Source organism: Lathamus discolor, chromosome 6, assembly GCF_037157495.1.
Source record: "Lathamus discolor isolate bLatDis1 chromosome 6, bLatDis1.hap1, whole genome shotgun sequence".
Lineage (NCBI taxonomy): Eukaryota > Metazoa > Chordata > Aves > Psittaciformes > Psittacidae > Lathamus > Lathamus discolor.
Window position 1 is genome coordinate 24,161,122 of NC_088889.1, and position 144,179 is coordinate 24,305,300.

A 144,179-nucleotide genomic window follows, 5' to 3' on the forward strand; every position below is an offset into this window, starting at 1 on the left:
CTACCATCACCTCAGAGCCCACCGAGCTGAACAGGGCCAAACCTGACACGATGTTCCCTGCAAACCATTAGGGTTTCTGATGACATGTTCACCGCACTGAGGTTCAGGTTCACAGCAGCTATGGCCAATGCTGGCTGGGAGAAGTGAGCAGGGAGAAGAGCACATCAAGGCTCCGGGCTTTGCCTTCAGCAGCCAGGTGTGGCTGCCAGTGGGCTGAGCCACCTCCGTCCTTCCTGCCTTCGCCCAGCTCCCCAAAGGCAAGGGCAGGCACAGGCTCACCGCAGCAGCAGATGAGTTCTTCCACGGAAACAGGCGGCTGCTTCAGCTGATGCATTGCCTTTGTGTTGAGCTCAATCCCACCTACTCGGATTGTCACTGTTGTTGTTATTTCCATAGCTGTTTTGCCTCCAGACTTCCGGCATGTTCCTGCTCCAGGAACACATTACTTCAGCCCTGCCCACTCCTGGGACTCAGAGGCTTCAAAAGGCAGCCAAGAGACCAGTCCTGCCTGGTAACAAGTGCTCCTTCCCTTGGATGCTCTGAGACATTGCCCGCAGCACATCACAGGTGGGGAGGAGCTGCTCAAGAGACCATGGCTATGACTGTGACCATGGCGGGAGGCACCACCTGGGCTGGGGCAGGGGGAACGTGGTGATGCTCCTGCTAGCACCAAACCAGAGGGTGGCTTTGCTCCTGCTCTGCCGAGGGAGAAAACTGCTTGAATTCAAGCACATGATGGTCTGAGCAAGAGCCAGCGCTCAAGGCTCTTCTGGATTGCTGCAGCCTAAGGGGCTCACAAACGGCTCCGGTGGTGGGGGTGAGATGGTCACAGTTACCCGTCCAGGGAGACTTCAGCATGCATCCCTGGGATGTGCACAGGACAGCTCTGGTCCAGCTGACAGCAGCAGCTTGTACGCAGGACAAAAGACCATGAGGTTGATGCCTCCTCGCTGTTCTTTGCTGAGCTGTAAAGGAATGGTGCCTTTGGATGTGGTGAGCCCCTTTCTCGTCCCTTCTCCAGGAGAGAACATCGCAGCCGAGTTCTCACAACACTGACAAATTATTGTTTTACTTCGCTGAGAAGAAAACCCGGGGCCTTCTCAAACTTCCCCACTTACAGCCCCAGCAGAGAGCTTTCGTTGCCCTGCTCGTCAGCCTACCCGCACTCATCGCGGCGGCCAGGAAGCGATCCGACCTGAGGCTCGGGGAAGTCTGACTCCTGCCCTTCCTGCCTTGTGACAGACACTTGCACAAGCTGCGCCACTCCCCGCGCGCGAGGCCGGGACCTTCCCTTCCTCTCTCACACAGGGGCGAGCCCGGGCCATGCAGAAGGTCCTCCTGAAGAGCAGCCAGCACCCAGACAGCCAAAGGAGAAGTTGGCCTAGCGACCAGACAAGAAACCAGCGCTAGGAAGTGTCCTGGCCCCAACCCAGCCTGGATTCAGGTCGAAACAGGGAAATGAAACCAGCCAAGATAGGAAGAGGTGCTTTGCTGTGATTAGGCAGCGGTTTGTCCTTCACCTCCTCTGTCCTGGCCAGCACCCACCCCACCACCCTCAGCTGCCGCGATACAGGGCAATACGGCAGCAGTTCAGGATGCTCTTTTGTGGAGAAGGACGTGCCGGTGCTTGATCTTATTTCTTGTGGGTACTCGCCCATACCTGCCAGGCTGGACCCTCGCTGCAGTGGGCACTGGTGAGCACAGACTGCTTGTGCGTGGGTGCAAGAAGAAGGGTCCTGTTGGGGAGGAACTAGACAGGGAGGAGGAAGAACAAGTGACTGTCCTAAAACCTGACCCAAACTCCAGCGGTGCCTGGGGGAGGGCGGTGAGGAAGGGAGCTGCTGCTGCTCCGTTTTCAAATCTATTCTACCTCCTACAAGATAGAAGCAGAGACGAGATCACCGCAGCCTTTCCTCTTCTGGACTCGGCTCCCCTTCTGCTCAGTCTCCCGCTTCAGGAGATGGCCTAGTTAGGGACCCCCATCACCCGCAAAGGCACACTGTAGTCCCTTTTCCCTCAATCTCAGCCTACTCCAGATTTTCCACACAGCAGCTGGTGAGTGGGATTGCTGGCAGGCCTTTTTGTCTCCAATGGCATCAAGGCTGAGCAGGGCTGTCTTCTGTCTCCTACTGGGTTTAACACCTCATTTTCTTTGCTGTGTGGCCCAGAAACACAGGGAAAGGAGGCCATGCACCCTTTAGGCTCAACAGCAAACTGTACAGCACCACACAAGCACAGAGAGCTTGCTGCGCTACAGGCTGAGGAACTGGTTTGGAAGCTCAGGTTTGCAAGCTCAGGTTTGCTGATGACCGCATCCTCTTTGTGCATACACTCATTCCTGAATGGACACAAGCTGTTCGCCAGAGAGTGATGGAGGTCCTCTCGAGCTGTGAAAGAGGGGCTTTGCTGCACAGGCTGCTCATACCTCAACCCTTCACCCTAGCACTAGAAGCAGGGTGGGTGTCAGGCACCCTTCAGAGAAGAGACTGAGGCTTCGTTCTCCTTTCAGCTTGGTACAAGCATGAATGTCAGGTACTGCAGCTTAGGGAGTCACCATCAGCACTGGGGTGCCTCCTCTCCTGTACTGCAGTCATACAGCCAATAGAGCCTGGCTCTGTAGCACACAAGGCATCCAAAAAGTCCTCTAGCACAGAGAATTCAACATGGCCAGCCTTGCTCAAGAGGTCCCTGCCACAGTGGAGATATCCCCAGCCAGTTCCTTGTCCACATGGTAATTAAAGAAAGGGCAAGCTACAGCAACAAGCATGACTCCGTTTGCTGTAATGTTCAGAGCTGGCTCCAGCACCAGCCTAATTTCATTTGAAGAGACCAGCAGTATTGTTTCCATGACATTGCTGTGGAGACAAAGAAGTGGAAGCTCCTAGTTTTACCCCCCTGGCAGTCTGCAAGCTGCTGGGGCTGGGCAGGGGATGGCTTCAGGTATCCCAGCCCCACACAAGAGTTCAATAGACTTGGATACCAAATCTTTATTTTACACACCAAAAGTACACACAAATTTGAGCAATGTTGGTTAAAAGGTTTGAGCTGTTGGAAAAGCAATACTTGTAAAGCAGATGAACCAGCACCCCTTCCTTACTTCTCTTCCTATATTCTGTAGAAGCCACTTTTGAACTGAATCAAGGTCTCCCACCTCTCAGGCCATGCAGTTTCTGCAGGTTAAAGGTGTGTAGAAGTGATTCTCTACAGTGCTCTGGCTGGAGCAGGCCAGTGTAGCTTGCACTTGTCTAAGTAAGGGCAAAAAGCTCCCATTTTCTGACCCCAGCAAACACTACTTGCTCTGATCAGCTGCAAAGGTTGGGCACTGCTGGCAGGAGAAAGGAGAGCCCCAGCCATGTCCCACCAGCCCTTAGGGGACAGTGTGGCCAGACCTTTCAGAGGTCACAATCTGTCCTCCAGCCTCTGCAATGCCTACCCTCAGGGTTACTCCATCACCAGTGGATTTAGCAGCACAAACCCGTTTCCCTGCAAGCAGCCGATACCGCGGAAGAGGTGACTGCCACCAGGCTCCACGCACCCCCAGCCAGGACGCTTGTACATGCCATAAGGAGAGAGGACAGAGCATGTTGCAGCAGTGTTAACGGGTGCCATTAGCACAGCCACAGATTTCAGTGCAATACCATGCTGATCCAGAGCTTTCTTCCAGGTTTTCAGTCTTCCATTTGGCAGCATTTCTATCTTTGGTTCAGTCCAAATTTAGGACTTGTTTTCATCCCCTGCCTTCCCTGAACTCAGCTGCTACATCAATGAAACTCAGCTTTGCAGAGATATGCGGAATGCTACTGCTTCCAAGGCAGAAAACTGGGAAAAGGCATCATCCAAGTGACAAAACAAGGCAAGGATGAAACATTCTTTATTCGCACATGTTGTTGCAGGACAGAAGGGAAGGGTAAGGTAGAGGTAACAGCAAGTTAATGAGAGATGCTGGATGCTGGTTAAACAAACAGCATGTCTCCCCATAAACCTTGGCTCTCATCCCCCTGCTTTATTTTTATCCATGAGGATGCTTTTGTCGCTGCCTTTACTTTTACTGCTTTGCAAAGGTTGTTCCATGTTTCCCTGCTGCTTCAGCAGAATACCCAGATGCAAAATAGGCAGGAACAAAACAGTGATCTGTCTTGTATCATGCCAGGTTGGACAGAGCCTTGGGTGACATGGTTGAGTGGAAGGTGTGCCTTGGCAGAGGGGTTGGAACTGGATGATCTTTAAGGTCCTTTCCAGCCCTAACTATTCTATGATTCTATGCAACACTCACCCTGGCAGACCCAGCTAATGTCAGCAATAGAAAGAAAATTGGAGAAGGGGCGGTAGAATTTCAAGTTACCCAAGATGTAAGGTGCAAACTGAAGCTCAGCTTCCCCTTGTGCACAGCAGAATTCATCCCTGTTCCACCAGGATTTACCCCGAGTGCGACTTTGACCTGAAAAGTGACCTTTTAAGGAGAGCTGCTTTGGCAGATCTGGTCCCTGCTGTGAACTGTCACAGTTTTTAGGCTGTTTCCCAGAGAAATGAGCCTTATGTAGCCATGCACTGTGTGTGAGTGCCTGTGCCCGTGTACGCTCAACCTGTCAGCTAGCTTCAACCAGGGTCAGAGCACGGATCAGAGATAAACATCCCTAAATAAAGGCCCCTGAAGTCAGAGCTTAGAGGAGGAACTGGCCCTTCCATGCAGCCCCTGTGAGCTGCAGGCTTTACCCCAAGAGCATTTGCACCAAGTGCAAGATGGCAAATGGTACACTGAGCCCCTGACACCAATCCACTTGAACCAGGGGCAACTTGAGGTGGTGCTCACCAACTTCCTCTTCTGCCACCAGTAAGCTCCCACCATCTCTCCCTTTACATCTTGGAAATACTTCTTTGAATGCCTCTTCTCTAGCAGAACTAGAGGGCCACTGGGGAGAAAAATGGATGTTGTTCCCTACAGCACACAACCTGGACAAACTTTTGCTCCTGCTTATGGAGGCCTTATGGTGGCCTTATGGTGAGAGCAGGCTGGTCTTGGAAGAGCCACAGTAACAGGACAGTCCTGCTCCTGTTCATCAGCACATAGAGTCCACACAGCATCTAACTGGGGCAGTTTGTCATCATGCATACTGCCCACCACTGTGCAGGCCCTGCTGCATTACAGAATACACCTAGCCAAGTATGCATTGTGGCGACGTCCTCGATTCTGTAACAAGAAGTCTGGAAAGCACCTAGGAACCGAAATCATTCAGAGGAGATGAGTTTCCTTCCTTCTCATCCTAGTGACTGCTCTCAATTCAACCGTTCATTAGTCTCAGGCTCACTTGAGCTACTGTCCTCCAGGCCTGAAGAATCACTTCAATGAATACTGAGCCGATCCTTTTGCATCTGCCATGCAGTGTACCACACACCAGCACTGGTATGTTCCACGGACCCTGGAGCACTTGTACTCTTTCCCCAGCTGTAAGAGCACTTACAGACCCAGTCTGGAGAGATTCACTGAGTTCTGACACCACAGACCTCAAAGGAAGGACTTGAGCTCAAAGAAGCATTCAGCCAAGGCTCATCTCTGGAGATAAGGAGAAAGCAACAAGCTTTAGGTGCCAGGGATGAAGAGGTCAGTTATATAAAACCACTAAAATATATATACACGACCCAACATTTGCTGTAGTGGCTGCTCTCAGATTGGTGACGAGGAACAGAACTTCCCAACAGCAAAATTCTGCTTTTGTTGCTCTCACTGCATGGCCATGAATGAAGCGATGAGCCCTGCACTTGCCATGGCTCTCACTGCAACCAGTGCTTCAGAGCATCGCCTTGGAAGGAGCACAGAAGGGCTTGGCAGCAGCGGATGCCAATAGGACTGCAGAAAGGAGGGGACAAGCTGCAGGGCTCCTTCGTAGAAAGAACACAGTCTGAGACTGACCAAAATAAACAGCTCCTCCACTACCACTTGCCAAATCCAAACATCCTAGCGATAAATGTTGGTACCAGTCGCTATTATCCCCCAATGGCAAAGCTTTGATTACAATAAAAGTGAAAACTGCAGGAAAAATGTGATTTGAAAAAAAACCCTGAGCAGATAAGGAAGTTTCACTTCTTGCCTACTCAAAGCACAAGCACCAAGATTTGTCTGAAGATTGAAACAGACTGCAGGGATGGAAAATGCCAGCCATAAAGCTTTACAGAGCTTAATACAGAGAAATATAAACGGCAAGTGATCCCAGATTATTTTAGAACAGGCTGGCTGCAATTTAGAGTCTTGATTAGACTGATTACTAAAGGATGAACACCAAAATAGCTTCAGTAATTAAGTTTCTGAACAGGAACACAAAGATTCTTATTCTTTAAAAAGCTAGAAATTAATTTAAATATTCAGTATTACTTTTGCCCTCCTCAGCAGAAAAGCCTGCTGTGAAACATGGTCATTTCTAGGAAAGGAGATGGAACAAGGCTTGACAATGAAGTGGAAAAGGGCTTTGCAGCCCTACAGGTTTTCCATGGCAAGCTAAAGCCCATCTATGTAACTACATCTCTGAAACAAAATCATACTGGAAAGTTAAAGATAGCATTAGGGTATTTTTCAAACCAAAAAATTTCCAGCTTTCATCAGTATCTTGCTGTGTGTTCCCCCTCTAATGCTTTTAACAAGTCGGAATTGTCCAAGGAGATGGTAACACCTATGACCGATGTGAAACTGCCGTTCTGCATACAGCAAGGGATCTTTGGAGCTCTTCTCTGAAAACACTCCAGACAGCACCAACCAGAGCGGTATTTCTGCATTTGAGAGACATCCTGTGGCCACGGCAGACACTGCAACGTCCCTCCCTTGCCTTGCAGCCAGCTCGATGCCATCCACCCCTCCACCCATCTACCCTGCCTGGCAGCCCCTGCCTTTTCAGCACGTACCCCACATCACCAGCCCCTGTTCCTTTGGTACAGGGCAATTAAAACATATGACTCCAAGCTCCCATCAGGCTGGTGTTGTTTTTCCTACTGAAGTGGAAACACGTGTGAAAGCACTTAATTTCATGTGTTTTGGCTGGATAAGCCAGGGGGTGGAAATAATTCTGTGCTTAGAAAGACTGCTGTTTGTAGTTGATTACAGTGCTCGCGTTGAGCTGAAGTCTTGGGTAAGAAACACCTCCAAGCAAACAGGACTTTACCTTGAAGTAGGCAAGTGACTGAAAACTGTGCGACTGTTAGCACCAGTAGCATTTTACTTCTGTGTACTGGCATTTACTACTACAGTTTTGCATGCCCATGTGTTTTACCAGAATTGTTTTCATGGCGAGATAATTAATTATCTATTTTTACTCACCTAACACATTCAATGCAATCAGCAACTACAAGGAAACATGAACTGTATTAGTATTTTGGGTTTATGCCCTGGATTTCATGAGGGCATTATTAAACGGTAACATAAGGGTATTAATGGCATGAGAACTGCAACATTTCAATGCCTTGAAATTTAGAGCCGCAGTTCCCACGGCAACTATAACCATGGCCACTCTGCATGAATTTTGCATCCCAACCTCAGAACGCGCAGTTCCAAGTGTTCAACGCACATGAGCAAAACCCAAGCAAAAGCTTTTCTTTTTCTGCAATATCTTACCTGCTAAGCCACAACCACTGCAAGGTGCTAACGGCACTTGTAGGTGAAGATGATCTCCCAGCAACTGGCAATTAACGCCCTGAACATGGCTTCTGTACACAGGTAATTACTTACAGGATTCGTAGTGTTGGTATTGACACTACTTCTGTTTTTAGTTATTCCTGGAACAGGAGCCCATTGTTTGCACCAAAGGTTAAAACATTCTTACAAGGCTAAAGGAGACCAAACTGAAAGACCAATCACATGAGGAAGTACAATGACTGCCCTGAAATGTCTTACTGCTATTACAAACGGGAGTTTTCATGGGGGAAAAAATCACAGAGCAGCACAGCACAGCCAGAGCACTGACAGCCAAATCAACTCCAGCAGCACCTGGAGTTCTCAAGCCACGATACAGAATACACACAGAATAAAATGCAAAATTCAGGAATATTTACTACATTTAACAACTAAAATTACCCTTTAAAGTAGCATAATCAATACCAGTGTTTATGGGGAAAGAGAGGGGAAGTCTGCTGCCTTCACAGACTACAGATCACAAGAACTAACTTGAAAAATACAAGATTTTGCATTTTTCACCTGGGTTCAAATCTGAACTGTGCACTGAGAAACTATGAGCTCGCTGCAAATTTAAAATGCAAATTTAGGCTCCAGTTTAAAGCACATGTTGAGTACATGCTTAAGTGCTTCACTGAAATATAACCATAAAGCATTAATACAACAAGTCAAGCAGATAACGCAGGATATTATCGACATAAGTTCTTGATGAAAAACTGAGTATCAGTAGGAAACAATGCATGAAGAAATCTCTTCATTCTAGTTTGCAAAATCAAATCCAGCTCACCGCAGTGATGGTTGAAGTGTGGGGACCATCCCAGAGCAGCTTCACACCCTACAGAAAGCTAGCTGACCATCAGAGAGTTCATCAAATGCACGCTTTGACGTTAAAAGAGCAACAGTGGACTGCCTCTGCAGCAGCAGCTAGAGACACAACCAGCACAAAGCCATCAAAAGCAATACAACCAGAGCCAAGTGGAAGCACACTGGAAGACAGCTGCAAGATTTAACTATACTGCCTATGGTTGTAGTGTAGCAAGTTTGATGTTACAACAGAGGAGATGAGTAGTCCATTTGATTCCCACTTTTGGGTTTCAATACTGCGTGTGTCCAGAACACAAAGGATGGTACCGCCACATGTGCAGCAATACCTCAGAATGGCATCAACTCACATGCGGTGACTTGCATCAAAATATGGTTGCTATCTGAGAGCCCTTCTGTGTTTTCTATCAGTCTGACCTAATCTAATGTGGAGAACTTGGTCTGAAAGAAAAATCACTAGTTAGCATTTAGCACGTCCTTTTAAGACTGCCTCATTCTGTAGAGGAATCGTGAGTAACAGAAAAGTGTTCTTAGCTGCAATCAATACCCATAAGCCAAAAGGACAAAGATAACATTTTAGTAGTTTAGCAGAAGCAGAAGAATGGAAGTCTTTACCCAAATTTTAATGCACAAATCAACTACATTTTTAAAATGTGATTCAGACTTAAATAATAAATAGGTGGGCAAAATATAATGCAAGACTTACTCAGTAAAAGTGAATTTTTAATAATCTCATGAGATCTACTTAGAAAACAGGACTAATAATGTTCACAACCGTAAATCCAAACCCTTCACACACTTTTTTTTTTCTTAACACAGCAGTGAACTGTAAACCTGCATTTACTGGTTATCGCTTCAGTTATTTTAAATATTTAACTCAAGTGTTTCCTCCTTGGCCATTTCAATTTTTAGCACCAAAATTAGCCCAAAAAGAGGTACTGGTACAGCTCGATGTTGTAAATGAATTGTTTACATATAATACTTTATATATTATACACACATACTGTACATTCACACATCCACACAAACAGGAGGCATATTTAAATGAATATATTCTGTGTTTCAATTTGTTGTCAAAGACTTAGGAGCAATGGAAATAAAGCAGAAGGGGTAATATTTTACATAGTAGGCAACTTTAATGCTGTAGTGCACTTATAAAAAAGTTCAACTCTCCCTCCCAGCTCAGCAGCTTTTTTTTAATATCGCTATTCAGAAGGATGCAGAAGTTATTGCCTAAATGTTATTCTATACATTTCCATCGGAATTCTCAAAAACACTTGAAACTGCTAACTAATTTCCAACTTCACTATTTTTCTTGTTACAGCTTTAACTCATTGGCAATTTTGGAAGCAATGTTTTTGAAAGCTATGGATGTTCCTGATATCCGCTTAAAGCGAACTCCATTCAGGGACAGTCTTGGCAGTTTACACACCTCCATCTCCCACTGTACAAGGTTTTCCGCATGCCCATCTCCATGGACACAGAAAAGCAAGAAACGCTCTCTTTGTTCATAGTCACAATTATTGGCGTCCAGGACCTTTCGTATTTCCCTCATAATTTCATTAGGATCCATGGAGCTGGTGGTTTTCATGCTCCAGGTAAAACGCAGAGATCGAGGCTTGGCTTCCTTGTTCTCATCCTTCTGATCCACAGCTACATTGCGGCTGAAAGACAGGGATTTTGTAGTTAGCAGGGCCAGCCACCTTCTCCACATTTCATGTTACTGAAGCACACTAACACTCAACGCACACTACCAGTATTAGAGCAACATCTAGAGGCTCCGGCTGTGAGCAGTGCCCTGCTTTCCTAGCTGCTGTACAAACACACAGTCAAGGTAAAGCATTAGCTGTTGGGGTTGAAACAAAGGTACGTTACGACATGTGACACAACTGGAAGTCGCTGGAGTCAAGAGCATGAGGGAAATGACCTTGTGGAAGTAAAACTACATGCATCACCTACAACTCGATTTTAACGCAGGTTCTGCTCAAACTCCTCAGGCTGTGCGGGCAGCTGGAACACCAGCTCTGTGTTAGAAGTTTCTGGAACACTCAAATAATGGCGACTTGTGGCAAAAAGGTGCTCAGCCCAAGTTGTGGGAGTGCCAGCCCATGGGAGGTGCCCGATCATAAGCAGTAGGAATAAGCCTGTGCAGAAAGATCCTGGGTATTCCTCCGCACCTCTTCCTGTGCAACAGGGTACAGACCAAGCACAGGGAAGGCCGATGGAGTCCCACAGTAGCTAGCCGCAAGCAGGAGGAAGCACAGCAGGACCAGCGTCCACGCAGCTAAAGAATAAGGAACTACATTTGGACACCCAGGGGAAAAAGAGAGAATTAAATATATTGACTATTACGCTTAAATATTTTGTGAAGATACCTGACTGATCCCAAACCATATAGTTCAGGTCTCATGGTGAGCTTCAAAGTTACAATATTAAGACAAGCTGCTCTTTAAAATAGTTGACCATGAATTTCTGGTTACACAATGCTTTTCTTCTACCACCATTAAGCAGGCAAATATGAAAAAGTTAAATAAAAAGTGACAGCGAGGTCAAAACCAAATAAATATATTTCTCAAATATAGCCTACTTCCTAGTTTAACCTTCTATTAAAACGGTTGCCACTAACTGCAAGAGTCCCAGGATTATGTTGTCAAATCCAGCTATATGATTTGCCAGATGTTATGAAATTCAGCAAGCAAATTAGGGAGTACTTTGTTTTAAGGTTTAAATTTAATAAGGCTGTAGAGGGGGCTGGGGAAGCACCAACTTTTATTCAATGCTCATTTTATTTCTGAAAGCTTTTTCTACTTGAAAACAGTTGGCAGAACCTGCACGAGTTTGATCATTTCTGGTATTTTTTGATATACAGATTTTGGAAGATGAAGAATACTGTCTGTGATTTTGGAGGTGAGAAATATCACCCTTCAGTGGTTATCCCACACATTTGCAGCCTCACTAGAGGCCACTTACCCACACAGCTACAAGACAACAGCAAATTACAACGGCTAAAATGCAAAAAAATCCAAACCACATGAGGGAAAAGGCAACAGGAAGATGAAAGCTTAGGATGAAGTCAGTGCTTTAACAGTTGTTGTGCAGACAGAAATGCTTCTTTGCTTAGTTTCAAAGCCTTACACGAAACAAAAGCTGCTGCCTGAAGCTGCTACACCACATAACCAAAGGGAGAAAGGTTCAAACTCATCTAAGTAACATTTTAAACAAAAAATTTACCCTCACCTTGAGCCCTCAAATCTCCCGTTCCTCTCATATTCAGTCGGGAGCCTCATTGAAAAGAATGCAGAAGCAAAAGGAAGTGGGAAAGAGAAGACAAATCTTACACTACAATATACAATATCTGAGTAGTTGCTAAAAGATACTGTAATCATACTAAAGGTGTGTTAAAATACAAAGCAACGAAGATGTAAAGAACTTTTGTCAGTTAGACCAAATTCAGAATCTAACATACTGTCAAACCAAATGCAAGTCTATAAACTATAGTTAAAAAAGACCATAACTCATTTTTACAGTGTATTTTTATATATATTAATAGTGTAGAACTCACATGAATAAAGTTGAACTTCTAACAGCAGAAAACATGAAACTAACGTTACACAGCATTTTGAAGTTACTGTATTATTTAGTAAGTACCTCCCTTAAAGAGAAATAACTTCCCTATTTAGAGACAAATCTTGTCACCCTGTGTGTTTGCACATGCACCAGGTCTAAAGTATTAGAGTTGAAACAATACCAAATACCTTGACACAAAAGAGTAATATGCATACACACTGTAAGAAAAGTTTAGAGGTAAAGCCAAGATTTGTCAAGCTGTTGTAACTCCATCCTATCTATTCCCATGCTGACGCATCTTCCAGTCTTCCACATCTAAGTGCAAGCTTAAGCCTTCTGTCTTCTTGCATTGCTTAAAGCTACACTGCTGATCACTATCATCTTTTAAAACTCCATGATCAAGCAGAATTAAAGGCAAAATCATCTTCCTCTACCTTCCCATTACTGCACTACCATGGTGTGACATCTTGGCACCAGTTCTGCTCAGAGGGAAGCTGCCTTTATAAGGCTCTTATCAAGACTACTTTAGGCTAGTCCATGGCTTCACTTAATAATGTAAATCATTACAGCAGTTTGGCTGACAGGAGTCTAGGAATAGAAGTGTAAGAGTTGATATTTTTGATGCACAGTGGTATTTATATCAGTGTGTAGGGGGTGTTAAAAAGTTTAATTTCCTCCTTTCCTTCCTTCTGAGGGTTGCAGTGAGGAAACAGGCGTGTAAACGGAATTCGTGCAGTCCCTGTCACAAGGGAAGAGACACTGTGCTAGCCCTGTGAAGAGCACAGTGGCAGCACTTGCTGTTTAGGCTGTGGAGCCTGCTCCTCATTCAGCATTTACGCTGCTATTGCAACGGAAATCTAGCCGAGAAAGCGTTAAGTCACTCAGTTATGAGGTGCTTGTCACAACAGCATCCGATCAGAACCCTGCTCTATGAGGTACTGCTCAGCACAAGGCACAAAAGCGTCTTTGCTAGGAAACGTTTGCCATTGACTAATGAACAGCTGTCACAAGCTAAAAGGATAAGGAAGATAAGAAGAAAACAACAGGCAAGTCCTCAACTAATTCTAGTGCTTCAAAGTGGGTTTTTAATGGTAGGTTTTTTTCATGAGATCTTGTGCTACGGATCTGTGGTAGATACACAAGAAGGTAGAGAAGAATTTTTAAAGTCTGCATATACAGTCTATGCATTCATCCTTTATGACAACACTGTAGGACCAAGAAGGGGGGTAGGTGGGATGGAAGAAACAATCACATGTACCAACTGAACAAATCCACACCTTTCACATGATCTGGGAAAGGCTCATTCACTGGCAAAGCAAGCAACAAGTCTGTAGACACTGCTCAATTGAAAAACTGAGTACTTGAACTTTAAAGAGCCTCCTGTATTCCTACACGGTAGAAAACATCAGCTTTGTTAAGAGCTGCAAGCTTTTATGGATTTTTGGGGTTGGTTTGTTTCGTTTTGTTTGTATTTTTGTTTAAAACCAATAACCAATCTCCCCAGCAACTAACAGTCATATTGTTACTGGAATCTGTCAGAAAAGTCCTGGAGGAAAAATCCCTAATGATGTTCTTAGCCACTTTTCAGGCTGAAATTAAGCCAAATTATTCCATTTCTAAACCACTGTACTCTAAATCAAAGAAAGTAATTATTTTCAAAATACCTGCCACTTTGAAATAATAAACACCTTCATGGGAGCTTCTCAGAAAATCCTTACTTTCTTCCACGCACTGGTGTTCCATTCATTTCGCACAGGGAACTGCATGTGGTGATATGCACCCTCAAATACAAGCCGTCAAGCCAAGCTTATGAGAGTTGTGCCAGTCTCTCTAGATGTTCCTTTTCTTCATGACAGACATGGTTATGTCCAGGCTCTACTATAAACACCAGCCCAGTACTGGTGATCGGGAACAGTTACTTACTGTACTTCCCAGCATTATTTTGGTGGGTCCACGAATCAGATGCAGGCCTGAGCCCGCCCACTGCTGATACAAACTTCACTTCTGCAGAAATGGCAAACTGCTAGTTCATGCTCTGAATTTTCTGCTTTTGCTTGAATTTTTATACAAATTACTTTCATCACTTTCCTAGCAGACACTCACTGGTCTTCAGAATGAAACAAATATAGATGGAAGTTACATCTCATTTATCATGCCTATACACTATCTCCTTTACAGTTTTTGAAAGGTTTTGAAAATAAGAATGTTTCTGTGCATCTGTCCTGGGTTATGTTGTGTTTTCCGTTCTTTACATCTTTGTATACTCTGTGTTAAAAGTCCAAATAAATGCAAAGAAAACTGTCTAAAAAGATACAGAAGACCAGCAAAAAGTGCAAGACAGTAAAATAAGATCAATTTATGGAACTGGAGAAAAGATGCTGCAAGAAAATCCAGAACATTAAGTGATTTTTGCCGTCAGGAAAAAAGGCAGACTTCCACAATATGCAGATTGGCAAGGCCAGTACATGGTACATGAGATATATATATTTTTATACCTCTATGTACCACGTACAATACTAGAACTCACTAACTCAAAAATGAGTGACAGATATCTACTTTTGGTTAGCTCCCTAGAATGATAATGCAGCACTATATATATATGTGCTACTGGGTTACAGTAGTTCTTTCACTATCAAAGACTTAGTGAGCTTAGGTAAGATTCATAATACATAAAGCAAGAAGAAATTGCCAAGACCTCCAGCACTTCAATTTCATTTTGTATATATACAGATCAGGTTGGGACACCACGCACACTTAAAACATTTACATGCTTGAATTTTATATTTCAGAATTTAAAAAGCATAGCCTAGTCCTGTGTAGGTGGTGTAAGACTGCAAATCTCTTATTCAAAAGACACATTCATGGAAGCTGTAGCAGATATTTCCACAATAATCAGATTCCTGACCTTAAGTCAAAGGAATTTTTTTTTTTAATGAATTTAAAATTACCTTTCTTTAAGTCTCAAATTTGAACAGTAACCTTCTAGTTTAAAACTGTACGCATATTAGCATTTTCCATCTTTCTTCAGAGCAGCAGTGTACCAAACTTACATGCACACAGTTGTGGAGGTTGCACACATCACAGTCCTCTGGTTTAAAAGCAATATGACTAAGCTACCTCCTACCAGCGATATGCACTCCACAGCCCATATAATGCACAATGAATTAAAACTAATGCTGCTGCTCAGTTTCACCTGTATGTTGTGTTGAATGGGTTCTTTCTTTAACTAAGAGCTGGTGTACGTTCCTTTTCTCAAGGCAGCTGTGGCAACCCCAGCCAACCCAACCAGTACCAGTTCTAAACACAGTCATGTTTGGAAGAGCTCTGATTATTATTACCATGGCATAGAATTTACTCACTGAATTGGGTAGGGTACCTTTAGACTCGGACTTTACACAATAAACCCAAATTCAGATAGCAATTTACATCTCAGGTCTCCCCAATCTAAGTATTTACTTGAAATGGTCTGATGAACTTCAAAATTACATTCATATGCATAACCTTGAATTCTGAAAGTTAAAACAGATGTTTATTTTTTTACCCCATCTTCCTGTTTTTTTATCAGTGGTTGAAAATTTAAAGTCCCACCCTTTAGGAATCTCCAAGATATGATACAATTAAACAAAGTATTACAAAATCCTACTGCAAAATGTACCTGTGGATCAAAATTGTATAACCACCTTTCAGTCTCAATGGATTAACAAGATAAATAGCGACCTGACTAATTCCCAAACTGTAAAACTAAATTCACCCATCTGGGCTTGAAACGTGAACCAGACTTCTGAACTCTGACATTTTGTAATAAACTTGCATAAATGTTATAGTTTTTCATAACCAAAGTGCTCTCTTTGCACTTCCACTGCAATTAACTTCAGCAAATGCATCCCATTTTAAAATAAATACACAGCCATTGTGTCTTCATTCACAACCATGCTGCTTGCTTTCTATTGTATCAACTGCAGACAACACTTAAACCGATTCTTTTTTATAAAATATCATAAAACAAAGAGAATGTAATGTAAATTCAGCATCACTTACCTTTATTTGCTTGTAACCTTATGTTTTGTTTATACTTTCATCATTGTTATCAAACACCTCATTCTTCAAACATAAGCATGCTAAGTGTATTAGTACAGAGAACAGAATTACTTTGGTACTACCAACTCTATCAAAGAAAGAAGAATTCACAAGGCATGCTTAGCATCTTGTTATACAGGTGCCACAGATTCTTAAGTATCATCAGGAGTTAATGGATTTATTCTATGCTTTCCTCTCAAGAAAGAATTTAGTTCTCAGCAGGAAGTTTAGTTTTCAGAAAACCAAGGCTAGAAAGCCAAATCTGTTGTTAATTGCAGGAGCCACTTTTTTTAAAATATAAATAAATCCTACCTTTTGATAAACCTGAATGACATGTTTCTAAAAGAAATTAAGCCAAAATAATAATTAACAAAAAGTTTTGTACAAAATAAATTGAAAAAGCCATTTAGAGCGAAACATGCAAAAAAAATCTCATTTAAAAAACACAATGGAAATTACACTTCAATGCATTCTGAGATTAGGCAGATGATTCAGGGCATGAAGAGTCAAACTCTTAGCACTGCTACTTCCAAACTTAATTTTCCTGGGAAATATGCCACCAGTAGTTATTATGAATTAAGATATGTACTGGTGTTAAAACACTTTAAAACTCATAATCTGCAAGGCCACATAAAAATATGTTTGGATTTTCTTAATGTATTTCAAATAGAAAACAAAAATCTATAATTCTACTATAATTAGATTTTGAGTATCTTCAGAGTTAGGTTTCTTCTTTCCTTCATAACATCAGGTCAGCCACATTGTGCCAAGGACTGCCTTCAATATTTAGTTAATTCAGTGGCAGAAGCTGTAACAATTGCCTACACCAGAACATAAGTAGTTCATAATGAGAAGGATTCTGACTATCCATAGAGAATGCTAGAATAAATTAACAGATTGAAGGTTTTGGTGTTTTTTTATTTTTTGGGGTTTTTTTTTTGTTTTTAAAGAGAAGAAACAAAACCATGTCTTTTGACAGCACCATCCACCTCCTTAGTAGCTTGTACAGCACCACTTACAACACAGCCCCAACTGTAAGAGGTCCTCCAAGCTCAAACTTCTGTCTCCTGGTGTTGGCTGGGATGAAGTTAATTTTCTTCCTATAGTTGGTGTAGTGCTGTGTTTTGGCTTTAGTCTGAGAACAATGCTGATACCACACCAGTGTTTTACTTGTGCTAAGTAGGCTTATCCTGATCAAGAACTTTTCTGTTTCTCAGGACACCTAACCTGAACTAGCCAAAGGAGTATTCTGTAACACAGCATGTTGTGCCCAGTATATAAACTAGGGAGAGTTACCCAGAAGGCCCAGATTGCTGGTCGGGTTGGGCTGGGTACTGGTCGGCGGGTGGTGAGCAGTTGTATTGTGCATCATGTGTGTTTTCTAAGCTTTATTTTTTTGTTGTTTCATGTTATTATTGCTATTGTTGGTATTCTTTCTATTATCACTATATTGTACTTTATTTTACTTATTGGATTGCTCTTATCTCAACCTTTGGGGTTTACATTCTTTCAACTGGGGAGGGGTGAGGAAGGGGTGAGTGAGCGTCTGCGTGGTGCCAAGTTACCGGCTGGGCTTAAACCATGACAATCTGTAAGAGTGCTATTGTGTTACAACTGCATGCTATTTAATCAATTACAGATGGAACTATTGTCAAAAGAAGTTGGGAAAAGCTTTGAGAAAACCACACTGCACTGTGAAAGCTGAAACTCGGAGGTAATGATAGAAGTTTGAATGCTGCCTAAAGAACCAAGTGAAAAGCTTGCATATTGACATTTTGAGCGTCCACATTTGGCACATCAGATGGAAAATTAAGTAAGGATATTACAAACAAAAGTACAGAAAGAAATATGTGCCAAAAGGATGTGTCTGATTAAGACTTTACTTGACAAAAAGCAGATGACTTAAATCATTAAAAAAAAAAAATCCAAATTAATCTGTTATCTCTCTTCTCAACTGAAAAAGAATTGGGGGAGGGGGGAGGAAAGGGGGAATTTCATACAGCACAGTGTTTCCCAAGGAAGTGTTAGCTGGCAGAGAGCTCAGCAGGGTAAAACCTTTACCCAAAGGCTAAGCTGTCATGGTTCAGTTTTTCACAGAAACAACTTCTACATTTTTACAGAAATTCACTCGTTAAATTGAAATCAGCCAGTTACGAAAAACTGAAGTCTGGTTTGTCGTTATTTTGTAGGAATGGGAGACTATGAAGAGGAATGCTGAGAGGGAAGCATGTATAGTCACAGAACAGACAGGAAGGAAACGGCTTGGTGCTGATGTGATATAAGACTAACACAAAAGCACCCAGGCCAAGATCAGAATGATATACTCCAAAAAAATTTCATATGATGAGGAGAGTACAAAAGCATGGAGATTATCTTAAGGCAAAGATAAACAAACCCTCACTTCTGCAAACACAAGTTGTGGATATCAGAGTGGTCTGAAGTACGTGGTATGTGAACCAACAGGTTTTTAAATATAGAAGGAAAATAGTTGGTCTTCCATTTTAGAGTTTGTAGGAACTAATTTAAATCATACATGGGTTTGAAATGAGAAGTGCGATTAGAAATAAAAGCCTGTTAGTGCAGGAACAAAACCTGCTTAAGCTAGGCTTTGGCTAGACCAACACACCTTCACTCCAAAACCAGAATCTGCACATGAACTAAAGGTCAAAATAGGAGTAAGTTTTTCAGAGGTTTGACCAGACTCCTGCCTAGACTGAAACCACAGGCCTGTATTATCTACAGTGACCTATGCTAACACTACTGCCAGAAGAAACTTTTGTCTCCTGTCCCTACCCTTTTCACCTGTGATATTTCTATTCATGTCTTGCCAGCAAGATTATTCTGGAAATGCCAATAGTTAAGTGACTGGAAAACACAACCTGAGCTTCTAACACTACAATAAATATCAAGACGGGGATCCTAGTTTCTGCTGCCTACTGACAGTCCATGCAGAGTGAGCCACTTTTGAACTGAGCCAAAATGTTTCAGCTCTGCAGCATTTTTATCTCAGACATGAGGATGAAGAGCACAGAAAGAACAGCACAGACCAAACAGCTCCACTTTTTATCCTGTTTGATTCAACTGCTAAAAACATGGCTTCTGTAACCAAAAAGAACTACAAAAAATAATAAGCTAGTGCATTTTAAGTTGCAGAAACTGTTAAGCTATTAATCAGAGAATACAGACAAAACCACCTAAGCAATGAGCCACTATGTACTTCTACTACCCAATAAAAGGAAATGTTGCATTACCATTTTACGAGACTAACCTTCTTGTGAGTTTTGAAGTTAGTTTACTAAATAGATTAGTGGATCCCCTGGTTCGAGTCTGTGAGAGTGGTGTTGCTTCATGGGACAGACTGGGGGAGGCTGGCGGTCCGTTGTAGGTAGCAGTACGTCGCTCTCTGAGCTGGCCGTGGAAAGTGCTCCGACTAGCTGTTCCTCTGGGGAAACGAATACGGTCAGGTGTGGTTGCGCTGCTAATGCTGTGAGTTGAAGCAACAGGAGTTCTTTGATCGGGAATAGTGCTAGAGCAGAAAACAAAACAATGCTAGAAATTCTTCACAAGAAGCACTACAATTCTGCAGGAAACACAAAACACTACGTTCTACAGTAAAGCATAAGCAGACACTCTGATATAGGCCAGGGTTGGAAATACCAACATTATTACAGCACTGTATGGAATCAAAACTTGTAAGAAGTTAGGATTAAAAGGCTGCCGAAACAGAAACCTACAAAGTCAGAAAAAAAGCAACGAGTATCTTGGAGAAGATCAGATATACTAGGCATACAGTTTGTTTCACTGAGAAGACTCATAAAAGAATAGACAAGTCAAGTTTCCTCCCAGGAAAGAGAAGCAATAAGTAACTTTAGTGTCTCTCCCTCCACATTCTATATATACATCTTTTAAAATCTTGCTAATTTGAAAGTATCCTATGCAAAATTCTCTGCAAGTGAACTGCTCCAGGTAGCAAAGTCCTTCAGGATACACAGTTAAAAGTTTCCCACAAACTCTGACAATAGGGAATGTCCAATACTCCTAACACTAGGAAAAAATTAAGGTTCATTATTGCAGGATTATGTCACCGACAGCCTGACACACCACAAAACAAATGTAAACAAGACTAAAAAAATGAGAAAACACACATCTTGTGGGCAATATAAACTAGAACAATCTAGGACTAAAATTCCACAGCACAAAGTTAAGAAGCAGTGGGTATAAGTTAGTTTCACAACGATTTCAGGTTCTTACATAGGCCTGAAGTTATCTGCGCCATTGTCTATTGGAGGCAACATCATCTTCGTGTGCACAGAGGCTGACATGGACATCGACTTCTGATGTCGCAGCCGAACACTGGAGAAGGATGTAGTACAAACTGAAGCAGGGCTAGCTGCGTAAGCGGACATTTCTGTCAGGCTGTGAGGGGGTTTGGGTTCAGGCAGAGGCAGAAAGAAGAGCATGATGGACCAACAACAAACTACTGCATAGAAAAAAAGCAAACTTTTCCTTCTATTATTTATCACAGAACATGAACTCTTAACAGCCCTCTTCTATGCAAAGAGCAGTAACTATCCTACACTCCCCTTAAAAAGCATCCTCACTATAGTACTTGACATCTATGAAGTGATCATACTCTTACCATTAGTTTGCAGTGTTAGTCTCGTTGATGTACAGAACCTGAGTAACTCAGTGCTGTGTGCCAAGCACCTCTGTAAAGCACTTATGTAACTTGTATAGGTTTTAACATTAAAAAAATGCATTAATAAACCCACCAACTGCATTTTGCAAGAGAACGATGATAGCTGTATTACCACAGTGAAATGCTTTGTTTCCAGAATGTATCCATGTTAAAAGAAATCAGTGTAAGCTGGGCAAGCTGTCAAATCCCAGTCTACATCTGTAACCAAGGGACTTCACAGGCACAAATAGAAAACAACAGTATCATGATCTTTAACAAGTCCAGAGATGCCCAAACAAAAAGACTACTATTAATCAACCTGTACATGTAGGAGGAAATGAATAACACATGGTGTTCTCTGAAGAAAGAGGTATTACTGTTTGAAGAGCATCTCATACATCTTGACCACGAACCTTAAATTCTCTAAATTTGAGGTTCAGGCTTTGAAGGAAGGTATACAGTGCTGTCTTAGCAGAATGGTCAGTAAGCTGACAGCTGTATAATATGAAGTACTTTTCTTTCTTTGGGACAAATTCTTTGCAGCCTTCATATTATCCAGTAATGACAAGGATGGGAAAATACTGAGGCCACAAGATGTACTGGGCCTTTCAGGCTACAATGCTGTATGCCATTCATCTTAAGTTTGCTTTAAAAGTAAGGCAATTGTAATTCAGAAATACTGTTCAAGGTTAAGAAATCAGGAATTGCCAGTGACAGTTTCATCAGACTGCATGTCCACTTCTAAGTTATTTCCTGGTTACATATACTGAAATTCAAGTCCTCTTATCCCCTCTTATCCTCTGTTATGTCAGAATTTGGAAAGGAAAATGCTACTCCAGCTACAGTGTCAGCTGACCCTCTTCTCAGACTAGCAGACTAGCACTAGCAGAAAACACCTTACAGCTCAGACAGCAGAACTGCTGGCTAGAATGGTTAGCAAAAATCTACTTCTTTCTGTTTTGTTTCCAGCTTTTCAGAGTCTTGAAAACTTCAGTCATGCACTCATCTCTTCACAATGCTGAATCCAGCAGGATGCCAACTACAAGCACTACTACAATGAAGCCTGCAACACAGCCCAGCTTTTACATTACCCCAGGGTATTAATAAATTGTAAGGAAATGAGCACTCATCTCAACAGCAATACCCTAAAATCATGTAATCCCCAAATAATTGGTCACTAGCCTCTCCAACACCTCTAACTCCTTCCCTCTCAATTTGTTATGAAAGATACAGGAGAAAAAATCTAGTTATAACACATGAGATCCAAGTTTTATTTAGTCACCTGCCTCCAAAGAGGTGATAGCTAAAGGTATCAATAAAGTATCAGGGCACATATCAAAGCACCTATATCTCTTCCTCTGCAGCTTTGATAGAAATCAGCTTCCTTAGATTATTAGCCTGGGAACAGAGAAAAAAGTGAGCAAACATTCACCAATTAGTGCCAAGGCTTCTTAAAAATCTGAGGCTGTTGTAAACCATTTGCGTTACAAATGATTTAAAGCAATTGCCTATCATTATGAAGAGTGTTCCATGAGTCCAAGTGCTTTAATTAATGCTCAGGCTTTGGAGGAAAGCCAACAGAGTAGTCTCCGGTAGAATGCCTGTGTCAGCCACATAACGTGTTAAAAGTAGGGATGTGAGACAAGAACTCTTTGCTTCTACTTTGCTTCTTGAAGACTTGGGGTCTTCAAGACTACTTTCTCCAACAAGTGCACGAGCTGACTGTCAGTTCTTCAGTTTCTGTATCTTCAGAAATAATGCCTTCTCAGAATTCAATGTGTAAGATAAAAACAGAACAAGCAACATTTTTATTCTTCCTGTAGGGAGGTGTTGAGACTTCAAACGTGCACTCCTTGCCTCTGAAGGCAAGTTTCCACTGGGTCAGTCAGTATCTGACTGGCTGTGGAAAACCTAAAATCCAATCTGTTACAAATCATTTATAGCAATTACTCCTGCCTTTAATATTGTCCACTGACAGACATTTCAAAAGCATAGAAAGCATTTCTGACAAACCCTTGGATTTATACAAAGCTGAGGTTCTACTTCAGATCTTGCTTCACAGAAGAAAAAAAATTACTTTTTTCTAAAGTTCCTTTCTGCTACTACAATAATGTTTCTGAGACTACAATAAAATAGACAGATAATACAGAAACACATGAAGGCAGGCAGGATTCATTCTGAAGAGTCATCCCATCAACAGCCATGCTGATTTAGCCTGAATTAAAGGTCTCTGCACTTCATGTGATCAGTCAAGCCTTTGCCCAGTCACAGCAACAAAATATACTCAAATTCTGAATTCTGTCCCAAATCACAGTAATTTTGAAACTGTGCCAAAATGAATGTGCAGTTTAGTGTTGAAACGTTTCAGACAATGAGAGGTCTCCAATTTAAAGCAATTACCAATGGATTCTCATTATCTATTTCATTTTAACCTTCTATAAAGAGTAATAAAAGTGGTAATAAAAAAATTTGTGCAGAAGTTAAAATTATCTTTTCCGGACAGTGAACATATAAATGCTCAGATGCTTCAAATGACCCAAACAGGGCTAGTCTGCAGGATAACAAATGATGTTTGGATACCGTACTGACAACAAAAGGTAAGTTACATGACAATAACCGATTACGAACTAATATAGTTGCCAAGTACTACTCAATGTTAACTTTTAGCTTAGTGCCCATGTGTGACCCATTGCCCCTTGTCCTATCACTGGATATCACTGAAAAAAGCCTAGCTCCATCATCCTGACACCTACCCTTTACATATTTGTAAACATTGATGAGGTCACCCCTCAGTCTCCTCTTCTCCAAGCTAAAGAGACCCAGCTCCCTCAGCCTCTCCTCATAAGGGAGATGTTCCACTCCCTTAATCATCTTTGTGGCTCTGCATAGGAAGTTCCACGTTAACATCAGGAAGAACTTCTTTACTGTAAGAGTGACAGAGCACTGGAACAGGTTGCCCAGGGGGGTTGTGGAGTCTCCTACACTGGAGATATTCAAGGCCCGCCTGGACAAGTTCCTGTGTGATGTACTGTAGGTTACCCTGCTCTTGCAGGGGGGTTGGACTAGATGATCTTTTGAGGTCCCTTCCAACCCTTGGGATTCTGTGATTCTGTGATTCTGTGACAAACTGAAAAGACAGCAGTTTGCTGAGAAACTCGAAGCTGGGAAAAAAACCCGAACTTCAAAAGATAGCTACTTAGGAGAATGAAGTTACTCCTAAATTAATGGGACATCTGAATCTCAAGTATTCCTAGTAAACATTATCTAGTAACTTTTAAACTTTTAAAAATGTATTGCAAACGTATTAGCTCAAAGATGAACAAAAATACTATTAAACTAAGAAATTAACTAATCAAATCTATTAAAGCTATTTTGGACAGAAAGATTAATTTTTTCAAAGAGTCCGGAAAGAAAAAAGCTATTAACATTTCAAATTAAAGAAGGGATGGTGAGCTTTAATCTAAACAGACTCGGTGACGTTAACAGGGACTAAGCAATGAAGGCTGAGACAGACACACTAAGAGACAGTACCAAATAGCTGTGCTGTACTTCACAAGAAAGTTGACTGCAGGCCCAGCTGGCCAGACAGACTTTTGGCACTCTTCAAACTTACACTTGACTTTTTCCTTAATCACTTTCAGTTCACAGAAAGCTAGGAGGAAGAGACAGGGTCAAAACCACGTTCTTTATCCCTAGGCTGCAGGAATCAACCAAGGGTCAGACAGACTTTCCTTTCAAAATCACAACTTCACCACCCTTCCTTATAAACCGCCAAAAGGAAGGGGAAATATTCTGTGCAAAAAAGGTAGATCTTTCACCAAATTCAACATGAGCTAGAAGAAAAGTACTTTTTTCCCAATTCTTTACAATATATCATAAAATTAGGAAGGCATAGAGAAAATTGTGAAGAGTAGGAGAGTACACATTCCTCCAAGCTTAAGCACCTTTATTAAGCACTATTAGCTTCTGGGTGCTCTTCTGGCAACAGTCAATAACTTGTTACCAGCTTTTGAGACAAGTAAAATTTTGTGAAGATCAGCTGGCTGGAACTTAAAATGCCTCAGCCAGCTGGGAAATTTGGTGGTAAAACAGTTCTTCTTCACAACTGTTAATCTATACCTGATGTTTGTGTTCACTATTATATTAACTTTCTACAACTGTCCTCAGTCTGTGGTACACAGGGAAAGATGGCACTAGAGGTGGCTACACTGCTAACATACGAACTCAACTCCAATTCCACTGCATGCTCCAGTCAGGCTTTAATTCATTAAAGTAAGAGGAAACCTGTTATTTCTCTGTTTTCACTAAGACTACAGCAATATCGCTGCTTCCCTTTCAAGATGAGTTCTGCAAATACTGGGAAGAAATCAGACTACAAAACATAAGTAAAAAAACATTACTGGTCCAAGACAATGGCCTACACTGTCTAATCTTTGCTCAGGAAAAAATTACTTTCTACTTTTCGCAGAAAAAACAGTATGCCAAATGATCCCAACAGAGTACAGTTTAGAGTGAAATGCAAAAAGAGAACAGCCCAAGAGAGATGGACTTTGTAGTTTGAAGCTAAACAAGCCTCTTCTGCAAGCATACCTTGTTTGGCCACAGTAGGTAACAAGTGACTTAAGATGAAGGCTGTAAAAATGACATGTATTTAACCAGAAACCAAGAATTTATTTTTACATTCCAAGTATAAAGACTATTTATTAAGTATAGGAAAAAAAAAAAAAAACCCAACCCAGAAAATAACACAACATACTTACAGGTGCTCCATAATGCTCTGTACTCACCTTTCATTCAGAATTACACTAGAATACTACTGATTTTGTTTAAATTAGGTATTATAATTTTTTGGATATGTGAAGACAAGAGACATATACCATAGAAAGACATTTTATATACCTGTTCTTCTTGCCATTTTGTATCACTGAATGCCTATCAGCAGTGGTTCGTTCACTACAAACGTATGTGTTGCGCCGTGTCATTGCTCCGGGGGCAGTATTATTCTACAATTAAAAAACATAGGTTTGTTATTCCCCACAAAAAGCTTTTCTGGGGTTAAGTCTACATGTAATTGAAGGCTGGTTTACTTCATGCTAGTTCTACAGAGTTATAAAACTTACAGTAATTAAGTTAATATACAAAGACCTTCCAGTATTTTTAAGAAATAATGCAATAAGAAAAATAATTCTAACAAGCTCTTCTTGCATTTCATGTTGACGGCTCAAAATTAACACAGCTTGAAGTTTTTAAGTACCAGAATTACCATTAGTTCTGAATTACAAGTTCTCAGCATGTATAGCACTCATCTACATCTGGATAGCCTATGTCTTTGTAATCTATTTTTGAAATACTTTACCACTTGTAGATTGTAGAAATTTCCTTTAAGTTAAAATCATACTCTTAAACAACATAGGAAAAGCAAAGATTTAAGAAACAAATGTGGTAAAATTCAGTGGGAAGGTAAACATGGACTTTTAAATATTAAAATACTATGAAACACTACACAAGTTTTTAAAACAGGGAAGAATAAGTCAAATTAAAGAGACAAATTGCAGAGAATTTTAATAAGACTTAAAAAAATACACATTTAAATACAGGCATAATACATTGAGGATAAGAGCACCAGGGGAACTTAAACTACAGACCTTACTTTAGAGGGGAGAAAAGAAACAGAATTACTTTGCCTCTGTCTTTACAGAGAAAGAGGGTGGAGATATGCCCAAGTTGGCGGTCAACTTTCCAGGAACGACTGAGAAGCTAGGTAATTCACAGATAACAAAGTAATAAAAAGTTAGATGCAATTACTGTAGGAGAAAGCATGGTGGTCCAGATAAACATGCACCCCCAGGTTGTAGAGGAAGTAAAAGCTGGCAAGCCTTATATTTTTTCTCCCCACCCCAAGAACATAACACAGGAAACTACAAACCGGAAAGTGGAAAAAAACCTTTTAAAATTTTCTTTGAAGAAAAGAATCACAGGGCAAAGCAGGAAGCAAAATAGACTATTAACTTGAAACATCGCTGCTGGGGAAAGTCTTGGAAGAGGCTAGCTTAAGGGAATGACTGGTCAGCACCTGGATAAGCATGTTGAGTAAGGATGGCCACTAAGAATCAGGCAGGGGACTTCATGCTCAACTAACCTTTTGGAGTTCTTTGAAGAATTACTGCTATGACAGACAAGGGAAATTCAGTAGGTTTTTAAACGAGCAATAAGAAAAGGTTTCATATAAATGGTCACAGTAGAGAATGATGTGGAGGATAAAAAAAGAAAAAAAGAAAAACTAGCTCAAGCACAAAAGGAGAGTAAGCCAAACCTTTTTCGCTTCCAAACCTGAAAAGAAACTGTTAAAGTGGAGTATTCTCAATAACCAGCAAAAGCTCCTCCAGTACCTTAAGGCAAAGTATTTCCTATACAGGGAGTCTCAAGCAATGCAATGAGCTGCAGACTGAACAATGAAGCCATCTTGTCTATTTAGAAGACTGCTGACCTGTTACACATCTTGCCGTGAATGTACAAATAAAAATGAAAAAGTGAACTGCACAATCTCCTGGTGTTAAGATGTATGAAGAGTATCAAGAGTATTTTAGATTAGCAGAACTATTAATTAAATCATAAGATGTATGTAAATTGTCTCAAGGGTTCTCAAATATTCTTCACTAGATAATCCTTAAGGATAGGCATGTGCCACGCATCATCAAAAGTCCTCCTGGTCCTTTCACTGTACTTCATTCCTTACACATCCGTTGCCTTAAAGTCAAACAAAACACTGATTCTTCTACTCTCCTCTAACATTTCTCATTATACAAGCTCCCCTCTCTTTACTGAATTTGCCAGCAACGAAAGCTGTGCGCCTTAGGTAAAGTTTCATTCGTATGTTCTTGAGAGGTCAAGATGTGCAAGATACTTATTGGAGCCCTTGCAAACTAATGGTACATTGAAGTATTGCATATTAATATTTGCATATCATTTTGTTCTGTGTTACTGAATACATCAGAGAATGAAGCACCCAGAATATCCAACAGTGCTTTTCCAGTGGGAAATACACACAATCATGGGTGGCTTCCTTCTTTCCACCTGCTGCCTTGGAACATTAAACACTTGTTTCCCTTGAGAAGATACCACATAACATTAAAATGTACTGTCATGTTGCACATCTAGAAAGACAAGACAGCAATCTCTGCTGGATCAAACTTTAAAGATAGACTTGGGAGTGGACAAGTTTTGGTATTCATATCTGAACGCAGAGGACTCTAAAGACGCACTTTCCCAGCACTTTCTGGAGCGCAGACACATGCATCAGGATACATTTTTTTTTCTGTTTGGCTCATATTTCAGAGGCCATGAGAGAAGATTGAGCATTTCAAGCTTTCAAATTTTAGTTTTAACAAGAATGCAGTCATGGGTTTAGGTGCCTTTACACTTTTTAGTGTACAACCTTTCGTGATTCATCGAGGAAGTTCTTCAGCTATGACTTTCTTCAGCAAGTCTACAGACTATTAATCTCTGGACATAGAATCATAGAGCAGTTATGGTTGGAAAGGACCTTACGATCATCTAGTTCCAACCCCCCTGCCATGGGCAGGGGCACCTCACACTAAACCATGTAACCCAAGGCTCTGTCCAACCTGGCCTTGAACACTGCCAGGGATGGAGCATTCACAACTTCCCTGAGCAACTCATTCCAGTGCCTCACCACCAGTAAGGAACTTCTTCCTTACATCCAATCTAAACTTCCTCTGTTTAAGTCTGAAACCATTACCCCTTGTCCTGTCACTACAGTCCCTGATGAAGAGTCACTCCCCACCATCCCTACAGGCCCCTTCAGATACTGCAAGGCTGCTATGAGGTCTCCATGCAGCCTTCTCTTCTCCAGGCTGAACAGCCCCAACTTTCTCAGCCTGTCTTCATATGAGAGGTGCTCCAGTCCCCGGATCATCTTCGTGGCCCTCCTCTGGACTTGTTCCAACACTACCATGTCCTTTTTATGTTGAGGACACCAGAACTGCACACAATACTCCAGGTGAGGTCTCACAAGAGCAGAGTAGAGGGGCAGGATCACCTCTTTCAACCTACTGGTCACGCTCCTTTTGATGCAGCCCAGGATACGGCTGGCTTTCTGGGCTGCAAGTGCACACTAAAGCTGGCTCATGTTAAGTTTCTCATTGACCAACACCCCCAAATCCTTCTCCACAGGGCTGCTTTGAGTCTCTTCTCCACCCAACCTGTAGGTGCACTTGGGATTGCTCTGACCTAGGTGTAGGACCTTGCACTTGGCATGGTTAAACTTCATAAGGTTGGCATCAGCCCACCTCACATGACTAAATTGTACAGGTGCACAGCGCACGAAGCCTGAAACTGGTGTCACACCACACTCCCTGACTGAATGACAACCCCTAGGGTCAGGGTTAGCTGTGTAAGTTCATCCTTGTGGCATCACCTCCCTTTTTTTGCAGGAGGTGTTGACACTGCAAAAGCACATGTTGAGACTTCTGAACATATACACGAGGTCCAATCACAGCACAAAGGATCAATTTGTGCCCACTGCTTAGGGAGGTTATTTTCACATTAAGAGACACCAGGGCAAGGACGGATGTAAAAAACTTTCTAACAGTCAGCTTCTGACTTACACTAATGAACCAATCTATCTACTTAAGGGCACTAGTACATTTTTTGGTCCTAAATTATTTTCCAAACATACTATCTATTCTCCTCTTCCAGTCATCCTAAAGGTATGCTAAGGGCTCCGGGGCAGCCTTATTACAAGCACTGAGGAAAAATCCAAAGCTGTGAGTAATAAACAAGGAGTTGTTAAAGCAGGGAGTTATTAGTTGCTGCTAACTATGCAACCCCTGTAGCAGGTTTTTGTTATTAACTTGGTATTTGCCCAATGAACTTCTGGTTCTTGATGTGCACTTGTTCAACCTGCAGAACTATTTAGCTTGCAAGAGTTCAAACACACTGTCAACTTTACAAGTACAGCTTGGAGCCCCTTACTCCAACCCAGACTTAGCTTTCCACTCTACAAGCACAACTCTTATCCTTAAGTGCATGCTTGCAAGTTTTGTTATTTAATAAGAACAGCACACACCCAGATAAGGGTGTGCAGTAAAGACCACTTCTACTATTTTCCTTTTCCTTTTTTTTTTTTTAAAAACAGTATTTTTCTGTCTCTTCAGTGATTTTCTCATCTTATCACTGATTTTAAGACTTAAGTGCTCAGTGAGAACAAAATCCCTCTACCTCAAAAGTTTTCTCAACTTCAGGACAATATGGAAACTCCATCATCTCTTCTCCCACCCCCCCCCACCCCCCCACCTTCTAGATGTACAAGAAAACTGTAAGAAATAGAACTCCCTAATTAGTTTCAGGAACTGTGTAAGAAGTCAGTTGTTCCCTCCACCCCCACATCCCCAGAATGCCAGAAAGCAAAAGACTAATCTTTACTGGGGGAAGTGGGTGCTGGAGTTTGCACTGTCTGACTAAAGAGCTAAGAACAGAGACAATTTTAAACACTAACTATTGAATAACATCACAAATCCAATTCCATGCTCACCACCTTGTACCACTGCTTCTAAAAGATCAGTTGGATCAACTGCACACTGAATAGAGAAGTATCCTATGGTTACAACCTCAAATTTTATTTCAGCTAAAGTAGCATGAAATTTGAAATAAGACTACTGGAATAAAACCCCAGAATTTGGGAGTGGTGTAGAAAAGCAGATCAAAACACTAAAGATACTAAATGTAAAATATGCTGGAAAGGTGATGCAAAGCTCTTGAATAAAGGACTACACAGTATTGAGTGAAGTTCAGTGCAGGCCAAAATTATTTTGAGTATCCTACCATTTTGAGACTCAGTAGTTAAGATCTGTCATGTAAGATGAAACAAAATCCAAATGGTTTCTGGACTGATCAAAAACCAAGGCAAAGAGCGGGTACACCAAAATTGTGTTCTCTTGTTCACATTTATGAATAACAGCTGCTACAGTAGAAGACATGCCTTTCCAAGGAATCTCTCTGACTGAGATCCTCCAGCCAAGTCACTATCAGCCACTGAGCCAAGTGACAATACAGAGCTAAAGAAGTAAAACAAATCCTGTTTCACTTCTTTTGCTTTAGGCTGTCAAAAAGCTGTGAGCGCAGGAAGTTCTGTTCTCATTTGTTCTAAGCAAGGGTGCTGAGTATATGACCAAACATGACAGTTTTGTCGTATAAGTTTTAAAAAACAAACAAAAAACAACCCCAAAACTTAAACCACTCCATTGCAAGTTGAATAAGGGACTGGGAAGTTATTTCTCCTGTAAAAAAGGAAGTTTTTCAATACAAACCCTCAAGATTCAGCAATTAAATGTTACAAGACTCGAGTTATTAAGTGAAAACAGATTTCCAACTTTGCCTCAGAGGGAGGCACCACAGAGCATACACGTTAAAAGCCAAGCGGAACAAAGAATTTTCTGTCTTTTGACACACTGCCTATTGCTCAACCCTGTAAATTCACTAGTTATGCACTGTAGTGAAGTTTTTTTGCTGTTGCTGTTGAGATTTAGGGCAGGTGAGAGAAGCCCAGAAGAAAAAAAAAGTCAGGCACACTGATTTTCAATACAGGTTGAATTACATTTTCAAATGTTTTTAGAGCTATGTTTCCTTAATAATCTTAATATACGTAACTATGACTTCAAATAGCCTGTTTGAAAGCAAAGATTAGGTGACTTCTTATATACATGGAACTGTAAAACAGGATAATAAAAACAGAGATTTCATTGTTCTGTACAGAGGCAACAGAAGAGTAGCTGATGGTATCAGAAATAACTCATGCAAAATTTCAGTGGACAGCCTTTGAGTTCAGTGTCTTTCTTCCTGGTTTTATTATTTTTTTTTTTTTAAATACCCAAATTATGCCTGTTCACTAATAGCTACTAGTGCTAACCATTAATACCTACTAACTCCTTCATAATTATTAAGAGGTAACTTGAGGAGCTGACTGATGCAGGAGAAAAAAAGCAACTATATGAGATATCTACATTTAGTCTTGATGAATGAGAAGTACAATCAGCACCACTGATAAATCACAGGTTTAACACTTTTTTTACCCCTCAGAAATATTTCATGTTTGTAATAAGTAAGTGTTTTTACTTACACTAGGAACAGCTGAACCTTTCTTACGTTCAGGAATATCAGCCTTATTGGGATTACTGGCATTTCCAAGCATTGGACTAGCTGGTGCAATTCCTCTTCCTGCAACTGCAGTACTGCTGGATTTTCTTGACTGAATTCCTTCCTTTTTGAGGTCACTGTCTGTAGTACTAGTCTGGCTTCTTTTGGGATACGCCACTACTGAGGGGATGGATGGTCCAGCTTAAAAAACAAAAAACAGGAAAATGATTTTTCTTGTCAGAAGTTCAGTAGCTATGTTTCATTACAGTGGAAATGTATTCACACCCAAGAATCATGGGGACACCGGGAATCAGACTTGAAGAAAAGGTAATTATTTATCAAAATTAAATGTATTTTGGACAACAAATACTGTTGTAAAATACTGTGAAAAACAAAAGCCTTTCTAGGTGAAGATACTACTTGATTTTCGTGAGAGAACCATGCATTTCATGGAGGCTTCTGGTGTTTGAGTACTGACACTGGTTTGACTTGCTAGGAAAAACCCATTATCTTAAAGACACTTAAGAAGTCTGACTCATTCAAACCAGACAACTCTTCATTAGCACAAATCTGACACACGCTGTTCAAGCTAATTTCCGGTAAAACTGGGCTCCTGAGACAGGCACCTGGTGACAGAGCCCTGGGCCACCATCAGCTCTAATGGCCAGTGGCCTGTGCTCCCGGAAAAGCCCAGAAGCAGTGGCGGTTTGCCACCAGCCTCCCCAGCTATGCCAGGAACAGAAAACCTCTCCAGCACACCTGAGAATGGGGCAGCCCCTTCAACAGTCCCAAGCTCCCTCTTGCTTTACTAGGTTCCTGGACACTGGGAGAAGCCTGTGGGGATGTCAGGACTGTGTTTTCTGCTGCCCCAATTATACCTCCTCAGAAGACACAGAAGAGGACATATCTAGATGTATCAACTTTGTAACTGGTGTTTTAATAACACTTAATCAAAAAGTGTATGTGTATAGACACAAAAATACATATACATATATGTAAAACATATATATATATTAAAAAGTATCACAAAACGTGGTAACCATCATCCCAGAAGAATCCTTAAGAAAACCAACCTCTGAATGCACTTGAGGTATTAAAAGGCAGTCCTGAACAGAAATTCCTTTTATGAGTTAAGTGTCTGAGCAGGAAGATGTTTAGATATTTAGACAATCCTAAGCTACTGTCTTGCACACTCTTTAAGCAGAAGACTTCCAAGTTTGTCTGAAAAACTGTTCTTTAGAAATTTAATTCCTGCAGGACAATCAAGTGGCACTACTCTCAGGAAACAGGAAACAAGAAATATTGGTAAACTGACATTTCTTCAAGTTTTAGACACAAGCTGACCTACTAGTGTCAAAAGAAAACAAAAGCTGAACAGACAAAAAAGAGCATGGGGGAGGAGTGCTGTGTTTTTCATGAAAAAGGGAGTTGCATCATTCTCTTCAATTTCTGTAACAAGACTTTCCCAGCACAGTCAGGAATGCAAGGGACAACACAAAGCAGAAAGTGAGAATTAAACTGGTGTACTCAGCATTCCTCTAGAAGCTGTCTTTGAAAGCTTTGTAACAAAACCAATTTTTAAAAAGTATTAGTTATTCAGTAAATTATTTAGCCACCATGCTGTGAGCTACACAGTTGTTGTCACCCTCCTTACCTTCGGGGGATGGAGACAAATTCAGAAACTGAACAGAACTCGAACTCACTATATTCTACAACACTGAAAATGAGAATTGCTCACCATGATCACTGTACCGCCGCTGTTTCTGGCTAGAAGATATGCTTCTTTGAATTTTGTGATGAGGAGATTGTCCAGTGCTATTATTAAGATCATTACTTGGCCTAACTTTGGCAAGTGAAAGATTGCTGCTGGAGCTTGAATCACTTGCATCCAACTACAATACAAATGAGAATATTAAAACAAGGAGTTCAGACAAAACAAGTTAAACATCTACCACATTATGGGAGCATTAACAGGGAAGCAAAAGAAAGATGGCTCTACTACACAGAAAATTTTGTGACAGCAAGGAAGTTGCTTAGAGACCCCAACTTCTCTTAGATTCTTGTGCAACTTTCTTAGGTAAAATTCAGCAGAATTTGCAGCTCCTCAAAGGACAATCCAATAGAGAAAATCTATCTCTACTTTCAGTATCTGTATCTCTACAGTAACTTCTCCTCAGAGAGGATGCATTTTGTAGAAGCCACCATATCAACTTCTCCAGCAGAGGAATCAAGAGCAGCTTACTGATGTCAAACCCTCTCAGCATCATATGAAAAGGTAATCTACAATGCAATAACTTTTTCAGGTTGACAGGTTTTGTCCTTGGTTCTCTTAAAATATTTACAGCTGGCACACTCACACTTGAGATCCTGGACTAGACAGGACAGTACCTGGCATACAAAGAGGAGTGACTTCTGATTGAGCAGAGTAGTTTTGGGAAGCATAAAGGCAAGAGTTTACTGACTCATATCAGGGTGAGAACAAACACACAGCATCATCTGGACAGTTGACACTGATGAGGAGAATAACATGATTTTAAGTGTAATGGACTTTTGAGCAGGAATGCAAGTGGCTATACTTTTATACTTAATTTTTGCTTTTAACTTTACTAAGAACCCTTTCCAATTTCTTTATTTCATTGCATTTGTAAGAATGGTACTTACCTCCAATGATTTCCTTCCTAGCAGTAAGTATGTAGCTGTGATTTCATCATACTTCATTTTACTAAGGGATTCTTGAATTTCTTCTTGAGAATATCCCATTCCTACCATAATATCTAAAAACCAAATACATATTCTGTAAGTAACGGAAACACTCTGATGTTTAGGCTGGCTGAGTGTTGAAGTTGAAGAGAAAAAAATGGAACATTTAAAGAATTAAACAAATCAATTAAGTGTGAGAACATAAGCCTGATAAAATACCAATATTAAAAGATCAGCAGCTTTTTCCAAAATGGCAAGTTAAAAAAACCAACCAAAAACCAAACCCAGCCACCCATCATGTAAACAGCATTATATTCTGAAAAAGACTTCATTACCTATTCTTTTCTGGTCCGAGATGTCTAATTCTGGTTCAAAAAAAGGTTTAAGTTCATCCTCCTCATGCCCTGCATTGATCCACCTGTCCTTCATGATTTGCTATTAAAAAAAAAACAGAGTTTGTTGGTACAATGTATTTACCAGCAAAGAAAATGAGCTGTTGAAATAACAGCTCCCTCATCTACCGAACACTAAGGACTTTTCTAATTTTTCTTTTCCAGAACAGGCCCCAGCACTTACTCAGTTTTGTTTTGCTCCACTGAGGAGAATCAACTATGTACATCAAGCTGAGCTGTTTCCCAACCAGCTGCATTCTAGCACATAGCTGAAAGCTAAAAGCCCGTAACACAGACCAGGAGCAGTGTGCCAACTCTCAAGCCTAGTAGGCCCAGGCTCGACTGCGGACGCCCATAAAAGTCAGTATTGTTTTGGCCTTCCTCCTCCATAATGGTACAAAAATGCGTGTGAAAGGCAAACACATCATAACCTAGCAGCTAGTAATTGCAGTTCACATTTGAAAATGTGGAAATTATCATCTATTTATGCAGGAATCAACAAGGTAATCCCTCAGGAAAAGCTGTATGACATATGCAGTGTAGTCTCACATTTATTTTGAAAGCAACTGTGGAGTCAAGTGCTTTGTAACCATAGTAAATAAAATCTTAAAAAAAACAAAAAAAAAAAACCAGTCATATGCTCTACTCAACAACCTCCCTGCCCCAAACCTACCCCAAATAAACTATTCAGGAATGGTATGACAATAATAGGTTACAGCTCAAGAATACAGTTTGCAAAATATAGTGTCTAGCTTTCTGATGCACCTTATTTGTGCCATTACCTCTAGAGTGCCTCTTTTTGTTGGGTTTAGCACCAGGAAACGTTTGAGGAGGTTTTCACAGTCTGTGGACATGTAGAAAGGAATCCTGTACTTTCCCCTGAGCACTCTTTCTCGAAGTTCCTTGGTAACAGAAGAGCAGACTGTAAGCCGTAAGCAGCAAACTACTTAAAGCATTAGATAAACATGCCCGATGTATTCTACAAAAACACACCTTTAAGTTCTGTCCATCGAAAGGAAGAGATCCACTCACAAGAGTATAAAGAATAACACCTAAACTCCAAACATCTACTTCAGGTCCATCGTATTTCTTCCCTTGAAAGAGCTCTGGAGCAGCGTATGGTGGGCTGCCACAAAAGGTGTCCAGTTTATTTCCGACTGTAAACTCATTACTAAACCCAAAGTCTGCTATTTTAATATTCATATCCGCATCTAGCAATAGATTTTCAGCCTGGAAGAGAAAGAATGGTTTGAAAGATAAATTACTTTGATTTAGAATGCTACTGTTTTTACTCATTCTTAAAAGGCAAAAAGCTGGAAAACCTATTAACATTCCCTTACTTGCAAAGTCTTTTGGTACGCTTTAGTCTATCATTCATGGATCCCCTATTTTAAAAATCTCTCTACAATGGTTTCAGACTATGGGAACTGCTATGCTACCTGAAAACTGTGTTATTACCACCTATCCATTTTCTCCATGAAAATGCATCCTGAGCTACTATAACTTACATTTTTATCCATTACGATGAAAACAAGATACAGTATCACTATCCTTACTTTATGTGGCATTATTGCAAAAGTTTGGTAATACACATAACCTTTAAACTTTTCTCAAGAAGGTTTTTTTTTTTTTGGTGGTGGGTAGTTCGACATCATGAAGCTATTATATGTTAAGTAAGTTATGTGGCAACACTATTAATATAAAAGGCACAGTTTAAAGAAGGGACATATAATTTCATGCTGAGCTACAAAGAAGCCATACCTCAGTTTCATCATCATGACTGGTCCAAGACCAAAACTTTTCATACCTTCATACCTCTAACAAACTACCCTTATTTCTTTTCAGATCTCTCAGCTAACACTGACCTGCATCAGATCTGAATCTGACCACAGGGAGAGATACTATCTTTTAGCAGCCATTAAATTACTAATAAATAAAAGCCTTACAAATCCTTTTTATTTGAAATGGTTCTATACTGTAAACATTCTCAGAACTTGCAACAATACTGTAAATATCCCTCAAAACACATTCAAAAAGTAACTCAGAAAACTGAATTTATACTACATTTTAGTGGCACAATAAAGATCAGACCCACAGGTATAGAAGCTGGTACACACGTCACACACTTTTTCCTACTCACCTTGAGATCTCTATGAACAATATGCTTTTGATGGCAATACTGCACTGCAGATACTATCTGGATAGAAAACAAGTCCAATTATGTAAGTGACATTTCAAAGAAACCAGAGTTTCAATCACGAAGTTCGACATTTTTACAAAAGTTATGAACTTAGAGCTACCTGACAAACTATTACAGTGGCCAACATATTTGGGGAAGGGCTGCGAAGTAACTTAGGTGTTTGTTATTTGATCTATTTCGTTTCTACTACACTTGAAAGAGAATTTTGTTTTTCCTGTGTGGCTAATTATAGACCAGTAGAAGCAATGACTTTCAGAAAGGTTACTGAAGTATTTCCATTCCAATACTATTCACAGCCATAAAAGCTTTCCCTCTAGACTGAAGTTTTCCAGGCCCTCTCCAAAGGCAATTCTTCATGCTGCAGCACAGAAAGAAAAGAGTAAGAAATGGGCTTAGCTATTAGAGAAACTAGTGGGAAACAGCTTGTTTGTCAAAACTTCTGCAGTGAAAAGCAACTGTGCATTTCAGGTGTGCTGTCAAAGTGCATATGGTTTATTGTATTTTGTACAAGAAGAGCAAGGTCGATGGAAAATACACTGTGTCTCACATGTAACAGAATAATTTCTTCCATCATAATTTCCAAGTATCATGGAGTTCTTCCTGCTTTATATAGCAAGCTATATAAGCTATTTACACAGTACAGTGTCCTAGTACATTCCTTTAGAGTCAGAAGCACTGCTGAAGCTCTACATGTATGGAAACGGTTATTGTTACATGATCATAAATGCACTCAAATATGTTTTACTGTCACGTGCACGTGGTCAGAATTGAGCCAGATGTTACAACTTCTTAAAATTGGGACTGCACATCAAGTGCACATAAAAGTAATTTACTGTAATAACTACGTTTACATGATGTATTTCCATTCTTAAGAAGGTGTCCAAGACAGAAAGATGAGGTATCATTACTGTTACAAAAATAACTCGTCATCAGACTGCCCAGCTTAGCAGAAGGATCTCTTGTACTAGTGAGAACAATACTTCTTTCTCCCTGTATTTAGAGTAGGTTAAAGTAAGGTTCTTGGTAGGTCAGAGACCTGCCTGACCTAACCAGTCAATTTTGCATGACGCTTAAAACACCAATGTTAGTGTCTTTGTGTCCCAGTATTACTGAATTACGCACGTGAAAAAAATGCCACCTCAGACACCAAGCAATTTATGGAAAGGTGAAGTATTTCCATTCCCTACCATTTCAATCTGTTTCTGCTTGTTCCTTCATATACTGGTTCCCTCTTACAGACTCCAAGTTCAGCTTTTTACAGTTACTGAAACTGCCGAAGTGCTCCCACACCACCACTTGTACCATCCTTTTGGTTTTCCTTCCTTTCTTCTCTGCTACCATTACTTCAGCGCCAGTCACGAGCTCATTCTGCAGGGCCTTCCAAGGCTGACAGCATGACAAACACCCCAAGCTTTATTCAGGACTGCAGAGACATGGCACCATACCACTTGCTTCTAAACTGCTTTTACTCCAGCTAAGAGCAGAAGGTCTAGCAGATGATCAATCACTAGTTTCCTTTATAGATGCTTCTGAACTACTCTGCAACAGAATAGCACAGAGACTGCAGAAGTGAGTCCAATCTAAATGGAAGAGAAATAATGTGATGCATATGACATTAATAATTGAAGAACAGCTCTCATAACTGAATGAAAAATAGCACAAAACTGCACTGGATTGACTCCCTTGTCTTCCACTTTCCATCACTATTTCCACTGATAGCTCCTTCACCCCCAGCCTACTTCAGCATGAGAAATTTGCTGATGCTTGGCAGGTGGGAAGAAGGAGGGAAGAAAAGCAGACCTTTTCTGCTAGAAGCAACAACCGAAGGATTGAAATTAATTTTTTGGGAGGGATTCTGTATAATCACAGGTTTTAAAGAACAAGTTATCTCTAGGCAGATAAACCATTCTTCATATGGATTAAATGACAAAAGGATAGATAAATGACCTCTCAAGGTCCCTTCCACATTTTGGACCAGTTTTCCAAGACCTGTCCTAACATCTACCTGCATTAAAAATTCTACACTGCATCTGCATGAAAACTGTGGGAAGAGGAAAGGAGGCCAGATCTAATTGGCTGCAGTAAAGTGAGGGAATAAATGCACATGCATTTTTCATTCAGAGGGTTTCCCCCTGAATCAGATTTTTCTATGGAAAAAAGACTGAACCAGTACTGCTTGTAAGTCTGTAATAGTGGAAGAAAAATGAGGTGACATTAAGAATGCAAGACATTCTGGATTTGAATTTCTCACACATGGCTGCACAAAAGGAGTTTGAAATGGAGAACTGCAGAGAGCATGGCTGTATTTTTAGTGTCTGTACTCTCTCCTGTGTTCCTTGTCAAGCACAACATTGTTTTTTCCTGCTAAAAACCTGAACTATGCATAACAAACTGAACTAAAAAAGATTTCTTTTTTTTTTTTTAACAAGCAGAGGGGAGAATTACCAAATTCTGCTCTTTGTCAGCTAGAAAGGAAGTGCCTTCTCAGATAAAACACAAGTGTTTGATCCAGAAATCCCATCTACTGAAAGAAGATATATGACCTGAAAACAACATACAATACAACCTACTGTAAGAACTCAGTTCAATACCACAGCACAAATGTTGCTTCAGTTTAGAGAGCCACTCTCTGTTAAACCAGTTAGCAAATCAACCAAAAAAAAAGAATTAATTCCCTATTATGTTCTAAGTCTCTAACATAAAAACAGCTGCACTGAATCAGATAAAAAGCCTACAGAGAACATTCTCCCTCCAACAATGGCTACAAGCTATATGAAGCTATTCTGGGACCACAGCAAGGTAAAATGAATAGTTTTATGACCTGTAAACCCAGTAAGATCTAGTTTCCTTTGACACTGTCCCACAGCCAGAGTCCTAACCTCTAATAAATGCCAAGCTCTGATCAAAGTTGCCTGACTTCTGTCCTGCATGCATGCTCTTCTTTCCAGCAAAGCACAATGAGCTCGTGCTATAGTTTCTCTCCTTGGGTTATTACTAAAGTTCTCTTTTTGTCCAGATGCTCATGCTTTTGCAGCTCTCAGGAACCTCCCATCCTTGAGATCAAAGTCCTCCAAAATTGGTTGAGCTCCATAGCCTGAAGTCAGCTGTTAAGGAAGGAGAGAGCACAGCTGCCTGCACTAGGAGATAAAACCTGTAAGAAGAAACTGAAAACACGCTTCTTTGTATTTCAGTGAATTCAAGTGAGGCCATCTCTTTATCTTTATAAACAGCATTTACTCTACCAATGTAAAAAAACCCAACAAACAAACAAAAAAACCCCAAGCTGACAATCTGCATAAAAATCAGATCTTGGTAAGCCAAATACCCAGCTCAGCAGGTAATTACCTTTCATAGCCTTTCTCTTCACATTTGTTTTTGAAAAATGAAGCTACATATATCTTGTACTACCCACATTATCCCATAAAATTAAGCACTGAGTGTACCTGTAAAACATGTTTGACCTGTTTCCACAAGTTCTCACTTAAATGGCAGTTGAATTGTTAGGGGAAAAAAAAAGGGGGAAGGGGGTGGTAACTGTTGAACAAACAAGCAATTTTCAACGGAATTACTGCAAGATCTTTTTCCACACAGCTCCTGACAAAAGAAATGGAGGATCAAGAGCAGAGAACCATACCGGTAGAAGTTTTCAATATTCACATCTGAAAGAGAACAGCAAATCCTTTCAAGTTACTCTGAAGCTCTTCAAGTAACATTACAAAGAGCAAGTCAACAGTCTGGGATTTAGAAGAGATGGCTGAAGTGGGAACAACTGCTCCACAACCCATCACATCTACTCCAACACAGCACAGAAACACACACCAGAAACCCTCAACCACAAAAGCAAGCGCTCTACCTGCCAGAATATGAAAGGGAGGGAAGCAGCTTTAAGAAGATATGTAACATGTTGTTAAAGAGGAAGAAAAAATTTCCTTACTACCAAGCTGTATAACCCCAGCAATGACAAATGACTTATGGGGATATGAAGTCTGCAGCCACTTTGGGGCTGTCCTATTTGTTGTGACTCTTTTTCCTTTTTCTTCCAAAAGATTAAAGAGAATAAATACAACAGTTAAAGAGATGAGAGAAAACAAAGGAACAAGGATCTCACAAAAACATTCCTTATGTTGGGTTAAATACACTTCTGTTTTTCTTTCATTGCTACTTTTGACCTTATTCCTTATACTGCTTTCAGACAATTCTTACTGTATGACACAGAGGGGGCAAGACAGTTGTGGCACAGTTTCCTGGTTCCCAAATTGTTCCTTTTGGTCACACTACCTACACTAGAGAAGTGTAAAAGTTTTCTTTACAAGGCATTTTGTGAAAGTCACTGATGAATTTCCTGGAAGTCTCATATATTACATCAATTTTTTTCTACTTTTGCATGGCTAAGCTTAAGAAGTGAAGCTGTTAGAGCCTCCCAACACTGAAACTGTCATGTCATTGCCGCTTTTCACCAGTTTAAAACCCCTACATGCTATTCAATAAAACACTCTTGCCCTTATTCAGTATTTCACTTCATAAAGCATCAAGCTGAAGCATAATTTTGATACTTACTACTTTTCACAACATTATCTAGGCTATCCAAGTGACCAAAGGCATGAAAATAAAGTAAGCATTTACAAATTTCTGCACAATAGCAGAAACCAAAAAGTTATTAGACCAGTCATATCTGTAACTGAAACTCTAGATGCTACAAGAGCAGAGATTTGGATTTAAATTAGTTATACAAAAATATCTGCTTATGTTCAATACCGCTTTTCTGTAGGATGAAATGCTTTTTACAGATCAATGAAATCCAACATCTTTGCAGGGCTAGTTTGTCCATCATAAAAAAAGCTGAACTAACAAGCCTCGAAATTACTTTTCAGTGACTATTTAGATCAACTATGAAACTGCATTTTTTCATGTAAGCGGGTGGATGTGAATGGATTCCTGTTACATGCATTGCCTGCGTTTTGAAACCGGCCTATTTGTAGCCTGTTACATCTGAATAACTTCCAGAACATTAGAGACCAGCTGAACTAAGGATATATGAAATCACCCAGAGGAAATGCATTTTGGAATGGAATACACTTCCAAATTAAGCAATCACTGTGTTCTGGCAATCCTGGACACCCTGGCCCACAGCACTAAGGAAACTAGCGCCACTGAAGGGACTACTAACCCCTCTGAAGTACTACTGTAACCCAAGTATTTTATTACTCAGGGCTACAAGTCCACAACATGCTGAACATTATTAGAAGTCGAATGCAAAGGACAGCTATTTTACTCGTTTCAGCATTAAAAACTTGAGGTTACAGTGGAAGCTGATGCATAGGAATGTAATACATACCTGTCTAAATTTAGCTCTAGCCTCCTTTTCCTTCATTCTTCCATGTGCAACCAGGTAGTCAAACACTTCCCCTACAATTCAATAACAAGATACATTAACACCAATTTCAAAAATGTAGAGATTCTCTCTAGCAGTTGCCCCTAGCAGCTTCACTGAAATGTACTTCAAGTTTATGATCACCAGTTAGCGTAAGAGAACAAGGCACAACTGCTATGCAATTTATTACACTGTCATCTCTACACAATAACAACTGGGTATAGAAAAAAAAAAATTCTTCCCATTATTTGTGATGGGAACTGAGCAACATACTTCTGTTTTGTGAATAAAGATGACACAAGTCCCTTCACAGACTTTCTCACAATGACTTTGTTTCACCCCATAAAAAAAGTTTCATATATGAGAATACCTGATGATATTTGTAAACACTGTCATACAAGCACTAGAACTTTTTTTGTGCGTGTGCATAAAATGTTTCTAATAAAAATCAGAAACCTTAGCTTTAACCTCAGCTTGGAAGAGGAACCTGCAAGGAAGGTCACAATAATGAGCCTAGCTGGACACACTGACATAATCCATCACAGAACCACCAGATCTGTAAGATACACTGGGAAGTATTACTTCTGAACAAGCCCAGTGTCGTATGGCTGTGGATGACTAAAGTAGATTATTAAAGCAATACTAAAGCTCTCTTGTGTTTGGGCATTTTTTCATTTAGTCAGTTTATAGCACATCAACGTGGACTGCAACATTTTAACTTCACAAGCAGCCAACTCGCTCAGGAAACACTGGCATGTTTGTGAGAGCATGAGTAATTTTCTTTACCAAAAACCAAGTCATGTACATAAGAACTCCTACAAACACAGACTAGTAGGCAGTTTAAAAAATTCTTTGCTAATATGCAAAATTAGTGGAAACTTTAGAAGTGGATCACACATGTAAATTCTCTAAGGAAGAAAACACTGTTTTGTAGATAGCCACCTCACAAGGGCAGAGATGAGTAACTCCATTTTTTGAACCAAGCAACTCCATCCAAAAGGAATAAAACCCCCAGAATCATACAGCAGGAAAAGTAACAGCTGAGCAATCTGAGGGAATGTGAGGATTTTCTATAAAATAGCTTAACTTTTCTCTGTAGTGTGTTATCTAATACCCAACTCAGACAATGTTCCCAACTGTATATCACAGCTTTTTCTTCAAAAACCTTGAAGGAAGAAACCTGGACACTCTCTCCGTAATTCAGGAAAAATTACACCACAGAAAGACTTGCTCACAATTTATGCAAAGTGTCGCAGTAGTAGCAGTAGTTTCTTTCATTATGCAGCATAGAATTTATATGCATCCTGTGTACCCAGTATCTTGATACAGTGGAAATATGGGAAATTGATGCCTACCACTGGGATTACAGGTGTTCCTGTCTTGCACAACATGGCATATGCAAAGGGTACTGATCAGGGCCTTTCAGACAAGTGAGGATGTACCTCTCGATTACTATGAGGAAGACTCACTGCTTTAGAGAACTGCTGGCCTTTCTACCTCCTAGAAGCTAATCACTAGATGGCAATAGTCTTTGCTTTAACGTCTAGTACCATCAAACAGCATAAAGATGTCTCCACACACACCTGTACCAGTTAATATTTTAATAGTATTTTACAAACTTTGTTTCTGTTTAGACAAATCGTGGCTGAGCATTTAGGGAGCTGCTAGAAGAAAACATAGGCAGGTAGAGAATCATTACCTGATTTATAGTAATTCATTAAACTTCACAAAATCTTAACATCCAAGTCAGAATTTAATGATGATTTTCTCTGAAAAGAAGCCTATCTCCCTCCCAAAACTAAAGAAAAGTCTCCTATTTGAGATTATCAGCTACTCATGCTAAAGGGTCACATTGATAAAATGAGTGCTATTAGGTTTTAGCCAGCAAGGAGTAATTTAAGCCCAAATACCTTACTTCTAGGTCTGGGGGAAATGTCTGACATGGCATGATGAATGCTTTCCCCACCCCTACCAATCAGGAATAAGTGTTTCAGTTCTTCCTACAGTGGCGTACTGCTAAGCCTACAGCTCCTGACAGTAGAAGGTCTGTGATTAAGGCACGTCAAATGGCATCAACATCTAAAAAACCAGAAGTTGCAGTACTCATGCTTTGGAAAGCAACAGCTAAATAAACACAAAATGTTTTATCTGAACACGTTTTTCCAATTATCTTACACAAAATAGGACACCAGAGGCAGGGAGCAAAGTACAATAAATTGAGACGGTTGGTATTTGTAAAGGACAGGAACAACCGATGGAAGAATAAAGATTCCCATTAAATTTCAGCTATGAAAATAAAGCAAATGTTATTAAATTGCAGTAAGTTCAGAAGTTAGTTTTACAAGTTTTAACTGATTAGATTGCACAAAGAAGTTCCAGAGAATGTTAAAGATTTTGCTTAACATTTTACACTACCATGACATTAATATTTGCCGAAACTAAAAGCAAAACTTTAAAGAAAACAAGTGCTTTCTCCCATTTGGCAGTTTATTTATATGTGTCATCACAGCAGAGTTACTTACCCCCACTTGCATATTCCATTATTAAATAGAGAGTTTTGTCAGTTTCAATGACTTCAAATAGCTTCACTAGAAAAGAAAGCCATTTATTAATCAGTTAACTAGTTGCAGAAGTATTATGTTAACCCCATAGAGAATTCTGTCAAAGAAACAAACTATTTGCTTACTGCTTGACAACATCAGACTATTACCCTAACAGAGCCTGGTCTGTTCTTAAATGGAAAATACTGTCAACTCATATAGAACAAATTTTCTCAAGAAACAATACTTTGTTTCCCATACATGGGAAAAGTAACTGAAACAGAACTTAAAAGATCTGAGCATCAAAAATAGCCCTTTTTATGCACTGAACTGGCACACATGGTGACAAATGAGTTATAAGTCAGTTTGCTAGCATTCCTATAACAACACTATATCATTTCAAAGCATAATCTGAAATAACTTTCTGATCACTTTTTAGTTTTGGTATATTTTACTTTTAATGAGAGCCTGAATTCAGTCAAAATCAGTATTATGCTGAAAAGGAGCAAAATTATCAGTTAGCTATACAGCAAAAGTTTTATGCAAAGGGACCAAAGTATTCTGGGTTTGGTTTGCCTGTTTGAATACACAGCTCTTAAAAAGTATTTATCACTGCTACCCTACATGAAATTTAAACCCTAAAGCAGAATCGTCTTTTAAAATCATACCACAACAATTTTAACAGTGAAAATGCTAAATTTCTCCTGAGTTGGAAATTATGTGAAAGAAACAAGGTACCTATATTTGGATGATTTAAGATCTTCATTATTCTTACTTCTCTGAAGAGCTGAAATAAACATAAAACAAGAAATAAGTTAATGAAACAGGTAAAACCCATTCTTTCTAAAGCCTGATGATTTTCGTAATACTTAAACACAAAGGGCAAACATCACTATCAGCATATCAGTGAATTTCCTGAAATAACTCTCTCTTTCAGTAAGTGTTTAAGTGCCTGCTTCTTTTAACACCCCTCCCCAAACAAATCTACCCTCAAAAAACTGAAAACAACCACGAAGCACTCCAGACAGCTCAGGAGAGAAGTGATCTTAACTCTGTGGTTCACGGACGTTTGGGGCCAGAAAACCATTACGAGCCCGTACAGCTTCTTGCTGGCCCATACATCTCACATCATCTTTCATCCCTTCACAGAAAATACTGTTTCCAAAGTTTTGTGAACCCTCACCACAGCACCTTCTGCAGACCATTACAGCATGTTGCTGGTATGAATTCACCTCTCTTCAGTACTTCATTAAAGCCATGGAACTACTGTGCTACAACAGGAACTCACAGGTGAAAAATCAGCTGCTTATATTGCACAAAAAGTATGTTATCCAACTACACCAACAAGGAGGAAGTTTTTAGGAGAGCTGAGAAGGCGAGGCTCTCCCTTGGTCATTCAGAAGTGTTCCTGTGAGGCAACTGAGGCACGGTAGCATCTAGTCCTGAGTTTGTCACTGCAGCTCCACTGACTCACTGCCAGACATCCAGCCTTTGAGCCTGCTCAGCCAGTACAGCATGCTGAACGTACTTGCCAAAATTAACAGACAGAATATGGTGTTTTCCCTGACCCCAGCAGACAGAAGAAACATCATTACTTCAGGGGTTGTGCCGCAAAGGGATCAGCTTGCTACCACCCTCTTCACCATCCACCTTCCCATGCTATAGGACTGTACTGCTTCCATTTACGTAAGCACTGGTGTTAACCCAGACTGACTCACAAGGTCCATGAATTAATTAATAGAAAAATTTCACAAAACACACAACTCTCCCAAATAAAAACACTCTACCTCTCAAGTTTCCTGTCACAGGTCCCTTGCCCACCTCAGCACATCTATTTTGGCAGGATGGGTGGTAAGTAAGTCTAACTGCCCATTTGACATCAACCCTAATGCCATTACATCAATGGTGCTGCATCCAGAGACCACACACTGACTGTAAGGATCCTGGCTCTCCCCCGACAGCACCAATACCCACGTGAAGGTTTTGCTTGAGCTGTTACTTCCAAAGAGTTCAACTTTGCCTGTCACACAGAGTAAACTCTGTCCTCCTGCAACTGGAGGATAATACAGGAATGACATATTAAGAAACCACAAATAAAAACAAAATCTATTACTGACCAGCTGTTAATTATCTTCCCCTCTGAAAACTCATCTGCAGCAGACAATTAGAAGATGCAACTAAATCTGAGTGTAATACTAAAAATGTCATAGGTGGTGTTACTGCAATATAAAACACTGCTTTTAATCAAGTTGGTTAATAGCAGATGAAATAAAAGTAGTTCCACTTCTTCCAGAAAAGACCCAAGACAAAAAAAAAAAAAAAAAAAATCACTACTACTATTATTGAAGTGCAAATGTTATTGTATTTGGAAAACCCCCAAAATTCTCCTTTTAGGCAGTATGCTATATGGCAGTCAAGAGTGTAGCTGTTCTGCCTCCGCAGCTCCCCCCATGCCAGCCCAAGACTACAGAGGGTTGATGTTCCTAAGCATTGATTATTTTCTAAGAACATGCTTCAAAAAGAGGGAGTAATCAAGAGGTTTTATCATAAACCTAACATCAACTTCTACAGAAATACCAGCAACATAACAGATCGTACTGAACTTAATGTAAAGAGACTGAAGCACAATGAAAGTCCACAGCTCCACAGGAATGCAGACTTAAGAGAAAAGAGTTTTGTAAATAAGAGATAGCAGCATTGTTATTAACAGTAAGGAAGCAAAAACTGCTGCTGCACTATTCGCCTCAGGTCAGATTTCAGATAAAGACATTTAGGATGTCTGCTTATTACTAATGACTCAAAAAAAAACCTATAGGTGCACTTATTCAATAAAAGCAAAACAAAGTGAAATACAGGAAACAAACAGAAAACAACCAAACAGTCAAACCAAAATCTTTGTGCCTTTGTGTCTTTTAATAAAAGACAACGAGAGGTGGGATGTAAATAAATAAATAGGAAAAAAAAACCCAAAACACCAAACCGGAATTTAGAGATCAGCTGTTCTAACCATTCTTTGCTTTCTGATGTTTCTGTAAAGGCTAAGATTTGGGGAGCAGTCCTCACTGCACTGTCCAACAGACCTTCTCTCCCATGTGAAGAGAACACTACCTGGACACAAAGAAAAACCAAACAGCTTGCCAAATACATTTACTTATCATTATCCAGGTCTGTGTGACACTTTGCTAGATGACAAGCTGCTTAAAAATAATCAGGATTGATTGATCAAGTCCATTTTTTGGCCATGCAAAGTAATTTCAAAACCTATGCATGTGTGTTTTCTTTTTCTCCAGAGACACTAGTAATTTGCCTATTTTTTAAAAATCTATGTTATTCCTGGAGCTTTTTCACATATCATTAGACAAGGTAGGCTACTTCACCATCACTCTCTTGATCAGCAGAAATTTAAAAGTAGTTGAATCTGTAACTATTTTTTGCTTATTTTTTCATTCAGTTCTGCTGAACTCATGTATAATATACTCTGAATACTCCACTAATACTTTTAATGGCAGCTTATATAACTGAAAGCCTCTGGTCAGCTTTTAAAGTTTGGAAGAGTTTGCTTAATTCACTCTCAATTGACTGTTGGTATCTTCCACCCCCAATACTCAGATAAAGCCTGCTGGATCAAACTCTCACCAAGGGTAACTCCACTGTTGATGCTACAAAAGATTCTAAGCAAACATCCTTAGTCTGCTATACAAATAGCTTCTAGATTTCAGAGAATCATAGAATTGGTTGGGTTAGAAAGGACCTTAAAGTTGGTTATCTAATTTCCACCTCTCTGCCACAAGCAGGGACACCCTGCACCAGATCAGACTGCTGAAAGCCCTGTCCAACATGGCCTTGAACACTGCCAGAGAAGGGGCAGCCACAGTCTCTCTGGGCAACCTGTGCCAGGGTCTCACCACACTCATAGTGAAAAATTTCTTCCTAATACCTAATCTAAATCTTCCCTCTGTCAGCTTAAAGCCATTCCCCCTTGTCCTATGCCCACATGCCCTTGTAAAAGTCCCTCACCAGCTTTCTCATAGACCCCCTTTAGGTACTGGAAGGCCAGTAGGTGGTCTCCCTGGAGCCTTTTCTTCTTCAGATGGAACAACCCTATCTATCTCAGCCTGTCTTCATAGGAGAGGTACTCCAGCCCTCTGATCATCTTGGTGGCACTCCTCTGGACTTGCTCCAACAGGTCCATGTCATTCTTATGTTTGGGGCCGCAGAACTGAAAGCAGTACTCCAGGTAGGGTCTTAAGAGAGCAGAGCAAAGAATCCCCTCCCTTGACCTGCTTGGTCAAGGTCACACTCCTTTTGATGCAGCCCAGGACACATCTGACTTTCTGGGGTGCAAGTGCACACTGCTGGCTCATGTTCAGCTTTTCACCAATGAACATTCCCGAGTCCCTCTCCTCAGGGCTGCTCTCAAACCACTCTCTGCTCAGCCTGTATTTGTGCTTGGGATTGCCCTGACCCAGGTGCAGGACCTAGCACTTGGCCTGTTGAACTTAATGAGGCCCCCAGAGACCCACCTCTCAGGTGTATCAAAGTCCTCATCCTTTTCTTGCAGTTTTTAAAATACTGATTGACCCAAGGTCAAAAACAGCATGGTCCATGTTAAAAATGATGTTTAAGAACTCTGAAAAGCTTTAACAAAAAAACGGCCCAAACAAGTGGCAAAACATCTGCACATAATGAACAAAAATCTTTGGCTGAGAAGCCAAGATCTAAAAAAGGAAAACGAGAAGTGACATAGTACTAGTACAAGGGTTTGGTAAAAAAAGCCCCAAACCTTACATATAATGGCATTGCTAATTCAAAAGAAAACAAATAAATAAAAGAAACCCAACAAACTTTTTTTTTTTTGTCTAGAAGGAAGTGAACTACTACATCAGCACTTGTTTCCAGTGAGACCGATACTGGAACTAGGTACACAAGTACATTTGTGGACAACAGGCATTATGACTAACACCACCAGCATGGGAAAAAAAGCTCTAAGAATTCCCTTTTCTTTCAAAGCAGGGAAGTACCAGTTACAGTTTCCTCTTCACTAAGCAAGAGCAGCAGAGTAGTAATTAGGTCCTAAAACAACAGTTAAGAGTAGCTGCATGTGGCTACCAGACTTCCTCAGTGGCAGACAAGAAACCCAACTCTTCTGAAGAGCTGCGCTGTTGAATATTGAGCTGTGAGGACTGCAGCCACCCGCAGCTTACTGTGAGGGCATACTAAGAATTACTGCTCCAGAAAGCAAAGCAAGTCCTTAACAAGGTTAACTTCTTTCTGGCAGCTGAAGTATCAGTGTGGAAGACATAATACAAAGAAATCAGAACTGGCAGCCTTAATCGCTATTTGTTTCCCCACCTAAGGATGAGGAGGCTATGCGGCTACACTGCAGCTGAGACGCTACGCACCACACCCTTGTCTCTGAGCAGCCCTTCCCTCTCCACCATACCTCAAATACCTTATTGCTCTCTCCAGCAGCACAAGGACAAGAAGTACTTCCATCCTAGCTTCCCTGCATCTACAGGTTGTGTGCAACTGGCTTCAAAAGCAATGAGTCTACGGCACTGCTGACAGTGCTGCAGGAAAAGGGGCAAGGGTTTGCAAAAAAAGCCTTAACCAAGGAAAATTGCTAGGTAGTGCTGTGCATTCACTCTGCTTACTGTGGCAAACAGGCATTTAAGAAAATTCATTTCAATTTCTGAACTGAGAACAGACATACCTTGCTAAATTTTCTTCTGCGCTCATATAACAAATGAGCTTAGAGAGGACAGCACATCAGCAATCTCACTCCCCAAATGTGATCTGATTTCTACCCTGCTGTTTCGTACTATTCTTCCAGACTCCGTTAAAGAAAACAAGACCAATTTACAAATCACACTTTATAATCTAGTTTTATAAACTGTAAATAAAAATGAAATTACAGATATACAAGAGGACACCAAGCAGGCTGAAACCCAGAAACCAAAGGGCCCAAAGGGCCAACAAGCACGCTTCCAGCTTGTGGCTTTGATAACTGAACCTGTGATTTGTAAAACATTTGCTTTGTACTTTAATATGAGCTCAAGGTAGCCTTGAGCCCAATCTCAAGACAGCAACGTTTGAAGGGTTAAGATTTTACATTTTTGTCTGAAAACAAATGGCCTCTCTACTTTTCTCTGACCATGCTTCCCATGCCCTGAACCTTCTCCTTCGTATCACACAGCTTTCGTTCTTCTTCCAAATGCTCCGAGCATTTAGTAATTTTTTCAGGTCTTCTCAGTTGCACAGAGCTGCCACACAAATCAACTCTACCTAATCCATGGCAGTACCTAATTTGTATTTCACTTCCTCTCTGCATACCCAGAAATTACCAATAACTACAGAAATTAAGATAAAAAAGAAATAAAAGAGAAAACTGGAACCACATGATCTACTTTTACCCACTCTACAGAATCTGCAGGAAGCTGATACCTGCTCAGACGAGAGAACCTTTCTTCTATAGGCTATTCTTTGCCTCTCAACCAAACCACAGAACATAAGAACTTGTGTGTTTTTCCAATTTACTTTTGCAGTATTAATTTTGATAAAAACATCTTGTTGCACAATCTCTTTAGTATTTGCATAAGATCCGAATATGTATATTCTCCAGTTTACTCTAGTTATGCTATTTCATTTTGTTTGCAGGTAGTTCTGGGTATTCTCTCATTCAAACAAATATTGCAAGGAGCTCTTTTTATCAAAGTACTCAAAAGTAAATAAAAAGCTTTTTGACTACAGCACTTAAAAGGACAGAGTTAGAAAAGTCCTAGGTAAAAGGAACATTTAAATGTACTTCCTGTAGGCACTCCAAAGCAGACTGGTTGCCTTGATCAAAGAGCAGGATTGATCACTACTTACTAAAATAGATAAGGCGATACAATTGTAACAGCACACATTAAACATTTGAGGCTAGAGGGAAGAAACCAGCCATACCCCAATTCATTCCATAAAACTGCATCACCTCTCCTGCTGCAAACTACATGAAAGGCATAGATACTACCTGGCCTCCAGTGTATTCAGGCAGTACTTTCAAGTTTTAAGAGGATAGAAGGCAAGCTTTCTATTTGTAAGCTTAACGAAGTTGACCAGCATGAAGAAGACATGAGGACATGACACCATGTACACAGCTCTGTACCAGTTCACCTTGAATAACTACAGGGTTGTCAAAAATATCTGTTACAAAACTAGTTATTAAATACTGTAGTCAGATGTGTACAATGTACACAATGCTTCAGATTCTCCAGCACAGGCATTCAGGGTTAATAATAGAAAGCGGGACTGAAACAAAACAGTGCGGTTGGAAGATTAAATGCAAAAACCTACCTTTTGTAGACTAGTTGGGTTCAACTGTGTTTTGTCAATTATTTTTATGGCAACCTAAAGGAAAAGTTCATAATCAGTATTTTCCATGTGAACAATGCAGCATTATTACAAGATGGTCAAATCCGGTAACACAAATTTAAAACACAAACGTTACACGAAAACCACTCAGTTTCTTCAGCAAATTATGTACTCATATTGGAAGTAAAAACATTTGAAATTAACAACTAAACTGTAATTTATTTCTACTGCAACAAACTAAACTGCAGAATGGAGAACAAAACCCCCTGAGTATTTTAAGCATATTAAGATGAGAAGCTCACTTAGTCTTTCGCTTGACATTGAGACCATCATGCTTACAACAGTGGAAGCTCCAACACCAGGAAGTGCCCAGATAGAGAGCAGTGTGCCTACAGATAATAGTTACGCAGTGTAATTACACAACAGATTACACAGTACTGACTGAGCACTGGCAGTTTGTGAAGATGCTTCTAAAAGCAGAGATTTCAGAACAAAGTAATTCCAGACAGATTTAGCAGGAACTAAGTTCATCTTTGGAAATTCACTGAATATTTGTATCAATTTGCTCCCTGACGGATATGAAAAGAATTATCACTCATTCATCAAGAGAACCCCACTGGTTGTAGTATAACGATTTGGGCAAGTTCACTCCTTTACTGGTTCTCATCTTTTCATTAAATACTGCACAGAAATATGAAAGAAGAACATAAAAATTTCAAAAATAATCAAAAGCTAAATTCAGTACCATGGTTAACTAGTCATAACCTGACGATTTGAGGCAATTAACAGGCAAAAGACTAGCTTCAGTGCAATGCAATCTGGGTACAGGATGAGTTAGAACAGGAAACGTGAATCTTTCTAGAATTACATGCCAACTGGTATTTTTCCTTTCTAAATTAAAGACTAAACATACCAGAAGAAACTCTACAGAAGCCAAGGAGATGGTGTCTCTCTAAGAAGCAAGATGCTGCAACTCAGCTGATTATAATACCTCACTGGTGCAAAGCAAGGGCTTTCAATTCCCCTTCAATTTTTGGCTCAAACAGTATTTGCTGCTACTCCCCATGCCACATCTCTTGTTTCCCTGCATCGCTTTGTGCTATCTTTGTCATCTCATTAACTTGGGGTTAGTAACATATGGAATAAAGAGTATCTTACATCAAAGCAAATTCATATTCATACATTCAAGCACAAAAAAACCATGGATGGATCATCATGATGGAGAGAGGAAGAGGGGAACAGAGTGCTCAGTGCTTGGGTGCATCACAGAATTGTGTGACAGATATGGTGTTTTCTGAAACCGAGCTTCAAGATTTATTTTGAGCCCTTCTAGATGCAAGATATGATGATACATCACCAAAAAATCATTTAAGAGTACTTTTGCTGTGGGGAGTGTTTTCTTCTGAGGTATGCTACTGAAATTAAAGATCACTATTTCCAGAGGCAGAATTCCATTGCAAAACCCCTTGAGAAATCACTTCAAAAATACAAATAAACACATTAAGCAATAGGTATTTTTACATTAGCAGCTGTGTACGAAACCAAGAAAGATTTTTATCTCTACCTTTATGCCTGTTGAACTATTGTCATGAAGGTAACAAAGTTACTCACTTCCTGCAATCCCTTATAAATCTGTGTTGGACATAGGATAACCACTGCCCTAGTCAACAGTAGATGTTATTGCAAAGTCAGTTGGTGTCCCAGGACTGCCCATGCCACAGAAGACGGCTGTTTGCTTGGTAAGTGCATTCCACTCAGAAAAAGGTTGCAGTTCTGTGTTCTAAACTGTAATGATTATGGTCAATCTTTGGAAGATGTAAGCTTGTTTTAACCCATGAGGTCTTAAGGTTACTGGGTTTCTGCAAAACACAGCTCACCTCTCTCACTTGTGCACTGGTGACAGATGATCAGAGAGGTCTCTCATACTGGCAAACAAAGTCAACCCTGGAGATACAGGAGAGGTACACACCTCAGTTTTCTTAAAGGCAGACTCACAGGCCTGTTCAGTGCACTAATTATAGCCTTAGAGGCAGGACGAATTTAGAGAATTCCTATCTATGTGAACACTGGGAGTACAATGTGTTAACATTGGCTGTGAGAGCTTGAACCCATCATCAGAACAGGCAGCAATTTCAGGTGTCTTGATAAGGTCTCCAAACCACAGGCAAAGGGAGCCTACCCCTAAGAATAGTTCTGACAAGCCTGAGAAAGAAAATCCTCCATTTTACTAAGCATAGTTAAAAAAGTTCAAATTGCCTTCCACTCTGCTCTCTTTGCACAAAGTGATTCTGGAACGGTTTCAAGTATTGTGTGGTATGGCCAATGCTGGAGGAACACAAGTCCACCTACGCTGTTACACCACTGCATCATCTATTATATTCTGTGTGAGATCGTTAGTAGAATTAAAATTAACTTTGCTTTCACCATTCACAATAACACGACTTAAAACATTCCTCCTACATGACTTGAATGAGGGAGTTAAAGCAATCAGAATTTGAGACACTGAGCAAACTGGCCAAACAGCTACCATTCAGAATGTTTTCTCGCTCTTAAATTTCACTTTTTCAAGAGAAGAACAGAAAGAAGATGACAATAGATTCCCTGGAGTCAGTCTTGGATCCTGAAAGAATCCTGTCTCACTAGGAAACTTCAACTTCCTGGCTATTAACTGAACACATGCTTCTAATGAACAGAAGGATCCATACATTTTTGGCTGTGATTCCAAATACCTCAGTAACAGCAAAAGGTAGTTTTATCTCTTAAATTGATTTTGCAAGTATGGAAAACTTGCCAGAAGAAATAACCTTTGATAAATTACAACAGAAAATACATGGCTTAAAGTAAAAGAATTAACAAAACCAGATTTACAGGGAAGATTTTTTGTTTTGAAAGAGCAGATAGACTTGAATAGTACTCTTCTAGAGAGAAGATCTTGAAGGAGTGTTTCCAAACACCAGCTCTAGTGCAGTGAAACTAACCCCACCTCCATAACTCTGCAGTGAGAAGGCCACACACCTCCTGACAGGACAATTCAACTTCCTCAGTTAGGCTGATGTTCTGATCACCTCCCAAAGGGCTAAACATTTCTCCCTTTCTGTAATTTGAGGCTGGGCTCTTAACGTACATGCTGCAGACACACTGAAGATGGAAATGAAAGAGAGACCTGGAACTTAGTCCAGTTAGAAACATGAAAGCTGTATCTCAAGCAACAGGAAAATTCATACTGAAGGACTCCAGGTATAAGGAGATGAGCAACTACCGTAAAAGAATGCTTGAACAAACATACCATCCTCCCAAGAAGCGCCAGAGAACTGCTGATCTGCTGCATGATTTATTTAGAAGTTAATCAGTGCAGAGATATAAAGAAGGAATTGCTATAAAGTGTAACTGAACTGGAGACTTAACATTAAGAATAGCCACACAGATAACAAAAAGAAGATAAGTAGGGTTCAAATACAGCAAGGATACAGCAGAGATTAAAAGTCATTTAAGCGTGACTCCCAAAGCTAGTATTTTATTGTAGGTTTTGGTACATAAGATGGAAAAAAGAAGAGGAACAAAGACAGGACAGCCAGTAGAAATGAGTGTGTAAAGCCTGAAAACACAGATTCAGGAAGATGAGTGCTGGTATAGCTGAGGCCAAACTGAGAACTTTATCCCTGAATTCTGAAGAGTGGCAGGTTTAAAAAGGGGGAAGGGGAGGAAGGCATTCTTGTAGCATGGATTTCCAACATCTACCAAGAACAAAATGGCAGCACAGGTTTAGAAATTACAGACTTTTTTTTTTTTCCCTAGTAGAGCCATTTACCACAAAATTCTTGAGTTCAAAACTCACAAGGGGAAATACACAGAAACAGGCAGAAGGGTTAAATGCAACACATTTTCCCAAGTTAATTCTGCCCTAGGCAGACAAACAATATATGACTACCTGGACTACTGTAAAGCCTCATCTAGGAGGATGCACAGAAATTACTGAACTAGATAAGGTGAAATGTGCACAGAGTTTTTTTAATTAAAAGAAGTGGCTAAAGAGATACCAAGTTGGAAATAAATGAGTAAGAGTTTTTCAAGGACAAGACTTGGGACCAATCTTGTTTAGTATCTCTATCAGTGGCCTTGGCACACAAAGTCAAACCATAATGATTAAGTCTGTTGAAGGAATTAAGAAGCACCATCAAATACAATGGAAAACTGATATAAACAACCTTGGAGATGAGTTAGCAAAGAAAGCAAGATTCAATGAAGTACAAGGTGCTGCCACTCATCAGTAGAAACATCAATGTGACAGCCATGAAAAAGGTTAACACCATCTAAAGATTGGTGAGATAAATACTTCTGTAAGGGCACAAGTAAACTAATGACACTGGGGAAACTGCTATCCAGACTATTGTGAAAAACTTTGAAAACTGCATATTTTAGTTGTATGTTATCACCAATGCTGTACAGTTCACCTACCAAGAACAGAAACTTTTATTCATCTCTCTTAAAAAGACAAAAAATTAAGTTTTAAATACCTTCAAGGTATTCCTATGAACTAGCTTAATTGTTAGCTTCAAAGGAATGTTACTCATTCGAGGTTAACCAGGACCAATAGCTACATCCTGGAAAATATTTAGGCTCTGAACTAACTGAATGACATTTATTTCATGAGAGTTAAAGAAACTTAGTACTTGAATCTTTCAAAATCTGGCCAAAGATTTTGCACTGTCACTTTATATGTTGAAATTTTAGACAAAAATTATGAACCAGAGGTCAACACACAGTTAAGTGCAAGTACAGAAAATGTACCTCAATTTTTGCAAAACAACGTGTGACACATGCTACCTACCTCCAACTCCTGTGCATATAATAATAGCAAAGAAATACTAACCAAGTACCCAAGGACTTGCATTTCCTGTGTTAAGTATTAGTAAAAAGAGAAGGGAACTTAAGTGGAAAGCAATTAACCACAGTAGGAGTCAACAACTTTCTCTACAAAGGAGCACTGACTTCAATACCAGAATACAACTGCTCATTGCCAGAACTGTCAGCTTACAAGACACAAAAACAAATAAACAAAATCCCTCCCAACAACTCTTGCAAATTTATGTCCTCTCTGTTCCTCCTAGTGCTACTGAACTCAGTATTAGCTCAGAACAAAGAAATTCCCTTAAAGAGCTGCAGTCAGCCACACAGATTTCTTTAGAAGTCCTTGCTGACATCAGCAAACATTTACTTCATTAGATGGTTTGGCAAGAAAAGGTCAACAAGGTGTTTCTCCCTCTTTCAGTACCTAGAGTTGCTATTAATAAAAGAGCACTAAGAGATACTTGTAACAAGCAAACAGGACTACAGTTCACCAAATCAGAACCATCATTGACCGCAAATTATTAACTACACTGCAGAAACTATTTATGGAGCTGAGTTAGACACTATGAAGAGATACAGGAGAAAGCTTGTCTACACCACACAATGCTGAACAAGACACACAAACAGGCTCCGAACAACCTGGAGTGTCTTCCCAAGTCTGCCCAGAACTGCATACACCAACAAAACTCCTGGGAGAAACATTGTTTTGGCAAGAAAATAACTGTGCTTGGGCTACTCAGACCATAATCAAGAAGATATATTCATTCTCATTCCTCACTTCCCCTCCAATAGAGCCCCGAACTGTGCAGTATAGAGACACCAAGAGGCAGTGTTTGCAGCAAGCTTAATTGTTATATATCAAACCCTATTTTGGGAACAGAGAATTTAGCAGAGAATTCTAGTAGCAAACTTGAACACAGTTCAGTTGGAGAAGGACTTGTCAAAAATACAAATTTAAGAGATTATTTTTAAGAGAACTTTTGTAGTAATTACTAAAAGATACAGTTTTCCATTTTAATCCTACATGAGTGGCAGTATTTCTAGTAAAACATGCTAAAATGTTCACCTGGATGATATTACTCAGAGAGCCTGCACACCTACTGCAATTCACTACTGTTTACATTCATACCACTTTACCTCTCTGCCAGTTAGGATGTGCCTTGCCAGTTTTACTTTTGCAAAATTCCCCTTTCCAATTGTTTTAAGGAGTCTGTAATTTCCAATATGTGGCTGCTCATCTGTGCAGGAAGCTATAGAGTTCCTGCAGCGAGCTCCAGAGCGCCCAGTCCGAGAGGAAACTTCCTGCCGTCCGTCTCCATGGGACGTGTGCTGCAATAAAAACACACACAAATAAGGCTGAGAAATAAAGACAAAACACATCAATGATGAGAAGCATACAACATGCAAAAATGTTAGCAATGCCTCTGAAAAAACCTTCAGAGGATCCAACTCACACTCCAAATTCACACTGAACTTTGCTCTTATGGGGACAATCAAGGGGTTCCCAGTTCATAACACAATATCCATTTCATCACCTGGTTGACCAAATGGAACATCACCTGAACTGCAGCAACAATTGAACATTTTTAAGTAACTTACGTGGACTGCAAACCAGTTATAGAACACGGATGTATTTGGTATTATTTCCCATCTTCATTACTGTGCCTAACTAAAGCAGGAAAGCCTTTGGAAAGGAGACATAAAGCTTTTCCAAAAGCACACACAATAAAATGTTCACCTTTATCGGACAGTTTAATACTACTGACAAAATAATAAAAGGTTTCCTTTTTTCACTAGACTCTGGTTTCTGCAAAACCTCATGACTGAAAATACACAGGACAACCTGGAGAACAAGGGAGGAAATCTTCTCTAATGTACAGAAACCTCAGATATTAGTATATTAGTAGGCTGAGCACCAGTTACTGGATCTGAGATGCTGTCTACAACCTGTTAAGTTCTCTTTACTTGGTTTCCCTGAACAGCTACTAATAAGAATGAATGGGTATTATCTCATACCTACAACAGCCTTTATTCATTAGCTCACATGGTTAAAATATTGGTATTTTTTCATTTCCTGACAGCCTGTTTATGAAAGAGCAGATCCCCTCATGCTCTCAACTCATGGTTGAGCTTTATACACCAACTTCACTGAAGTTGTAGTTGGAAATACTCAGTAGCCTGCCATTATAGAGCAAATATCTGGCTATACAGAATACGACATGCTAAATTCACAGCCACCCCAGAAATGCCAGATCTTGCTCTTCTGCTACTACTACTCTTGCTGAAATCCAGAAGGGATAACAAAAAATCTGGCATGCAGCAACACCCAGTATGAAAATCACTGTAGCATAAGGATATAAGATCATAACCCAAGAGCTAACAACCATTTTGGAGGCACAATTGAAGAAATCCATGCTCACATGACACTCAGCAAGTTTCACACTTTTATTTAGTAACCTGATGTAACCTTGTGACAATAAACTCTGGCATCTGGTTTGTTAATTCAAGTTCAACAGCTGTGATCACATTCTTTTTTTAAAACACATTGATTTAATTGCAGAAATATTACTGACAGAAGTCTATGGCAACTCTTGGAGAATTGTTTCAAGTTACTGTTTTAAAAAATACATGGCGCATATGACGTTTTAGTACCAGTCTGGCTTTAGCTTCTCCTTACTGCATTGCTACTGCATTGTCACGAGACTTGTACTTCCCATATAGGTACTAAATTACTATGATCACATTAGTCTTTCACTGTAGTAAGTTATATTGAGCTCCCTAAACAGGCTGCTACAAGAATGATTAAAGACAAGGAAACATTTCTTACAGTTCTTTTCAGAACTCTCTCCTGTTTTTCCAACATGTTTTTGTGGGGCTTATGCTAGAATTGGACATGCAGTAGGATTAAATACAGAGAATGCATCTTCTGTTCAACTCTCCACTGATTTTCCATGGACAGAACTAGCCTTCCTGGCAGACCACCATCTCTACCTGACCACCCAACACTGATGCTAACTCTTTTCAAGAATTATTGCTTCTCATTCCCTTACCACATCTAGTAACTTTCATTGCTGGTTCCTTACTTGCATGATCTCATTTGGCTGAAGTAAAATGCAGTTTCCTTACATGCAGGTTATTACGTGTTCCCGATGATTAGCCCATCCTGCCCTATTTAATATTCTAGCAACCTTTATCCTAGTTTTCAGGAGCAGTTGTATACATTTCTTCCAAACCCACTAATAACTGGCATAGGAACAAGAAACACACCTGTAACAAGATCAAGTAAAATTTCAGTGCTTGATAACAATTCATTGTTCTCAATAATACCTTGAGACCTAGAGCAATTGGATGTTTATCAATAACACTCAAGGAGAAGGACGACAAAAGCAGTTGCTCATGTGAAGGAACTACTAAAGCCAGTGAAAGCCTGTATCGGCAATTTCACTATTTTGCATGCCCTTAATGCCAGGCTGCTGGTGATGGTTGTTCAGGCCACATTAGCCACCCCTGCATGTACTGGCATAGCAATGCCCATCCCTTATACTTTCCTGCACTTCAACTTCTAGCAAACCTTGCAGCAGCACACAATGCAGAGAACTTCTCTGTCAGCTCCTTTGGTACCCTCTAGTGTCAAATTATTCAGACCAGCTAAAAGAAAAGCAACAACTGCTGATGCTAGATGCTAAGACTCCTACATTACTAGCCCAGTGATCATGGACCGGGATGTTCTGTACAGGGCCACGAGGATATTTCTTGGATGTATTACAGGAAGGCTCACTTTAAGCTCAAGTACAGCATCCCAGAAATACAGCTGTACTATTTACACTGCACTTCACTGAGCTGATAACCTATCTCACTAAAAGAAGTGCACTACAACTATTTAGGCTATAGACCTTTCACACCTGGACATATGGCACGAGCACACAAGCTGGCTTCAGCAAGTATCTGCATCTGTGCTCCCTTGCACTTGAAATAATAAGCTGTGTTAGACCTGAGCTAGCTTATGAGGCTGTTGAGATGGAGGCATCAAATACCATGTATTCCCAAACCAGAGAATCTGCATATAGATTATTCAGAACCGATCTTACTCATATCCTACTTCATATAAACTGAATTAGGTGAAATAAAAGAGTCCGTTATACTACCAAATTCTGTTCCACATAGTAAACCACCTCAGCTAATATATCTTGAGAGCTTCACTATCCTCTGTTGAGGAAATGACTTCTTGTGCTCTACCATATTTTTTATGCTTTCTAGCTTTGTGCTTCCCGGGAGGAATTAACAGCTGTGAACTCATTTGGACTAGCGTTGACAAATTTAACACAATCTCCTTGTATAGATACTTCCATTTCCACCCTAACCCAGATCATTTCTTTTTAAGAATATGACCTTTTTCAGCTGTGGTTTTTGAATTTCAAGCTGCGTGTTCCTAAGCAGTTCAGTTCTCTCCAACTGACTTGCTCATAGACGTGTTTCGCTCTGTAGAAATCTATTTGCAACCGTATTTAATTTGGGCTTTATTTCACAGAACTAAATCTATCAGCAAGACCCTCCTCTGTCAACTGAACAGAACACAAGCTTTCAAATACATGAATAAAACAGCTTTCCAGTTTCAACACGGATTTTCTTTTGATTATGGAAATGAAAGAAGAGGGCTTGGTAGCATATAGTACTAAAAGGCATGAACTCAGAACAGAGTGAAAGCATTCCTACCACTGAAATAATTTTCAAGAAGCTGTGGCAAGTAGATGGTATACGCAAAAAAGCAAAAATATTGATGGTCCAGAAAAGTTTAAGTCATGCATTGGATTGTATAGCATTTGGTTGTAGTCCAGTATTCCCCAGGGCAGAAAGCTAAAAAGCAAACAGATTAAAAATCTCCCACCTCAGCCCAGAAGAATAGTAATAGCATTCTCTGCTCTCTAAACTGAGATGTAGGTCATCTGTCTTTTCCCAAGCAGACCTCCAACCCTCCCGATTTTGCCTCCCTCATCTGATCAATTTCAGGCTTCTTTTCCAAGTCCACATTTATAGGGCTTCAATAAGAAATGGGGTGTGTCCTCAAAAACATGAGCTTTAAAACAAATGTGTTCATTTGTAGTAAGTTTACACACACTGTGGTAGGCAAGCTGCACTTCCTGCACATGCATTCTGTGCAAGGGTAACACTCCCTTCATGACACTCACCATGGCTGAGAGATTCCCAAAATACCTGTCTTCATGCAAAAAAAAAAGACCATTATACTGCAGATGGGGAACTGAAGCAAGAAGACATTGTGCAGCTTCAAGCTAGCCGTAGTCACCATCTCTTTCAAATGAAGCCTTCTGAAATCCACTCATGACAAGAAAGCACCTTCTTCTGTATCTTGGTATGCATCAGGTTCCATTTAAAAAATCTTTTAAATACTGTAAAGGGGGTGGGTGGTGCACATAGTAGGAGGGCTCCCTAAAAAAAACCTGTCAATTTTCAAGCCAACAGAACAACCTCTCTTTCTCTCTCAAAAAAGCATTCTCTTCCTCCTCACCAGCCCCACCCCGGTATTACTCAACCCAGAAGGAAATGGAGTAAAACATCTCCATTTGTGAGAAACCTTACTGCGAGGGAGGGACTGAGCCCAACACCAACTATATTTGGAACACAAAGCAAAACCCACCTTTTCGCAAAAGCCTTCCCCCACTGATGAGCCGACATCCTTTCATAGCCAGAGAATGATTAGCATGAAGAGAAAGAAAAAAGAAAAGAAAAGAAAGTAAAAAGCAGATGAAATATGAAGGTGGCAATAACAAAATCTTTTTGGTAGATGTTAGCTTTATCCAGTATCTGTACAATTAGAGGTATCTTAACATTCAGAGCATTAGAAACACACAGGGCAGAAGATGACTTGCATCAAAGTTCTTATACTGCTTAAGAAGGTGCCAATAGCTGAGAAGAACCTGGAAGAAACAGAATCTGATATCCATTTGAAGAGCTGAAAAACATTAAGAAATTAGAATGCTCAAGACCTGCAAAAATCCATGTTTATTTACAGTAAGTAGGAAGCTTTCTTTCTACAACAGGGAGGCCAAACAGTATCAGTGTTTTAAGCATCTGATCTATAGAATAGTGAAAACTACCTTCTCATCAGCTAAATGAACTAATAAAATGTAATCTTACAAAAGTCTCTAGGAAAGTTTATTACCTTGGCTGTTAGCTCATCTTTGTATGAAATACTACAAAGTGGTATTATAGAATTTCTTGGAAAGCTGTCAGACCAGTAACAATTGCGATGGCCTCATTCATCTCAGCATTTTTAATTATAATAAGAAAAAATTGTACTTAGAGCCTATCCCTTACAATATTAATACTTTAAACATTCCAGGACATAATTAACATTTGAGACACTAAACTGCTTCATTACTCTAACTTGGGCACACAACATACAAAGAAGACATGGCAATTTCTGGCTATGCACTCCCCACCAGCAACCTAATTTATAAAAAAAACTTACCAGGAAACATACCATAGCTTTAAAATACAAAACCAACCCCCCTTTCCCTTCCCACCCCACCCCCCCCCAAAAAACCACACCCAAAACCTTAAATTAAACATGTGAAGACAAATTTCACTGCAGCCCTTCCTAACAATGTGCTGTATTTTATTTCCCACTTATCATTAACATCTTTAGGAAGACAGGGACTGCTGAGTACTACTTAGGGCAACAGAATAAAGGTTAGCCCTAAGGATATTCACAGAGGTAGTATCTTATTGTGCAGATATATCCATGAAACAGCACAGCAGGGCATCCCACAACTGCTGACAAAGGAATTTTACTGGAAAGTCCAAACACAAACACCAAGAAGTGCCACAGCAAACACTCAGCCACAACTGTCCACATACCAGTTACCACTCTAAGAATTCTTAAGTCACCATATACTATATTATTTTCCTATATTACAGAATAGGAAGACATCAGGTGAAGATGTTCTGTACGTGTCCTGGTTTTACTTCCCTCCTACCACTGGCCAAGGCACAAATCAGGACATGGAGCAAGGTGGATTTGTCAGACCCAGCATTCCTGTGCCGATGTTTGCATAGCCAATTCTTTCGTTCCAGCACATGTAATTAAAAGGCAGTTTTCAGCCTAGCTTGCTACATAATCCATCCTAAGGCTGAACAGACATTGTTTCCATCTCATGAAATTTTAAATGCTGTCCTACAAATGAAAATGATATCCAATGTGGTATTAAACTTATCAATCCATGAAGGCAGATTTATTCACTGAAGTGTGCTACAGCCCTACCATTATGGATGCTGTGAAGTGTGGAACAACTGAAAGGGTCAGAACTCAGCAAGGGAGACAAACAGACCTTCCAGAAATACATTATAGCTGGTAAAGGAGAGAAAAATAATGTGGATACTTCCATTGCCAAAAGGTGAAGAACCCACTGTACAATTCTCAGCCTATCATAATACTCATTCATTTAAGTAGCATGACACTTCATGAAAATGAGTGGCTAGTTTAATTAGGTCATATTTGTCAACCAGTTTAGAAGGAAAACCTGAAGAGTAAATACAGTCTTTAGCACACACAGGCTATACCTCTTGACACACATTCCCAATTCTCCCTAACCTCAGTGGGGAGGGTGAAATAAAGGAAAAAAAAAAACCTGAGCAGTAGTCAGGACAAGGCAGCTACGGCTCAAAGCACAGCAGTGCAACCCCTACACCAAGCAGCCTGATGGAGGCAGACAGCAAGGGGTCTGACATATGGGAAACTTTTGCTTGGCAGAAGGAGCACTGCTACCCAAAGCAACACTTACACGCTCACAGCTCTGGTCTCAGACAAGTGGGAAGAGCCAGTGACAACTGCACCACTGCCCTGAAGATCAGAGCGTGAGAGCATCAATAGCAAAGCACTATCAGGCTTCACTAAAGGAAGGATGCTCTCCTTTGCAGAAATACAGGGTCTGGCTCAGGAGTATATAACCATGTATAACCACTACAGGCTCTGCTGACGTATTTGACATCATTTGGTTCATACTCTATACAGCATATGAAAAGAGAGTGAATCTGTAATTCCATGATTAGCACTGAACAACAAAACACTGAAGAAATCCTGCTTATATAATCAGAAAGCTAAGTCTGGTGTCAGTTAGAAAAGCTTTTTAAAAGCTCTTTTGTTGCTTCACATTATCAAGATCTGACATTCATCATATCTTTCCAGCCAAAAGTTTCTTTACTGCTGATTAAAATGGGTATTTATTGACATCAGCCTGAGGAATAATAGCTGAAGAGCCAACCATATTCTATTCTTCATCAACGATACTGCCAACTAAGTTGTTTCCAGAATCATCACTGTCAGTAATTACATACTAAACAGAAAAAAAACCCCAACCCTCACAGTTGGTTTTCAAAGACCACACTAAGCTTGCGGATAGAGAAGTTTACTTAACCCTGCAGGAACAAATTTTATTCTAAAGTTAATTTTTGTTTATATGTGTATATATACTCATATACATAGAGCACAAGTTGCTGCTTTACAGGCTAAGAATCTTAACCCAAGGGTTTCAGCCAGGAGACTGACTGCTACCACAGGTGTACTCCGTACCTTTCTGGTTTATGTTTTAAGAGCAGGAAGCATCTATTCATTATTTGTACTAAGCATTTTTAGAGGCAGAGATCTTCACACTAAGCTGAGCTAACTTTGATGTGCTATGAGTCTAAAAAAGTGACCATTTCTGATCTGGCTGACATCCATTAGGCAGCATTATTTGACTGAGAAGAGGAAGTTGCAGACACATGCTACTTACATATCATATGAAAGGGAGATCTGGAGAGACAAATGCCTCCACTCTTAGAATTCCTTTGACTTGAGTCACCTGAGACACGTAGCCAACAGGAATTGTCCGCTTGCATCAACAAAAATATGCCTTTTGACTAGAATTAAAATGGAGAATTGAGCAGGTAAGGATATTAGGTGAGTGGCTAAAAAAGCCTAGGACAACATCTACAAAGTTTAGTGTACTAAACCCCGTATTTCCTCTTGTTTATTTTCTTTCCATAATTTCTGTAGCTGCGTTCCGTTTTTCAGACTGATACTTCTAAGGCCACAATTCAAGACACATTCAGCAGCACTAATAAAATACATGAACTAAGTCTGACTTTTTAACAACTACTGGAGCAAGGTCCTGTAGCTTAGTTTTTCTGAGTTACTGAAATCATGTAAACAAGGTAAAGAAGACTGTTGTAAGAGCAGAACACCATTAATTTGTGAAGTGTTCCACTGCAGTTATGTCTCTCTGTGGTTGTGGCAGAACACAAGTTATCTTAGCCCTAGAGTGCTGTGTTACGACTGGCATAGATCAAACCAAAACAAAAATGGTAAGACTCATCTGTAGCCTTGCTCACCTGAACTGGCTATTCCCATCCTCTCCTCTGTGTCAGTATTTGCAGCCACACAGAATGGGGATAAATCCACTTTTTTTGGGGGGGTCATTTCAGTCAGATCAGAGCATTGACCAGACTTGTCCTACAGCCCTGCAGTAATAAGTGCTGGCACAAACCAGAGGAAGGGAGTCAAGGCTGATGCCCCTAGCAGCTCCCATCAGTTCAAGCTGACAGGAAACCCAAATGATTGAACAGGGCACAGCCTACTTAGCAGAGCTGAAGAATGAAACTTCTCACTTCAAAATGTGAATATACTTGCAATGTCACACAAGCTAATCAGGTATTTTTTTGAGAACCAGACCTATCAGGTATCCCAACCAGTGAGAAATGCAGAAAAAGCATTTCCCCAGTCTGTGAGACTTTGAAATTAAAAAATACATCCCAGATGAATTCCTAAAACATATTTTATTTTTAGTTATCTTGCCACCTTCACCTAATTTATTTCAAACCAGAATACTTATGACAACTGGTGAAAAATATGGAAGAATGTAGATGGTCCCTGCAGAAGAAAATCCTACCAGAACTCTTGCCACAGGCATACTTTACTCCTCAGCCCCTTCTTTAAAAACAAACAAAACCCCAACAAAACCCAAACAGGATTTCACTCTATGGGAGAAAGCATCCCGATTACAGATCTATTTGTAATAGGAGAAGACTGATAAATAATACATAGAATAATGCAAGACTGCATATTATCTGCAAAAGCTCTAATGTACTTCATAGCTAATTGCTAATAAACCAAGATGTACCACACTAACCTTCACAGCATCTTAAATTTTTGAACCTAACACTGACCTTACTATCCTTTTTAAAGTAAAAAAATCAGATATTTCTGCTGCACAGAATCCTTTTGTACAGGCTCGTACAAGCACAGTTACCATCACACTGACATTTTTCAATAGCAAATTTTTCACATTAGCACAATCATGGAGGTAAGAGCACATTTTAGTCTTACTTTTCCTCAAATTACTTAAGTTTTTAATTCAGACTAGCCTGTAGTACAACACATTCTAAACAGTTACCTTTTTCCCTCCCCCAAAAAACCTCAACACCTGTGCAATGAACAGGCGTAAATTAACTGTCCAAAGATTATTTTTTTTCCTATAAAAACCTTAAAAAAAAGCCTACGAGCCTCCACACCACCTGTATTTCCATGTTTCCATCTTCATCTTCCCACTCTTTGGGAATTCTTTTTAATGAATATTCGTCCTATTCCCCACAATCTTGTTCCTCATGCTCCTATTTCTTTGCCACTGGTTGTCCTCCATCCTGCCATATGCCCATTTCTCTGTGACCAGCATCTTTGATTTCCTAGTATCGTTTTTTCCCATTATGTTTCCACACTCCTCCCTCCTCCATCTTCTCTCCCTCCTCATCACTAGTAAACAGGTTTACTTCTTCTGCCACCTAAAGATCCTTCTTCTGTGTCTACCTTGTCCCCCAGTTTTGGATAAAGGAGGTTTCTACTGTTTCTGTTGCTTTTTCTCCCACAGGCAGGACATAATTTTGTGTAAGACAGAAAAGATCTGACCCCTCATTCACTTCTGTCCCCTACGCAGCTGGCAGCCATTGCTACACAAGATGTGGCCAGAGAGGAGCTGCTCTATCTCTCCGGTGAGAAGCAGCTTATTGCAGGCCAACAGCCAGCTTCCAACTGTCCAAGTGTGAAGTTCCTATGATCACAGATCATCTGGGATGCCTTTGCTATCAAAACCAGGTGACTCGGAGCCAAACTTTTTAATCTCAAAAGGCACTGAAAGCTTGATAGCTGCGAGTGGCTTTTGGTGAAAGTCATTGCAACAGCATTTCCACTTCAGCAGTACATGTCTTAGTTAGAAGTGGTATACACTGCCTTAAAAAAACAATCAGGTACTGACAATTAGACCTCCTCTATTCAACAGGAGCTGCCAACCACTGAACATGGTTAACTGCAAGCACAGACAATGATAGTTTATGCTCACTGTCATTCTGGAGGCTAACTTCATTTTCAAAACTGCAAGTATAGGCATGGATAAGCTATGATCAGCATGCTTCAACCAGATTCAACACCAGCCAAGCCTTTGTCAGCAGTGGTAACCTTCCAAGCAGAGAGACGGCACTAAAGGGGTCCACAACCATGGCCCAAATACCTTGGCACCTCTTAAGACTCCTCCCACCAAAGCTTCAGAGAGTACTATGAATATTAACTAATTAGACTTCTCTCATGTGAAATAGAGTCAAGAGCTCAATTTACCTGTCAACACAATACACCCATTGATCTCTGGGGTGGCAGAACAGTTAACTGAAGTATGAAAATTGTTACATTTGGTATAAAAAAAAAAAGAGATCTGGCATTCACAGCTGTAGGGGTAATTCAGAGAGACTAAATGTCAGATTTAAATTTAGTTTTAAGCAAGGCTGAACAGAACATGTTTTGGTGAATTTCTAGATAGCCAGAATATCAGAGACAGCTTCCTGAATGATACGATATTGTACAGGGGGGAGGAGGAGAGGGGCGGAAGGGTTGGTTCAATGGACTGGGCGAGTACTCAGATTAATCACTCCCTGTCAATATCACTACCTACAGGTATTTCTGTGGTCACCAACCCAGATTACAGCAGCTGAAAAATATGCCTTAATCTAAACCTAAGGCAATTCATCTGCAAGCATGAAAATCCATGTACGTTAAATTATAAAGACTACAAAAGAGAAGTGTTAGACCAGTATTTTGAAGTGAGAACAATGTGCCTTAAGTGGAAGACATGTAAAAAATCTATCTTCAAGTGCTAGAACACACAGCTTGTGAATAATGTATTTCCTTGAGCACATACTCAGTCTTTCCCCCGTTAAATTATCCAGGGTAGAGTTTGAATTAATTAGAGAACCTTATCTGAATGCTTTCTAAAATGATTTACTGGGTGGCCTCTACACATATACATGGAGCTTGAAAACCTCAGTCAGGTCTGCTTACAGACCAGAACAATTATCCAAATAAACTGTGTATAGTATTTTGTAGTGTATGCTACAACTTCAACTCCTCCCTATGGCATAGGAAGGGCTGCATAATATTTTAATTATTTTCTTCCACAAGGCAGGAAGCTCATTGAGATTTTACAACCAAATATGCTTAGTTAGCTTTTTACTCAATAGAGCCTTTAGCCTGCAGGTTGCATCTAGTGCTAAAACAAATAAAGATCACAGAAGTTCGAAGTGCCTATTATGTCAATAAAATCTAAATCCCTAGTAATGCAGTAATTGTTCCATGCAGCATGTTTCCTAACGCTTTGTCTGGTCTTGTTTTAAACAATGGGGCTACCATCACTTTTCTCAGACTATTTATGGTCAGGAACAATCCAACAGTTTTTCCTGATATTTAAGCAAGGTTTCCACTTTTTATGCCAGTCCAAAACATAAGAAGCCCTCGTAAAAAAAAAGCCTCCTCCATCAAGTTTAGCATCTGCCTCCTAAAGAATATCAGATAACCTCTACAGAAAGCTGAATACAAAGTTCACTGATCGACTCATCTGAGACTACAGTGAGTGACAACTCCCTTCTGTTTATCATTTGGGAACATGTCAAGAGCCTATGCAGAAAAATGGTTTGACAGCATACATGGGGATCAAGTAAGTTTTAACTTAAAAGAAATACGTTTCCTATCGGCAGAACGGGAGTTTCCTACTCAGCTTCGTTTGTGGCTCTCTGCTCATGTGGCAGGACTTTTGTTTTTCCCCCTTTCCTTTAGCATGCGACCTGTGTGATTATTAATACAGTGTTTGCCCCAATCTTGTGAATAAAGTGCCAATTCCTAAACCCTGGCTTTGTTAAGAAAAAAAAAAAAAAAAAAAAAAAAGAAAAAAGGAGGGGGGTGGGGGTAAACAGATCCCCTTGTCTGGAGAATAGTTCCAGTAAAGAAACCCTTTTAATGTCATCTGAACAGGTGACTAGCCTAACAGCGTCGTTATCAACGAGAACCCTGCAAATTAAGCAGGGAAGAGGCCCATTATCTAGGTCACCTAGCCCACCCTACCAAAGCTGAATTATTACCTTCCGTTTACCAGAGGTTGATTCGGCAGCTTTTAGCAGCAAGTTTGCATATTGTAAGACAGCAAGCAACCGGGACCCCCCTCCCCACTGCGGATCTTCTCTTCCCGTTACCAACATAACAAATCCGATCCTCGCCACCAAGACACACTCGAATAAAGCCTCAGAGAGGGGACACCGGGCTGGGGGAGGGATGCCCGCAAATGCTACTAAATCGGCGAACCGTGCTGTGGGGGAGGGTGTTTAAAAATAATTTTAAATAAACCGGTTATTTGGGAACAGCCCAAGCGGCGAGAGGTTAATGTCAGCCCTCGGCAGGGCGATGCCCCTGCCTGGCCGGGTCCCGTCGCAACCCCGGGGAGGGTGCCTGGGCCGGTCCCCCCGCGGCCGGCGGTACTCACGTTCTCGGTGTCGCGCTCGTTCACCGTGGGCAATGGAGTCCGAGTGGACATTTTACTTCACTCGGGCGGCCGCGAAGGCGGCGCGTACAGACACACACGGGCCCCCAGGGCCGGGCTGCGCGTCTGCTCGGAGATGGTGGTCGCAGGGAGCCACCATGAAGGACGAGGTGGCTGGCGGGGGGCGGCGTCGCGTCGGTGCCCCCCACCCTCTGGCGGCGCCTCACGCCCGAGCTAGATCCTCCTCGGGGAGCGGAGCGGCCTCGCCCCCTCCGAGCTCATCCTACAGCCAGGCCGGGGTCCGCGGGGTCAGCAGCGGGAAGGGGAGCGCCTCATCAACCGGGGAGGGATGGAGCCAGGGGAAGGGAGGCGGCGAGTGCGCAGCAGGGGGAAACGCGGGGCGGGCGGGAAGGAGGAGGCGGCAGGGCTTCTGTCGCCGGCCCCTCTACGCTGCGGCCCGGGGCACGGCGGCCAGCGCAGGCCCGCCGCCGAGGGGACTCCCCTCTCCTTCGCCCGCCGTAGCCCCTCTTCACCGGGCAGCCGCTCGCATCCCGGCCCGTCTCTACCCGCCCGCCCCAGTCTCCGAAAGGCCGGCACCCCGCGGGCCGCGGCTGGGCTGGGAAAGCTGGGTGCCCGCCCGTTACGCTTGCCTGCCTGCCCCCCGCCCCTCCGCCGCTCCCGGACGAGCCAAGATGGCCGCCCGGCTTCCTCCGCGCGAGGCTAGCTCCGACGTGAACCGGAAGGGGCCGCGCCGGGGAGGCCGGCGCCGGCTGGTGGTTGCCAGAGGCCGCGCCGGGGCAGGGTGTGGGGCTGGTAGCGGCGGAGCGGGTAGAGAGAGCTGCTCTTCGTGTGGTGATCGGCGCCCCGCGCCGGCCCCCGGCGGTGGGTCGGCGGAACACCTGCCGTCCCCGCGGCTCCGCCTGGCGTTGCGCAGGCATGGCTCTGTTGTACTTCCTTCCCAGAGCAGCCCCGGCGCGGCGTGAAGGGGGATTAGGGTGTGCAGGGTGTCTCCTACACAGGCCCTGGGGAATGACGAGACCCCTAGTGCGGCCGGGCAGGGAGTGAGGGGAGAAACGGTGAGAGCTGGGGCAGGGAGGCCGGGTGTCAGCACCGTGGGGGGCAGGGGGTGAAGCCGCTGCGTGCAGTTGGAGAAATGGCAGCATCTGTGGAGAAGGGACGCGGGACAGACCGTGCTGCCCGCTCACAGCCAGCAGCAGGAACACTTGCATGGAGCCCAGAAACGTGTCTGCTGTACAGCGGGGGTCAGGGTGCGGTGCTGAGGTCGTCTTCTGTCAAAGCGTGTCCTCCCTCGTCTTGACTTCGCCCCCCCAGGGGACGGTGTGTGGTAAAGACAGGAGCTCGCACGTCGTCCAGGGGCTGGGGCTGGGGCTGGCAGAGCTCACCTGGTGCAGGCAGGCGCCCGTACCGTGTTACAGCACTGCGTTTTCGTAACAGCTGGTGGCTTGTTTGATTTGGTGGAGGAGGGTGGAACCCAGGAGTATCAAAACACGCTTAATATATCCAGTACTTATTCTGCACAATCATTTGTAAGTGTAAAAGGAAGATGGTATAGGTGTAAGTAGATCTAGTTACGAATTAAAAGCAAGAAAGGGAAGTAATTTGTGTATATTCAGTGTACAAGTTTTCTAGAAACATCTGTATTATAAAGAATATGAACCTCTGTAGGAAAAAAAAATGCTAGAAGTGGTGGGATTTGGAGGAACTTGGCATCTCAGGGGATCTGGCAGCCTAGATCTAGCCTAGAAAGTCAGATAAACTAAACTTTCTAAAGTGTAGTTTATCTGACAAACGTCATGCCTTGAACTCTATTCTACAGTGTAAGTAATATTTACCTCACTTTTAGAGACATGAACAAGGATAGACTTTGAACACCACCCAATAATAAGTTCGTCTGTTACTTCATCGTCAGGACTACAAGATGTTCTGCAACACCTGACTTGCACAAGAAAACCGATGGACTTGCATGGTGTTTTATCTTCCTTCCTCACTCTCAAATTAAGCTAATGCCTTGCCCTGTGTCAACAACAGGAATTTTGCATTCAATACTCACCTCTCGTGCAAATGATTGGTATTTCTGTGCATACATACCTCTGTCCGGGTGTGTATATGCTCAGGTGGTACATGTGCATAGCGGAGCCACTCTCCCTGAGTAGCAGGCAGGACACTTTTCATGGAGAAGGGAATGGGATTTGCCTGTATCTGGTTTGCCAAGGTCAATCACAAAGTCTGAAGCAAAGCCAGGAAAAGTATCCAGATCTCCTGGCTCTCCGCTTTTGCCACAGGGCTGCTGCTTCATCTCTTTCTTTTCTGTTGCCAGTAGGATATGTTCTTTACAATGTGTTTGTAAAAAACTGTAATTGACTTATGCTATCACCCTGCACTGATGAGAGCGCTCCTGCCAGTATGAGAAGGTTGAACTACAGACGTTGGAGCCAAGTACCAATGTGCAGCACACTGGGCAGAGTAGTGCTGTTTGCACCTATGGGTTTGCCTGTCCCAAGCCCTGGCAAAGCTGAGATCTGTGAAAGTCCTGTGCACGGGTGTGAAGAGGTATTGAAGTAAACTAAGCATTGTGTTATACATACTTGTGTTGCCGTTCCATGGAAACAGCAGTCACTCAGATAAAATCTGATGGATAGTTAGGTAAAAATCCTAGGCTAGTTAATACAATAGGAGTTCCACTATTACCCTCAATAAAGCCCACATTTAATACAGTCCAAATTAAAAGGGGCTGGGAAAGGGTGCAGGCGAAGGGGAATTGTGGGGCAGGAGTATTTGTGTCTTTTAGAGTCATGTTTCTGACTGGCAAAGTGATTTTGAACTAAGAACTTTAGAAGAAATTGTTGAGACCACAAAAATAACAGCAGCTGATTTTGCTGTTTTATTGCCAATAAATGGCAACATTGATTAGTGCTGTTTTTTTCTGTGTAGCAAAGCTTGCACAGGAAATGACAAACTGTATAGCAGATACTGTCTATTGTATTTCATTGTTGCTATATTCTGTTTCTCCCATTTAAACAGATGAGTTTCAAGTGTATTCATTTTCTTCTTAGAAATTTGGCCATAGTAAGGAAACTGATTGCATAGGTTTCCTGTTTCTTTGTTGTCCATAAATATTCTGCAATGTTATCAGGTGCTACTTAAATCGCATGCACAAATTGGAAGGTGATTTTTTCCTATCTAAACTCCCTGAATACTCAGAAAACAGTATGATAACAGAATTATGCTTTCTGGTTCTTGTGATAGTGATAGTGATAGTGATTTCATAAGTGGGACTTAGGTGATGATGTTTGTGTGTTATCCAGAATAGGCTGCAACTTGCGCTTTGAGCTGTACTGGCTACAGTGCTAACAGCTGTAAAAACTTGTTTTTGCCAGTAGAGTTGGAGAATATGACTCAAAGACACAGGAAGCAGATCTGCTAGTTAAGGTGCCTTTTTATGTCACTTGTTTTGGCTGTCAAACAGAAAACAATATGATACAAAATGACATCATTGTGGGGAAGAATTTAGATTTTATTTTTTTCCTGGACATTAAAAGTCCAGAATTTCTCTAACACTGCATTGTACAGACAGAGCAGACCCTGACTTCAAGAGCATTTGCAATCAGAGCAGAAAAAAATACTGAAATTGATTACAATTGCTGGACAAAACATAAGGATTTATTTTAATGTATTCTAATGCACGGATTTTGAGTCTTAATTCTGGCAGAAGGATTGCAAATGAAGAACTGACTGAGGAATTTCTATTCCACTCACCTCACTTTAAAGGCTGTGGACTGAAAGACATCTGCTGTCAGAGGCAAGGAGAGAATCAGCTAATGTAATTGTTATAGCTGCCTCATTGTGCACAGCAGCTATGACAGTATACACCTGCTGGGAATCTGCCCAAATATTAAATCATTTTAGTTTATACAAATATATTACTTTAGACTGATAATTGTTAGCTCTGGTGCAGCTTTTTGGTGTTTCTGTAAGCTTTTACAAAACACATTTTAAAATGCGTTACTTCCATAGAGCTGTAACCACTATTTATGCATTATTATTCCAACACCTTATTGGTTTTTTTTTCTTGTAGAAATTCTACAGTAATCCCAATCAGTGGAGGATTTCCAGGACTGTTTCATCAACAGTGTTGTCTTTAAAACTAATTACTTTGGTTTGAAATATTTTTTTTATATTTGTTTTTAAAATTCCAACTTCCACAGAATACATTATCTTAACAGAGTTTTATAGTAGGAAGAAGTGTGCAATTTTGAAAATGGCGGTGGCAAAGCTATTGATAGAAAAGGACTGATTACTGTCTGCAGCCTGAATCAATAGTCCATGTTCAGTTATAATGAGGCCCAAGTGCAAGCCACTGTAAGGCCAGGGTGAAATGTGATTTCAATGTCAGAGAAAACAACAGAAAGAGAAAAGGTTTTCCTCCTCGGCTTCGTGTCCTGCAGAAACTGAGATCTGAAAGTGGAAGAAAATTGTGTGTGTGTTGACATCTTCCTTTGATCTGTCCCCGTTTAACTTCCAGACTTGCTTTTCCATACAGGAAAAGAGCAAGTCCCTAGGGGCAGCAGAGCGGCTGTGGAGGTGCAGTTGCTCTGCATTCCTCATGGATTGGAGAGATTCAGGCTCTGTGCTGTGACTATGAGAAAATAGGAGCAAACAGTGGTGGTTCCTCGTCTGTATGCCTCATTTAATTCCTTATCTGTAAGGCCAAGCACACTGTGCTTTGCCTGCAGAGCCATGTGGCATGGTGCATGAGACATGAACCTTTGTGATGGGATCGCTATCAAGTGCCCAAACTGCACTAATTCCACCACCAGTTGACGCAAATGCCTATACGGATCATGAGCTCTGGGACAGAATCTGCTCTGAAGAGCCATCTTAGAGCATTGGTGTCATGGGTTGGCACAAGGTCAGTGTTTAGAGAAGTGAGAGAATTGAAAGTATCTCCTTAGTTTCACATGAACCTGATGCCTTGTAGGTTACAAAGGACAAGTAGCCAGTTGGTAGGGATGCTAGCTCTGAATTTGGCTCCATATGTTTGAAGTTACAATAAGTGTTTTATAACAAGCCTCTTCCATTCCTACTAGTGTGTGACCCTATCAGAGCTGCATCTTAAACATAAATCCTTTTGGATTCTTTGCCGTCTGAGCCAGGTATGTTACTGTTCCTCGCACATCATTTCCTGAGTGGTTGGTACTGAATTAAAGACTTGGTTCACAAGGATGGGAAAAGAATAGATGACTGTAGCAGACATAATGTTTTCAAGCACAAATTAGTAACTGATGTTCCCAAGAGTTTATAGGAAGTAACTGTTTATAGTGGTGAAATAAATTCATATGGTCTCCAAAGCTTTGGCAGAACCAAGCCCTGAAGTCCCTCTGTGTGGATTTCCCTGACTTGTGTTTGATTTAGATTGTATCATCTTTCATTTAAATATTACCAGAGGCAAAGAATTTGTGAGTAATCCAGGGAAACTGTCCATGTGATTGTTCCCCATCACTGTTGGAAACTCTTGCTTCTGCTCTGGAGAGGCCTACTAATGACAGCTTCCAGCTATGGGATATCTCGTGCTTTTGTCTCGTGGATGATCAAACTTTTACTCCCAACCAGAAATCAGCTCAGCCCACAGCCATCTCTTTAAGAGACTGAAGAGGTTGAAATCTTGCAGTCTGTCACCAAAAGGCCTCCTATTCCAATTTGTAAGCACTAGTGTGCACGTTTTCCCTATTTCATCTCCACCTTATCTGTTGGTCGGTGCTGCCCGTACCAGACATGAACATGGTATTCCAGCTGTAATAACACTAAACCCAAATACAGACATGATACAGCTTATTTTGCTGATGCCACATTTAAGAAGCTGTTTATCCCTCTCAGATACTGTAACTCTGAAGTCTGGAAACTCGGGTTCAGCAGTGATTCTCTTGCCTTTTTCAGTGTCTCCGACCCTTCCCCTCCTTGCGTGTATCCCCTATTCTAAAACTATGCTTTATTATTCCTACAGTATGATTTCTAACTTGGGTCATACTCAGACATGCATTGCTTACCCGAATGCAGTTTTGCAAACTGGTTTGCTCCGCACCAGTGGCACGTTCTTTAATTTCCACCTCTTCTCTCTGTCTTGGTGCCATCTGCAGAACTCGGTCGTAATCCTTTTGTTCGTTGATAGTCCTTGATAAAATACCAGTTGGCGCAGATAAAGACCTGACTGAGCAGGGTTATAGGAACATTTTTTTCTGTTAAAAAATTGCTGATAAGTAGATGCCACCTTGAAAATTCACACCATGCACTAGCCATCCCAGGGTGGGAAAGGGCTAGAGGGAAAATAAACAGCTTGGACCAAACCCAGCTGATTACCAGAGTCTGCCAGCAGGCAAAGGGAAGGGGTGCAAGGACTGAGGGATGGATAAATGGTTGGAGGGGAGCACTGAGCCAAGCATCCCAGGGTGGCACCCAGGGAGCAGTGCCTGCTCCCCTCAGTGTCCAAGCACCCTTCCAGGAACACTGTGGTGCTGTGTCAGGGATGATTAGTTCGACAACCATTTTATATGTGTCACATTGGGTTTATATTGTTTTGGTTTCTTAATCAACATGTCCTGCTGCAACAAGTTGAAGGCCTTAAAGAAGTCCAGGAGTTTTACATCAGTGTCGTTGCATGTATCACTCGATCTTGTAATCTCCTTGGTTAAAGATAACAAGTCAGTTTGAAAGGGTCTCTTCCCATAAGCTCCTGTTGATTGGCATTAATTATATCTCCCTCCTTTAATTCTTTGTTAATCTAGATCCATATGAGTCATTCCATTTTACTGCTGGGACTCATGTCAGGAGACAAGCCTATAAATACTTAGATCTTTCTCTCTACCTTTTCCAAAATCTTTCCCAACATCTGCTTTCCTTCAGAGCTTCCCCACTGCCCAGAAAGTTACTGGGGATCACACACAGCTGTCGTACTGTGCTTGTGCATTGAAAACATCGTTGCTAATCAGCCTGACAAAGCCAGCTGCATTATATATGCTACTGAAAAAAGGGGTTTTGAACAATAAATTAACTCTACAATCATAAACTACCTTTGCAAAAGCATGGGAAGAAATACTTCATTTGCATGTTTATTTTGAGTTTCTGTATCACAACCTACACAACTATGCCTACAAAGGGCCTTTTTTAAATGCATGGATGATTTAAAAAAGAGGATTTATAGAAGACCAGCCAGAGGGATGCACAGCACAGATGGGTTTCATGTATGGTTCCCAGCATGGTGCTTCACAGCACCTTTGTTCTAGCGGTAAACTACCTTTTGCCTTCCATTCTCCTCAAACAGTGACCAAAACCCAGGAGATGGACAAACAGTGCCATACTTACTACTGTTACTGTAAATGTGTACTAATATCATCACTTTTTGTTTGTTTGTTTCAGACCATCAAGGAGATGACAAATAGATAACATATTTGGGCTTGTTTAATAGCAAAAGATGAGTTGCTGGTTTGAAAATGTCTGCTAGAAGGTCAGTAGCTTCAAATTGAATTGGAAAAATTCCACATTAATGCTGTTGCCCCAATGCTGATTAGAATTCATATCACATAAGACCACAAAAACACTTTTGGAGAGAGAGAGAGGATGTTTTATCATCTAAGCATAGGGCAGTTTTCAAGATGTATAGATGAACAAAATTAATTAGGAATATTTTAATATTATAAAAATAAAAAGCAGGAATTAGGACTGTATTAATTTAATTTCAAACACATAGGTAATAGCCTCAACTCCTGTGTTCGTCTGCATCTGCGTTTATCTGACCAGGTATCTGAGATTGCTGGTGAGCACCAGGTTCCTCCTGGCTGCCACTGCGTGAGCCTGGCTGGCACTCCCTGCAGGGAGGACATGCTCCCAGCTCAGGCTTTGAAGGAACAGGACATCTTCATCCCAAAATAGTAAGGGCACTGTCTCTGCTTCTTCCCAGCCAAGAGTGCCAGGCACAGCTTAGCCTTTTTTTCACTGACGACAATAAACATTTTGGGATTAGGTCTGCGGTCTGCATGAATCACATAGCTTTGTATGACTTGCTAGAAGTGCCCAATGTTATATAAACCTAATAAGTGAATAGTCCCTTTTGGCAGTGAAGTCTGTGCACGGTGCAGGTATTCTCTGTTGAGAAAATTCAGCCTGCGGCATACAGCTGAAGAGTTTTCTCCATGTATCATGGAGTTTCCCTTTGAATAGCTTGCATCAATTGTCTTTCCACATGTTATACAGCATCACATGATTTACAAGCAAATGTCTAACTACAGCTATATGACATTAATTACCATTCATTGCTTTTCTTCCCTTTTGACCTTCCCTTTTCTAGCATGATGCTTCTCCTGGGACTTGTTGGACCAAAGTCTCTTTTCACTGTTCATAGAAACACCATTGGAGTGGCCGCTGCTGGGAGCAGAGCAGGCAGGCAGCCATAGGAACCTGCTTGCCTGGGGAGTGCTGCTTTGGGGGCTCTGCACCCCTGCCCTGCCCTCACTTAATACCCACTTTGCCATCTACCTTCTCCCTGGCCTCTTTACTAGTCTGGCAACAGAGGGATCAGTCTGGCAGGATGTACCCTTGCAAATACAGAATCTCATTGAGCTAATAAATAATTCCTGTCATTGCCTAAGGTTGCCAACAGTAACATTCCCTTCCCCATTTACAGGAGATGCTGAATCTGGCGTTGGTACTATTAACACCTTTAACATTTCTCCCGTTAAGAGTTTCTGCCCATAAAAGGCTTTTCATAGTTTCCTTTGGTTCTGGTTTTACTTTCTTTCATGGCTACTGAAGCTTGAGCCACCTTGGACTTTGAGGGGTCAGCCCTTTAAATTTGTCTTAAAACTCTCACAGTAGTTACAGAGTTTTCAATCTGATTCTGAAAAGCAAATAATATTGAAGAGCAGCGTGGGGGTATGACTTTGGATGCTTTAGGAACCTTTTTCGTTCACCCCTTTTTTCAGTAGCAGGATGAAAAAAAAGAGAGGAGCAAAACACCCATGGAAAAAAGCCACCAATAGTTTTTGATATGAAACTTCTCTAAGACTTATTGAACAAAGGCAAGGTTCCTCCTTCTGGAAACCAGCAGAATGGAGAGGACTGGGCAGATTTTTAAAGAGTCAGTAAATGCTTGCTAATATTTCTCAAAGAGCTTTCACTGAAAGCACTTTACTGTTTCTACATTAGCAGGTGAAATGGTTTCAACCCCAGTAAGCAGGGAGATGGGAGCAGTGCTGTTTCATGCTGCCTTGCCCTGGGAGGGGAAAGGAAGGATGGCGTCAGAGGAGCTGGGGCTAGGTGAGCAGTGGGAAGCTTCCCAGGGGAGAGGAGGAAGGTAACGCACATATGGGACACAAAGGAAGATCTGACAGACTGGAAAAACATATGGATCTGAGGGATGGGGAAAGAGCTAGTGGATGGAAAAACATGTAGGCACTAACCCTGGGAGAAGTTTCCTTTTCAGTAAACCTGCTCCTCTCAAAAGGAGGAGCAAACTGAGAGGCCATATTAGGTCCTATGCTGCATATGGTTCTGGATGGTTTGAGTACTTGTTTCCTAATACTACCTGGCTTCAGTGAATATTGCAGTTCGTTACTTGAGGGCCCTGTGACACCCTTTAAGAGGAGGAAAACCATTCTGCCTCCTTATGTGAAGCAGATGACTTGCTATGGCACTTGTCCCCCAGGGACATTGCTGAAGGTCTGAAGCATCACCTCTCAGAACCACCTGAGAGCAAGCCTGGGCTCGCCTGGGGCTGAAGGCTGACTGCAATGAGTTGAGTGGGGATGTTTGGAGGATGTTAAAGGGCTCCTTTAGTGGGTCTGCCTGTTAGATGAAAACGTGTTGTTTCCATAGGGCTGTGTTTGCTCCATGTTTGCCATCCACTGCCACATCCTGTCGCCCCCCCCCATGGCATTGTGCCCTTGGACTTCAGGATCTCTCCCAGGGCTTTTTTAGGAAGACCCAGCACAGACTGGAAGAGGACTTGGGAAATGCACTCTGTTCTCAGCAGGCAGCAGTGTGGGGCAGGCACAGCCAATGAACCTCAGCAGCGCTGACAAATGCTGTGTAAGCATCCATGCATGCACACCCGTATGTTTATGTCCGTCTGCATGTGCGTACATATAACAGGAAACCACCTTCTGCTCCTTTCATAATAGACTCTTCTGGATTCTGTAAGTGTGATGCGCACTCCCCTTGGGAATCCATGGAGGCTGTAATGTATAACAGAAGGATTTATCACGCTCTCTGACGTGAACCTAGGGAAAAGACTAGTACTATTTTCTAAAGTACTGCATTGGGTTTGGGTTCAGCTATATTGCTTTTAATATTTTATGTATGTGAATGTGATGTGCTGTAATGAAAACACTCTTGTATCTTTTTCTAGTAAGTGCATCTTTCAAAACAAGGAACAATGTCAAATAATGGAGAGGAGCTCTAGGTCTGGAAGGCACAAGAAAATGCATAAAAGATGAAGTCCTATTTATGTTTCTTGCATGCATGAAAAAAAACCCAATCAAAAAACAACCCACCTACATTAAAGAAATGCTATTCAAGCTACAAAGTAAAGCAGCCAGCATGTGGCTTCTCTGTACTTGCACATTAGGATCCAAGCTTTAATTACAGAACTGCACACTGCCTTTCCAGAAGCTCTGGCATACAGGACCTGCTTTGGGGACACAGAGCTGTGCGTGGGAGAGGAATCCCCTTTGCTTTGCCACTGGAGGTGGAGGGACTGCAAAACTCCTGGATGCTGAAGTCCAAGGGAATTGTGTGCAATCAGCTGTAAAGGCAGCACGGAGCCCACACGCTGGCCAGCGTGGAGGAGGGAACGTCTTGGAGCTGTTCGCAGGACTGTGCTGTGTGGTTAGCTGGGTTAGAACGGGTACCTCTACCAGGAGCAATATAAATGCATTAGCGCAGCAGAGCGGGCTAATTTCCCCTAAGCTCAGCAGTTAAACTGCTTTAGGGCTCACACAGGGCTGCTTCAGGTATGTTTCCAAGCCGGATTTTTGCTTAGCTGTTGTTCTGCAGGTGGGAACCGTCCATTTTGTGTGTGGAGGTGAGCCTGGCTGGGGAGCCTTGAGGAAACAGTGGAAGGAGGAACATGCAGAGGCAGCCTTCCTTTGGCGTCTCCTAAACCGGCAGCTCTGTAACCTCAGCTTTCTGAAGGTCGCTTGCACGCTTGTTTACCTCTGCATGGGCACTCCTGCGTCGCAGGGAACACCCTGGGGGTTCCCAGCAGGCCCACCGTGCTTTGGTGATGGGGCCAGCAGCAGAGCCAGAGCGCCAAGGCCTCCAGGCAAAAGTGTGACGGGAGCTGACAGAGTGTTCTCCGCAGTGGAAGGCTGCCATCCACCATGTGCCAACTGACATGAGGTGTAGGACCAGAAGGTTTAAGCTGATGACAGAGGAGAAATGCAGATGAGAATATTTTGTTCATCCGAGGCGTTGAAGGGACAGGTCCTAATGGGGAGAAGGGACTCCTCTTTCCTCCTTTTGTCCTCTGAGGTCCATCTCTTGCTCTCCGGCAGCTCCTTATCCCAGCCTGTCCCTCCTCATCCATCCCACGCCTATATCAGACTTTCCCCCTCCTATTCCCTCTGGATATCCACATCTCTATGTCCATCCCAGAGCTCTCCCAAGAGGTCAGACACAAAACATGTCATTCCCCAGCCTCACCCTTGCCCGAGCTTTCCCAGCACGGCAGCCAGCCAGCACGTTGGGGGCTAGCCCGGGGTGGAGATTGGAGCCGGGCAAAGCGCAAGTGTCTGAGACAGGTTGTCCAGTGAGAAGCCCGGGCTGTGTGACAGCAGGCAGCGCTGCCAGCCTGCGGAGGCCTCCTGTGCCCAGGCAGCCCACGGGGCGGGCAAAGGCAGGGCATGTTCCTGCAGACTCCATTCGCAGCGGCTGTGTGGTTGCGGCCACCAGAACACAACCTGTGGCTCGCTCTGCCTTATTAATCTGGGAAAATAACCGGCTTGCTTTCCATGGGCGTCCTGCAGCGTCACCAGTGCCGGGCTGCGTGGTGAGCCACGTCTGGGAACCGACTCTGCAGCAAGGAGCAGGCACTTCTGCTGGAGCCAGTGTCTTCTGCTTTACACCAGGCAAGCATCTGGCTCTGGAACGCGTTTCAGTTGCCCTCTTTCCTGGGAAGCTGAATGCTTGCATGGTCTTGTGGGTTTGTAAGCATCTAATAACTTAATAATAGGTCACATTAATTCGTCTTTTTGCTCTGCTTTTAGTCTTTAGAAAGATGGAAGTAATTTTTTAAAAATAAAGCATGGCATATGCCACATGTGGGAAGTGGTGATTTCTAGCTGTGGACTGAGGGGGCAAAACTGTGTAATGTATAACTGTATCATAAATAATAAGTCTGATGTCTGTGTTACTGTGATCTTACACTAGTCTAAAAGTGGAGTCATGAAGCCGAGACTCAGCCCCAATATGTTATCACTCCGTTGCAGAGCTACTAAACATTGGGAACCAGATCCTTGGCTGAGCAAGAGGAGTTTCATTAACTTTATCCCTCAGTTGAGCTAATGAGCCAGGCTACAAATCCTGTGCATGATTCAAACCCAGTACTTCTGCACCAGAAGGTAAGCTGGGGTAGGTGTGGAGTCCTGGACAGAAATCAAGGGCTGGCAAGTTGTCAGGGAAATATCTGCTCATCTGGTCTGCCTTCAGTGCAGCTACCCTGACTTGTCCCAACTGATGCGCTGGCCCTGAAGTCACAAGGCAGCACCCAAACCTGCAGCATGCTGTTCAGTGCTTCTGATTTCTTTGGGAGACATGAGTGATAGGCAGGATGAGGTCCAAACCTCCTCGGCAGTGTGGGTTCAGAGGAGCAGACGTTTGCTGCTGACTTGCCAACGCTTAGTCTTCCTCCAGCATACCCACATCTACAGCAGATCCGCTGCCTTGGGGGGCTGAGATGTTTGAGCTCCATTTGTGGCACACACATTGAAATGCAGAACATGGGCAGGGGGATAAACCAACCCAACCCACACCACACCACAGCAACACAAAAAGCCAAGGTACAGCTGCCCAGGTGGACTTGTGTCCTTCCAGCAGCTGCAGGCTGTGAATGAAGAAGGAAGATGAGGCCAGCATAAGGTCCTCTCTGCCCTGCTGGCCCCTGCCATGCCCTGTGCTGCTGGTGGTGCTGCACCAGGAGATGGTGAAACGTGGCTGACTGGACAGAGCTGCCAGGGGCCTGGGGCAGGCTCCCCCCAGTACACAGGCACACACAATCCCCTTTGCAGTATCGTGCATAGAGGCAGAGCCACATGTCATTTGTCCCTGTGGGTTTATCCATCCTGACCCCCTTGGGCAGCTCCATCTCCACTCCAGTGCTGGGAACAATGCCACGTTCCCCATGCTGCTGCTGCCTGTGGGTGCCTGCACCTCTTGCTGCTGCAAGGTGGGCTGCCTCTTACCCTGCACATCTGCTGTGAGCTCCAAGAGCTCCTCAAAGGCCTGATCCTCCTTTTCTGCCAGGGAGACAGCTGGTATCTCCACTGCCGGCAGCAAGTCCTTCTTGATGTTTCCCTGCTTAAATAAGAGAAAACTCAGGCTCCATCACTGCCAGAGAAAGGCTTCCTGGCCAAGGGAAGAAGATATCCCCTTTCCTCCCTTCCTACCATAAGCCCTTTCATTATAAGCAGTAGCAGACTGTTCACTGCAAGCACACAGTGGGGGAAACCACAGGTTTGGATGCCAACCGCAGATTTTCTAGTCCAGTGAATCTCACAGTTTTCACTTCCCCGGCAGCCCCGCTCATTTCAGGGCCGCCCCCATGGCAGGACTCCTTCCTCTCGCTATGCCAGAGGGATGGGATGGTCCTTCAGTGGGATTGCCTTTCCACAGGAGGGTAGACCCCCTCCCCATCCCAGCTCCCCATTCCCACTGCAGCTCCCCATCCCATGCGCGGGGCCGGCCGCCACGTGCTTCCCCAGTGAGGTTACACAACGGCTGTGGAGCGGCGTGTTAGGACACGGCGTGTGAGTCACCAAAGGTATCGGAGTCTTACGTAACCCCAGATTACATCTTCGGAGTGAGTGCACTTCAGCTGAACGGGCTGTCAGGAGCCCTGACAAAAGCGACAGCCTGGGAGGAGCATGGCAGAGAGAGCAAATACTGCTGTTCCTTCCTTCCCCCCCATCCTTACATCCAGTCCTGCTCAGACCTTCCGGATCCAGGAGGCTCTGGGCAGTCAGAGGACCAGGGCAGCCCTTGTGTGTCCAGTGGTGTGTGATGACAGCTCCTCCAGGATGGGCTTCACTGCAGGGTTTGGCTTTGAACCTGAAGTTTCCATAAACAGACTGAATTTACTCCAAAGCCCACTGTCTTCTGCTCCTGAGCCAGGGCTTTACCTTCTCCAGCAGCTGAGCCTGCTTAATCCCACGTTTCCCTCTGTGCCTGTATGACAAGTCTTTCCTAGGATTTCTGCCATTCTGTCTACATAAGCTGCACGTACTGGCGTATGGTGACAGCAGGACTGCACACCCAGCCCATGACTGACAACACGTGTCTGAAACCTCTTGTACAGGACCCGTTTCAGGATCTCAGCTGGGTCTACCTGGGCAGAAGGACTTTGCGGGACCAGCAGTCAATCCTGAACTCCAGCAAAGGGGCTGTGACACAAACCCAGCTGGCAGCCTGGGAATGCGGCATGCTCAGAGGTGTAGTCTGAGAGTGTAGGCGAGCACCAGAAGAGTTTCCAAGTGATGGGATAAATTGCTGATTGCTTAACTTTGAACTGAATCCACCTTCTAGTTCCTGCACCAGGCCCAAGCCTCATAATGGAGTTGATGGGTGAGCTCACTTGTGACAGCCAAGGTATTTAGTGTTTCAGGCTCAGCTGAACATTGATCAGACTGCTCTTCTGGCTCCAGGCAAACCCAGGGCCAGGGGAGGGTAAAGGGGTTCGGCACTCACCTGGACCACCAGGATCCCAAGCCAAACTCCATCCAATGCTTGCCAGCTCCCACCACAGCCTGATCCAGAGCCAGTGGGCTAAGGACATATCTGATCAGCTCTTTCTGGGCTGGTCACATTTCTCCACCAGCAGGAAGACAGGGAGTGGGAATCCCTTGGCCACGTCCCACCCTGCTGAGGTTGAGTTGGGTTGGTGAAGGGGAATGAGTCACCTGGGGGGTGGGAGAGGGATAAGAGCAGGACAGAGTGCTTCTTGTGTAGGGAAGAAAGCAGCAAGTGGGGGAACCTCTCTTTATGAATTGGATGATTTCTGCATAAACAAACCTTTAAGAAAGTCTTGGCTCCCTCTCAGTGTGGAAGGGGAACACAGTCTGCAACCGCTATATTACGGGCTCCCCAGATGGCTGAGGCTTTATGCAGAGCAGCAGAGCATGGCATGGCCAAGGATTGACTCACCAGCAGCCAGGAATGGCAGCTCGTGGGAATGGGAAAACCAGAGGCACAGCTTGGAGAACAATTTTGCCAAGCAGTGTCCACCATGGATGCCAGCTGGGGCTGGGATCGTCGCTTCCTCCAGGCGTGCGCTAGCTCAGGCTGGGGCACCCTGTGCAGCACCTTCGCCCCGTGATGCTCAGAGCCTGGGAGATCAAGAGCCATCTCTCACGGGTGAGAAGCCCCTCTTCTTGTAGGCAGCAGAACCCAAACATCTCTCCCATGTGTGGATGCCATGAGCCCAACCGCATACATGTGTATCTCCATGTGCTACAAACACAGGCCAAACCTTCATGCATTACTCATTCCAGCAAGCCCAGCGGGGTCCTGCATTTGAGCCAGCTGCTTTCCGACTGTTCCTGAGTCTCTTCCCCCGGTGGAGCCAGCCCTTTGGGGTGGTCAGGTTTTGACAGCCCCAGCGGCCTCCCGACACGGACCAGCCAGGTGCTGCTGCGCGGGGCAGGGAGTGATGGCTCCGGAGTCAGGGCTTCCCGTCCCTGCGAAGCAGCTAATCTTAACCGGGTACATGAGCGTCAACAGGTGCCGTGCAGGGCAGGGAGACGAGGGGATATTGGTGCAGCTGGAGGAAGTATTTATAGCTGCTTTTCACAAACCCCCGTATAGATCACATCTCTGTTAACGTATGTAACACAATCGGGAACCTGAGCTCTGCCTCGTCCCATGGCTGCAGGATTTCCTGTGGAATCCCCCACGGGACACAAAAACAAGCTAAAAATAAACACGTGAAAAATGAGGCACATACTGAAACATGTGCATGCCCCTGCCTCCTCTCTGGCCAGTGAGTTGGGGAGTGGCAAGAGGGGCAGAGAAGGGGACAGCCCTTGGGGAACTCTGTAATAACTGCTCTGGTGGGTTCCAGTCCCCAGAGAGCCCCATGCATGCAGAGGTGAGAGCATTCGCTGTTGACGGGGTTAAGGTGTCCAAACATAAAAAGCAGGAGGTTATGAAAAGGTTACCTGGGAGGAGGAGAGCAGAAGCAGGTTGGGAATCCCCAGCACTCCCATATAGTTTAGGGAAAGATGCAGATTAATGCTTTCCTATGCGTCAGGAGATGGACTGGGTCACAGCTGCTGGGCTGCCTGTCAGGCTGCGAGCAAAAGGCAAAGAGAGGGTTTGGGCCCTGGTGTGGATGCTCACGGGCCAACACCCATGGGTAGCCCCATGACAAAGCATTCATTATTGCTCTGCAGGGCCTCCCAAGCCCCCATGGGCAGCCTCCTGCTACTGCCACATCCCTGCAGTCAGGCTCTGGACACCAGCTCCACTGGAAATCGTGGCTGTGAGAGGACGCAATGTAGCTCCTGGAGGGAGCAGTGAGGAGCAGACAGGACCTGGAGAGGGTGGCAGCATCGCCTGGCAGCTCAGCTTCTCACCCTGCCTAGGATTCCTCCTCTTCTGGAGGAGGACTGGGATGTCAGGACACTTTCTCCCCTCCAATGGGCAAACCCGTCACCTTGCTGCTGCTGTCTGAACCACGACTGACATCTGCATTCACTATAGGATCAGCCATTAGCAGCATACATCATTAATTAGGACAGCACCAGAGCTCCGTGGAGCTACAGTGTCCCTTGGAAGGAGGGGAGCGAAATTCCCTGGAGCTGAACTGAACCTGAGCTTCATACCCTCTAATTACCCCAGGCTGCTGTGATTCAGATGTTCCTTGCAGCAAACACGCAGCAGGCAGCAGAGCGAAGGAAGGTGGCTCTTTCTGCGGATTGATTCAGCCGCTGCCTTTGTTCCAGCACTGCCGCGGCTGCTTACCCCGCACTCCTGTCACTGGATTTTGGCAAAGCACGTGCTCCTGGCTGCCACCAGCCTGTGCTATTTGTGGTGTCACTCCAAACAGAGGCAGCTCTTTCCCTGTCCCTGCCTCTTGTCACCAGCACAGAGGCAGAAGCATCACTTACAGTACAGACAACATGGGGAGGGATAGATACTCTGGTCACTGCTCTAACTGCCTGTCAGAACCTTTCTCTTGCTATGGGGGCATGTGATGTTATAAGTAAAAAGGTGCCTTAGAAGAGCTGCTCTGGCATATGGTCCCCTTCCCCCAGCACTCTGCTATTAGCTGCCAGAGATGAAAAGCTGCAATGTGCAGAGATAGAGCTGGAGGTGTCAAAGATGTCACCTGCAAGCTGCTCCTTGAGGGATGGGGATGGGATGGCTGAAAACAGACAGCTGGAGGACCAGAGCGGCATCATACTGCAGCGGAATGCAGCCAGGGATGGGCTGCTCGGCCTTCTCCCACCCAGTGCCCTCCTGCTCCATGTCTGCCTGCATCCCCCACACTGCAGGGGCTGAGCATTTTGGGGACCCCTCCATGCATGGGAGCAGTGGGAGGGAGTGGCACAGCACGGGTGCTGGGGAGCACAGAACTCGTCTCCTGCAGTTCACCAGTTAAACTCCCTTCCCAAAGGGGCACGTTGTGCAGAATGAGCTGCACATGTACGGCCTGATCAGCTTTTAATTTTTGGAGTGCTTTGTAAGCAGCACCAAGGGAAAGGAGGCAGCACACAGAGAGAAATAATCTCACCCATTCTGTGCTAGTGGGGAAGAAGGTGCACAGGGATAAAGGCTATCGGAGTCTCTCTCTAACACTATCGGAGTTCAGTGCTTGGAAGCCAGCCCATGTCTGTTTGGATATTTCTGAATATGCAAGCTAGAGACGAGGAGGTAAGGCCCTTCACATCTAGGCCAGCCGCTGTGGTCGTGACTAGCCAAGCAGGCTGGATTCAGCATCCCACTTGCCCTAGGCTTGGAGTACAAGGCTGCCCGAGCTTATCCCCTGCTGAGGGCAATCCCTGCTTTCCCAGTGCCAAAACTGAGATGAATCAGCCCCCAAACACCTCCCACCCTGGACTGATACACTCAGAATAGTGTCAGGAGCACTTAAAAAAAGCACAGTGCTATTAATACAGATGGGGGGGTGGGGGGGGAAAGGATGTTTTTCAAAGCTGGATTATGGGGTATTTGAATAAGAAAGACTTGGAGCCTCTGTATGGCATCACGGCTGCTGTGGAGGCAGCCACATCAGGCTGTCCTACTCCCCGTCCTGGATGGATGGATGGATGGATGGAAGAGAGGCAATCCAGTCCTCACCGCACTGCTAAGATGGGGTTATATTTTTGTAGAATTAACCATGAAAGTCCACTGCCCTGTCTCCATCTTCCATTAAACCCGTTATCCTATGAAACTGGAAGCATTGGTTAACAGCTTGCTCGGGGAGACAAATCCCTGGAATCTTTCCCTGTGCCCAGGAGGCTGTCCCTGCTCCAGGGTAAATGTATGCCTCATTTTTCGCTCTGCAAAAAAGAGACAGGACTGAGCTGTCTTCAAGGAAGCTACAGATCCACGGGAGAAGAAAAAACTAGAAAGAAAAAAGAGCATTTTCTTTGGAAGTCATTTTCTCCTAAGAGTTCTTTCTGCCTTTTTTATTAATAATACAACACCCTGGATGTGTCAAAACCAAAAAGAGACTACATCTCCTGGTGGGGAGCTCCAGCCTCGCGGAGCCAGGCGGTGCAGCCGGGTTGTCATTTGCTTCTTGGAATCTCATTGCCTAATCAACACGTCTGTGAAATCACTGCGTTTTCAAAGCTTGGTTTCCAGAGCTGCTGGGATCAAAGACGGGAGGTGGGGGCAGAGCGGGGAGGGGGAAGCCTGCTGTCTCCATCAGCAGCCCAGCACTGAGAAAATACCTGCCAGGGAAAGCCTGAAGGAGCGGTGGTTTAGTGCGCAGAGCTGGGTTCGGTTTTTCGGAGCCGATCAATAGGGTTGCAGAGACCAGGCTTCCCTTTCTCCCTAAAGGGACTCCCCCTTTCAGGGCAAACTATCTACTTGGAAACGTGGGCACCCCTTTGGGGTTTGCAGGGACTGGCTGGCCCCACCTGGGGTGGGAGTGCTGTGGAGAGCCTTGGAGCACAGGGAAGGAGCTTCAGGGGCCTTCCTGGAGCCACCCTGTCCTGCCGCAGGGGACATGAGTGGCACTGCCTTCACGCTGTCACCTCAGATGGCACCAGCACCCAGGCCCAGGGTGGCCACACACCCGGCTTTTTGACTCTGGGTGTCCCACCTCCCAGAGAGACTTGGGCCAAGCACCTTTCCGCTTCTATCCGCAGGTATCAAGTGAGAGGAACTCAAATACACTGAAATTGCCCATATCCGGGTCAGACAATGAGGTTTTTGCTTCTCTGACACCTGCAAGGACATTAATTCACTTGTCTGGCGGTCACCTGAAAGCCCTCCCAGAAGATGCAGGTTATTCTTGTGTTTGAAGAGGTTAGGAAGACCGGGAAGGGGGAAATCTTTGAGGAAAACCCAACTCTGGTGTCTTCATTTATCATGAAAAATGGGGAGACGCCAGTTGGAGCTTGCCTGATGCTGAGCAGCTGCTTGTACTGTGAAACCACCATGTCGAGGAGCACCCCTTCGATTCCTAGGCAAGAGGGAGATGCCCACCTATGTCTCCCAGAAATATCCACAGCCTGGGTGAGTGAGTTACTCGGTTCTGGGATGCTGTCGGGAAAGGCTGGGTGAATGAACAGAGGCGCTAAGGTGATGCATGGAGCTGTTGGCCATGTGGATTTGTACCCACTGCTAATTTGCAGCTGCTTTTTGGGTGGCAGCTTGGTCAGCCCCTCCACCGGACACCAGTAGGCTCAGTATCCTGTGGGGGGAGGCAAATCCATGTTGGAGGTGTGGGATCTCGCTGCGGGATGCTGCTCTGCCCATGCGTGGCAGAGCCACACGGATACAGCTAGATGCCATCCTCCATCAACTCATCCCGCCACCCCTGTGCTGCCCAAGCAAAGCCAAGATGCTCAGCCTGTCCAGGAGTAGCTTCAGGCAGGATCACGTAAGGAACTCTCTACTCCTGCACAGCTGATGCTTTTCCTATTTTGCTTTTGCTCTGTGCGACATGACTGCAGAAAAATAACCTCACAAGACAGCATGAAAAAAACCCGAGATGCTCAGATTCATCCTAACTGCTGGGCAGGAGCTCCCTGCAGCTGTGGGTACCCCTCATGTTAACACAGCTCTTCGGAGGTGTTTAATTATAGCATCCCAGGTACTAGGAATGCAGATGGAGGAGGGACCATGGGACAGCAGGGTGCTGCATGGTGAGTCAGTGGTGAGTCCCGGCACCACTGCCACGTCCTTGTGCTGGAGGAGGAAGGTTGAAGCCTAGAGATGACCAGCAGGACAGGGCAGGTGCTCCTGGGGGCAAAGCAGCTCCTGGCTGCATGTGCAGCTCCCTTGCACGTGGTATTTGGGCAAGCACAGCTGGTGAAGTGGCTCATTCACAAGATGTGTTACCTGGAAACAGGCAGGAGCTGCTCAGAGGATGCAGCTCCTGCCTCTGCAGCATTCACTCTGCCACGTGTGGAGACATGGTCGTTGTTCCTACTGCCAAGGGTGAGCAGGCTACGTATGGCCTCCAATGTCAAGGGCATCCTTTTGCCCTCAGAGCGTGTGACTGAGGGTACATGGATGGTGGGTTTGAAAGCATCGTATGTAATATAAGCTGGAGGGTATCAGAACACAAGTCCTCCCGGGGTATAACGTGGATGTACTATATACTTTCTGGAAGGAAACGCTTCCTGATTTACACTGCGTGTGAAGGAGAGGCCGCTGTAGCTCCCCGTCTCTCTCAAACACTTTCTCGACAGTGGTTTCGGGAGTGGGTCATCTCCACCACCCTCCCCGCCATCCACACCCTGCTCCACCACACGGCTCCCTGCTGCTTCCCTCCGAAGAGGCATCTTCTCCACTGCAACGCCTTGACCATCCTGGAGCGGAGGCTGACGAGGTGACCACTCTGCCACCTCCCTGTCCCAAGGCTCCCTGTGCCTCCTGGTGCCCCGAGGCAGGTGTGACCCCACTTCCCACAGGCGCTGCCGGCAGAGCGGGGTGTGCGGCTGGGGCCGGGAGCAGCCCTTCCATCCGGCACCCAGCATCTCGCACTGATTCCCCGCACGATGCAGAAAGAGCAGCGAACCTCGTGGGTGCTGGGAGATTGCAGGGCGATCACAGCAGACCCGTAGCCAGGAAGTATTCGGGAGTGTGAAAACCGGAGGGAGGGACGGGGTTTTTTTTGCGTGTTTTCTTTCCCTTTTCCCTTCCTTTCCCTGTTTCCCTGTCCCGGTTTCCCGGTTTCCCTCCCTCGGTCCGTTCCTGCCGCAGGACGCTTTGGGCCGGGCCGGGGGTCGGGCGGTGCCGCTGGCGCACGGGCTCCCCCTGGCGGCGGTTGCCGTGGGTCCATGCGGGGCCCCGAGCACGTCCGGGCCCCGCTGTGCCGGCAGCCCCGGGCCGACGGGTGGCGGGGCTCGGGCCGCAGGCGGGTCCGGGCTGGGTCCGGGCGGCTGCCATCGCCTGCCGGGCTGCGTCCCGCAGCGGGTCGTGTCGGAGGGGGCAACGGGGTCGGCCCCAGCGGGGATCCTCGGCTGGGCTCCGCTGTGCTGCAGCCCGGGGACGCGCGGGGAGGGGGTCTCAGCCGCTGACAAGGAGCAGAGTTTAGGGAGGGACAGTGGGCCACGGGAAACTCTCAGCACTGGTGGCCTCTGCAGGCATGGACCTCTCCGTGGGTCAGCCCTCTGACAGCCACAGCTATCTCCGTTACGGACGCCAAAATCCACCGCCACTGACCAGCTCTGGACCAAGGCAGAGACTGCTGGCCACCAAAGCAGAGCGAGTCCCATGGAGCAGGAAAGGCAGAGCAGTCCAGGAGGAGCCATCCACACCAGCAACTGCCCACAGGCAGCCCCCAAGTGAAGCCCCCAACAGCAGCCAGCCTCTGTGAGCCAGGGCTGAGAATGGGCTCATGGAAAAGCGGGAGAGCAGAGGAAGGTGCTGCCATCGCTCACCGCCCTCCCAGCCTGCTGTGTGCAGGGCAGGTCAGGTCATGCCTCAGCCGCTCCTTCCCCATCCCACACACATGCGCAGGTTTTCCTGCAGAACGGGTTTTCTGGTATTAGCGATACCACTGCTGCTTTCTGTCTTCAGTTCCACCCCCGGCGCCGGGAGAAACCAGGAACAAAGGCAGCGACAGTGTCATGAAAGAGTCTGTAAGGTACAGAAGCTGCAGGTTAGTGCCTTGTGCTCGTGGAGCTCCCAGCTCCCCAGTGCACACCACCAAACACCCCCAGAGAAGGCTCTCACGACACAGGTACCTGCTCTCCCACTTCTCCTCCCACCAGGAATGCTCAATTCCCCTCGATGATTCAGATAAAGCCCCCCCCTTGCCTGGGACAAGCCTGTCGGTGTTACCAAGCAGGAAGGCCTCACAGGTCTCGCACTCCTCCACCACCCGTGTACTATGGTCACCTTCACCTCCCGGCTTCCCGCTCGTTGACCTGGACCAGCCGTACCCATGGTGCTAAGCCCGGCTTCCCTGGTGCCTCCCTCCCAGCCCACGCTCTCCAAGGGACCTGTCCTGAGCACCCCGAACTGGCCGTGCAAAGCATGGAAAAGCATCTCCAGGTCCATACAAGTGAGGAGGTTCACCAGGACTGGTTAGTGGGGTGGGGAGAGGCTGGCTGCACAGCTCCAGAGGCTCCATGAGCACCTCTTGCTTCCTATGGCATTTGTTTTGCCAAAGTCAAGCGCATTGCTCCTGTCTTTTGGCATCAGGATTGAGCCGGAGCTGGCTAGGAAGACCCACCACCTCTCATCCCCTTTATTTTAATCAACATGAGGAGCACACAGTAGTTCTGCCTACATGTCACTCCTTTTTATGGTGGTTTTTTCAGCCCTGGAAGTCTTGATTTCAGCAAGTTGTGCTACTTGCTAAAAACTTTGGCTCCTCCGTTTGGCTGCAAGGTGAAGGTGGTGTTCTCGGGTGACCTCCACTGGGTAGGATCCAGCCTGCTCCCCTTACAGAAAGGTTTACCTTCCCTTCTGTACTGCTCCACTGCAGCAGGGACTTTGCTGTTCTGGAGGTGGTGTGCTCCTGACAGCAGCCTGAGTGGATGCTGTTACCTCATTGATCTGACCTCATGGGACTTGGCTGATACCATTCCTTTAAACTGGTTCTCTGGATTTTGTTACAAGTCAATGATAGTCAATGACTTTTTCCTTTGAATTGCCCTTTCTGCAATGGAGAATGCTAACTCCTGGGTCAAATGTCGGGTGATAAGATAGGACTCTAAAAGAGTTTTAAGATCCTTTGACTTTTCCCACACAGAGCAGTATTTTCCTGTCATCACAGCTGTGCTCCTGCATCTCGTTTCTCTGCTGAGCATCCTTTCCCACCAACCATAACCACCCTGAGTCCCACAGCACATCCAGCTTGGGGCCACCAGCTCCCCTGGCTCACTATAAATAGACTATGAGCACAGGTTGAAGGAACAATGGAGATGGAAGCCTTTAAATCCAGGTTTCCCAACATCAGAGACCATGTGAAAAAACCCTTGGTTTCTTTATTTAAACTGTTCTTCCTTTATTTAGTCTTTTCCTATGTGAACTACTCTATTCAGAATTTGTGTATCTATAATTTGTCCGTAAGAGTATTATTTATTTATTCTTACTGAAATAGTTCATCAACTATTTCCTAACAACACAGGGATAGGATTCTTGTGGGGAAATATGCTTTCTTAATGTTTCTTTTAAAGATGTACTCTGTACATTAATTGCATAGATACAAAGCCAAACTCCATTGACGTCAGTGCTGTTAGCTGGGTTTTATTAATGTCAAATAGATATAAAAATCAGTACCAAGCAAAAATTCAGAGAGAATAATACAACACACACATGAACCTGATACTTCCCTTATGTCCATTGTCTGGCTGAAGTGCCTGTGTCCCTAGGCTCAGACCAGATTTGCATCATCTCTTCCCCACTTGAGAAAGAAAATACTGCAGGAAATGTGTCTGGCACCACGGTAATGAGGTAGGATTAGCAGTGGAAAAAGAGCACTTTCTAGCTCCAGCCTCTGAGAATGGCGGGGTCCTGGGAGCAGGAACGGGCTCAGCCACCTCTTCCTCCTTGCAAGTGTGTGGCTGCCTGTGGTCAATATTGGCTCCAATAAGGTGCAGCTGAGTAACCTTGGAGCTGAGTGATGCGGAAGGAGCAGTGCGTGAGAGCTGGGAGAAGCCCAGCCTGGGGCCTCCCCTCCCTGGCACTTGGGCTGTGGCCCTAGTAAACCTTGAGTACGTACATGGGCAAACCTGTGCGCAGCCACAGGCCTTGCTGCTCCCAGCCTTGCCTTACTGACCTGGTTTCACCCCAGACCTGCCCTGTCATGATGGAATTACATGGCCATCACTGGAAGGTAATGGCATTCCATTCACAGAAACACAGCTTTTTGCTGAGATACATTACTAAAGAGCTCTAGCTGTTTAGCAAGCACCAACTCTGAAGCAGATGCAAGTAGAAAAACTGAGATCCAGAAAACAGTTTACCATTTATTGGATTTCCCTGACACCATAACAAGAGAAACTTGATAATGATCAGGTGAACCCCTCTCTTTTTTTGGTTGCTAAGCCAAGATATTGAGCACTTTTTTTCTTTTTCCTCTGAAAAACATTAAGGAGTTTTTAAGCAGAATTTTACAGAATTGGATGTAGCATCACCTGAGTGCTGGGGCCATATCCTTGATGGATTCAACTGGAACAGCTCTAAGGAAACTGTGGAGATACCTTGGTGCTGGTCTGCACTATGTAAGGAAGTGACATCCTGGGAAAGCTGGTCAGTGACCCCAGAAGAGCCCCTCGCCAATTCTAGGTCTGGAGACAGACTGACACCTCTATGCAGCAAGATGATTGTCTTCAAAATGAAAAATGGCTGCAACTCTGTAAGACTTAAGCTGAAATTTAAGTGTACAAAGAGAAGTTCACAGGCTTTAAAGAACATTGTTTACAAACTGCTTTTTATTTTTACTTCTGGATTTTCTGTTCCACATCTTCATGGTTCAGTGGTGTTACTGAATGCCAAGGAGTCAGTCTTCAGCAACAGCAGCACTCCAAGGCTCTTTCAGAGTAATTCCTTTGAGAAGAAAATACCTAGTCCAGTTTGGAAGATTAATTGGTGGGTCAGCTACTTCTGTTCCATGTCTCCCTGCCATTTCCATTTGCTGCTGTCCTGGGTTGAGCAGCAGCAGTCATTTTTCTCCTTCTTAGGAGCTAGTACAGTGCTGTGTTTTGATCTTTTGGCCTTGGAACAGTGGTGATAACGCCGATGTTTTCAGTTGCTGCTCGAATGTTTATTCTGGCCAAGGACTCTGTGAGTCTCATGCTCTGCTGGGGACGAGGGAGGCCGGGAGGAAGCAGAGACAGGACACCTGACCCAAACTAGCCAAAGAGGTATTCCATACCACAGCACGTCATGCCCAGGATGTAACTTAGAGTGACCCGGAAGGGGTAGAGGGACTGCAGGGTTGGAGGAGGTATCGGTCGGTGCTTGGCTGGGGGGAGTGGGGTGAGTTATCGGTCGGCTGGTGTTGAGGTGTTGTATTCTTTCCTCTTGTTATTTCCTTTAGCATTATTATTATTGGTGGTATCAGTAGTGATTTGTGTTATACCTTCGTTACTGGGCTGTTCTTATCTCAACCCGTGGGAGTTGCATTCTTTTTGATTCTCCTCTCCGTCCCTCCAGAAGCAGGGGGAGGGCAAGAAGGGGGGGAGTGAGTGAACGAGGTTTGTGGTTGGGTTTAAACCACGACAGCTGCTTTCACTGGAAGCCCAGAGCTGCTGTGATCTTTATTACTACCCTGTGGCAGCCCTCAACTGAAAGGACAGCTTTGTTCCAGATCACTACATTAATTGCTCTTCAGTGGTACCTCCTCTTTTCAAACATCAAGGTTCAGAATTCGCATGACTGGAACGCACCCATGTACTAAGTATTATCTGAGTTATAAATCAGCTCTCCACTCTGTGGTACATCTGGCTAGTGACAAACCAACTGAGCTCTTTGACTTGGGTGGAGATTGAGATGTTTCAGTGAGCATCTCAACCCAAAAAGCAATGAATATTGTAGCAGGGAAGAATGAAAGCCTCATGGTAATGCCTCACGCAAGTGACCCCACAGAGCAAAATGCACCCTGTTTAAAAAGCTGCCCTGAGTGTCACACCACAGTTACATGGGCTGGGGCAGCCACCAGCACCTGTAGCAAGCGGAAATAAGAAGCATTCCGCACATTACTATGCCTCCTGCAGCCCCTTCAAATCGCTTCCCTTTGTCTTTAGTCATTGCTTTGCTACAACCTGAGCTGTACATCCTCAAGAGCAAAGATCATCCTTTCATATAATGCACACCCAGCTGAGTGAGACCCTGGCCTCTAATGCCAATTTTTAGGCTCCCACTGATGAAAATGAGCTCAGGCAATTCTACTTCTCATACACACAACAACCACCAGGATTTCAAACTGTGGTTGAAGCTGCTGAACTCCTTTCATCTGCTTGCAATGCTGTCCTGAGCAAAGCTGTCAGCTGAGAAGCTCCCAGTTGTGTTGGACAAAGAGGAGCCCCTAATGAAGGCTGCTGAGCTGCAGTAAAGCTCCCGGTTGCAGGCTCCTGGAGGGCGATGAAGGTTTGTAAAGCTAAGGCTGATGGACCTGCACTAGACCTTCCACCTGCCAAGTCACAGCATTCACAGAGGGCTTTAAACAGAGAGTGTACAGTATGAAGTGAGGGGAATCACCCAACACTTACTGTTTCCTTTCCAGGTGCCAGGAGTCTCTTTGAAGCTTGAAGCAGATTGTATCTTAACACCAAGTCACATTTTGAAGATGTACTTGCTACTTTCATCAGATAGCAGCAGCAATAAATTCAAAGACTCAGGAAACTCAAGTCAGACTTCTTCCTTCCCTGAAGAAACACTCATGAAATGAACACTCATTTCTATTAGCTGGTGGAATCCTTAGTTAAGGATTTGAGTTAGAAACAGCAATGTGTGTGAAGGTAGGGTCAGAAGCACGACACAGGGCCAGGCGTTACTGGTGGCCTCAGTGCTTGTAGAGGTCCACTCCCTGCACACTCCCACCAATTTACCCAGAATCCACCATCATACAGTGCTACTGGCATCATCAGTTCACCAAGCCTACAGATTTTTCTTCAGTGGAAGGAACAGGTCTGTCCTGCTCATCGCTACAGCTTGGGATAGGAAAAAAACAGAGATTATCCCCTCTGGTGGCACCCTGCAATTATGATCAAGTCTGCTCTAAACTGAAACTACCTACATCCCAAATGGAACATCACTGTGTGTCATAGCTGGTAGCAGCCAACACCATGCAACACATCCTTCAGACAGAAACCATCTCTAGGATGTGACCAGAAGCTATGAGTTGGATCTGCAGACTTTCAGTATGAAGCAACTGATTATTCTGGTCTTAACTGACCTGCACCAGCTAAGAACCAGGCTCACAGGATCAGTAGAGGGTGCTGCCCATGTGCAGAGAATGCTCCAGAGCCGTTGGTCAAGGGGCCACAGCATACCACCCACAGCAACTGAGCACAGATTTCCATTAGCCCTTCTGCAAAGCCAGCTCAACCACCTGCCCAGAGAACTTGCCCAAGGTACAAGCACCCACCTTCCACTGCAACAGGCAACTAGCAGGGAGGTATTATTTGGCAAGTCTTATTTCCCAGTCTATTGGTGCCACTGGTGAATGACTGCACTTTCTGGGTATCACCAATGCCCAAACAGTTAATACAAGCAGGCAGGACACCCAGGGCTGAAATTGTGCCTACTAGATGGTGTTTTTAACCCTTCCCTCTCAAGCTTCTGACACCATCCCTCAACTTCTAGCCTTTTAAGACAGCTAAGAGGTGCCTTCCTGGGAGGACACAGGGATTATTAAATCCATCTTCCTGGTTCTCAACAAGCATGAGAATTGACAATTACTTTTGAAATTGAAGGAGAAAGAAAATTTGCTCTTTCAAAGAAGTTAGCAGTAAGTCTGTATTCAAGTTAAAAAAGTTTTAAAAATCACTTGTTTTGTACTTCGGCAGTGAGCAGCAATTTAAGAAACAGTTTCAAATGCATCATGGCTTCACCCCATCTAATGTTGTTTGCCACATCTACTAGTACCAAGTGACAATACCAGGGCCACCTGCACCACAACTGTATTTTCTAGACCTATACCTTGCTGTACTCAAGTTCATCACTATTGTAACTAGCAAACACAATCTTCTTCATCCAACTGTATGTTAAGCAGTCTGGCTAGAAAAAGCAGTTCCCTGTGGACTGAAGCCTCCATGTCTCAAAACTTCTAATGCCAAACCTCACATAAAAAAAAAACCCTTAGTGTCACCCTTACTACCCTTTTTCAGAACAAAAGGGTGTGAAGGGCAAATACGCTCCCCAGACCCACCTACTGACTCACACTCCTGAGCCAACCCCTGCTGCTCACACACCACACCAGTTTCCCCATTTAGACAGGCTAGGTTGCTCTTTGTGTGATTTCTAAAGGACTCTGGGTACCTCATGCTGGCATTTATTACCTACAAGACTCACTTCCAGAGCTCAGCAAGTCAGCTTCAGGGACTCCTATGCTCAAAGCACCAGATTATGCCTTGCCCACCCCAAATCAGGCTGCCACAGGAGCTGTCAAAAACCTCGGAAGTAAATCAAACCAACAGCTTATGCAGAAAAAAACCTGTGGGAATTCTTGTTAAGAAAAGCCTGCATAGATCAGAATCCAGAGCTGGCTTCTGCTCTACGGAGCTGGCACTTGTACTCTCTGCATTACTCAACACCTGCTTCTTTCCCAGGTTTCAAATCTCAACATTAGCAACAGCCTTAAGCTATTTTTTTGTCTCATTCAAGAGATTGTCTCAACATTTGTCATTTGCCCCCCCCTCAAACCTTGCACATTTCACCAAGTTGTGCAAATACTTACTTGGAAAAGAAATAAGGGTGTTCAGAGTCACAAATGAAGATTGACCAAAACCAAATCCTTTATTTCCACAACGGTATAAATGTGCTCCAAGTATGTGTCCAACACAAGTTAGAAAAACAAAATAGAACATGCCAGTTGCAAACTAGATCAGTCCACTGACGTGCTGACTCCTCAGTATTAGGCTTAGTTACACATGACCAGTCACAGTAAAAAGATACATTTTAGAGTACAAAGAGTAGCAAGATGTTAAGCCATTTCAGCTTGTGCACATACAAGTCACACTCCTGGCAAAAAACGCAGAGACGTTTGCATTACTATGCTGGAAGCTATATTGCATCACTTCAAATGGCATCAATATCAATATCATCATCTTTATTGTTTGCAGGCTTCACAGTTTCAACTTTAGGTACACTGGCAGTTGTAGAGTACACCACCTGCAGAGACAAGACACTTTTACTACAGCACCTACTGACATAAGCACTAAATTTTAACATCAGGACCTCCAACACCCACCCACACAACAACCATCCTGTTTATTGCCACAAGCTGCTTAATGCGTTCAGCACTGTCCAGCACAAGAATGAATGCTGCTTAGAAAACCCAAGTTCAAGCATGCTGAAACAACTAGTCTGCCTTTAGAAGGCAGAGGCATGCATGTGTAGCTGTAGGAAGTAGGATCTTATGTCCAGGAAGAAGAGTTAAGTACTACTGGGAGAAAACAAAAAATTCTACATACAAAAAGAAGTCCAGCCACAATCAGCTGGAGCATAACTAAAAGCTTGTTACCAAGGCCTAAGCTATGAGGAAGACAGTCACTTCTTAATCAACTGTTCTAACTAACACTGACGAAGCATTAGAAACAAGGTGTTCTTTCAGTTCAATATGCAGTGATACACAAAGTGATACACAAAGTAAGCCACTGAATAGCACACCGAGCCAAGTACAAGACAAAACCAGCAACCATGGAGTAGTTTTCACTAAGTGAACCTTTCCTACCTCTATGTTTTCATCTTCATCCTCTTCTTCATTACCGGAAGATTCTTCCTCAGCTTCCTTTAGCCATTTAATAAATGGTTCTGCTTTGACACGGATTTCTTTGGCAAGCTCCTTTGCAACGTATTTCTTTGAGGCCTGAAAGAGGACAGACTTAGCTTGAAGACTGAAGGAATTTACATCAGATCATACCCATATACAGCAAGAGTGTAACTTAAAACTCTAACCTCATCCCACTGCCTTGAGCAGCCAGTTTTAAGAAGGTTTGTCCCAGACATCAATTTACATCAGATTAGTTGTTAGATGACACGTGCACAAGCTATTACACATAAAGGAGAAACCAGACACAATATGCCAGTCAGGTATTTAACTGGTATAGTATGCGAGATACTACCTCTTACCTTTTCTGCCCAGCCAAGGATAACTTCTTCTTCCAGAAGATCTGCATCATACATTTCCTTCAAAATATGCGGTATTTTAGAAATAAGCTGAGACTGATGCATGGCTACCACACACTCAAAGCCATGGAGAAGGTATCTCTGAGCTTTCTTGTTGTTGTGGCAGAACTAGAATTGCAATAAAAATGAAGTAATATTAGTTTCCTCCCCTCCTCTCCAGTCAGGGCTCTGGCTTCTGCACTTGTCTCAATGAGACAGCAAGATTTACAGCAGGTCCTGCTATCCCTGGCAGCAGTTCTCACCAGCTTAACAGATGCTTTAAAAATCTTTGTCCCTACAGTACCAAGCAATCCAGACTCAGTAAAGCCGCTGCTACCAAAACCTCAACCCGACAGATAGTTAACCTGGGCGCAAAAGGAGGGAGTGCTTACACGAAGGAAGTGACGCCTGTATTTCCTTATCTGTTCCCGAATCTTTTCATCGAAAAGGACTTCAGTGAGAACCAGCGGGCCCATGGCTTTCACATCCAGTCTCTCTGCTTCTGCTACAATGTCTTTGTCAGAAGTATCAATGACACCTTCTTCCTTCTTTTTCTGTAAGACAGGAATACTTTAAATCTATTGAGGTAGCTTTAAATGCTCTGCATCAATACTTCATTGCACTGCTTCCTCCTTCACCAGTGGTGGAGCCAGTACTTCGGTAGAAGCTTATGCAGCCTTTTTGTGGTCTCCTTACTAACATCTTGCACAACTACAGCTCTGTGGCTACACTAAGTAAACCATGTGAGAATATTCACCTTCACAAAATCGAACAGTATGTTGACTCTTTCCTCTACTGTTCTTTCCAGGTCTTCACTAAGTGTGAGGTTCTTTGCATGGTCACTGATTTCATCCATTCTACGCCTCTGGGCTTCTTCTGTTGTGTCTTCACCCCAGTCATCATCCTCTTCCTCCTCCTAAAATAATAATGAAAAAAATTAAGCCAAGAGATTCATACAATGTTATGACAAGCTTAGTAATAGCCAAGGAGCATTTTCAAACAAGTATTTATTTTCCCTTAAAGAAAGGGCTACACTACAATTTGCAAATGGAAGCTAGGTGCGCATTGGTAGCCATTTGCTGGGTTACCTCAAGCAGTTTTACTGTTATCAAGCACACTCACAACATACCCCTGGTTCAAGGCGCCTGACTGTTAAAGAGTATGCAGCTTTCACTGGACAAGCAACACAAAGGCTGCTACTGAAAAGCTGATAAAGCTTCTAAAGAGGAGACACTAAGATACTTCTATTCCAGAAGTGAAGTTCTGGATACATTAAGAACTTCTAGATGACTGCTCCTCCCTGCTAGTCAGCATTGCACCAGAAGTTCTGTATCAGAGCAAGACACAACACACCTTTATCTCCCTGCTTTTAATTCTACTTACCACAACCTGTGGAGGAGTTATCTCCTCTGGTGGTGGGGGTGGAAGTGTCTCACTGCTGGACACGGAACCATTTTCTTTATCCTTGCCTTTTCTGTTCTTCTTCTCCTTTTCTTTCTTTCCTGTACTAGCGTCGCCGCTTTCTGCAAGTCAATTTTAATGTTTTATTCTACTAATCAGAGAAAGCAAACAAGTCCCTGCACTACTACACCTCTGCCAAATTCCCAAGTAAGTTTAGCAGCAAGTTATATACAGTGCTCATCCCCACATACACTCAGGGCAGCTGTGCATCTGCTAGGAAACCCAGTTCCAGTGAGTCTTGCTTATCATCAAGACACGAAGTTGTACAAGTCTGTATAACAGGTGACCTCACAAAACAGAGACCCCTGGAATAGGTTAGACTTTTCTATTCTAGCAAGCTTAAATTGCAGCAGGCAACTAGATGCTTACTACAGAGTGTTGCTTGCACGGTTCAAGAACACTGCAGTTACCTGTCACTTTTCCTTTCTACTTTACTCTGACATTAAGGCATAACAGCAATGTGCTCCTGCTGACTAGCTCTCCTCCTCCTCCTTTCTGTTCTGCCTAAACCCAACTTTTCACAAATACTCCCTACTTGGGAAGGCTACAGGATCACAACAGAAGAGACTGCTCGTGCTGAAACTATGAGCACAGATACTTCATCCGGACACAAACATACTCTAAGAGCATACTAGAGTCTTTTTAGATTTGAATTATACATAAGCAATTTATCTTTCTGCTTCATTAGCAGCACTCACACTGAAGAAGCTCCCTTTACCCCCAACAAATAAGGATATACACTTACCAGGTGGGTTTTTGAGAATGAACGTGCAGAGTTTATGGTTTGTGTCAAGCATGCCTCGATAGCCACAGGCTTTGCAAGAGTTACCTATAGTTTGTTTCTTAGGATTGACATGCTGTAAAAAAGAACATCCTCCAGTTAACATACCACCTACAGAACAATTACGAATTAAAGCCCAAATCTGATTTTAAAACCAGAGATTTTAAACGTGCTCTGTTGGAAGTTATGCAAAGTATCTGAAATAGCCATTTAGCTGTGAAATTTTAACTGCTATAAATGTAACGCTTTTGCAAAGGGGGCAGCATAGATACTCAAGTCAGCTATGAACTTTGCACCACTTCCATAACCATCTAATGGAGCACTTCCACAGTGCTACCAGTAATACAGAGTGCACTTACCAGATCAGTTTCAGGATTCTCACACTCGGGACAGAGAACAAATTTTTTAATGAATCCATCCAACATGTCTTGCAGCTTATTCGCCTCATGAGATCCATTGACAATGTAACGGTCATTCTTAACATCAAACTGGGTCTGTGCTCCCAGCTCACAACCAAAATATTTGGTAGGATCTGTAAAGAAAGTATAGTTAACCACCACTGCCATTCTATCTTCACATCCTCCCTGTGCTTTTTAAACATCAAGTAAATATTTTTTTTCTGCTCATTATTTCACCCTGAGATGATCAGGAGTTTCTTAAGAGTTGCAGAAGAACGGTATTAATGCCTTAATAGCTACTTCGCACTACCACTTCAAACATGAAGAATGAGCAAATATGCTGTGTCACTCCAGACTACTTACACGTTGGAGGCCGATTAAGCGCCTTTGCAACGTCAACCATGTTGACTATAACAGTCTTTATTCCATTTCCTTTGCCCTCCACCTATATGGGGGGGAAAAAAATAAAAAATAAAGCTGTTTTAAAATTAAGTGACTGCAACAGCCAAGCCCAGCATGTATGCCCCAATTCACTACATCAAAGTTCTGCTTTGAAGTGTGTCTTCTCAGCAGAGCTAATCTGTGCTTAGTCTGGACAGAAAGAGCAAGCACCCTCCTTGCCCTCTGACTGGCTGAACATCACTATGACTTGTCTCTTTCTCCTCTATCCAGGGAGAAGTGTGAAACACTACCTACTTACCACTAACAGTAAGTTACCTTGGCAATCAGACGGGGCATTTTGTAGCGATAGAACTGATCTGAAACGCTGCGGTTGACATTGACAGACATTTTGCCTTATTAGTAGCTTTATCAATAAGATGAAGAGATCTTTGATTGCAGTTTTTTGGTATCTTCTGTCTGGAGAAGACGGGATGACATAAACGACTGCAAGAGTTCTCGGTCTCTGACATGAAAAAATTTTCGCCACTGAGGCTGTAAGGTTCTTGCTTGTATGCTATGTTTCCCCAATACAGGTACCAGTGGCTGCGCAACAGCTCTGCAAAGCATTAACAAACAGAAAAGTAATTTAGTTTTCCTTAACATGCACAAATTTGATATTGCTACAGAGCTACATAAGGGACTCTTTCTAGGGTGAAAACTAGAGATAAAAAGTACATTTATGCTACGGCCATCTTCAATTTGTGGAACTGAAAACAATAGCCTTGAATTGTACTGCTGAGAACTTGTCCTCAACTATAACAGAGCTTTCCACTCTCTTCTTTCTTACTACTCTAAAAGCACAGGACAGCTAAAGACTATTTTCTGTACAATTAAATTCTGAAGGCATGATGCAGTCAATAAGGAAGGGAAAAGCACTGCTTGGTTTATTATGGAGACCAACAGTTCTTGCACCAAAAAGGTCATGTGATACGTTTCAGGCTGCAAGGCAGAAGAAAAACATGCAAAATATGTGGAAAACTGTTTAAAATTCCACATAATAGCATGAACCTACCACATAAACCAGTCTGTCAGAATGTTGAGTAATACCAGTAAGATAAAGCAGCAGCAATCTGTAGCCCAACAGACTTTTTCCATGGCTTACCATTTTTGGTTTTTGGAGTTGAAAAAGGAGTTGAAAATTAGGTAATTCTCCTTCTCACTTATGGATTCTCCTAGCAGCTTCTGTTGAGTTTTGACTTAAGAGTAAGCCTGATAAAGTCTGACATAAGTTGCTTCACTGCAGAAAACCTAGCAATGCAGAGGTACAGAGCAGTGCAGGAGCTTTTCCAGTTTTTTTTTTCTTAGGGGAAAGGAGGGAGGGGGAAGAAGGGGAAGGAAGATGAATCCTATTATTAAAGTTGCCTTAAGCAGTATTCACATATTAACATGTGTCTCTATAATCAGATCCAAGAGTACTTAAGCCACAACTGGTTGACTAAACATGCAACCCTGACCCCAGCGTGGCTATTCTGATGCATCATCATGTTGTTATCATTAATGACAGAAGTGCTGACACATTAAAATAGCCTCCCTGGTATTTACACATAAGAGCACATCTATTGTCCCCACGTGATACAAATGCCCCGGCAAGATTTACAGCTTCTTTATGCAAGATGCAAGGAGATTTGTATGTGCCCGGTGTTCTACATTAGCCCAGATGCATTTTTACACTTCCTCAGCAAAAAAAAACACACTGCAAGCTTCCTTTCAAGCACGAGGTTTCCTTCCCCGAAATGTCTAAGAGCCACCATATAACCAGACCACGTGCTCGCTTAAGCATGGAGGAAGCAGGTATCTCGGAGACCGAGCATGAGCTTTCATAAAGAACATGACGTTTCTCCTCCTTTCAGATTACAGCTTTTGTCTGCTGTCGACTAAAGCTCCCTCTCCTGGTCCCTAGGACACCTCATCCCAAGCACCACCCCCCCATATGCTATGCACGGAAGAAAAAGCGGGAAAGCAGATAGACTCCTTGCTTCAAAGTACCGTTTCCCCGCCCCACTCTGCCCTGTGATGAGTCATAAATGCAGCAATTAAGCACTGACTCAGCCTTGGAAGAGATGGGGGAAGTTACCCCCAGCCACGCATGCGCTCTTCAGTGGGCGAAGTGGACGTTCCGCGGCTGCCCCCCAGTCCCCGGGGCTAACCGTCACAGGAGCAGCGCCCCCCACCCCCTTCCTCCGCGCCGCGTGTGTAACTGCGCCACAACCCCCCCCGCGAGCCCCCTCCCCGCCCGCCCACAGCTCAGGGAGGCGCGGCCCGGCCGCCGCCATCTTGTCTCATCGCATGGCTCTGGGGGAAGTGGGGGGGGGGCGGGCGGCAGGAGAAAATAATAAAAAAAAAAAAAATCAACATAAAAACCTAGCCAACGGCTGCAAGTGAAGCTTGGGGGCTTTTAGATTTCTTTCTTCATCCTCCCTCGTTTCTCTTTCTCTCCTACCAAGGTCCCGGACCATTCGTTACACACAACCTCTGCCACTAGCCACCATTTAACCAACAACCCGACGCCCCAGCCTAGCCTAAGACACCTGCCCGCACCCCCACCTTACCAGTACCCAAACCCTCTTCACAACCCTAGCTGCCCTACTGCGCCCAAGCACGGCGCAAATACTCACCGTTTTCGTCCAATAAAGACATAAACCCAACGCTGCTCGCCCCGGGCTGCGACGAAGCCGAATGTGCAAGAAGAATAAGGCCGTAGGGGCGCTTATATGCAGACGAAGAGGGAGGCGGAGGCGGACGCCGCAGCCTCCGGGTCCCGGCGTCCTGAGGCGGGCGGTATCAGCAGGGACAGCAGTGCCGGGCAATCTGCAGGCAAGACACAATCAGGGGCATCATTAGTGGCGACACCTGTGAGGAGAGGGAGGAGGGGGGATAAGAGGGAAGGGGGGAGGGAAAGGCTGCGGCCGGCGCGCAGCTCAGGCAGAAGGGGGCGGTTGATGGGACCCCGGCAATGGCTACCCCGTACTCACCTCTAGAATGTTCTCGCTCTGACTGAACAACGCCAAAGCTGGGATCAATCAGCCAGCGGCGCGCCCCGCCCCCCGGCCCCACCATTGGCTCACCGCTCCCCGTGGGACGAAACTATTGGCTGAGGCCTCACCGTCCTCCCCACCCACTGGCGGCGACCGCTATCAATCAGGACGACCCTGGCTTCGCCTCCCTCCCCCTCTGCCCTCCCCCCGGCAGTGCCCCAAAGGACATCGCGTCTACATCGGCCGAGTCTCGCGAGAGAGCGCGGGGCGGGGGGAGGTGGAGGCTGAGTCAGGGCGATCGGGTGCGGGGGGGGTTGGGCTGCACGTGTGTTTCTTCTCGTTTCACCCGGCCGTTCCGTCGGGCGTGCGGGGAGGCCCTGCTGCGGCCAGCGCCGCTTTGGCCCTGCGGCAGCGCGGCCCCCGTCTTCCCCTCAGGTCCGCCTTCGCTCCTGGGGAGGCGAGCAGGACGCCCCGCGGGCTCGAGGGTCCCTCCCGTGTGGGCCGGGCCCGCTCTCGCTGTCCGCACGCAGGCAGCGCGGGGCAGGCCGGGGAAGCCTGTATCCCCGCTGCAGGCGGAGGCAGCCAGGCCGCGGCCGGCCGGGACTGGAGCGAGGCGCCGGAAGCCTCGCTCCTGATGGAGGCAGAGCCTCCAGTGCCGTAGGGATGAAAGCCTGGGTGGGTTTCACCTCGGAATTGACCGACAATAACTGAATGCTGGACATTTGACCAACCGCATTGCGAATAACTTAAAGCAATTACGTTGGTGAATAAGTCGCGTTCTACCTGTACAGCCTGATTTCAGGGTGCAGGAAAGAGCCGAGTAATTGAACTTCAGAGTCATAAAGACTTGGCTTTGGGTGGCTCTGGGTGCTTGGGCTACCTAGTGAAGGATGGTGCAATTGCCATGCGTATAAACTCTCTATTCTTAATGTGAAACCCTCCTTTGCTAAATTGGGACCGTGGATGAAATATATATTTGGATTTACATTCACTTTAAAAGCAGAAAACTTTGGTCATTTCTTCCCTTTATTCTTTCCCAGTGTATTCCATCTTAACTTTTCCAGTATCACGGGAGTTATATATTTTGGACGTTTTAGAGTGTGAATAATGTTAAAGTGGCAAAGAACTTTATTTTATCAATTGAGTGATGAGCCAGCTGTCTTACCCCTATAAGCACCCCCCAGCAGGAGCTTCTCAATTCCTGTCACTATGTCTTACTGAATAATGAAAAGTTTGATGGCTATGTGGGTGTACAGAGGAAAAGCGAGGGAAGGAAGAGAAAACTAGTAGTGAAATGAAATAATGTCATATATTCTAAATCTGTTCCTGCCTGAAGTTAGTTTTAAAACAGGTTTCCCAGCTGACTTTGATAACATGATGTGGTCAAAGGACCCACCCCCCTCCTGTTGAACCTTCAAGTACATCTTGAACATTTCTGGTGTGATATGCAAAAGTACTGCATTCAAATATGAAGGTGATTGATAAGTGAGGTTTTCTTAGAAATCATAAAAGCTGGGCTATCATGAACACTTCCAGTGACACACAACAGTAAAAATTGTATTCCCTCAGTTGGAGTAACCAGAGGTAAATGTGCACTTCTCGGTGCTAACAAGGCCTTCCTATGTGATGACTGCTGCACAAGTTCTAGGTCTCTTTCTAGCCTATGGAATAGCAAATCTTGTAGTCAGGACACCATCCTCTAGAACGCCATGTGATTCTGTCTTGGACTCCTCTTGACTTGGGCTCCACTTCTGCATTCGAAAAAGTTAAAAATTCTTTAGTATATGTTAAATGTTTCACATGGCAACACTTGGTAAAACCTGAAAGGGCTAGGGCAAAATAAAGACCCTTCTCCAAAATATGTGAGGCTTTGGCAGTTACCAGGAGGGGAAAATTATAAAAACATGGGAGGCAAGAAAAGCACAGCAGGAACTCCTTTGCTGTGAAAATACACAGTGTGTATGACTTGCTAAATGCCTCCTGTCTGTGGCTTTAGTTCCACGCTACAAGCACCTATGAGGTTAATAAGTTCTAAGTGTTAAAGCATGCTGCTGCCAACACCACTTTATTGAGCAGCAAAAGGGAAATGAGACCTTGGATTTGCTGCTGTTTGACATAATGACTAACTATATAGTATATGTAGTTTATGTAGTATATAAATCAACATCATTAAGTTAAAGAGTTACCTTTTAAGATACTGTTCCTTCTGCAAAAAAAAAAGCAGGTCCCATCCAGATGGAGTCATATGATATTCCCTGGTTTCTGCAAAACAAACTAAAATTGTGGATCATTGTCTTCTTGGTGCCTACTTGTTGATTTTTTTCTCACCAGAACCATTAATTAATATTAAATGTTGGATCCCAAATAGTTTTATTGATTCCTCATTTTTATAGTTTGTTCATTTTAGTATTTTGTGGCTTGGACAAGGGCAGAAAAATACTTCCTCTCCTCCCACTTTAAAATGTCATGGTTTCACAAATCGTGAAGTTCATCGTTCACATTGTTTGTGTGACCTTCAAAATGCAGACTGTGTGTGTGCTTTGCATTTCATTGGTAGAAGCTAAAAAGGTTTTAGATATACTTTTGTAGTTAAGGCATTTTAAATGGCATTAGTAAGTCACGTTTTGGAAGTGGGTTCATGTCTGAGGAAGTTTTCCGCAGTGGACCTTAGGGCATGTTTCATTATCACAGGAATTATCATTGGTTCAGCCTTGAACAATTCAAGTTTGTTCTGTGTTGCCTTGGTCAGTTTTTATTAAAAATAACAAAGAGTCAATCTCTTTGATACTGCAGAAGAATAAAAATTTTATTGAAAATCTTTATGTATTTAAGATGTAAATCTTCAAAAATGGGCATTGTAATGATGTGTGTTTATATTCTCTGATAGACAACTTCGTGTCCTGTCTGTGGTTTATTCTTCAGCAAGTTTGTTGTCTATTAGTGATGTGGTTGGCTAGAAACATGACCCTATTTCAATGCCCACTTGGTAACCTTGCCCTTGAAGAATGTTTTTTTCCTGATATAAGCTGTACAGTAGCTGTTTCAGAGCTGTTGTTTTGTCTGGTGCAGGCAGGGAGCTTTAGAAGCCGGGTTAGTGATTCCTCATTGTGCCATCTTCATGCTTTGGCTGTAATTTCAGTAATTTAAGGAGATGGAAGGAGGGCCAAGATCATGTACAGTTACACTGAACCCCGAGTAGCAATAGCTTCTCTTCTTCCTATCTTGCAATGTGTAAAGAAAGTTTAATTATTTACATGCCAAGTTTGAGTATGCAACCTTTGGGAAGCATGAGTCCAAAATCCGTTGGGATTGACACTAGACACTGATCAGTAGCAAGAGCAGAGGTTAATTCTGGGTTTGTTGTTCAGGAGCTCCACATTCACTGCTGTCTGCCAGTGTTCATTCTGGGGAGGCTCACCTTGTGAAATGCCTTTCTTTCCATGTTCTATAACAACATTGTTCTTGTGTGGTATTGTTAGTAGTTCAGGAATTAGTAAATGCGGGATAAAAAAGGAGAGCAAGTGCATGATGTTAGATACACATATAGCCATTATTTATGGTAGGTTTTTTTGTGGCTTCTATTACTGTGCAGAAATGCTGCAATCTCCCAGCTACTCTTTGGGTGTGAGTGCCCTGAAAGGGCTCAGTATTCAGCTGGCAGCACGAGGCAGGTCCTGCCCCAAATCTGTTGTTACCATCTCAGTAGACATGGTGAGGCTCCCTCCTGCCCTCCCTCTTTCTCTCCAGTGTGTGTCTGCCTATGTAAGGGAGGTATACCAGCAAGGAGGAGCAACCAGCTTTCTCTGTAGAATCTAAGCTAGCGTTTGGTTGCTGTAAATGCTAAGGGGAAAAGATGCTTTTTATGTATCCCACAGTTCCCTATTGGAACGCGGTGTGGGAGATGAGTAGAGGCTGGCTTGGTAGGGGAGCAGTGCTAAGGGGGTACTGGGCCTGACTCTCCTTGCTGCTTAATGTGAGAGCTTCTTCTGGATGTGTCTTTGCAGAAATACCCTTTCCAAATAATAGTAGTAATGTATCTTTTCTTAGACCAACTGGTATATCTGGAAGGACTAGCAAGCTTCCTGAACAGTTGAGTAATGCCTGACCGCGTGGGCTGAGAGAAGGGCTAAAGGTTGTTGTGTGCATTGCTGAGTTTTAAGCAGTGCATATCTTCAGCAGTGCATTAGAAAAGGTGGTGTCTGTGCTATTGGGCTGCATGTACTCAATGGCCATTTGAGCAGTCTCACTGCATCTGCTAAGATACCATGGGTTTTCATCATGGTGTTTTGGTGTTTATTTTTTCACATGAACATACCAATTTGCTGTGTGTGTCCTTTTCTGTGCTGGAGATTTTTCAATAGTATACCTTTACCTTTGGCATTGTGTTTGGCTGGTTCTTTGACTATGGGAGGAGTCTGTTGGGAATTTTACAGGCTGTAGTTATTTGGATGAAAAGACAAAGCACTGTTTTGAGCAAATAAAACCAGGCTGTCTGTGATTAAATAAAGGCAAACTCACAGAAACAAATGAAGAGTGCAGATGGGGTGGAAGTTCAATCAAGAGGTGAATTCAGCACATCACCACATTTCACACCTCCTGTGAAAGAGGAATGCCCTCAGCTTGGAGAGCTGTCTTTTCTCCATATAGCTCAGCAATATGTGGAAGTGTCAGTGGTAGGGATTGGAGAAGCCAGGTTTCCTCAGTTTGTCCAGGTAGCAGCTTTGGCTTTGGGCCTAACTGGCAACCACTGGCATTATCCAGCAGTTGCATGCTTGCGGTTGGGAAATCTGCCTGCTACATTTGTATGGCTGCTGAGAGAAGTGCATGTAGAAGATAAGGAGTCCCTGGAGCATATAGCTTCCAGCTGAGAATGTACTGCCAAAGCTGCCTGCCTGTTCATTATGCCCATTAGCAACCACTGCATTTACATTTCATACTGCTACTTGTCATAGCCAGGCTTCAGACATCAAAATCTGTCTGCTTGTGCCTTGAGTTAAATCTCTCTTCCAGTATCGTTTTGGTGACTTAAGCTTTCATTTCCATTTAATTTAAAAAATTGCTCAGGTCCTCTGCAGCTATCGTGTGCTTTTCCAGCACCTCCACGTGTACGTATGTTCTCTCTCATCCATTTTCTTTGGACTCGCAACCAGGGATTCACTGTTGATTTCCTGGCAGATCTTAACTCTAGGTAGTAAAAAAGGTAGAAATGAGTATTTAGTTACCTATTGGCTTTCTACTTTTCCTAAGAGGAAGGTGTGGTAGCTCCTGGTTTTGTGAGCCTGTCTCTGGAACCTCCTCCAAGGCTAGGGAGACCTTGAGGATCCTAAATGCTCTCAGAGTCCTTCTTCTGTGGGCAGAAACATGTAGCTGTGGAGCTAGCTTCTAGGTGTCTGCACTGCTCATTGCAGCACATTTTGCTCTTCCGCTCATTTTAGCATGGAGGAGTTTCTTTGCTTTAGAGTAGTATGAGGGCATTGCTGGGAGAGCTGGGGTTTGTAGGCAGTACTGAGATCCAGCTAAGGATTACATTTGTGCTTCTGCTGGCAGATCTAGTAGAGGAGAAGGTATCCCTGATGCTTGTGCTGAAAGCAAAGAAAGGGTCTGTTTTGAAGGCAAAGGAAAATCTTTATATTCTCCAGAACTAAACCTTTAAAGGTGCTGCTTGGCCTGGAGGGCAGAACTATGCATTTGGAAAGAGACAGCCACACATATAGCAGGAAAAGTTTTGTTTCCAAAGTCTGATCTTATAGCCCTTACAGAGTTGCCTCTCTTGAAACATTAAAGGTATTTTTCAGGGCATTTCAGGTTTTGGAGTGGATAATGTGAATTTGTATATTGTAATTCATAATTTACTGCTTGTTTGGTATGTTCTGCCTTGAGCTTGAATGCAGCTGGTGCAGGCGTCTTAATAAAAATACAGGGATTACCTTTTGTAATGAAGCAAGTAATATATGACTGCAATGCAGTGCCAAAGTCTTTGAATGCTCTGGTAGTTTGCAGCTCAAATATTTATGCTACTAAAGCAAATTATTGGCCAAGCAGGAGAAAAAAAAAAAAGGAAGAGTGGTACTTAAAATAAGAAAATAGAGGCAGAAACTTTGTTCTGTGGTTTGCACATACAAAGTGTGCTTAGGATGTTACATAGACTAGTAGCAATATTAAAATAGCTGATAACACACATGGTTTCCAAGAGTGGTGTAATCAGTTAAACCTGGTTTTGGGGATTCTGTCGTGGCTAATGAAACCTGACTCAAAGCACTAATAATGTCTCATTCTACCCATCTACCCATGCCTCATGTACCTGACTATCAGTGTATTTGGAATTATCCAGGGAGTTCAGGAGCAGGTAGCTGGGGCTGAAGAGACAGGCGAGTGCATACATGCACATAGATACATACAACATGACTGCATAAATCTTGCTTGTTTAAGAAACAAGGCTAAAAATACCCTTGAATGTGAATCCAAGTCAAACGTGGTGTTGACTGTGGTTTATCATGGTCTTATAATGTAGATTTTTTCTTTTTGAGATCAACCCAGGAGACACACTGAAGGCAGAAATTTCTTACAAGAATATTACCACCTTGAACTGGTTTAAAAATCAGTGTTTGAAAGGCCTTAAGGTACACAGTTGGGGCAATGAATGCTCAAATGCATAATGGAGGCTGAATTTTGCCTTGAAGTGCAAGGATGTTAAGACTCTAAGAAACAAATCTTGTCTCCATTGATTGGTTTTGAGCCCTTTGCTTGAGATAGTTTTGGGAAACAAGCTTTCCTCAAACAGGCATTTTCAGAGAGTTGAAGGGATCTAAAATAAGTGCTCATAACGTGATTTGTGGCTTCCACACTCATCTAGGAAACTATGGTAGGAACCACTGGATTACATTAGGTGGTAGCTGTAAACATTTTGACAGTGTGACTCTTTCCAAACTTGATTTTAGGATTCCAAAGTCATTGTGTGCATGTAAGTGAGATGACTGGTATAAAGCATTATTCAGCCCTTGGGAGTCTAATTTATACTGACTTCACTCATGTCCTTAACATGCCTTTTTGTTAAGCCTTATTTGCACAAATACTTTTAAGCACAGTAGCATTTTTGCTTCAGTGCCTGATGTAGTCATGGGGCATCTGAATAAGCTGTAACTCATGGTTGTGCAGTTCTCCATGGATTTTGTATGTGGTATGTCTTGTCTGCACTGAAGTACACAAAGTAGGGCCTCTTAAAGCTGCTCACAACCATACCACCCTCTGAAAGACAAGATATTTGAGAAGAGTGAGACTGGCTGTTTTCGGTGTTGCTTTGCTGTAGCTCACCCACAGTTTGTTGTTAACCATTCTCATGAATGATTTACTGTTCTCTTTCTATCATGTTACACTTCAATTGTCTCCAGAAGGCAAAAAACTTTCAAAGGGTTCTTTAGGGTTTAATGTATTGTTTGTCCTAGATATTGGGCATGACTTATTCAGAAGTGTGTAATAAATACACAGGTCCTCTTATTTCTGATTGTTTGCACAGGGGACAGATTAATAGATGTCTAGGTGATGGAGGAATTCTCTGTTCTAGATCAAGTTAGGGAGAGCATGTGCATGCAGGTGAGATCTTGAAAGCTTGTAAGCAAATGCTTGGGAGCTCATTCAAGTCCATGGAAATTCACCATTTTACACCAGTGGATAATGTGCCAGTTTAACTTGGAGACTTCACTGCTGAGGTGTCTTTCCTGATGGTAGCTTTGTGCATTTATCACTGATTATGGCATATAGATATAATACTTTTGTCTTCAAAGATGTATGCTTATAAATGGTTGGCTTTAGTTTGTAGATACCTGGTGCTTTTAGTTAGCAGCAGCTACTGTGGCTAAAGAAGGCACTCATTTTCCTTGGTTTTTGGGTTTGTTTTTTTTTTTTGCTGGTGCACTGAGACAAGGAGTGCTGCAATGAGGGGTTTTGATAGTTTATCTGCTGCGGGGGGGGGGGAGTCTCTGTGTGAGTCTGTGTGCTCTGGAAGGTGTTTACTAGTACACTTTTGATAAACCACCTTTTCATTTTACAGGTAATGAACTGGGAATCTCAGGGCCACTGCTGCTCCCACAGAGACTTGTGGTGAACAGCTGAGTCATGCAGGTGAAGCCTGAAATGTCTCCCCTCACAGATATGAGGGCATCCCACTGCTTCCTCTGCAGAGAGTCCTGAGCTACTGTGTTCTGCACCCTGCAAAGTGTTTGGGTGAGCAGCAGGGTGTATGACTTGGCCCCTGCACCTTGTCCAGCAGCTTGCTAATTCTGGTGCTCAGGGAGGCATATGCTGTGACGTGTGCAGGCAGATCGCTTACAGCTTACTCAATCCCTGGAGCAGCAGGGAAGCGGGCAAAGCAGTGGTGGGCTGCCAAGTCACAGCCTGCTAGCTGGGTTGTTTGAGAGTCAGCACAAACCTCGTTATCCCCTGCTATGGAGTAAACCGCTCAGTAATGTCTCCTCTTTCCCTAGGAAAGGTCTTAAAGAGGCAGCTCTGTAGCTTACCTTGGGTTGTGGCAGATTTGGCTGATTTTGCCTGTTTACTTACTGTGCTCCAGGTCTGCAAATAGTGTTGTGTTTGCCATAGTGATTCCAACCTATGTATTTCTGCTGAGAGATCTTTGGAAGACTGGTCAGTATTGGAGAGGTTTGTCTCCCTACATCTGTGGACTCTGCACAGGGCTATTGCACAAGAGGCTATGCAACATATTCTTACAAACGTATTCTTCCAAAAACCTGCTAATGAGAATGAGCGAATCAAAGGGGAGTTATTAGTCACAGGTTTCCCATGGCAGTTGCTTTCATGGAGCACTGACTAATGGCTGCTTCCCAATGAATAAATAAAATTCTTAGATAAAATGAAGTCATATTCTTAAGCCTTTACTCAGGAGCAGCTAAGCTTTAGCAATTTTCTCTGTCCACTTTTGAAAGCTTGGCATGCATCACTTCCATAGGAGAGCTGTGCCAGCACTGTGAAGAGCCCCATATGTCTTAACTCTTGCTCTTACCTACTTACACTAACTGTGTTTAAAGCTTTTCAGAGGGTCTGTCATTGTGCACAGTCCATGCTAAGGCACTGAGGACAGACAGGATTGCATTTGTAAATCCTGCTTTGAAAACCTCTTGATAATATGTGCTTAGAAGAAACACCTGATTTATTTATTTGTCCTCTGGCTGTGGCAGGATGCCCAGTCATGGACTACAGTCAAGCTGGCCAAGTCCCAGCACAGAGCAATTTGCAGCTCCATTTAAGTGACTTCAGTTCATTTTGACCATATCTCTGCAGCATTTCCCAGAGCCAGTCATCTGTGCTTCAGCTGATCAGGGTGCAAACTGAACTCTGGCTTGCCTGGCTGAGCTTGCCAAGAAAAGCATTAGCTAAGCAGAAACAGCTTGTAGCTGAGGGCAAAGGTGAGCCTGCATTAAGTATCCACATCTTGATACAGAAAGGATGTAGCTACACTCAAAACAGGGGAAAGGGGACTGGGCAGACAGACTGTCGCCTGAGCTGACCCAGGAGTGCAGTGCCATGCTGCTTACTGAGAAAGGCCTCTTTGTCTCCCTGCATTACGCCTGCCTGTTGTAACTGAGATGCAGAACAAATGCAAGAAACCCACCTATATGGCCTTGACAACATTTTTCTGTTTTGTGGAGTTGCTTTGTTGTGCTCAGAAAGGCCTTGAATGTGTTGGACTGTTGTGTCTATCTCAGCCCCAGCCAAGTGGAGATATTTGTGCGGCTGGCTATGCAGTTCCCTATTCCCTAATGTGCAGGCTAGGGGATAGGGAAGAGTGGCTGGGTGTTGAAGTACCTTTCTAATAAGAGAATTCACTGCTGAATCACATCTGGGAAACAGCAAAAAAGAGGCTGAAGTTCTTCCTCTGTGTCTAGGAAGGACTGGGGAGCAGAGGTGGGGAGGAGACCTTTAACTATCACCTATTCCTTCAGCACTGGCTGGCCTGTCTACCTGACTCTATGTCATACAGCATGACAGCATTTGTATTCCTCCCCTGTTCCCATTTAGATTAGAGCTTGACCAGTGTGACCTGCATTTCCAGACCTCATTTTGAACATAGCTAATGCAAGCTTTGCTCTGTCAGAAGCCCTGCTGTGTCTGTGAGTATCCCTTAAAGAGACAGGGATACAATTTTACAAGGAATGCCCTTATCAGAGTGCTTGGACTTCGCTTGCATATACACAATCCTTTCTTGTCCTGACAAGGCTTTGCCACTTTGATAAATCCAGTCTATAACATCCCCCCTGCCATAGGCTATAGATAACATGATAAAATGGACTTGTCTTCCAGTTACAACTGGTTTTCTTTACAAACTGTCTTTCATATCTGTTTCTGCACTGTCAAAATGGTCTGTGGATGTGGGACTTGAAGTCATATGACTGGACATGAGAGATATCAGTTCTGTGTTTCCCTGAACTTTGGCAGCATTGAAAAGATTGGATTTATAACTTGACCTCTGTATTTACCACATGCCTGTTTGGCAAAACAGTTTTCTTGAATGGCATGCTGCAGTTCTAAATTCAGTGCTGTTTGGTGGGGCTGTTTTGTGGAAAGAGGTAGCTTCATCTTCCTGCAGCAGGGAGGATTCAGCCAGGAGACACCTTGGGTGTTGGCATGAGGTAGTACTGGCTGCTGCTAGGGAGAATCAATTCTAGCAGCCGAGAATGTCTAGAATATAATGTTTATTTCTTTCAGTTGCCCCTGCTTTGGTGTCCAGCAGGGACAACCTCTGAGCCCATTGGCATGACAGTAGCTTTGGTCACTTTTGGAAATTTGGGACTACGTGGGTTCAAAACTGCACCTTTTGCATGGGAGGGCTGAGATAAGCTGCGTATCTGAGCTCCAGCCCTGTGTCTTACTTGAATGTTTTCAATTTCCCAGTAACTGTGGAGCTTTAAAAGTTAAACAGCAAGTCTCTTCAGACCCTCTTCTTTCTTTGTTGCTTTCATGTTTGTTCTCATTCCAACTCCCTAAGGGGAAAACCAACTGCCATTTGCAGTTCACCACTGTGTATTACATTTGTTGCCTCGGTCTTGCTTTCGCTCAGAGCATGAGCCCAGCTGACCAACTTCTTATCAGTTTGACAGGCTGTGACTGTTGTCCTGGTGACCTGGTAGTTGCACTATCATCATGTACAGAAGGCAGCAAAAGTGATGCCTCGACCTGTGGGTGTAGCTGTGTTTGCACGTGATAACGCCAGTAAGTCATGAAGATAAGATCCAAGTCTTGGTCTATCTATGTGAAAGATGAAGCAAAAACAGAATGGAAAAGCATGCAAAGTGAATAGCTATAAAAGAAGACATGGGAATGTGTGTAGGAGTTGCAAATGCTCAGCTCTTCTCAGCATCTGATCTGTGTACCTGTAATTTAGTGCGTTTGTATTTGAGGAGGCTTGCCCACCAGCCTGCTGTCTTTTTGCCTTTCTGTCTTTTTCTACTCATTCCAATTCTTCTATTTCCTACTTATGTTTATGGACATGAGAAAAATTACTGTTAGTAACACTTCTGAGTCACGTTTCCCATCCAGACACACCATGCTTAACCCGTTCACATGACATATACACATTCCTGTACAACATCATCTCTAATTCACTGATGTCTCACACAAGTCAATCAGACTGATTTTGTGGTGCCCTGTCACAGATTATCTGCTAGGTGCTAACAGAATGCCCTGCTATGAACATCATACAATCCAAGTGGAAGACAAGAAACAACAGATGGAAAGAGATGGGTAAGGGAGCACAAAGAAACAGTGAGACATCATTACTCAGCACATAGGCAACGGTGTCAGCACACCAGCTGCCTAACACTTGGGACAGCTTTTGCAGGCTACACAGTGAGTTCTTGTTTCAGCATTGGCTGGTTCACTTCGATATTGTCAGCTTTCAGCCATCACAGACAATGTGGGATGGGTAACTGAGATAAACCCAAATCCTGGCTAGTCCAAGCTATATGTTAGTTAAGGGATAAGAACACACTTGGGTCTTCTACCTGTGAAAGGCATGTAACAAGCCTGCTGGTTTCTGTGCTGAACAGGGACAGCTTTAACCTGCTTGGGTTCAAGCTGGTGTGCCCTGTGTTACATGTGCAAGGGGCATGGTCATGTAGCTGTGGTTGCTGTGGGGAGGAAGTGTCTGGGTAATCCCCCGCCTAGCTAATCTTCTGTGGCTAGTTGAGAGTTGTATATGGCTGCTTCACTGTAAAGGCTGGCCTTTCTGAACACTTATTCCAGGCATAGCTCCACAGACATCAACAGAGTTCTGCACTAGACTCAAAATCGTGGGAAGGTTTGTCTGATCTGCTGCCTGGCTTGTTTTGCTTATAGATCTATGCCCTTAGCATTGCTCTTGCCTGTGTGTGTTTATCTGCAACCCCCAGAGGCCTTGCAGCAGATAGTATGCTCCGCTAGACCTGCCCACCCTCTGCTCACATCTGTGTATCTCCAAACAGCCTGCGTGGGGGGGGATTTCGTGGGGAGTGTTGGGAGGGGGAGCTGATGCAGTGGATCCGTCTCCTGGAACAGTCTCTATGGCGATAATGCTTCAGGGCAGGCTGTGTTTTCGGTGGTGGTCAGTAGGGAGAACTGATACGCTTGCGAACAACGTGAGTCAGCCCCCATGCCAGGGCTCCCACCGGGAGACACCACATCTCCTGGCTGACGGATCAGGGCCCTGCTGACTACTGAGGAGAGGTTTAAGGATGTTGTGGAATGAAGCTTCTGTCATGCAAAATTCATGGTGATAGCAGGCCATCGTAAATTAAGCATTACCCTCCCTGAAAAAGAGACAAAGTCTTGATTTCATGCATGTAAAAAGTAAAAATCTAGCAAGGGGTGTTCAAGGAAGAGGGAATTCAGGGCTGTCTTGTGTGTGCCTGACTGACATGACCCTGAATCAATCTCAGCAGCTTTTCACTGGAATGACGCATGCATGTTGCCTGTGAGGAAACATAGCAGTGAGGGGAACATCACTTCAGTTTGAGGAGGAGAGGACTAGAGTGTTCTGATTAGCAGAAACAGAGGAGTTGCATTTCTCACCTCTGCAACAGCTTCAGCTTCTGGGGTGGCTGCAGTGGCACAATGCATGGAGCTGGTGGGCAGCAGAGCAGACCTGCACCTGCTCTCTTGTTACAAGGACGGCTGATAACTTGGCTCTCATTACACTTCCCCTTCTGCTTTTTATTTGCCTGCCTATTGTCCTGCACTCATTAGTGCTTCTTCTGTTACTGAGATCAGACTGTTTTCCTTGCCTTTCATAACTCTCCCAGGTGCTGTGTATATTGAAATTTCTAAGGGACTTGTAAAAGTCCCGTGGCCCTTGAGCTAGTGGGGCATGATTATGTGGCCCTTCCTTTGTAACATGAGTCCTTCCTCTTATGGGAAGCCAGATAAATGAAGAAGAAGCTGTTGTTTGTTGTTGTTATGAAAGGCTCTTGAGATAAATGGGAATCTGGCACCAACAACTAACTGTGTAATTTCAGGAGGGTGACTGAAATGGCTGGAAACGAGGTTTCGTTGCTAATGAGTGCGGTGAATAATTGCTGCCTTTGGTTCTTTTTTAAGGCGGCATTTGTTTGCTGGTTTTAACAAGAAGATAAAGAACACGTCTCAGTGACTGATAAAGTACATTTTATTTTCATATGAATTGATCCAAAAAAAGTGTATTTACAGAAAATACAGTGCAACGTCACATGTGATGTTTGCAGGTGATAGGTAGCAGAAGTGGCCCATGTAAGAGTCTTATGAGGGATGGGAAAAATGGAAAGTCAGGGTTATAAGAAGTTGTCTTCATGATATTTATCCCAAATGGTGGTTTTCCTAGAACCAGTGTTAGAATCATGTGGCACAGCAGCATTAGAGGATGACTCAGTGATGCATGGCTAAGTCTCAGGCCATTCCATCAAGTTTGCAGGATATGTCCCATGTTCCTAAAATAGTCCTGAGCATCCCTGCATATAATTCTCACTCACTGCCCCTGAAACACAGAGCTGAGTTCTCATGCTGTGCCACCTGGAAGAGGGCCTACCCATTCCCCATTCATTTGTGCTGTTTCTGTTTGCAGGAAGATCTACAGTTGCCTCCCCTGCATGGAGGCCATAGTTTGTGTAGCATTATCTACAGTGCATACCTAATGCTCTGTGTCAGTGTGGTCTTTGCTGGAGAAAGAAATGTTATTTGTAGTTTGAAAGCTGAGTTGGATCTAGTCCTGTTGTCTCTGTTGTTTCTTTCGAAGTTCTTGTTTCTTTTGGGGGGGATTCACCGAGATGGTACTAGCAGTTAGCTCAGGGAGGAAAGGCTGCCTGGGATGGAAGCTTCAGGGCTTGAGATCGACTACAAATGACAGATGAAAACAGATTTTCTGATTTTGAGTGTATGCAGTACCACCAGTGTTCATGGATTGCCAGAGAGGAAACTGGGACCCCCAAAAAGCCCTAGTTCCTGGGGTAATAGTTCCTGGGCAGAGGCAGAAAGGGTGTCAGTGAGCACCAGCTCTTCCCAGCCAGCTCAACCCCTTCCCTTTCCCCTGTCGCAGGACCAGCATGTGCCCATGCTTTCACCCTCTTAGCAGCAAGATCTGATGTTGCCAGTTTTGAAGCCAAGAGCCAGCAGTGTCTCCCGGTCATGCAGAAGCCCTGGGCTAGTGGTGGTGTCCTGGGGGTTGGGCACAAAGGATTTCCATGTGGACTTCCCTCCTGCCAAGGTGACTTGCCCCAGCGACCAGGGCCCTTGTCAGATGTGCAGCCCGTTGAAGTGACTCATCAGCCATCCGGCTGACCGTGCAGATCATATACATGTGAATTGTTTCGTGTGAGTGGAAATTCAGAAGACCTGTGCGCTTGGAGTCTAGGTTCTGACACTTTTTGTGGTGGTTAATTTCTGGAGGTTAATCTGCGCTGAAATACACGCATTGACATCTGAGCTACTCACTTTGAATTTCTTCTGTTGTTGATGGAGAGAATTAGGCAGTGCTGGTATGTTGTTTGACTAGCCTGTTTTCGATGTCTGTTTCTGCTTGAAAGGAAGGGCACTATTTATGCCTGTGCCTTTTTTGTCTGGTTATAAAAGCAGTCTTGGATTATCAGCAGAGATGTAGACTTCTTCACGCTGGCCATGCAAAGTTAGTAAAAGAATTCACATCCCCAGAACTTGAATCACCTGTTAACTCACACACTTGGCAAAGTCTCTGGGTTCCCCAGACAGGCCAGATGAAAACCAGGCAGATAGAGACCTGGACACAGAGGGTCCCTGCCAGATTCCGGCTATAGGGGCCCTTTTCTCCTTGAAGAGTTCCATCCTGGCTTGGTTGTCTCATAGATATCTATCAGGGTTGTGACTGCTAACCTGCTGAATGAAAAGCTGGTACAGGATTTTGTTGCCTCAAGTTGTTTTGTTTGTGGGAGGAAGGTAAGAAGAGGTCTCGGAAAATAGACTTGAATCTCTGTGGAAGATTTCTGTTGGTGAACTTGCCTCTCCTGCTGAGTTTTGCAAAGATTTTGGTTTTACTCTTTCAGGAGTTGTGAAAAAATACATGCAGTGTTTTCTATCATCCTTCAAACTCTGCCCTATTCCCAACCTCTCATACCCCCCTGACATCTTTTCTGCTCCATATCCTTGTCCCTTGCTACCTGCATCGCTGTCTTGCTTTTTCATAGCCTCTCTCGGCTCCTGTCTGGTTTGGTTTGCTCACTGCTGCATGTGCTTTGTTTTGTTGACTGCCAAGTCATGCAGCCTGCAAGGTCTCTTGATTGAGTCTGATTTTGCCTTTGAAAAGAGGCCTGAGATCTCAGTAACCCATCCAAAAAAACTGAAAAAACAAACCACCCTGAACAAGACAGATGGGAAAATATACAGGGGATCTGTCTGTGCTCTCATAAATAAAAGTCAGACAATCACATGGTTTTCTAAAAATAACACCCAGAGCGAGTGTTCGGTAGGAATAATACTGACCTAGTTTGCATGTTGCCCACATGCAAAAAATAAGTTGGTGAGGAAAACCCAACTGCATGATGTGGTATTTGCATTTGCTGAACCAGATGTGAATTGAGAGGTGGTTAGTTATGTTCTTCTCTCGGTGGCCACTCTGGAGGTTTCAAACAGAGGAAGAGGGGTGCTCTCTGACAGCATGGTCTCAGCAGTCATTTGCCTTCTGCCTGCACTGGACATGTGGGTTGTGCCTGTGTGGTGCAGTCAGTGAGGGCCTGCATGAGCTGACGTCCCCTTCTGTAGACTCAGTCCCTGTCTGGAGAAAGGGTGAAATATCTCTGTGATCAGAGGACCTGAATTTATGTATGTGAATTTAGCTGTCTGCCTCCATCTGTGACACAGATCAAAATGTTTTGGTATAGACTGCCCAGCTCCTGCCCTTGTCCCCCGTGGCCAGCACTGCAGCATAGCCCTCGGTGGGAGCTGTACCTTTGGGGGTACAGAGGGTGTCTTGCACTAGCCCCTGCTTGCCCACTCCTTCTCAGCCCAGCCAAGAGGATGTTGCTCAGGTGCTGGCCTGGAGCTGTTCCGTGTGAGCAGCTCAGTATCATTGACAACAGTGACGGCAGCCATCAAGGGCTAGCGTCAAGCTGGCATCCATCACAGCAATGGACACACTCAGGATCCTCTGATCACTGGTCTGGTGAATGTTATTGGTTAATAAGACAGATTACTGTGCCCGGCATATGGAGAGCCCTGCTGGTATCTTGGGAGATGAAGAATATGACTGTAGACAAAATGAATCAGTAGCAGAGGCAGGAAGAAAAGGACTTGGAGGCCCTTACTACAGGGCTGACCAGCCTTTCTGTCCCTCTGAGCCACATACCACCATAATTACATTACTGAGTGCCACACAGTGCATTTCCGTTCTCTTGGAGAACTGGCAGATGGAGAAGTGTCCTGTATGGTTCACCAGCAGGACATGACATTGCCTTGTCAAGGCCTCTTTTGTGTCCCAGAGGTGATGGATGTGCTCTGTGTCTGCAGTTGGATCCCATCACAACCTGGCAGTGTCGACTAGGACCTAAGAGACCTCATCGGCTCATTTCCTCTTGGCATGATGTGAACTGGCAGTCCATGATCCAGCACAGCCTTGCTGCTGGCAGCCCAGGGGCAGGAGCTGCCTCCAAGCTGCTGGAAAGCTATGGGTGGCTCTGGAGCAGCAGGCTGGCCACCCCACTGTGCGGTCATGTCCTCCGTGGCTTTGGCACATCTCGGCCTCCCCATGGAGTTGTGGCTGCCTGGCCTGCCGTGTATGCTGAAATGAGGACTGCAGCCCTTTCCAGACTCTGGAATGAGAGCAGAAGCATGTTGAGGAGTGCTTTGTGCAGATTTGAATAAAGCTTTTTTATGACTAATGGATGCCATCACTTTCCCTTAAGATTATACCTTCTTTCTTCCCCCACCATGACATGAATTTCTGACTCTCCCAACAGCCTCGATGCTGGGAAATGCTCTCATTCAGGCATAGAATCTAGGTCAGCTGTTGGTAAGAATAGAGCAAGCCTTCATTGAATGCGGTGAACAGGCCTTCTGCAGGATGGGGGTTTTTTGCCAGCTTGTTTTGTTCATAGTGAGCTCTGAAAAGTTGACAGGCATTTTCTGGATGGCAGCTATAGCTTCCTGCCAGCAGGCTGGATGCAGGCATTACTGATGCAGTGCGTCACAGGGGTGAATCAATAATATGAAATATTGATTATGGCTTTTAGGATTTTTTTTAACATAAGATGGGGCACTCAGTAATGAAGATCTGTTCCTCTGTTCAAGAGGATCTGATTTGTGAGATGCTATGTTATGAAGATGCAGCTTAAATTTTTCCTCTGATTCCACACCTATAAATAGGTGCTTTTACATATGGCATCTGATTATTTAATTGTATATGCAGATTAGGTAGTCATTTACATGCTGTCATCAATGACAGCAACAAATAGCGCTGGCAGTTATTTCCAGGCGCATATGGTAATGCCAAAGGTTTTAAATACTAGTCAGTACCTGCCATACATATCAATATCTCTCCCCATCTCTTCCCTTCAAATAATGTTAGAATAAATTAATATCACAAGGTACAGCTGCTTCTTCTTGGAACTAACTAGCACAGCAGATCTGTTGTGTTATATATTTTAGCTAAGACTACAGTCCATCTTGGAGTTCCTCATTTGTCTGTGTGTGACAGCCCCTGAGCATGGGTAGCTAGAGGAAAGATAATGTTAATATGCTTTTTTTTCAGTTGTATTTACACATGCAAAGGGTGGAGGAAGGCAGTTGCAGACATGAAGGACTCAGGTCCCACCTGTACACAGTGGGATCCATAGCTATTTTGATCCAGAAGATATTTTGCAGCTTTTTGGCTTTCCCTTTGCATAGACCTAAACAGTTACCTGGGGTAAGGTTAGTAGGAATCAGGGCTAGGGAGTGCCCAGTTCGTCTTCTTATCCTCATCAGCAAAATCAGTGCAGTCTTCTTTTTCCTGATGTAAAACATGCATTGAGCACAAAAGCTTTTATTTTGCTCCCATGTTACCCATTTTGCCCACCTGAGGTATATTTAACTGTTAAAAGTGTGCTAACAGCCAGAGAGACCTCAGTGAAAATGTAGCCACAATTGGGCTTGGAAGCTTCCCATTAAAACCTTGCACAGAAAATACCATTAATACCAAATACCAAAACACCCATTCGTTCAAACAAACAAGTTCCAAGGCATCTGCTTTAAAATCCAACGATTCTGTGCTGTGTGAAGATCAGCTATATTAAATTGGTTTGCAGTTTGTTTGATTTTCAGAAGCTTTTGACTCCAAGGTATTTGTTGCCTCTTAGCCATGAAGCATACAAACACTACTTCACACCACTATTTCCTGCTCACTAAACGGATTTGTACAGCTAAGAGGCTAATATTCTCTTTGAAACAAAAGGAAATAGTCATTTACTTAAATTCTTTGTTGGAATGCGTCCTTAATGCTACTTTATGAATTGAGTTTCAAGAGTCTCAGCTCTTGACAGCCAGTAGATAACATGTGCTGGAGATCTGTGGTACTAACAGTACAGATAACTTGTTCAGGATGGGAAAAAAAAGTAGTGTTTCTGCTTTTAATTTGCTTGATAATTTAGAAGCATCCTTACAAACTACCTAATTTTAGTTCCTTGAGGACCACATCTTTCTCCTTTGCAGGGAAATTCTTGCTGTGCACAATAAATGCTGGCAGAATGGCTGCAATGAAGGCAGCAGTGGAACACTGCCAATGTGCTGGTGGTTGGTGATGTGCAGCTCTTGGGAGCTGGGTTAGTGTCTCTGAATCTTTACATAGCACCCCCTCCACGTTGCTGAGAAGTGGGAAGTAGCAGGAAGATGGGTTACATCCTGATACTGGCAGCAGATGAATGCATTACAAATGCTCTTCCCTTTTCTTCACCTTGCTTGTACCTGATGCCTCCCCCCATCCTCCCTTGGTTTTGCCCACCTCTTGCCTTGTTGGTATTTCTTTAATTCCTGTAAGAATGGGTCAGCAAAATGTGGAAAGTCTTAGGGAGCTTCCACATCATGTAGCAGTGCTGGATTTTCTAGTGCTACATCTCCTCTAAATACTTCTCTGGTTTTGGAAGAGAACACAGTGGTGCAGTGTAAATTGTTTTATCACCGTGTGCTTGGGAGGCCTGCTTTATTCAGCCTGAACTCATGCTGATAAAAAAATAATGCTTCTCTTTGTGCTCATGCCTAGTTCTTCCCAAGGGTGTTTTTCTGTAACAGTTTCAAAGGATGATTACCTCTCTCCTAGGACCCTTTTCCTGCAGCAAACCTCTCACTGTAGGTAGCTAACTCCAGTGTTTAGAGATTGCAAAAATCTCTTAAAAGGGACCTTTTTACAGAATGAAATGGTATCGTCTTAGTTCTCCTGAGCTTTACCAGGGCTAGTGGCTAAACCAGCGCCCCACTCACTGTGGAGTGGGAATGGAGTTCTTACTAAAACTGTTCAGAAGTGACAGTGCGAGCTGCTAGGTGCTGAGTGTTTCTAAAATGTGATTTATTTAGGTGTCTGTATGAAAGTTGTTCTCTTTTCTCCTACCTGCTCTCCTAAATAACCTGTTTGCTGTGTCAGTGTTCAGCAAGGAGGATAAGGGCTCTGCACTGTGTTGTCAATATATCCCATCCCATAGAACAACTGTTACTGCAGAACATGTGTGTGGGGCATTCCTGCTTTAGTTTGCAGCCAGGGATGGAGAGTGGAGAAATGGTTGAGTTTGGTCTTGTGTTCATATGTCAATGTGCCCAGCTCCTATCTGAGAGGTCTCAGGATGTCTTAGAAGCCAATCTGTAGTTATGATTTTTAGCCTCCAGATGGTGTCCAGCAGATGTGCCTGTGGCGCTATGTCAGTACAGTGGGGGTGAAACATGGGAGACTGGAAATCACTTACCTCTTGTGGCAGCAGGAAAAACATACAAATGATGTAATGTGGATTTTCAGTCCCAAGTCTCTGCATATGCTGCCCCGTGTAGGGCTGTGGGTACAAATGTGAGTAGAAAGTTTCCTGCAAAGTTGAACCTAAAGTTTTTACTGCTGAAAAGAATACATGTGCAAATGAGGAATCCTTTCAATCTAAGCCAAATGAGAAGACGCAAATGAAACCATTTTAGGCTTGTCTGTCCAAATGCAGATAGAATATTCATGATACAAGCTTTCAAAAAAACCCCCAAAACAACCCCCTGGATAAAATCATGGATCATCTCACAAAGAGACATGGTGGTGGTTGAGGTAATGCATTCTTTACCAGACTAGCAAACAGTATCCATAATCTATTTTTTAAGACAGCTTTTTCCATCCCAAGGATAGCGAGCAGCATTTGACTTGTATTTTTTCTGTGGCAGACCTGCCCCTGGAATCTCCCTTGGATGACTCTTCAGATAGTTTGTAGGATTAGAAACCAAGCTGTTGGGTGGCTGTTCTTCTAGGGATGTGACCAGACTGACAGCCAGTAGCACTGCAGTGCTTTCTGTGGTAGAAACACTTCCCTCAGCTGCTGTTCAGGACTTGGGCTTTCTGGGCACAGAAGTGACCAGGGTGGACCCTGAATAATAGGATTTAAGGTGTCAAAAACTACCCCTGGAATATTTTGTCTTCCTGTTTTCCTGATCTCTTGAGGCAGAGAGGCCAAGTCGCCTGTCCTTCAACCCCCTTCTTGGCACAGTATACTTTGCAGTTTGACATAGGGTATATAGTGTCTATATTGTTTATGTGGAGGTATATATGGTCAGAGAACAAGGTCAGATAGTACCTCTTCTTCAGCTGCTGCCCATGCAGGACTCCAGCACCCCGGGCAAACAGATTTTGTCAGCCTGCCTCACTTTGCAGCTCTGATGTTTTCCATGCAAGCTGCTTTCCCTGGTAGCTTCTTGTCCATGGAGAAATTAGAATACAGCCCTCAAACCTTTACAGAAACTTTACATCCTGCCCAGTGCACGCTGTAGCAGGCAGCGGAGGGCATATACCAAACCATGGTGCCTGGGGCAAGGGGATGGAGCTGATGGTCTTAAGGAGTTGTTGTCAAAAGGGAAACATCTTCCTTGAAGCAATGCTTGTGTCATTCTGAAAAAAAACCCAACCCCAAAACAAACCAAGACCAGAATTAGGAAAAATCCCCAGGAATTAGCTAAAAATGTTCCAAAGGAATGTCAAAGTAGGTTACTAATTAAGTGAAAATTGAGGTCAGTTTGGAATAGGGTCCTCGCAATCAGGAGGAAAACAGAGGCAGTGCAAATTGTACATCACATCCAAATGTATTTTGTTCCAGTATTCGGGGCAGGGAACGGGGCAGTACTCAGTTCTTTGGGGAACTTATTCTTAGGACTTTAGTGTGGTTTCTAAACTGCTGGGACCATGCAGCCTGTCTGTCTATCAATCCATCTGTTTCCTCATCATAAACTGAATTCCTCCAGTTTCAGACACATCCAGAGCAGGACAGAAGTGTCAGATTAACTTCTGCAAAATGGGATGAAAATCAGTGGCTGGCTGGAGAAGAGCTACTCAAGTGAACACGTTCAGTAGCAGAAAGAAGAAAATTCCTTATTTCCCCTTGCTCTAACCATAGCTGTCAGACAGCAGTGGCAGCTCCAGATTAGCTCCAAAGTCGCAGCTCTTTGGCCTGTTCGGTGTAGCACAGGTGCTGGGGAGGGGAGAGGGTGCAGCCTGCGGCGAGGAGGTGCCACAGGGAAGCAGCTTTGTTTTAGCTGTTGCTATGGGAAAGGTTGCTTGTATTAAATATTTGTGCTGCTTTATTTACTCTTGCACACACGGAGGTTATCTGGAGAGTCAACAGGGGATTTGGCAAGGAGCAGAGGCAAGAAAACCATGTCTGTGTACCTTAGGACTGAGCTGCCGTGTGGAATCTCTGGTGTCTGATACAGGCTGTGCCATGTTTTGTTTCTCAGCGGGAGCTGTGAAGGTCTATGTTCTCTCCTCAGCAATATATTTTCATGATGTACTATTTTGTGTCAGCCACCCTCTGTCGGTTTGATTAAAACTAGCTTTAAAATTGGTTAAACCTGACTTACAAGCCATTCAAAGTTTGTTAGGGGATCAGATGAACACAGAGATGCATGCAACCTGTGTCTGCGTTGTCTCATTTCTTTAGGAAATAAATACATGCTTTCCACAGAATGGCCAACAGCTAATCTTGCACAACTAATGAAGTCATCTCTTGCATATGACCACTATGGCAATGCCAGCTGCAATTTCAAACTGGAGGGGAAGGTATTTGTGTACTGTTTGTTTGTTTTCTCTCTCTCCAAAAAGCCTACCTTGCTTGTAATACAGACTGGCTGTTCTTTGATTGCTGATGAAATCAAAGATGCTGCATGTGGGTGGAGGAACGCATTGTCAGACTACAGCATAGCTTCACAAAGTGGTTTTGCGTGAGTTTGTATCCTAGGGAACCACCATGTTTCTGTGCCATACTCTGCGTGTTTTATTATCATAATTAATATTCCTTTCTGCCGTCATTTATGCCTTTGGTTCGAAGTTGTGGAGAGTACCAGCATGTTCTGGAAACAAGAAGGGAATTGAAAACACCCCCAAATACTGCAGATCCAGCTCGCCTGCTAGGACCAAGCATATTTCATAGAACAGATGCTACTGAGCACAAAGTTTCCATTGTATATGCCTGACTGTGTTCATGCAGAGTCCCTGCAAAGCAAGCAGGGACATCACTGCGTTGCTAGAATTGGAATATTAACGTAATTGGACTCTTGCAAAGTCATTTAATTTGAAGTGCTAATAGTCTGACTTCATCTGATTAGCATCCAGACCAAACAGCTATTGTTCAGGTCAGGCACACAACCCAATTATTATGAAGAGATTTTATCTCTAGAGGCAAAAGAAATGGGAAGCAGCAAGATGAAGAGTTAAGTCAACAGAGAAACAGTATAAAAATTTATCTGAGCTATTCACTGGTTGAGTGAAACATCCCACAGACAAAGGAATTACAGTTTTTCAGAGACAGAAACACAGGCTCAGTGATGTGGGGAGGCTGTGGGCTTTTCCAGGAGCTCCAGGCAATGGGGGAAACTCCCGAATGCTGGGGATGGTCCCAGAAGACAAACTGCTCTTTTGCAGAAAGCATAGCATGGGTCAGGGTGGGAAGGAGAATGAACCCCCTGCAGAACCTTGCACTGAGGATAAATAGAGGCATTGAAACACCAGGAAGAAGAAGGGGCTGGGACAGGCTTCCAAGAAGTGCCTTTTGAGGAAGAGGAGGCTCATTTGGTACACCTGACAAAGGAGATTGCTTGGAAGCAGAACAGTGCTTGTCACAGTGCTGTGTCTTTGTGGTTTCCTACTGCCCTTCTTTCTGCTTGGAAGAACTCCCCTTGGGTGGGCAGCTCAGGAGCCCATGGAAGAGGCAGGTGAAATGTAGCAGTGTCCCAGTTTCCCTGCTCAAATGGTGGTTTTGGAGAGCAAACAATCCCTTTGTGTTATGTTAATGCTTTGTGAAAAACCTTTGTTCTAGTTTAATTGTGACACTTTTCAGCTCTCTTGCTGTAAAGGTGTAGCTTCCTTGCAGACTTTGTCTAGGCATAAAACCATTCGTGGGAGCACTGTGGTAGAAGATGTTCTTGCAGAGCAGACTATCCCCACATTTAATGGCAGAACCTGAGCAGTAAAATAGCATTAGAGACAGAGGGGGGTGAGACCTGTGCACCCTGCATATGCTGTTAAGGCACACAGACCCAGAAAAGCAGGCTGCTGGGTGGCCTTTTGGCAGCTCATTAGTCCTCTCCTGGTACAGTGCATTCCCTGTCATTGATGCCATGCTTCAACCCTTGCCTTTGGAAAGTAGTTGTGAGCAGAGGTATGCAGAGTGGGCGATGATGGACTGTTGCTCCCACTGCCACAGGAGGGATGTGGCATCACCTCATGCTGCTGACGGGCTCAGCGCCCACAGTCAGAAAGGCCATCCCCAACTTGCTGTCCCTTCATAGAGTGCTCCTGCCTGCCTTCTCCCTGAGGCAGCTGGCTGGTTTGCCCATACACACACATTGGCCCTGGTTTGTGAACAAGGTAAAGGTAGAACAGGTCATCTGGTTGTTGGTGTGACAGTACTCAGGGATGTGCTCTGAGGGCACTCTCATCTTGGGGAGCATCTACCATGGCTTAGGTTGGGTGCAGAGAATGGGCCATGGAGTAAGAAGTGGTCCTTGCCTCAGGAAATCTGTCCATCTCTGCTCAGTCACTCCCCACAGGCTCATACTGTATTCCCTTGAAAGAAGTTTTCTGGGAAAATACAGCAATTCCCATACATCATGTTGCCCCAGTTTTGGGCACGATCTGTAATTGTAGTGTGTTTGTAATCTCTATACTGCAGAGAATCTTGCCTGTAGCACTGGTGCTATGACATCCAATTTCCTTCCAGAGAGTCTAGGGAAATGGTTTTTGTTAGAGCTGGCTTGTTGGAAAAATGCTGATGAAGTGAAACATAAACACATTGTGTTGGAATTTTCATGGGAAAATGTTGGTGAAGGGTTTCAGTGTGCCTGGAATGCGTCTCCGCAGCACTAACCCTTCTTCTCCGTCTTGTATTCATATACAGTGCAGCTATAATATTCCAAAAGAAATATTTTAACTTCAGCCGATTAAAAATTAAGGTCAAAATGGAATGTACATAAATCCTCTCAACTTTCGACTCTTTTCACAACCTGGGAAAACACTGTGTTGTGCAACCTCAGTATTTCCTACTGGCAACAACTCACATGTATCACCACTGCTGGAATTTCTGATTGTCCTTCCAAATGAAATGCATTGATTTCCTCCTCCCTATCGTTACAAATGAATCAAATGGCTCCATGATAACATGCTGGTGGAATTAAACACTTGGTAAAAGAGCCGGAACAACATAACATTTACTTGTTTTCCAAGTAGGAAACTAGTGGAATTTGACTGTCACGCAAATGTAGAAAATCCTGGAAGAAACCGCAGGCGTTAAACCCAGAAAGGTGAATGCACGTATTTAGAATATCCTAGATGCTGTGTGGAATAAAAGGCCTCTTAAATGCATACCCCCCAAAATCGGTGTCTGGTTTTGAATCAGTACAGCTTGTTAATGGCTAATGCAAGACTGCATGCAAATGACGAAAATCCTCAAGTCCTTGATTTCATTTTTATAATAATGGAATGGAGAAATAAAAACCAGTTTGTAAGTACCAAGCAAAGAGAGCATGGTAAGGGCAGCAGTTCAGCTTATCTCCAAGTGCGGTGTCTTTCTCACAGCAATGCAGGGACTTTTTGAAAATCTGTTTTGACCATATGCTCCTGAGTTAAATGGTACTCTCTGTGTAGGAAAGGTTTTCTTTGTGTGCTGAGGTTTGTGGCCAGAACCTTTAGCAGCCCTGGACTCACCAGTACGGTCCTTGCACTCAGTGGGCATACTTCTTTTTCTTCACTGTGGATGTTGGCTGGTGAATAGACCTGTATGTGTACATACGCATGTGTATTGCTACAATGTTATGCCATTTATATATATATGTGTGTGTGTGTTTATAAATGTAAAATAAGATGGAATAGTGTATATAGTTGCTGTGAAATTGTAGAATCCAGTAGGCTGAGATCGCTCTTATCTCCTCTGAATGGTGCTGCTAAAACATGAAGACCAACATCCATTCTCCAGGGCTTTACTTCCCTGTTGACTAACACCAGCTTTACTGGGAGGTGAGTAAAAATTTGGCTACAAAGCCAGGCGTGATTTCCTTGCCAAGAAAGAGCTCAGGTGCAGCTGGGGCACATGGGTGGAAAGTGATAAGTCCTTCATAGAAACTATTAATAATCAACTCGCTTAAACTGAGAAGATTGCCATTGAAACAACTGACAGCACACAGGGATGCTTTAGTAATTTAGAAAATGCTGAAAATCCCGCTGGCTTTCCCCCCGTGCTCGTGGTTAGATTGGGGTGAGGTTTTGACATCATTTTCCTGGAAGAGAGAGAGTACGTAAAAGGGCAGGCAGCCTATAAAAATGTCCTCACCCAGCATGGGCAGGAACCAGGTTCCCCTTCTTTGAAGGCTGCTGAAGCCTGTAGCTGCACAGAATGAAAATATAAATCTGGAGAAATGACTTCTCTGTTGGACAGCTGCTAAGATCACCCTGCACGGTTTTCTAACATTTCTAACTCTTGTTGTCTGATAGTGTTCTCAGTTGGACAGAAGGTGTCTGAACCTGCTTGGATGATGAGGAAGACAAAGTATTTCTGGGGAGCCTTTGCAGGAAGAGGCAGCAAGTGGGAGAAAGTGGCCGGGGAAGATGCAAGGATACTGCCCAGGGCCACGCATGAGGAGAATAAGCAGCAGGAAGCAAAGAGGAGAGGGAAGCTGAAAGCCATGGCAGGAAAATTGCTGAAGGTGGTGGCCAGTGGAAAAGAGGCAGCGGAAGAGAAGGCTGGTGGTGTGGAGATAGCAGGGAATTTGCTGAAGATGACAACCAGTAGGAAGGGAGCGGAGGGTGGGGTGCCTGCAGGTAACCTTGAAGTTATCTCTGGATCCAGTCCTGGACCTTCTCTGCCTCTCCCAGCACTGCAGGCTCTTGTTTTTCATTAGTTTCTGGAGTAGGTGCTTTACACTTTCCTCCTCCGCATCCTTGACCTGAGTTCTTGTCCTTCATGAACTGGGGGCTTGCTCTGTATTTCACTTGCCCTTTGCCTCACAAGTACTTCTCTTTGCTGTTCTTATTTTTATCCCTGCAAAGACTCCTGATATGTCTTGTGAGAAAAACAGTGTACTTGTGACTGACACGCTGCTGAGTGTGACTGTGCTGTTCTTCCATAGGTGGGGAGGGGGAGGTAGGTTGTGCATGAATTAATTGTTCCCAGTAAACATTTCATGTGTGTTGCCTGTATTGAGGTAGGACAAGTGCAGCTTGTTAGACTCCTCTGGAGCAGCTTGCCCATTGCTTTGCTGAAGTCCCTTGCATCAGCTCTTCTCTATTTTGTGTCACATTTGTCCCTCCAGTCCTGTTTAATTCTTACTGCATAGATGAGGTGTTTTCATAGATGAAAGTTAAGGTATAGGTGATAGCTTTTTGCCAAGAAAAGTTTGACCAGATGATCCTTGAGGTTCCTTCTAACCTGGTATTCAATGATACTGATAGCGGAAGCTCATATACTTCTCATTCTTCACTCTATACCCAAAGCTGTATCCTGAATGCATTTCAGAGTCCCACTGCTTCTGGCCTTGTTTAACTTTCCCTGGGTTCTCATCAGGTTTGATTTTTCCTCTGGGCTCTGCTCCAGATACCTTTGGACAAATTTTCTTAACCCTTTATTGCTCATTTTTGTCATCTATAAAATGCATAGGACGGAATCTGCAGCTGTTGTGAAATTACATTTAACTGTTAGTGGTGGGCTGGCTGTGATGGGTAAGATACTTTAGAAACAAGCACTGGTGGAAAACTTGCAACTACTGAACCTCAAGGATTTTGTATCTGTCTTGGTGGAGTGTCTGGTGATCAGGACAGTGGCTCAGTCGCCACAGCTTCTTGCAGACATGGAAGTCATGGGGGGGTTATGTGAATTCCCATTGCTGAGACAGTGCAGATAGGTGGCCCGCCTTCCGATTTTCACCTCTGGGCAAAATAGCACATTGGCCATTTGGCCGGGTTGAAAAGTCCTGGCAAGGAGAGGGCTGTGCAGTCCCAGTCTAAGACAAGAACTCGCTGGCAGGAATGACACCCTACCGGACTGTGAACAGGCAGGAGGGACCTCACAAGACAGCCTGCAGCACTTTGGTCCTGCCAGTGTTTCTGCAGAGAAGGCAGAGGATTCCTTCTAGGCTTGACTTGCACCTCTTGGCTCTTGCAGAAGAAGTCCCTTCTCTAATGCTTTTCTTCCAGACAAAAGATACATTCATGGTCATTAATGAACCTGCATTGCCCACATGAGGAGGTCTGCTGGGATGATGGCAGAAAGCTACAGATAACTAGTCTGCAGGCTTAGTTAGCCTGGAGGAGAAAGGATGAAAGAAAGCAAGAGGAAAGAAACTGCTTGCCCTGAGGAAATTGAGAGGTGCTAGTGCTAGACCTTACGGGAGGTGATCTTGGGTAGGTTTTTGGGATTTTGGGATACTTATAAACTATATGTTTCAGTACTCAGATGTTAAAGTGGTGGGTCCTATAGAGGAGTGAAGAAACATTAAGTTGTCTTGTTACTGTCTGTGTTGCAGAAGAAGCCATCTGTGGGTTCATTGAGCAAGGAAAATTTCTTGAAGCTTGTGATCATATTTATAATCTGGAGCATTCTGGAAACGATGAGATGGGAAAGTCTGAATCACTTTATAAGCTACTGGCTGAACGAATGTGGACTGTGGTGGGCGAAGCGCTCAGTGGAAGTGGTAGGATGTTCCTGGAGCCATTGCAGTCAGTGGGGGAATCACTGAAGTGGGAGAAGCAGAAGGAAGCAGAGTGGCTTGGCAGCAGCCAAGAGACTGGGCCTGTTTCCACATGGAGTCCAAACTTCTGGAGGAAAGAACTGGAGGAACAGCTAATACAGTACATGACAGCCCAGATTCCCCCGCTGAGTTCCTCTGCTAACGCAAATGAGACTGCATTAAAACAGCATCTGAGTCAACTGGAAACGTCGTTTCTTCCCAGCCTGGAGCATGGAAGTGGTGTCTTTGAGGAAGCAGGACTGCTCAGCACCTACACCTACTGCTGTCATGCCTCTTTGTCTTCTCACCTTGCCACACTTACTGACAGTAGCCATTTCAGCTTCAGCCAATGCCTTTTAGTTTATGAATGGGGCCTTAAAATGTACAAAAGGTATGTTTGAAGGACTTCCTTTCTGTACATTTTTGCTATGTCTCTATTCAGTTCCAAGCATGATCCCTGCTTCCTGGTAAGGCAGTGATGTTCAGGACTCTTGTTCAGTTTTGACTTGCCCACTGCCTGCTTTATCTTCTGTTCTCTCAGAGTCAGATCCTTTTTTCATTGCAGTACTGCCTTTTTCTAAGTCATTGGTATTGGGCTTAGGGGCTTACCAGAGGTAGGCAGTTATTTCTCTGCTGGACTCCTGTTGGAGATGCACGGTGTCCTGCTTTCTTCACCAGTTTCTGTTCTTGTATTAAGACACTTTTAGCAAGGTCTGTGATACTCCAGTCACCCCAGAATAGTTTTCTCTTGCCTTTATGTCATCACGGTGCTCTGCAGACTTTTCTTGTTGGCTCCATGGTTCTCTTGCTGCTTTATCTGGCTTGTAGTTTGACCTGTTGTTTTTGTATTTCCTGCATTAGTGTTTAGATCACAAGAAAAACATATAGCAGGTCATTAAATTCCTGTCCAAGACTGAGAAAATGGATGTGGCTTTCCCCATGATCTGAAGAGCAGCACATCTGGGACCTTTTGTCTCAATGTGAATTAAAAGCCCGTGGGTGTCATCAAAGCCTGAAGCTTTCTTGTGATGTCTTTCTGTGTGACAGTGGTAGGTGAGGTGTTTGATTCTCTGTGTGAATGGTTACTTTGCTATTTTACAGCTCCAATCTACTTATACCCTAATAGTTTTCACCCCCTGTGACTGCTTCCACGCAAGATTCCATCCTTTGTTCCTGGTATTGATTACACTTATAAATGCTTGATTGGCAGTTCAGCAGGTGGGGTCTTCCCCTCACCAGCTCCAGAAGGATGGAGACAGCGTGGTGGGTACATGCTGGTGCGTGCTAATCACAGAATCATAGAATCATAGAAGAGTTAGGGTTGGAAAGGACCTTAAGATCATCTAGTTCCAACCCCCCTGCCATGGGCAGGAGCACCTCACACTAAATGGGTCAGATGTCACCCATGTCACCCAAGGCTCTGTGCAACCTGTCCTTGAACACCTCTGTGGGAGATGTATGGCGAGGATACACCCATTCTACTGCTGCTTTTAAAATGGTAAAATTTTAGAGTGACAGATTGATGAAATATTGAAAACTCGCATGAAATTGGAGGTGAATAATTATGTAATCTAAATATATAAAGGAAAGCTCAAAGATAGGAACAAATGTGTTATGCAAATGCTGAATTCTTTCAATAAAAAAAGAAAAAAAGAAGGAAGAGCAGCCCATGACTGTAGTAAGGTCAGAATGTAGTGAAGAAAGTGGAACTGAAAACAGCAGAGATGCCAAACTTAACTATTTAGGTTTTCCTCTTTGTACAGTTACAACCCTAATGAAAGCTCACATGTAGTTGCAGTTGTCCTGGTATATAGCTGCTTCTTATTTCATTCAGAGAATATGTGACACTTGTAAAATGGTGCATCCACGAAAGTGTGGTTGGGCGATTCTGCCCAAGCCCATGAAGGAGTTCAGCAGCAGCAATGAGGGAAGGGGAGAAGGAAACAATGAGCAAAATGTTGGGCAGCAAATATAGGAAGAAGGAAAAGAAAGAGCACAGAAGAACAGTTGACAAAAGGTTATGATAATAAATACCATGCTGCAGCTGCCCCAGCACTGCAAACACCACTGGGTGCTTGCGGGGCACCTCATCTGCTTGGCGTGAGGCCATGGAGCCAAGCAGGGGGTGCCTGGCAGGTGATGGGCTGTGGAGCAGTGGGAAGCTTCCCCTCTGCTCTTGTGTCTGTACACAGTGGCAACGAGACATGTCTGAGACCCAGGCAGACCCCCCAGCACAGCCTTTCCTCTGGTGTATGGTGTCTCCTGTGGATTGCTTTGAAGACTGAGGAAAAGTTACTTGCAGTCGCCAAGGTAAGAACTGAGGAGTTTTACCCCAGTCTACCTGTTTTATTCACATGGTTTTAAAACTCCCATTGTTAAATTAACTGCTCTTTTGCTAGATGAGCCAGCTCAGCTCAGGTGTGCTTGAGTCCAAGCTCTCCATCTTGGCCGAGTTTCATTACAGAGCCCAGAACAAAGCTCCATGACTGTCTTCTGCCAAAAGGTTGCTGCCCTGCCCTTGCTGCTTCGCAAAGAGGTGCTGGGATATTTGCAAATCACTCTCCGTCTCTCTGATGCATCTTTTTACTGCTGCAATCTATTCTGCTCAGAAGCCAATGTATCTGGAAGAAAGGGGGCTATGGGTGACATCCGCTTCCTTGTTGAGGGCCATTTCAAGACGCTATTCATCTTCTCTCCAGCTGCTAATGAGCCCACAGTGTGCAACAGTTGGGTTTTTTATAGCCCTTTTGCTTCAGCTATGCAGGATATTGAGGCTGCAGGCTTTGTCTGCATGTGGACCCCTCACAGCCCTCCCCATCCTGCTCGACTGACAGTGCCGAGGCTACAGCAATTATTTCCAGAGCCCAGCACAAGCAATCCTGCACCTGTTGCACACCCGGCACAGCCCTCAAGTAAGGTCAGAGCAGGGCTTCCTGCCTCGTGATCTCACTGCTGACCTCAGCTCCAGGGCTGCAGCATCTCTCTCTTTTCTCAGCAAAGCTCCCCCTTTGAAGAATGTTGTTGAGGCACATGGAATACAAATGAAGTAGGAAAGATGTGTTGTAGCAGCGGGGAGTTCCAGGGGAAACCATGCTATTTGGAAAACTCAGCGTGGCCTCCTAGGCTCAGCTAAAGCCAAAATGCAGCAGCAGGAGTTACCATACTCATGTCACTTGCTTTCCCTTTCCACCAGCCCCTGGGGAGCAGAGGAGGGGAAATTCCATGGCAAACTGCTGAATCACTCAAGGGAAAGTACTCTAAATTGCAGAGGTTTTCCTCAAGACCTATTCCCTGAAGGAGAGCATGAAGGTAGTCACAAACATGGGAATAGAGGTGCCAGCCGGTGACAGGATGCTTAAAGCCTGCTGATTTCAGGGTTTAACATCGAGGATCCCTGTGGCCTGTTTCTAATCATTACCCCGGGGAAGACCACATGTTCTTAAGGTCTGTTTTTAGAACCTATTTCATTGAAGGAAATGACTACTCAGGGTAGTGCTAAGGTTTCCTTAGAGCAAGTCACTGGGTCATTGACAAGCCCTCAAAGATGCTGACTAACAGTGATGGAGGACTTAACTTTTTTTTTGTTCACTCTAATGTAAGAGCTGGGGAAAGCTTTTGTTTAACCATGGTCTGTTTTCCTGATACACCATGCATGGAGCAGGCTCACCCAGATCTGGCCGTGGTTGTACTATGCTGCCCTGAGTTGACTGCATTTTTTTGTGCCACCTTGAATGTAGAGCATTGCAGCTCCACACAGTCCAACGTTGTGCATAAAAAACAGAGCTGGAATTGCTGGAGTGCGTGGCACAGCAGAGTCTTGGTTTGCTTCAAACCTGGCCAGCTTAGGACCAGCTCCAGGTTCAAGCTAATGAGGTTGAGATGAGCTGACTCCATATGGAAAAATGATGGATGTCTCCTTACTCAGCTCAGTGGAATAGCTGATAAAACCTGTTTTATCACTCTATTTCTTCTTCTAGGATACTCCAGCCCTTTATTATTCCAAATACACAGGAAACTGCTATTGAGCAAATATCCAGTTAGTTATCTCTGAGTGACTGTAGTATATAATCAGGATTGTAAATCACCCGGTGTGTGTTTTGTCACTTCAGTGGATGACCAAGTTTTTCTAAAAGAAAAGAGACTGACCAAAATCAGCTATGGTTTGCTTTGCTTGTGAATACCTGGCTTGTCACTGGAAGTGCCATCCTGATACCTGTGCGAACTGAAAGCACTTTAAACAGAAATCAGTGATGAGAACTCTGACCACATCTGAAGGTGCTGAGAGCTTAGATGCCACGTGGGGCTCAAAACCACTTCCAAACACCACTGTGGGGAACTCAGCCAGCGCTGCACGGGGGCAGTGTTCCCTCAATCTGCACATGTCTAGTCAAGGGGGCTTTGTGCCTTCTGAGGCTGCAAGGTCGGGGAACTAGAAATGATGGTGCCATTGACTGGGTGTTGATCTGTCTCTGCCTTGCTGTAGTGGGGAATTTTACATGAGTGTAAGGCAAACCCTCCAGCGTGATGTCAGGGTTCATTCTGGTACTGAGAGATGGAAAATGAACTTTCTGTCGCCTGCTTCTGCAGCCTCAGCTCAAAGCTGTCTCTTTGTCCAGAAATGGAGATGGCAGGGCCAGACGTGCACACATGGACAAAAACTCAAGGCAGGTTTACACTGGCCTGCAAAGGATCACTTGGGTTTGCATCTTTTTCCCTCCCTTCATATTTTCAAGTAGACAAAAGGAGGACTGAGAAGTTCATGTGCTTTGGAGTTTGGGCTGAGGCCCTGCCTTGTGGTTGTTCTGCCCCCCTGCCTGCCGCTGTGTTGGCAGTGCACTCCCACCCACAGTGAGCATCTTAGCCAATTTTGACCTCATTTGGTAATGATGTAGGGGTCTCAAGGATGTTAAGCTCTTGCATGTGTTAGAACAGCAGCTGGACAGATGAGGGACACAATCTATAACTCAGCCCTCTGCATTTTCTGAGAGGAAGTGGTTGGTGGGACAGTCAGCACAGGTGAGCTGGCCATCCATAGATCTGAAGCTTTACAACATGAGGTGCTGTGTCTTGGTCAGACAGGGAGGAACAAGGAGGAAACTGGGCCTGTTTATTACAGCAGAAATTCTGGTCCTCTCCACATTGGAGCTTTGGTGCCTGAGGTGCTTGTATTAATTCAGATGCATCATCTGATGTGTCTAAGTACCATGGCTCAGCAAGTTATTGCCTTGCAGTTACTAACTAAATGCGTGCTTTGTCCCATTGGGGAGCAAGATCTTCGTGTTGGCTTAAGCTGACAGATTTTACTGTGCAACTGTGGCAGGCTGTGTTTGTGCAGCTCGGCTGGGATGTGTTATCTCAGCACATTGCGTTCACACAATTGCTCACTGTCAGGTGATGGCACTTGGGAAGGAAGGAATTCTTCTTGGGTTGTTTACAACTGCTTATGTGTCTTTGATGAACACTTCAGTGAGTACGCAGAGTGGTTTTTTGAGTATACTTTTGATGAAATTCTTAAGTGACAGCCACAAATTTCCTAATTCATCAGCCAGAAAAGATCAAAGACAGAAAGGGAAGATCAGACTTTACATTATTTCTGTTTCCTTGGAGGAAGATGAATAAATGAAAGAATAAATAAATGAGACAGACTTTTGACTTTAAAGCTTCTAGAAAGGTCAGATCATGTTTTAAGCAATGAGCCCTTTCTCTGCAGTGTTAGTTTTGGTTTTACAGCCCATTCAAACTAACATAAGCCAGCCAAGTCTTGGGAAATTTCCCAGCATGCAGCCTCATGGGGCTCATCTCTCCATGACAGTAGCTCTAAACACTAACCCAACTCCTCCTGGCACTCACAAGTCCCTAGCTCAAGTGAGGGAATGCTTTTAATTAACGCTGGCTGGTTTATGTGGGTGCTGGTTGGAGCTAGGAAGGGTGGAAAATCTCAGCTACAGTAGCTGGCAGCACAGAGTTATGTCTAAGTGTTGTTTTGCTATGTGGGTGCCTTCATATGAGCTAAGCTAACTAGGGAAGACTGTAGATAACCCGAGCTGACACTGGGATGAAAGGAAGCTGCAAATCATTTAAACTCAAACAAACAATGTAGAACAAAACAGAACAATGTTATTAGGTCAGCTGGAAAATAGCCAGGCCTTGGGTTAAATGAGACAGCCAAAAAATAGAGGCAGAAATCCATCCAGTCCAAATGTATAATGAGGGGCTGGGAAACCTAACTCTTAACGAATGTCATTGTATCTCAACTGTTTTTTCTCTGTTCTTTTAATATTTAGAAGGAAGTAGCGAAAGCCCTGAAAGAAGCCTTTGATATTGGGAAACCCCCTTGTTCAGATGCTGCAGTGATTCAGGTAAACCGGTGGGGACTGAAAAGCTCTCGTATTTTGGGGCAGTCATGGTTTTGCACACAAGTATGTAGGTATTTGGCAAAACCCAGTTTTGCATGTCCTGGGCTAAGCTTGATGTGTTAAAAGTTTGCAAGTTAGCTGCCATTCTTAAACTGCATCTGTTTGCTCCCAGACTTGTTTTTGTCTTGTGCATATGTAAAGAGAACTAAACTAAACTACATAAAAAAGGATGAGCTGGGATGAGCTGATTCAAGCTGAAGTTGCATTTTTATATATTCACCTGGATTTTCATGTAACCTGTTGGGAAGTCATAGTGTATATTCTGCAGTGCACCTCTATAAAACCAGTGAAAGCTGTTGAGCCATGGCAGGTCCCCCTATGTGGCAGTGCAAATGTGACTGCTGCCCTGATGGGTTAGCCAGTGCAAGGGACTGCTGCAGAGCACAGTGAAGGCGAGTGTGCAAAGGGCATTGCAGAAGCATGCTCTGCTGCTGTTTGAGCAGTATATACCACAGCCAGAGGGCATTTGGATAAAGACCCTCAAAAGACTTAAAATGAATCCTGGGGTTTACATGCTCAAGTGATGCTAGAGATCAGGGACAGGCTGTGGCTGCCATGACTGTATCCTTTGCTGCCACCACCACAGCGGCAGTCCCGTTTCAGGTCACAAGAGAGGGAAGTAGCCCCATGGTCTTTTGGGATGGCAGACAACCTCAGGCACTCCCCTGGAGGCTGGTGGTGGGCACTGCAGATCAATAGTAGCTGGCCTTCCTGGAAAGGATACAGCTTCATCCGGCAAAAAGAGGCTTTTCTGACCCAACTCAGACCCAGGTGCCATGTGCTGAGCTCACAGAGAGAACTGCTCCCTCCTCACCTTGCCCCATCACCTTGGAGTGGGGGAGCAGTGATGTACTCAGTGGT

At 43.7% G+C, this 144,179-nt stretch overlaps 3 protein-coding genes, 1 long non-coding RNA gene and 1 other non-coding gene across 18 annotated transcripts in view; 2 read left to right on the top strand and 3 right to left on the bottom strand.

The window, feature by feature from the left end:
* Positions 1–9,178: 9,178 nt before the first annotated feature.
* MARK3 (microtubule affinity regulating kinase 3) lies at positions 9,179–71,938 on the bottom strand. 13 transcript variants are annotated; one of them, XM_065685049.1, is made up of 20 exons: positions 71,204–71,938; positions 63,010–63,048; positions 58,494–58,685; positions 52,491–52,544; positions 45,894–45,942; positions 45,138–45,203; positions 42,580–42,650; positions 37,185–37,241; positions 36,038–36,274; positions 35,827–35,946; positions 34,988–35,087; positions 34,614–34,726; positions 33,691–33,844; positions 31,936–32,153; positions 25,698–25,801; positions 20,372–20,536; positions 19,389–19,562; positions 16,433–16,459; positions 11,714–11,758; positions 9,179–10,140 (listed from the first exon to the last, which is right to left on the bottom strand). In XM_065685049.1, the coding sequence occupies exons 1-20, from the start codon at positions 71,252–71,254 to the stop codon at positions 9,795–9,797; spliced, it is 2,382 nt and encodes a 793-aa protein (XP_065541121.1). In that variant the 5' UTR covers positions 71,255–71,938; the 3' UTR covers positions 9,179–9,794. The 13 variants fall into 13 exon arrangements, with proteins under 13 accessions (XP_065541121.1, XP_065541117.1, XP_065541127.1 ...); XM_065685045.1 differs by having other exon boundaries at positions 19,389–19,646; positions 71,204–71,935; XM_065685055.1 differs by lacking the exon at positions 20,372–20,536 and having other exon boundaries at positions 71,204–71,933.
* LOC136017077 (uncharacterized) lies at positions 71,918–79,800 on the top strand. Its single transcript, XR_010613823.1, has 3 exons — positions 71,918–72,276; positions 78,632–78,719; positions 79,560–79,800. It is a non-coding gene; the product is annotated as an uncharacterized LOC136017077 (long non-coding RNA).
* A 20,751-nt stretch (positions 79,801–100,551) lies between these two features.
* Positions 100,552–108,099, bottom strand: EIF5 (eukaryotic translation initiation factor 5). 2 transcript variants are annotated; one of them, XM_065685245.1, is made up of 12 exons: positions 108,001–108,099; positions 107,644–107,836; positions 105,305–105,584; positions 104,951–105,032; positions 104,549–104,721; positions 104,154–104,265; positions 103,331–103,470; positions 102,705–102,863; positions 102,340–102,501; positions 101,912–102,076; positions 101,514–101,648; positions 100,552–100,951 (listed from the first exon to the last, which is right to left on the bottom strand). In XM_065685245.1, the coding sequence occupies exons 3-12, from the start codon at positions 105,374–105,376 to the stop codon at positions 100,859–100,861; spliced, it is 1,293 nt and encodes a 430-aa protein (XP_065541317.1). In that variant the 5' UTR covers positions 105,377–105,584; positions 107,644–107,836; positions 108,001–108,099; the 3' UTR covers positions 100,552–100,858. The 2 variants fall into 2 exon arrangements, with proteins under 2 accessions (XP_065541317.1, XP_065541318.1); XM_065685246.1 differs by lacking the exons at positions 107,644–107,836; positions 108,001–108,099 and adding an exon at positions 106,131–106,215.
* LOC136018025 (small nucleolar RNA SNORA28) lies at positions 103,669–103,792 on the bottom strand. The gene has a single exon (XR_010614189.1). It is a non-coding gene; the product is annotated as a small nucleolar RNA SNORA28 (small nucleolar RNA).
* Positions 108,100–134,179: 26,080 nt separating the features above from the next.
* The window catches only part of LOC136017090 (exocyst complex component 3-like protein), a 24,651-nt gene continuing 14,651 nt past the window's right edge, over positions 134,180–144,179 (top strand). Inside the window, exons 1-4 of the mRNA XM_065685083.1 lie at positions 134,180–134,197; positions 136,699–137,293; positions 139,095–139,212; positions 143,187–143,261. Coding sequence (XP_065541155.1) covers positions 136,788–137,293; positions 139,095–139,212; positions 143,187–143,261 — 699 coding nt within the window. The 5' untranslated portion in view covers positions 134,180–134,197; positions 136,699–136,787. The remainder of the gene's footprint in view (positions 134,198–136,698; positions 137,294–139,094; positions 139,213–143,186; positions 143,262–144,179) is intronic.

Coding starts and splice junctions, on each gene's coding strand:
- EIF5 (XM_065685245.1), bottom strand. CDS start 105,376: ATGTCTGTCAATGTCAACCGCAGCGTTTCAGATCAGTTCTATCGCTAC. Junction 104,266..104,548: donor AGAATCCTGAAACTGATCTG/GTAAGTGCACTC, acceptor TCTTTTTTACAG/CATGTCAATCCTAAGAAACA. Junction 100,952..101,513: donor ATGAAGATGAAAACATAGAG/GTAGGAAAGGTT, acceptor TTGTCTCTGCAG/GTGGTGTACTCTACAACTGC.
- MARK3 (XM_065685045.1), bottom strand. CDS start 71,254: ATGTCCACTCGGACTCCATTGCCCACGGTGAACGAGCGCGACACCGAG. Junction 42,651..45,137: donor AATGGAATATGCAAGTGGGG/GTAAGTAACTCT, acceptor ATTGAATTGTAG/GGGAAGTGTTTGACTACCTG. Junction 25,802..31,935: donor AAGGTTCAGCTGTTCCTAGT/GTAAGTAAAAAC, acceptor TTTTAATTGTAG/AATAATACTGCCCCCGGAGC.